The sequence below is a fragment of the Peromyscus eremicus genome, chromosome 3 (genome assembly GCF_949786415.1).
Source record: "Peromyscus eremicus chromosome 3, PerEre_H2_v1, whole genome shotgun sequence".
Taxonomy (NCBI): Eukaryota; Metazoa; Chordata; class Mammalia; order Rodentia; family Cricetidae; genus Peromyscus; species Peromyscus eremicus.
In genome coordinates this window covers 78,974,067-79,118,245 of record NC_081418.1, presented here as the reverse complement: position 1 = coordinate 79,118,245, position 144,179 = coordinate 78,974,067, and the positions used below count along the sequence as shown (strand labels likewise).

At 40.9% G+C, this 144,179-nt stretch overlaps 1 protein-coding gene across 1 annotated transcript; it reads right to left on the bottom strand.

Annotated features, from left to right (window-relative positions):
* Positions 1-81,461: 81,461 nt before the first annotated feature.
* Qrfpr (pyroglutamylated RFamide peptide receptor) lies at positions 81,462-141,232 on the bottom strand. The gene is made up of 6 exons (XM_059256702.1): positions 140,896-141,232; positions 95,084-95,242; positions 88,881-88,942; positions 84,669-84,904; positions 83,353-83,450; positions 81,462-82,629 (listed from the first exon to the last, which is right to left on the bottom strand). The coding sequence occupies exons 1-6, from the start codon at positions 141,230-141,232 to the stop codon at positions 82,274-82,276; spliced, it is 1,248 nt and encodes a 415-aa protein (XP_059112685.1). The 3' UTR covers positions 81,462-82,273.
* Between the last annotated feature and the right edge of the window lie 2,947 nt (positions 141,233-144,179).

Below are 144,179 nucleotides of genomic sequence, written 5' to 3'. Positions count from 1 at the left end.
GGCATGCTGATCAATGGAATAAAATTGAGGACCCAGAAATACGCACACCTTCCACACACCTATGGCCATCCAATTTTTGATTAAGAAGCCAGAAATACACACGAAGAAAGACACCATCTTCAACAAATGGTGCTGGTCAAATTTGATCACCACATGTAGAAGAATCCAAATAGATCCATACTTACCACCTTGCACAAAAGTCAACTCAAAATGGATCAAAGACCTCAACATAACACCGGATACAATGACACCAGATACATTGAATCTGATAGAACAGAAAGTGGAAATAGTCTTGAACTCATGGGCACAGGAAAAGACTTTCTGAACATAACAGACAGCACAGGCACTAAAATCAACAATTACTGAATGGGACCTCATGAAACTGAAAGACTTTTGTATGGAAAAGGACGTCATCATTTGGACAAAGAGGCAATCTATAGAATGGGAAAAGATTTGTTATCAACTACATATTCAATAGAGAGCTAATATCCAAAATACATAAGGAACTTTAAAAAGTAGACATCAAGAAAACAAATACCCTAGTTGAAAATGGGGTACAGATCTAAACAGAATTCTCAAAAAGGGAAACTCAAATCCTTGAGAAATACTTAAAGAAATGCTCAACATCCTTAACCATCAGGGAAATGCAAATCAAAACTACCTTGAGATTTCACCTTATATCAACCAGAATGGCCAAGATCAGTAAAGCAAAAGACAACACATGCTGGTGAGTTGTAAGAAGATGAGGATGTAAGAACACTCACCCATTGCTGGTGGGAGTGCAAACTTGTATAGCCACTATGGAAATCAGTGTGATGGTTCCTCAGGAAGATGGGAATCGATCTACTTCAATATTCAACTATACCATAGTTGGGCATAAACCCAAAGGATCCTTCATCCAACTATAGAGACACTTGCTTAGCCATGTTCATTGCTTATCTGTTCATAGTGGCCAGAAATTGGAAGCAACCTAGATGTATGTCAATGAATGACTGAGTAAAGAAAATGTAGTACATTTATACAATGGGATATTACTCAGCTGTTAAAAAATGAAATTATGAAATTCATGGGTAAATGGATAGAATTAGAAAAAAATCATCCAGAGTGAGGTAATTCAGACCCAGAAAGAAAAATTTTGGTATGTATTTACATGTGTGTGGATGTTAGATCTTAAGTCATTGATAAGAAAGCTCCAATCCTGATAACCACAGAGGTTAAATGGAAAGTAAGGGACTAGGAAGAGTAGATTAATCTCTCGAGGAAGGAAGAATAAAATAGATAGTTATAGATGAATGAGTAGGGGACTAAAATAGGAGAATCAAACAGGGAGGATGAGAAAGAAGGGAAGCAGGGGAGGGAATATGCAGAGGGACAGCTAAAACTAAGGGTCATATGGAAGCCTAATACAAGATAAGCTTCCTATAATATATATACACATGTGAGGGCAATCTAAATAAAATCAATAAAAAACAGGAGAAATAGAGCCCCAACTGGGCATGTGTCATCACCTAATGAGGCCTCAGTACCAAAAATGGGTTATAACTAATCTAGCTCTTGGCCAAAGGAGTCCTGTGGGAACCTCCAAACCACCAGGCTAATGGCAAGGCTATTCATGGCTCTTCACACATTGATGGCAAAGCCCCATTGCTGAAGACAACATGTATACAAGTGATTGAGCATAGAGAAGTCAAACTGGTGCTTACCTAGAATCTTCATCCCCATAGACTGGTATTCCATACTGGAAGGTGCTCTGCATGCTACCAAAGGAGAAAGGCACACTAATCCAGCTACAAACCATTCATTCTGTAAGAGTGACCTGCCTTTAAGATGTGCTGTTGCAATAGTGGCACAAAGGTTGTAGGAGTAACCAACCAATATCTGATTTTAGTTAAGGCCCATTCCGTAAGATAGAACCCATACTCAACGCTGCTCAATAGTCAAGAACCCAAGATTGAATAGGCCAGAGAAGTGGATGTCAGAGCCTTTGGGTCAGAGAAAGAGGCTCAGAAGAGGACTGGGGTGGGAGTGAGGAGTCACAACCTCTACATAGCCAACTACGGTGGTCTGAATTTTCTTCCTTCACTTTAGATAGCTTTGCATCTTCAGCAGAAAAGAACACAAAATTGAACAGCTGGAAAACAGCCCAATGTCATGAATCCTGTGGGAGCAAAAAAAAAAAAAGTCTGGGCAAAAGGACTACATTTCAAGCCATAGAGGGGCAGCCCAGACTGGAGAGAGCAGAGCTCAAGGAGTGCAGGAGTTGAGCAGGGGTGGGCGGATGTTGAGCAATGAGATGGGCCAAGAGGAAACCTGACAGACATTATTTTTACTTGGTGAGGGGACATATAGAAAGCAGTGTTAGTCACCCCTTCCTGTTAATGTAACAAATAGGACAGAAACAACAGAAGGGAGGGGGGATTTAGTTTTCTTCCTAGTTTCAGAAACTTTAGTCTACTATGGTGGAGAGAATCTGCAGCACAGAGTGCTGTTATGGCTGACAGGAAGGAGTCAAGAGTTAGAAAAGGGGAGGACAAGGAGAAGAAGAGGAAGAGTGAGCCCATGCTATCTGCCAGGGACCCATTGGTGGTATCAACCACATTCATGGCAGTTCCTCTCTTCATGTGTCTAAGAAGTGTGTTGTACTAATATCTGAACCTTCTTGATTCAGTGGAGTTCAGAACCAAAACAGACCATCATATCAACCAACTTCAGTAGAAGGTGGTTTCTTTACTCTAGTGTTATATTGTACCATTGCTAGGAAAAAATGATAATGGAATTATTTGATTCAATAGTGAACAATGTTTCTAGCAAAAAACAATGTAGGAAAAATAATATTTCTGTAGAGATGGTTTGATGTGTTACATTTTGCTAAAAAAATATTGGGAAATGCCTATCAAACTCCTTAAATTCATTAATGCTTTCACTCAACAATTCCACTGTTAGGAATTCACCCTGAAAATATAAAAATGAATGTACCCAAAGATTTCAATATGTTTGTTACATTGTTGTTTCTAATGTTAAATGACTGAATTCAGGCTAAATTTCTCAAAACAAGCTGATGGTTACACAAATATCCATAGAACCATATGACTGGATACTCTCCAAGTAAATACTTACTTGGCAAATTTTCATAACTTCTTTTTTAGAAAGGGATTTGGGGCTGGAGAGATGGCTCAATGGTGAAGAACACTTGCTGCTCTTACAGAAGACCTGGGTTCAATTCCCAGCACCCACATGGCTGCTTACAACCATCTGTAACACTTGTTCCAGAGAATCTATGTCTTCTTCAGACCTTAGTAGGCACCAGGTGTGCATGTGGTGCATGCACATAAATGCAGAGTGAACATTCATAGATATAAAATCAAAAATATTTGAATTCAGATGTAATCATTTTATCACGCACCCATTTTTAAAAGTAATTTTTATTGTGTGTATTTACAGTGTGTGTGCTTCTGTGTATGTGTATATGTGTGGTGCTTGTTCATGTGCCACAGTGTGAATGTGGAGCTCAAAGGAGAACTTGGAGGAGATGGTTCTCTCCTTCCACAATGTGGGTACTGGGGAGCAAACCCAAGTTGTCCAGCTTGGTGACAATTGCATTTCCCCATTGAGCCTTCTCTCTGGCCCATACCCATTATTTTCTTTGTAAATCTTTACTCAAATTGTTTATTCTAAATTGTGATGCCTAAGTTATGTTAACATATTTGTAATTTCCTTTTGAGTGTTGAGAGTTAGGAATAATGGAAAAGGAGCTAGCACAATGCATGCTTTCAAGAACAAATATGGCTGAGCGCAAAGTCAGTGTGACATCCTGAGAAGAGGAACTGCAGTGATTTCACTGTGCCGGGGCCGAGCAGGGGGATGGTTCTAGGAGAATGTTTTTGGCAAGCTCGGCCAAAAACAAGACAAGCAGAGCAAATATCATCTCTGATGATCTCATTGTAAACAAACAAACAGGACACCCAAAATATTCTGTTACAAGTTAACTTGGATGAGGGATTGAACATGAGCTGTGTTTTGTTTTTTCTTGTTGTCTATATTTCACAACCATTTAATGCTTCTGCATATATGCAGCACTTCTTAGAATTGGCACACACAGAAATAACTGATGTAAGCCATATTCCGATTTTATTATTAGAAAAATAAAAACTACTTCTAAAAGTAGAAGACAACAAGAATAGGAAGATGGCAATGTCATAATTTGTACATTCAGAGATGTGAGCTGCAGAGAAATTACGAATGCAGGCCACTTATCATTTATCCCTCACTCATTGCAATTAGGTGCTTTCCTGTGAGCAGCTAACCAAGCAACAGGTACCACATGGATGTGATGGGAAATGATGAAGAACCGTAGACCAAAAAGCCCCTTTCTGTTTAACTACTTTAAATTTGTTAATGTCTGTATGGTGCACAACCTTATACAAACATACCGTGTGATTGGGAATAACAGCACTCAACGGTGTCCGATTCCAATTAATAATCGTGATGCTATGGGGTATAAAATGTCTCTGAGTTTTACTGGTGATGTTTATATTTAATTTGAGATTTATGTGTGAGGATTTAACTTACTGCTGTGTTTTAAAATAGTGACACAGTACAGAGAAAAATAAAGCAAAAGGACAAATCAACAATCGGTTTGCATCTCAAAATAAAGTTTGTTTTTCACATGCTAGCATTTTCTGTGACAATTAAAAACATAGATCTGTAACTACAAAGAGATTAATGAAATTTTAATGATAAGAACAATGAAAATAAATGGGTTTAAAAAACAAAAATATCCTTGATTTAGAAAAATTTCCTAGATGTGAATAAGAAAAACGTCTCTAATTAGGTTGGCTTGGAAATGAATGGATGCACAATTTGAATTATTGCACACTTGTGTAATGGGAGAGGACACTGGAATACACGATGTCACCTACAGTCTATGTCAATAGGAACCTAGCAAGTGGAAACATTTCTGAAAGGGAAGAATAAAAATGTATTTCAAAAGACTTCTCAGTATAATTTCCTGGTCTCCATGGTAAAGCCATGTTTGAGCAGAGGCTCTTGTGAGTTTACTGAATGAAGCCCCCAGAGAAGGGAACCTGGTCCCCTCAGGGTGCTAAATTTTCACAAAAGGAGCTTGTCCAAACCAAAAGCACACTGAGTTTCCCGAAGTCTGTTTCTTTGCTCTACCTGCTCTTTCTTCAGTGTGTTCACACAGCTTCCTGTCAGAAAATGGGTGAGTTCCAAATTTCCTCTGTCCAACATACCCTGAAAATTGGAATTTTGCTACTACAGTGTCTTTCATTGTGCTGATTGGTTTTGAACTGCCTTGGATTCAAGCCACAGAGAGGGAGTGTTATCGCCCTAGAGGGTCTGTGTATTTATCAGGTTTGAGGAGACAATTCAGCATAAATTCTGAAACTTTACACAAAATGAGAATGACTCAGAGTTGCTGAAAGAAGAGAGGGGAGAGGAAGGGAGGGAGGGAGGGAGGGAGGGAGGGAGGGAGAGAGAGAGAGAGAGAGAGAGAGACTATAACTCATTCCCTGGCTATGTGTTTGTTGTGTGTGGCTGCCAGGTCTAGTGCAAACCTCCACACCAGTGCCAAGGTTTCATGGTTTCATCAAAACTATTCCACCGAGAAACTGTGTAGTCTCCAGTCTCCAGTTTCCAGACACACAAAATTCTGTACTTAGAAGAGGCAGTGAGGCTCCTTTCTAGGTTCATAGTGAGTTGATTATTGGGAAAGCTCTATATTTTCCAATAACATCCCCCAAATACTTCCTGGATGATGGTAATCGTTTTACAAGTGATTGCCGCACGGGGTCCAAGATTTGAGCAAGTACGAATTATTAAAATCTGTACAAAGATACATCACTGATAGCTGCCTGGGCTTTCCATACAAGTGAGGCCTTAGAAATGGATGAATTCCACAGAAAACATTTCTACAACGAGCTTTACAGAGTCCTCCTAAAAACACATGGCTCCCCAGCACCATGTCTGTGAATCTCTCCACCAACTAAAAATGAATTTCATTTGTCATGTTGCACATAAGCAAATGGTTGACACATGTCTTTCTTAGTTTGGAAAGAAAAAGAACTTATTAAACTGATGTCAGAAATCCAGTGGGATTGATGTTTGTTTACTGTTTTGGAAAAAATATAATTTCTGAAAAACTGACACATTTCCATAGTAAATAAAATTAGTACAATTTGTAAAACAATTACGATCAATCATGTTCTTTGCATCATGAAAGTGTTTACTCAGCTCTTCAAAAGAGATTTTTTTTCCTCTACATAAAACAGAATTCACTTTTCTGCAGTAGAGGAAATACCTATTTAGAAGCCCCTTTACTCTGCCTGTCCATAGTAGTTAAATCTTTAACCAAGAAAGGAGAGAGTTAAAAACTAAGAGGCCAAAATATTTGCTTACAATGTCGTAAAAGAGATCATTTTAGTTTTTGATTACCACCACCATTGTCCTGCTCCAACCCAAACATCTGCCTGTCACCCCATAAACGTACTTACACTTCTCTTCCCTTTATGAGCAAATAAATGGAGCTTTAAGAGCCTTTTTTTAATAGATAGCAGCTGTTTGGCTGCTAAACACTGCATCTGGAAGGGAATATGCTATTCACATGGAGAAAAAAAAAACACCCTATTGTTTAATTTTCTTAAAGTACACCAATGTTTTACAAAGAAGATACTTGAACGCTTTGGGTGTGCAGAAAGAAGAGCTCCATTAAGGGTTTCTGAAAATCAGTTTATTGCTATCAGAAGACAGGGTTTGCTCCATGAATAGCTGGTATTAGATTGTGTATAATATGGGGCCAAAGACTGCTATAGGGCATGAGTTCAATGCCAGGCAATTCACAAGAACTGACATTCACCTCCTTCTTCTGAATGAGCTCTGCTTTAGACTAAGATGGATCATTATAGTTTCCTTGCTAGGCTGTAACTGTAATTTTCGGAATGCACAATCCATTTAAAACATTAAAAAGAAATGGCATAGCAAAAATCAGAGAAATGTCTGCTTTACAAAAATTAAAACGAAGCCCCAACTCCAGGATCCTGGCATGCTGTGTGAGGCCACTTAAAAAATACTGTGGATCATGTGAACTGGGCATGGTGGTGCATGCCTTTAATCCCAACACTTGAGAAGCAGAGACAGGTGGATCTCTGTGAGGTCGAGGCCAGCCTGGTCTACAAAGTGAGCTCCAGGACAGCCAGGGCTGTTACACAGAGAAACCCTGTCTTGAAAACAAAACAAAACACAGAAAACAAGAGAGGGAGAGAGAGAGAGAGACAGAGAGAGAGAGAGAGAGAGAGAGAGAGAGAGAGAGAGAGACAGAGAGAGAGAGAGACAGAGAGAGAGAGACAGAGAGAGAGAGAGAGAGAGAGAGAGAGAGAGAGAGAGAATATCAAGGCTGCTTCTACCTCATCCTTGCTTTTCCTTTAAAGGGTAGCTTGATATATGAACCCGAAAACATCAAGGGCATTGAGTTTTGCTCTTGTAGACTGGAAACATTTCTATGCAAAAGGACTTAGTTCAAAAGCAGTGAGAGATGGATAATCCAGTAACTCCCTGGGCTACTTTCTACCTTATCTGCTCTCATTTCACCTTCTCATTTCCAGCTTCCAGTTCCGCCAGGACAGAGATACAACTGCAGCGTATGTCTCACCCCCTCTCCCCTCTTTCTGAACCTCTAGCCACACACACCACACAGGTTAACCTGCCAGTTATCTGCACATTTTAGAAATAATCTAAAACGGACCCACTCTTCTCTCTTTTTCTCAGGAAGAAAGAGTTTTCAACACTGTATGAAAATGATGCAAACTGTTTGCACCCATGTGGCTTTCAGGCAGGGTAAACAGGTTAAGTATTAATATGCTGGATAGCACCTTAACAGTAGCTTGGGGGATGGCTATAGCAAGTGAACTCAATGCCACATAAAAAGGAGCAGTCTGAAAACTTGGATTCATTTTATTCTTAAGGCCACAGGCTGAGGCTCTGAAGATTACACAAAGAAGGGATAGGGCAGGAATATCTTCCACCTCTTTGTTCAAATGCTGGGTATCTCCATTTTCCCACTTCCATCTCTCTTATCCTTGTTCATTCCTTCATTTTGTTTGTCTTTTTTGAAACAAGGTCTCATCTTGCCTCCGCGGATCTCAAACTTGTTACATTGTCCTTTAACTCCTGGACCTTCTGCCTCTAGCTTCCAAGTGCAGGGACAGGTGTGCCCCTCCCCATGCTTACTCCGCTCATTCTTTCTTCGTTAATGTCAGAGGTTGTAATATGACTAACCCTCAGACTACTGCACATCTTATTATATTTCATTAAAACTTATTGTAGCTTGGTTGTTGTATGGGGACTCTTTCCCTTGAGATAGATAAAGTCTTATCAATGAGGCAAGACACACACATCACTGTTATAGAATGATAAATAGTCCATACCAAAATACTAAATTTTCTGTAATTGAGGTTAATATACTTATAAAAGACACTGAATTCAAATAGTTTAGAGGAATGGGAGAAATCAATATTGTGATATATTTTTAAAATACAAAAAGCTTATTAACAAAAAATTCAGAGCATACAACTGTCTTACACATTTTATTTCTATATAATTCGTATAAATAATTGACATACACTATTTATAAGCACATATACAAGACTCCAGGATCATCAAAAATAGAGGAGAAGCAAATGTCCATGTAGACTATTGAGTACCTCTCTAGAAGAAGGCAGCCACTGACTAAGGTTGTTGGAAATTTCATTTTTATTTCAAGCTTTTGCTTTTAGGATTACCTCATCTGCTTGAATCATATAACAGTAATTGCTGTAATTAAAACATGTATAAAGTAAATATTTAATGGTAAAAAATATCTGCATGTGTTGTCTCTTGAAGACAGGAGATCACAAATGGTCCAGTCTGTGCCCACGTGGGGTAGTGTGAGCACTGCTGCTAATTGACATTACTGCTCTTTACATGAATCAGTTGTCAACACTATTGGCTGACTCTCCTGCCATCAGGTCCCTGTGCAAGCTTTTTAACAAGAGCCCCTGGCCACACCCATGATCTTCCTATCGGAAGCACTTTGTTCACAAACTCAGAATCTGAAAGTATGTCTCCAGTTGAAAACCAACGTTAAGCACCTGGGTTTTAGTAAGTTTTTAAATATCTCTCACTTTTAAGGTATTAAAGGCCTGACCTGCTGCCTCAACAGGTACAGGTGCTGAGTGCTAAGCTGGACAACCTAGTTCAATCCCTAGAAGCGACAGAAGGTGTCAATGAGAGAACAGACTGATAAAACTGTCCTCTGGTCACCACACACCCACAATGATAGATGAAATCAAGTCTAGACTGTTTGTACAAAAGAAAGGTATTATAAAAAGGAGTCTCCGGGAACCAAGAGATATTCGTCTGTAGACTAAGTCCTTAGCTATTCAGCTTCTCCATGGGACCTCATCTGAGCTGCCCTTTACTTCACATAAAGATGAACATGTTCAAATGGCCTGTTTCCTGACCCTGACACCCTTGCTCAGCTCCCCTTACCACTGTGTGTCACATACCTCTACACATACCTCTATCCTTAAGTGCAGAAACCTTGCCAGAACCAGGCTGGTCTACAGGAAAGACTCCCCTGCTTCTGTCTCCTGTGTGCTAGGACTATGGGTGTGCACCACTACGTGCAGTTTTGTGCCATTTTTATGAGGCAAAATATTGAATCATATATTATGATTCATTATGCAGGTAGATTTCCAGTTTTTGCAAGGCTGTGTCTCTGCCTCCTGAGAGCAGCTAGCACTGCATCCTGCACATAAAAGGTGTCAAGTAAGAAGTAAGAGTTAGTCACTGGGACAGTGACTAGAACGAGATGGGAGAAAGTCCTTTAAAGACTGATTGGACGAAGGGTGCAGCTGAGGAAGGGAGGCAGCCGACTTCTCACCCCGAACCTGAGCTAAAGAGTAAGCAAATCAGTCGATGGAGAACAGATACTTCTTCACCTTATTGGTGGAAGAGTTGCTTCCCTAGGCAAAATTTGGACAACTAACGACAAATCATTTCCAGCACAAAAGCTTCTCTGTGGAACTTCATCAAATACTTTAAAAATCAAACAGTTTCCATGACCCACCATGCTTCTTGCCTCTTGGATAGCAATGAAAGAAAATGGGTTCAGGTCATGCACATCAGGAGCCCATGAGACAGCTCAGCAGGTGAAAACACTCGCGCTGCATGGCTAGTTTGACCCTGACCACCAGTAGAAGGAGGAAACTGATTCTTCAAAGTTGTCCTCTGACCTTCCTACACATGCCGTGGCATGCAACATTCTCTCTCTCTCTCTCTCTCTCTCTCTCTCTCTCTCTCTCTCTCTCTCTCTCTGTGTGTGTGTGTGTGTGTGTGTGTGTGTGTGTGTGTGTGTGTGTGTGTGTGTGTGTGTTGTCTGTATCCCTCTCCCTGTTTCATAATGATGACAATGATGAAGAAGAAGATAATAAGATAAAATCTTAAATGGTTCATGCTTGTACCCACCACCTGTCCTTCCTCTTATCCACCCTATTCTCTTCCATCCAGCAGACTCTCTGCAGAGTTCTTAACAGACACATCATTATTGAAAACAGAAATGCTGAAAGCAGAATATTTCCATCAGAGCATGTATGCTCTAAGTCAAACGCTGCTGTTGTTACCTTTCATAATCTTCACATTGGTGGGTGATGGTTACCAGTGTCTCGTTATGTTTCTCATTTGTGAGGTGTCGACGTGGAATCTAAAAGACAAAATATATAAATGCAAAGGATACAAAGTTCAGATGTGTCTCGTGGGAAGAAGAGTCTATGAGTCTCAGAGAGAAAGCCACCTGTTAAGTGTTAAATGCGTTTTCCATCAAAAGCCGTGATTTGATTCTCATGTCTTATTTTCAGTGCTGTTAGTCATGAGAAGATAGACCACAAGCGTGCCTCTGCCTGCTTCAGTGAAAGGGTAAAGCACTGAGTGTAAGCAACACTCAACCTTTCAGCTAAGGAAGATTCTGATGACAGAGAGAAATTGTCCTGTAACAAAGAGCAGAAGGCTGGGCATTCCAACATGCAAGGCATAAATGTTGAAGCTGACAGACTGACATGTTTGCAATTCGATTAGCCACACTGTCGGGACAAGCTGTCCAGGAGTGCCTAACCAGCCGGTACCACCAAGACCTTTTTTCCTAGAATGCCACTTACTCCAGATTTTGCTCAATGGGAGTTAGTAATTATTTCCATGACTTTTAGAATAACAGAAGAATTAGTGATGTTACCACTAAAAGACACAATTTTTCATCCTCATTTTTTTCTGTTAAATATTAATTGCAACTTAGTAAACCAAACTGTGTCAAAAGTTGCACAGGCAGCATGGTGCCTCGGATGGTATATAGCAGACACTTGAATTCGAAGAACTGGAAGACTCATGTATATTTTGAAAGCCAATTCCTGCAGGCAATTAACACATTTAAAAAATGCCTCTGGAAACTAGTACTTTCCATGATCCCTTTAGAAAATGTAGGGAGTTGGGGCTGTGAGAAACACGAGGGCAGCTTGTCTGCATTTTTCGAGTTTCTGTTGAATTATAACAAGCCCCCAAAGTCTGATTGTTCCAGATCTCTGAGAAGGACTCACTTCAGCTATTGGCGAGCTACCTAGACACAGTGTGGGAGGGTGGCTCAAAAGAGCTTATGACAGCTGTTTCAAAGTCATCTGTTACCACCATGGCAGCCAGTTACTAGATGAAAGCAGATCCTCTGGGGACTGCTGTAGGAACTGGACCACCAACTAGTGTGGCTTTTTTTTTCCTCTTAGTTATGCAAAATTTTGCAACTGCCTCTCTTCTTTGTATGATGCCCCAAAGATGTTGCAAAATTCGTCACAGTCACTGAGGAGCAAAGCCAGAGGTAAGAGGGGCAAGAAGACCTACTGTGGCAGTTCTAGAAGATGAGTTTTAAAAAAACTAAAACTCATCTAGAAGATGAGTTTTAAAAAATGAATCAATAAATAAGCTTGTAACAAAGCCTTTAAAGATGCTATTAGTTTGACCAAGACATCAAGAACTCTACCACCCCCAGTTGTCAAAGGAGGCAACAGAAGCCCAGAGAGGCAAACAACCTAGCCAGTCAGTCAACTGCTCTTTGAGCACCAGACACCTAGTTCTTCATTTTTATACTTCTGTAGTTGCACAAATTGTACGAGTGATATTTCATTTTAAGTTTAAAATAAAAGTATGCCTGTTTTAACACTAATTTTTACATTATAAATGAAAAAAACTCAAAAAAAGATGTCATGGGCATTACGTCACATTATTTGGATTCTGGGAAATCTTGAAAATGGCGCACGTGGAAGGAAACCTGCAGACTTCATCTCCACTAAATCCCGCGTTAGGGTAACCTCGAGGCCCAAGACAAACAGTTGTACTGAAACACTCTCCTCAAAAAATCTTCACAGAGCAAAGCACAGAATCCATCTAGCTGGATTGTCTCGTCCTTGCATGGCCGGCAGCCCAGAATGCTGGCAAGAGGTCATGAGGGAAATGAAAGTTAGGCACCTAAAACAGAAAAGCTGGGATCTGGTGCACGGTGCTCTTTGATGGAGAAGCTGCAGTACCCAGAAGCTCAGAGCGTTTATTTTATTAAGTGAACAGGGAGGCAGGGTTATTGCATACAGATAAACAGAGCAACAGGGTTGGTATATACAGGTAAACAAGAAGGCAGATTTAGCTAATCTTGGTAGGAAAAATCTCTGTAGGAGAGTGGTCTTCAGGATGCAGACATCTGGACAGAAAGCTGGGAGAAATCTACCACTGACATCTTCTGTACTTTGCCATCTCTCTGAGCTTTTACCATGGAAAGGCTCTGCTACTCCCATGGGTTTGAGGCATTGGGATCTCTGACATGGTCATGCCCTTGTCAAACAATACACATTCACTCAGGACTTGACTTGATCCCTTCACTGGGTGATCATGAGCTTACTGGATTTCTCTTGGGTGGTATGAAGACTAGCAGACAGGCAGAGAAAACACCAGCCAAGAGTTTCTGAGTCAGAGGCCCATCTGGCACTAGGAACACACTGCAACTATCTTTGATTATAGATCCTTCACTTATTATACAATGTAATTCAAGACATGTTTATCTCATTAAACATTTTAAATACTTGAAACAGATCTTAAATGCAATAACCAAGCTGGACACAGAAAAGATGATTTTTTTTAACTTTTATTGATTCTTTGTGGATTTCACATCATGCATTGTGATCCCACTTATCTCCCTGTCACATCACTTCTGCCCTCTGCCCTTGCAACGTTTTTTCCAAAACAAAACAAAGAAACAGAAACAAAAACAAACAAAAGAGAGAGAGAGAAGAATCTTGTCGAGGAAGCTGTAGTGTGGCCGTTGAGTCCTACAGTTTACCCTTTAGTCCATTCATCTTTACTTGCAAGTGTTCATTGCCACAAGTCATTGGTCTGGCTTGAGGCCTCTGGCTTCTGCTGTGCTACCCACTGATAATGGGCTCTTACCGGGGCTCCTCTTGGATATCCTGTTTTGTTGTCCTGTGTCATAGAGATCCTGCTTTTTTGGATCTATAGATTTGTCCCCTTCACATGCTCCAACAGTTCATAGATGGGGTACATGTTGGGATGAGCTAACTCATATCCCAGGTTATGGGCCTGGGTAGCAGCCGAGTTGGTCATCCCACCACCTCAAAGACGATGATTTTTTTCAAGAGCAACTGTGTTGGAGGTACAGAAGTGTCAAGCAAAAAATTATGCATGAAAATGCTATAAAGAAACCTGTTGTTACCTTGTATGGCAATTAAAAAACAAGTAAAATTTAAAAATTGCTTGTGAATGCTAAATAAACAGAGCAAAAACAAAGGCTGGATTGCGTACCAAATCTCTTAAATCTCTTTGTGCATTCAAGCTGGACTTCCCTAATATTTAATCTTGAAGTACTGAAAAATGCAACTAGTCGAGTTTCTGCTTTGTTAACTAGCAAGTTACAAAACTAACACACTGGTGACCACACTGTGCTTGGACCATACTGCTCACTGTACACTCAATGAGTGTACAATGGTTTTTAGTTTTAAAATCTATTTATTTTGTGTGTGTGTGTGTGTGTGTGTGTGTGTAATGTGTATGCGTGTGTTCATGTGAGGGTCAGAGGTTGTTGGATATGTTCCTCCAGTGCTCCACACCTTATCTTTGGAGACCGGGCCTTTCACTGAATCTGTGCTCACTGATTGGCTAGACCGGCTCGTCAGAGGCCTCGGAGGATTTGCCTCTCTTTGCTTTCCTCAAGCTGACATGACAGATATGCACCACCGCAGCCATCTTTTTAAGTAGGTTCTAGGAACCTGAATTCAGGTCTTCAAGCTCACCTGGCAGGCAATTTCCCGACTGAGCCATCTTCCCAAGCCTAGCTACTGGCTTTTTGGTCTTCATGTTTTCTTGTGTCTGTGACATCCATCCCCTGCCCTGCAGGATCATTAATTTTGCCCCAGAATCACTCGTGTCTTTTATCAATAACATGATGTAACAAAAGGTCTTGCTGTGATACATCTAATTCCTCTCCAGCAGGTTATTGTTAACTTATTAGCCTTTTCTAAAATCACCTCTAGAATTTATGGTGTATTCTTTTGAAAATATTTAGGAAAGTTCTGTTAAAGTTTGATGAATGGGGTGAAGAAAGCCAAGTGAACAATACTAGATGCTTTCAAAAAGATTATAGGATGGAAATCTCAGAGCTGCTTCCACCCACCCACCCCAACCCCAGTTATCTACTTTTTAAGCCACAGAGAAAGAGCAGCAGAGTAATGGTGAGCAGACCGCTGGGAAGAGTCTAATTTCCTCACACACCCCTCCCCCGTTTCCTCTTCTGTAAATGGGGGTGATAAGTGCACCCCCTCACAGGACTGCCACTAGCTGGAGTGCCTGCCTGGCAGGTAACTAGTTCTATATCATTTTAAAAATTGGAACACAGTACAATATTCCCGAGTAGATGTAATGTGCAAGGATGAGGTCCGTGCCGCAATCATGCTATCTTGGTCCCTTCTGAGGAAGTAGGTCAGTTCAGCATCTTGACTCATGATCATATTTTCAGCTTAATGTGTGGAAGTAGATATAACTTGTTGTTTCTAAGGTTCCTTTTGACTAATGATTTTTCAGGTAAGGCTGTAGGAGACTGTCTCAGAGAACTCATCATCTTGTTGAGAAAAATAGGATGATAAGCCTGAGAGGTCCCAAAGCGGGGATTTCTTGTTTTCATATCCCAGTATGGGTCACAGTGAGGACTTTCCACCCTAACAAACAGACAAAAAGATCACATGCTAACTGCATACGGTGAAATGAAAGACAAATGCTATTGTCAGTTAGGAGTAGAGGGTTACACGTCATTGTCACCAACAGTGGTTTACTCAAGTTTTTAGCAGATTATTTACATTGTTTTATTTTTGCATTTTTTACATCAATGAAAGCAAAACAGAAAAATGAAAATTTTATTTAGAGTTGCTTCAAAATTTAGTTCCCATAGTGAAACAGATTATAAGTCAGACATAATTTTTAGAACCAAAAGATTTAGCACTAAAGACCACAGGAGGAAAGATGCCCAAGTGGCTGATGACATCCTCTCAAGCTAAAAGCAGGTATGTTCCTTCCTTCCTATCCCTGGATTAATGTCTTCTCTCTCTTCCTCACCCCACTCACTTCCTTCTCTTCAAAAAGGAATCTCTATATTGCTAAAGAAGCAGATGGTGCTTTGTGTTTAACTTAACCAAACCTTGCCTTGGATTCTTGGATGGAGTTCAGTACACCAGTGAAGATCATAAGTTGTTTGATTGTTTAAGCAGAAGTTTACACAATCCAGTTCCAAAATAATTCAAACGTGGAGGATAAGACCCGCTGTTGGAAATATGCTGTGCCGATCAAGCCTGTGCTATATTGTCGGAATGTGTCAGAATATAAATATCATAAAAGGCATGACACCTTCACTTAAGACAGGAGGTACTTGAAGCTGACAAGTCATTCTATCTCTACAACATGTGTTTCTCTCTGGGGCGTTGCATTCATAGCTCATTATACTTGCTTAGCAAGCCTGTTTCATTTCAAGATCTGCCTTTACTAAATTTAAAATTAAATGTTAACCAGGTTCAGGACATTTTTTAGGATGCATTCTTAGTAAGCACTGAGCCATCATCAAAATTGTTATACTCATTTGTATATAAAACTACTAAAAAGTCTGAAAGATACTGTCTTGAAAATGGAGACACATGCCTTCATTTACTTTTATATATAAGGACAGTTACTGAATTTTTATGGCATTTTAGTATTTAAGAATATGTAACAGGGACTGGCTAAGGAATTAAGAGCACTGGCTGCTCTTAGAGGACCCAGATTAGATTCCCAGCATCCACATGGTAGTTCATAATCATATGTAACTCCAGTTCCATGGGATCTGTTGCTCAGTTATGGCCTCTGGAAGACAACAAGCAATTCATGGCATATATACATACACATGGGCAAAACATTAATACACAGAAAATAAAAAATAAAAAATATGTATCAGACTTTCTAACAGACCCCAAAGGAGCCCTACCAGTAGAAAGTTAATAAAACATTGTTAAAATTAGGAGAGTCACGTGCCAGTATTAATTTAGTGTATTAAATCATTAAATATATGCCTCTGTTTCCTAGCAGGGATCTATGTGCATTGCCAACCAGAACTTCTGATCAGTCCTGTGTTGGGGAACACTACTTTAAGGTGTGTTACTTTTGTTTATGTTGCCTTTGTTTAACTCTGTGAAACTGTGTTACTGTGGCTGTCTAAAACACCAGATGGTCTAATAAAGAACTGAACAGCCAATACCGAGGCAGGAGAGAGAAATAGGCAGGGCTGGCAGGCAGAGAGAATATATAGGAGAAATCTGGGAGAAGAAGTAGCCAGAGAAGGAAGAGGACATCAAGAGCCAGCCACCGAGCTACACAGCCAGCCACAGAGTAAGAGTGAAAGTAAGATTACAGAAGTAAGAAAAGGAAAAAGCCCAGAGGCAAAAGGTACACAGGATAATTTAAGTTAAGAAAAGGTGACAAGAAACAAGCGAAGGTAAGGCCGGGCAATATAAGTTATAAATTGATTAATTTATAAAGTTATAATTATAAATTATAAATTCCTATAACTTAAGAATAAGCCTCTGTGTGTGTGATTCATGTGGGAGCTGGCAGCAGGCCCCTAAAGAGACAAAAGGGCAAAACAACTAACTACAGTCCTGTGGATTCTAATTTTAGCTTCTTCATACGAAAGCAACAATGCTTTCTGAACACATAGTGCTTGCGGATTTTTATGATATTTTCCAATCACATTCTTATGACTACCTGCATTGGAAATTTCCCAGGTATATGACTTAGGTTACACATACACAATAATCTTACTTTTGAGATTATTAAACATAGTACACACAGCATAGTACATACACATTTCACTTAAATTGTGTTAATTACAAAAGTCATAAATTCACAAGTAGCTTGGGAAGATACACAAAACTGTCATTCAAGGATAAAGACCTGACATCTGATCCCTAGCAAGCACATCCAAAGCCAGAAATGGCTATTAAGCCTATCTATAACCCCAGTGCCCCAGGGGGCAGAGATAGGAATATCGGAGCTTGCTGGCTGCCATCTGAGCTCCAGGATCAGTGAGAGACTGTCTTAAAGGAATACTGTGGAGAGTGATAGACAAGGACACCTGACATCATTGCCTCCTCCAGCCTTCACAAAATGCATGGACATGCAGCACACACATAGTACACACACACACACACACACACACACACACACACACACACACAAGTGAACCATCTCAACCACAAGCGTTTGGCCTGCCCTTCATGTCATTCCTATTCAGTAGAGAGGAAACAGTGAGTGTGGTGAGTCAATGTTGAGAGCTGGTTGGGCGGAGACTGGGGAAGTAGGGCAAATTCAGCCCAGAGTGGGCAGACACCTGCAGAGTCAGGAAGCTTAACTTCAACAGGTGCTCATATGGTGTGGTGAATGAGCAAATGAATCTCTCCTCTCGATCCATTAAATTCATTTAGAAAAAAAGCCATCAGAAGAAGCCACAGCATTTTTAATTTTTAGTTACCTCTTATTTTTTCTAGTTACTGCTGTGGGTGGATTTTTGCAAATTTCAAAGCATAAACTATTTTATGCCAATATGTTGATGACAACAAGTAACACAAAACCCTGCTATTATCATCAAAATAAAATAAAATAGAAAGTGACACGAAGGGGAAAAATACATAGTAGATTAGAAATGATATATTTTGTTTTGTTTCTCCATATGCATTTTTGGCCTGACATTAATTAAATGTAATCTCCTAAGCCCCCCGACTCTCTGGGTGTCAGTCTTCAGGAGAATCACAGCCTAATTGTATGATCTCTAAGGTCCCTGGAAGTCTAAAACTCTACAATGGTCATGTCCAAGAACTGACGGTTGGAACCTGGGACTGTGGTGAGGACCCTCACTTCACAGTGCTGATGCTGCCAGTCTCCGTGTGTGCTGCCTTCAAAGCAGAACGGGAGACTTGCCTCATCTGAAAACTGCAATCTCATATGTCGGCCTTTTATCTGCATTTAATACTTTGTCAGGCTGACTGATAAGGAACAATGTTTCTCCAGTGTGTACAAGCCACTGACAGTACCATCCACACTGGCCACTACAGCGACATTCTGAGTGCTCTGCCCATTCCCTGTCATATGATATAGCCATCTTCTCAAAACACATTCGATCTTGTCATCTACCCTTTTCCTACACACATAATAAATAAGTCTTTGTGGTCTTCCATCACAGAGAGAGAAGTTGTTAACACAGCTGGAAGGTTCTGAAGCCCTCAAGTGGGTCACTGGAATCTCTCTGGTGTTCTCCCCAGTCACCATGGTGACACGTCCCTCCAAGGTGCAGTGCTCCCTTCCACTTGCCCACTGGGCTCCTACTCCCTCTGGATTCATTCTTCCCACAAAAAGCAATCACTCCCAGGTCTCTGTAAATCCTTTAATGTGCAATTTTACAGCAATTTTACAACTTTCTTAGTCCTCTTGGCAGCACTTATTGTGATTTTACTATTTTTGGAGCCTATGGCTGTTCAATCTAGATCATTCTTCTGCGACAGAGTGTACATTCTATGAGCTGGTTGTTCTGTAACAAAAGAATGCCCAGTACACAGTCCAGAGCTTAGGATACCTAAGTGTCTCAGAAACAGGGACTGAATAAACTGAATACCAAGTATGGCCACGGATGGTTATATAGAGAACTAGACCACATCTAGTACAGAATTTAGAAAACATTTTTCTAATAATGCCTTAAATATTATGTTTAGCTTAAATCACTTTTTATACCTAAAATAACATGTTTGTGTGTTCAAGAAGCCTTATACCTAAAGTCACCCACAGTAGTGTGTGTACACACACACACACACACACACACACACACACACATATGAAAATGGAGTACACTTGCTTAGAAAAATAAAACATATCAATTAACTATGAAACTTACCGAAATTTATAAGCATAAAAAAAACTAAGGCACCACTATAATATTTCAGAATATCAGATAATTTCAGTGAGAGCAAAGGCAGGAACTCATCTTTGCTTGTTTGTAAACAGTGTCTCCCTGTGTAGCTCAGCGTACCTCACACTACCCCAGAACTCTTGGTCTTCTTGTCTTAGTCTCCAGAGTAGTAGGATTGCAGGTGGACACCACCCTACTCGGCTAGGGGTTTTAAGAATGTAACAATGTCAGTCAACAACAGCATTAAAGAGTGTATCTTCTACACTTTAATTCCTTTACTGTCTCTAGCCAACAGGATTCTCATACTTAAGTAGCACCAAAGTTGCTTGTAGTGTGGAAGAAATTGGAGGGAAGGAAATGTAGACACCGGTCTCATTTACAGTAATGGCTCAAGGGACATTAAGAATGAGAGACCTTTGACTGCACATCATTTGGATAAATCAAAAGAAATAACCAAAGAGCTATGGTTTGAGGTATTTTTTCCATTTCATATTTCTGAGAAAGGTGTTAAATCAGGGGACTTTTATCACCTGTTTCCTTCTAAGAAATCTATTTGCTTTATAGCAGTCAAGTTTTGCTACCACAGACTCTCCACAGTTCAGTCACATCAGGGTACCTGCATTTCTTTTACCTGCAAAACTGACACTTGGGGGAACTGCAATTCCAAATGTTCCCAAGCCCAGGAACCAGGGATCAGGAATCAGGAAACCCAGAGTCTCTCACCCAAGCTACTAGAAACTATCTGTAGACAGTATCGGAAACTCGTTCCAATACTATGAGTCATGAACACTGGTGAAGCTAGGATTATTGAAATCCTGCTGTTGTGCACATGGGCTTGGTGAAAACACACCAATGATTGACTTCTACCCTATGAAGTAGGTCTTGTGTGTGGTATGATCCCTCATCTGCAGCAAGGTAAGTATCTCCTTATTCCTAATCTTCATTTTGCTCTGTCCTGGGAGATACTCTTGAATTGTAGATTTATATTGAACAATTTTAATTAGAGATCCTCAAATTACAAATTCAGATTTTTAAGCATTTTAATTGGAAGGACTTAAAATCAAATATAAGGGATCTCACTTTGTCTCTTACATTCAACAAGCTGGCTGCCCTTTACACTAAGCTGCATCTGTGAAGCAGATATAATGCTTGCCTTTCTCAAAAGGAGGAGCCCACTAGTGAAGCACAATGGTGTGCCTGAAAACAGCCTTCAGCTCTCCTGACTACCAGATGATTTCATTAGTGTTTTCCTGGCAAACTGAAAGCTCTACATGTGGTAAGACTTAAACCATATTTGATGCATCAAAGCTCACTAAAAAGCCAGTAGCAAAAGTGTGTTTTAAGAGTCACAAATTTTGTCGTATATGTAATTATTGACGAGTGCAGATTATTGAGCTGAAGGTTAGAAAAACGTGGAACTAAAGATGGGTCTTCTTTATGGCAGTGTGCCTCAGGTGAAACCTGTTGTGGGTAGTTTTTCATATCCATGCCAGGTAAGCCAGACCCACCTCCATCCACAAGGCCTCTTGATAATAGTACCAATTGCTCCAGATAAATTCCCATCCACTTACAAGGGAAGTTGGTAAAGACCAGGCTGAGCCAGTGTTTGTTTGTTTATGAGCCTGGGGATTGATCCAGGCATCCTTTTATGCTAGGTAGGCAATCCATCACTCTGCTGCAACCTCCCTTTGGTTTGTTCGTTTGGATTCTGTTTCTCTAAGACAAGGTTTTACTGTGTAGCCCAAATATTCTAACTCGCGCTATGGTTTTTTTCCCCTTCCTGATTTTTCGAGACGGGGTTTCTCTGTGTAGATTTGCGCCTTTCCTGGAACTTACTCTGTAGACCAGGCTGGCCTTGAACTCACAGAGATCCACCAGTCTCTGCCTCCCAGGTGCTGGGATTAAAGGCGTGCGCCACCACCACCCGGCACTATATTTTTAACAGTAAAGAGCTCTATGTGTTTTGAACTGTCATCATTAAAAAGTCTGTCAACTGTACTCAGTGTCATTACCGGAGCTACCCGGAAACTGCCTTGCAGATCAATACTCAGGTGCCCATTCCCGGAGTGACAGAAATAAACACAAAAAGCTGAAGCTGAGAGCACGAGGTCTGGGTTCTACATACAGCTCCGAAGAAGCGAAGGCTGTGTCCCTCAGTTCCAAATGACAATTCAATTCCTGCCTCCAAAAAGGATGGCTGAGCTCAGACCGAATGGTGAAAACCGTCTGCTTCTGATGAGGGCCAGCATGGATGCCAGGTTTGAAATCCATTCTTTGGCTTTTATAAACTGAATCCTCTCAGACTAATTATATCTTCATATTTGTCATTATTTAAAAGTATCATTTCATGTCTTTAAACAAGCAGCAGATATTCTAATCAAAAATTTGTTTTCCAATATTAACCCATAGTTAGGCAAAATTTAATTTGTCTACATTAGACATGGTATGTTTCTTTTTATGATCAATCAAAGAATTGGTTTTGATACTATTTATATGCTTCATATTTTATTCTACAAGGAATATTCAAAGAGGATATACATTTCCCATTGAAACTGAACAATCTTTCTCTAATTTTAATATACTACGGTACTTTTTTATTGTCTGAGAATTTTATACATGTATATACTGTGTTTTGGTCCAATCCAGACCCTTTCTTTCCCCTGAAATTTCTCCCTATTTCACCCCTCCCCATTATTCCCCCCAACTTCATGTGCTTTTTTTTAAAAAAAAAAAAACATTGAATACACTTACTGCTATGAGAATGTGTGTGAATGTAGGGCAACCCACTACTTTTGTTTTTCAGACAGGGTCTCGTGTATTTCATAGGCAGTGCCCTATGTGTGTAAGTGCAGGAAAGGGTTTCCTGAATAGGACTCAATTTACCCAAGAATTAAAGACAAAAATTGATAAGTGGGGCTTCATGAAACTAAAAAACTTCTGTATAGCTGAAGAAACCATCAATCAGGTAAGAGAAAGCCCACAGAATGGGAAACAATCTTTTCTAGCTATACATCTGATAGAAGATCAATATTCAGAATATACAAATAACTCAAAAAGCAGAGAGTCTAAAACAAAACAAAACAAATAACCCATTAAAAAGGGAGGGGTGAGGTGGGGCTGGAACCTGAATAGAGAGTTCTCAAAAGAAGAAGTAAACTGTCTAAGAAGTATCTCCAAAAAATTTTCATTGTCCTCAGTAATTACAGAAATGCAAATCGGAACAACTGAGATTTCATCATATTCAAGTCAGAATGGCAAAAATCAAGAAAACAATTGACGACAAATGCTGGAGGGAGCATAGTGGGGGAAGGGAACCCTTATTCTCTGTTAGTGGGGTTGCAAACTGGTACAATCATGATGAAAATCAATGTGGAGAAGTCGCAAAAAGCTGGAAAATAAATCCACCACAGCTATATCACTGTTCGGCATATGCCCAAAGTAATCAATATCTTACTCCACAGATACTGGACATGTTTATTGCTGCTCTGTTCACAATAGCTATGAAATGGAAACAACCCAAATGTCTTTCAACTGATGAATGGATAATGAAAATGTGGTACATATGCACTATGTAATATTATTTGACTACCAATATCAGGATGATAAAACAGGACCATTACTAGGATCGGGGATTGAGAAACAATAATAAAAAGAGAATAGCAGAGTACAAATAATCAGACTATGGAAATTGGAAAAGGGGGGCAGTTTAGGGATAGGGAGGGAGGTAAATGCAGAAGAATGTGGGAGGAGGATAAAGGGGAATAACAAGATACAAGTGATCTGATAGGGAAAATTGGAAAAGGGGGCCTCCTCAGGGAAGAGGGAGGGAGGTAAATACAGCAGAAAAATATGGATGGCTAAGAAAATTCACAAGGAATCATATTAACTATTTACCTACAAAAAAACCCTATGATGCATGTAATCCAGTGTAAAAATATACATATACAGTTTTAAAGAACTTTTACATTTTGGCTTATGGTGATCTCTCCCAGTAGACTAAAGGCCACCTAACAAAAACACAAATACCAGATATGAGAAGCCCTCTTTAGATGTTGGCTGGGGCTAAGAGTTTCTCAAAACATACAGCCTATTGCTGTTGCCCTCAGTTATTCCCCCTGCCCCAGATAACTGTGGAGGGTAAGTTCCTATTGCTGAAGATATCATGCACTTCAGAAACAGGGCCCTGGGGCCCCCGAGCTGGAACTGACCTGAATGTCCCATCCCTGAGAACTAGCTTTCAGCAACCAACAGTTCTACCCAACTATGATGCCTATAAATCACATCAATGACTAGTACAGCACAAAAACCTTACAGACGCAGTAGTGGCACTCATGCATTAGCCGTAACCCACAGCTCTCTAATTGGACTTAAGATCCACTCAGCAGGAAGGAAACCATACCTAGTACTGGAAACCTAGCTAACTACTCAGTACTACTGAAGTCATGCTTATTGGAGCAGAATCTACAACCACTACTTTACAAATCCAGTATAATCTTTAGCAGTAATCTATAAATATTTGTCCTTCCACCACATATAAATCTTCACCCCTCATTAAGGCAACTTTTCCTTGGAGACCACTAATGAAAACCACAACCAATCAAAATGCAGAGTTGTGGAGTCCAGCCCCAATGGATCCATCTAGAAAACACCCTCCACACCTAAGGTTCAGGGAACATTGCTGAAGAGGGGAGTTAAAAGGTTATACGAGCTAAAAGATCAGGGAGTTTGCTGTGGGACTTTTGTCTCCTAGTAATATTGGAAGCTATAGCCATAATATCTCACCAGCATGACCACACAAACATGAGCCGAACAAAGTCAACACCAACAGACAAGCCAAAGTAGATGAGGAAAATCCCAAGAGGTCTCGGCCCTACGCAAAGAACTACAGGCAACTGAGGAAAGCTGGGGATGGGAGAGGTGTTCCTCCCTAGGGAGAAGCACACCAATTGGTTGTCCAGGGCCAAACAGTCAGCCCCCAAAACATACATACAAGTACCAGTATACAGACTGAGCAGGTTATATTTTGGACTATATGTATATACATACACGTATATACATATGCATATATGCATGTGAAAACAGTTAGTGAAAATAGAGGCTGTGAATTCAAAGGAGAGTGGTGAGGGACATATGGGAAGGTTTGGTGGGAGGAAAGGGAAAGGGAAAATGTAATTAAATTACAACCCCAAAACAAAGAAACAACACCAAGAAAGAACTAGTGCACTTGGTGCTCCCTTGTCTGTGTGTGGGTGTGGGGCAAGCTACAGTTTTTGTTTTTTTCTGATAAGGCTTCATGTATCCCAGGATAGTTGAGAATTTGCTGCTCAGTGGAGGATGGGTTTCTCACCCTTCTGCCTGCTGATTGCTGGGATTACATTCATGAGCTGCCATACCCAAGTTACTTGTTTTGTTTGGAAATTAAACAATGCAAGCTTTTTTCTCAGGAAATTTTTGAACAAGTTTCCAAGCATGAATTGTGAAAAATGACAAAACTTTGAAAAAGAAACTATAGCTACCCCCCAAAGATGCTGCTGAGCGCCATGGCAAGGGTACCATCCCTCTGAGAGTCGCCTGGACATAACCTACTGCACTTGTCTGTATTTATTTACATCTCCTATTTTCAAGTTGAGGTAAAATTTAAAGGAGTGGAAGGGGCAGGTGCCTTTCTTTCCATTGCATCTTCTTAGCTACGCTGCTCCAGGCTGCTTAGAGACCAAGTCTTTTTCTGTAGAATTTACACATTTCAGATCAGCAGAGGCAGAGACTGCTTAGCCTAGGGTGCTTTGCAGGATAAGCTACTAGCTATGCACTGACCATGCCTGTGACCGCTCCTCTGTCACCCAAGGGCTCAGATCCACCAAGCCATTCATTTGGACTGTGCTTCCTGTCCAATGCAGCCATGTTGGTTCTCCTGGTGCTTAAAACTATGGAGATATTTTATTGTGGGCCCATTTTAATTCAAATAAAATTGATTTTTCTCATATTCTGTACAATTTCCAGGAAAGATATTTTTATTTTTGCCTGTTTATTTAAAGCTAAAGACATATGTGTGAAAAGTGAGTTTCTTCCATCATAAGAATGCATCCTTCTTGAAATAAATGTTTCAAAAATTCAGAACCCTCACAATTATAGACAATAACTTAACCAATTATAATTAATAAAGAGCTAAATGGCAGAGCACTAACGAACAATATTTTAAAATCATTAAAATGAGACTCAAGCTATCTTTAGCAGGAAGTGTTCAGGTGACAAAGACCCAAATGGCTCTGTCTTTTTCTCCTCACATCTCACTTCCTCCATCACTGGATAGAGACCCAGCAGCTTTCCCGGGGACACAGTCAGTGTGGCAGGACCTTGCTTCCTCTACACTAGTCCAGTCATTTCCTTGCCTACTATAAAGGTCAGATTCCTTTAACAGAAGTAATCAAACCCACCACTCAGCTTCTCAGGATTCAAAGTTATTTCTTCCTAGCGCCTCGCCTCCCTCATGCCATGGGAACTGGGACAATGGCTGCCAGTCTAGTGGGAGGTCACAATGAGAGCCTCCAACGTCTTACTTAAGTGTGTACTTCATGGAGACAGAGCAGGAGCAACCTGTGGTAGAGACAGGAGGATAGGGCCAGACATATAGACACATAGATGGCTAAAAGGAAAGGCGAGCATTGCAGAGGGGGGCAGGGACTAACTATAAAATATGTCTCAGTTTGTAATTTTTAATGTCTCAAAATATCGAGGATGACGTATCCTAAAAACATTCGTGAAAGTTGATCCACTCCGCAAACACTTCCCATCACAATGCCCACAGACACCTAGCCTACTTCTGTCCACTACTAAAATCACTTTCCTCTGAAAACAATCTGACTGCTCATATTTAAACTATTCCTGGAAAATTTGTTTTCTAATCTCCTTTGGAAAAACTAACTAAATAAAAATAGTAGCTTTATTCTTTAAAAAAAATACATTATTTTAGATGCCCTTGTTAATGTAATAACATGGTAGCATGAGGAATATAATGGAGAAGTTTCCCAGCCATGGAGCACGCTGGACAATGATTTCATTGATCACTATTAAAATCAGTATTGCTAAACTCTGTAATAGGCTACAAAAGTGGCTGGAGTAAAACTATTCATATGCTTAAATTAGTTATCATTTATAGAACTGATCTACATTGCACTCAGGCAGTAAGGTGTGCATTTCAGTAACTTACATGATGTGGATGAAATACCTAAATGGCAAAAAAAAAATGGATGAAATACCTAAAATGAATATTTTAAAGGAATATATCACACATTATTATACTTGGGGCAAGTCCCATGCCATTTCCTGCCTGGAACACACAAATCTGTGTTCTGGTTGCTAATGATCCCGAGCTCATAATCACACATGCACACTATTTCGAAAGGAAAGTTTAAGTACTTTAAGAAGAAAAGTCAGAGTACATTCAAGCAAAATGAAAGCAAAGACACACATCGTGTGTTACTCACCATACTCTCTCTCTATGAAAGTTCCTCTCAGATCGAGGTAGGGCACAGCCGGGGGTAACAAGGAGCCCTTGTCTTCAAGGCTCCAATCAAACAGTAACTACGTGGTTTAAATAGAGACATGTATTTTGAAAGGTTAATCCGCCCATGCACAGGGAACTCCCCCCTTGTAGCTCTGATACCAGTAGCTATTAATATTCACCTCTCAGTACAAACACAACCTATAGATAAAAGATCCACGACCTATGCGAAATACCACAGAGGATTCCCTCTTAGTCTCTAATGTTGCAATGGAAACACAAGCAAGCAGCATACCTCTTCAGGCAACTGGGGTCCTACAGGAAATCCACCTGCCCACTGAATGGAACATTCTATCAGCATTAAAGAGCCACCACACATAAACAGAAGTTTAGAATTAGTAAAACTTACTGTAAGGACCACACAGGTCAAATACTCATTTCTAGGAATGTTCCTCTCTTTCATCTTACTGTTTCTTTCCCTGAGAGAACCAGCACCTAGGTTAATATCTAAACAGTCAGTCTTTAAAGTCATTCAGAAATAAGCCAAAACAGTGGCTTGAGTATTTTCTTATGTTGAGGAGAAATTATGTTTGCAATCCCCATGTTGTCTAACTAGTGTTATAGGGCTCAGAATTAGATGGATTGCCGCCCTAGAAAACACTAAGCAATAGCGTGGCTCTCCAGAGTAAGACAGATCTATAGACATTTCCACCAATTCAGGAATGAAATGTTTGCTGATACAATACCTAACGTAATCAGTACTGGCTATCAAGACCATTTGCTTATGTTGAATTCACTCTTTAAGTGGGTGGAGTGAAGCTGAGTAAATCCTGGCAAGTTTACTGTATGAGTTGGATTTCACTGATCCAGATCTCAGCACAGTAGGCAATGGAGACGGCCCATCTGTAACTCCACTCCCAGGAGTTAACACTAAATTTAGTTAACTAGTCTTAATAGAATTGCCTATTAAAATTACAGCATTTTGTCAGTATCAGCTCTAGGGGTGGGCAACATCATGGGAGTTTTTAGAATTTTATGTTTTTCTGTATTTTCAAAAATATTCAAAAGAAAAAAATAATTCATGTAGTTTACACAGGCAGTCAAGTAACTCTCTCCCAAAATAAAACAGAACACAGGAAATAGAGTGCCCTTAATCTGAGTTATTAAACTCAGTTGATGAAACACTACTGTTTCAGGACATAAAGTATTTTGAAAGCCTTTCAACTAATACAAAATGACATGTATTTATCTTATTTGTTTCTCCCCATGTGAAAAAAATAAGTCCTTACTGTTTCATAGGAATATGTCATGTTAGTGTGATGTTGGAACAGCAAGAAGAAATGCAGCCTCTAACAGCAGGAAGGCTGGTGTTAAGCTCTTCTTGCAGAATGGGACTTTTGCAGGTAAGGAAGATCTTCCCTTGCTGGTGGCACCACTAGCCTGGCAGAAGGCTGCACAGAGGCATGGCATGAACTTTCACTATTATTGAAACTCGGAACAGTTCCCAAAGTTTGTGGAAGAATCAGCTTGTCTCAAGCCATGTGCCTCTTTACTGGATAATTAACCCCATAAATTAAATTACATGAGAGAAACATAGGTGCATATTTCAGATCTGTCAATCCAAGGGGTAAGGTTTTTTTTTTCTGTTAAAAACTAGAAAGGGACAAGTAAGCTTCATGGAAATGGTGTTGTGGGGAGAAGAGTGTCTGTCAGATGTTATCACTTTTCTCACCATCCTATCTGGAGAAGGACTCTGGACTCTCCACAGAATGCTGTTGGAGAGCAGTGTTAGGGCAGGTCCCTTAGGCCCTGAATCTCTTCTGTGCATCCAAGCCATTGAACATCAACAACAGCATGGGCTAGCCATCTGCCAGCTAAGTGACCAGGGTTGCTCATAAAAGATCATTCTGTCCAGTGATTTGTCTCCAGGGAAAAACAAGGAAATGAGTTAACATTTTTAATAAAACTTGAAGACTTATGTCTAAAGTGACAGATGAAAAATGAAGCCTCCACGCCTTGAGGGCACAAGTGTCAGGACAAGGGTGAGAAAAGGGAGAGACTGAGACTGATGAAGTAAGACAAGACACATTAGTGTTGGCACTGGAGAAGCAAAAGCTTTAGACTTGACACATCTTCTTCCAAACAAAGAGTAGTTGAGTCTCAAGTGAGCAACTTCCAAGCTTCAGGATTGAGAGAAGTCAGCCTTGCCTATCTCCAAAGATGCGCTGCCTGTGCCGTACATTAATGAACTCCCATAGATGTGTCTGTCTCAAGTGTAGGATGTGCACAGATGTGCCTTGTACAGATGTGCCACTGTACTTCCTTGTGCTTTCTGAAGAGATCCCAAACACTCTCTTCTCTTCCTGTGTGCCATGGACTCAGGCCCTTTCCCCTCTTGACCTCACAGCATCCAGAGTCCAAATCACAGGTAAGAAATTAAAGTGAAGTAGACAGTAGATACAATGGCAGATTGTACTTTGGAAGATTTCACTGCCATCAAGTTTCTCTACAAAGGTGGTAACAACACTTAGCAACACTTGCCTGACTGACGTAAGCCCAGCCTTCCCAATTGTCCTAATATGTTCTATCTGTTAGGTGACAGTTCTCTGAGAACCGGGATACTAGACAACCCTCCAGCATCTTCCATAAGGGAAAACACAACTCTTTCTACAGTTTGATGCTTAAGATTTCCACAAGAGACTCAAATCATAGATTATAATTGTCTCACAACCTCAGGATGTCACCTGTAATACTACTTAAGGACCAAAACAGCTGTGCAAGGAGCCCCGGCTGGACTGAGAACCAAACTGGAAAGGTCGTATTGCAGGCCTGTGTTCAACTGTCTCCTAGGCCAAGATGCTTTGAGCCTAAATTTCATGTTAGCTTGAAGCCTCCAGATGCATAAAAAGGAATGTCATTTTCTATCATATTCAGGCACCTGGAATGCAAAGTGGGCCTAGCTAACTCTAAAGTTTGGTGACGGTCATTTCAAAGAAAAAAAGCAGTTTAATGTATTTTTGCTGCTGCCCCAGCCCTCAGTACCCATTGCCCTGTGAGAGTGCTTTTAAAAGACATTTCAGGGTTGATCACATGAAATTTAAGAACACATGAGTTGAATCTCTAAAACATCACATTTTGCTTTTGGGACCAGCTTTTGTTCTGCCATATTCTGCTCCAAAGGAGGATACATCATACAAAGATGTGAGGCTGGGGACGGGCATGCATTTCCTTCCTGAAAAGGCAGAACAGTTGAGATGAATTAGAGATGGGGTTAAATGAGAATCACAGCTGTCTGGGACCAATGTCCAGTTACCACTGCAAGCCAACCCAAGGACACTGCAGCTCTTAGAAGCAATCCTAGGTGTTGATGGTGCAGAGCAGCCCCTGGAGAGCTCTGACACTCAGCACCTGTGACTTTTACCCTCACGTTGTATCCTTTCCTGTTTCCAGTGCTCATGGACACATTTTCTCATTCAGTTCCAGGACCCCTGCCTGTTTCCAACATCAACTTTGCCTTTGATCATTTTTTTCTTACCACCCAGAGAGTATTAACTTAGAGATCAGGGATTTGGACCAAATCCATTAAATTCAACCATTGAATAATGTCTACGGCCTCCATTCATGGAATGGCTAGTAGGTATTGGAAGCTTTATACACCCCATTTGAAGGAGTATTTTTCTTATAACATGTTTTGTTTTCAGTTAAAAAATAAAAGGAGAAAAGGAATTCCTGATGTTAAGCTGTGAGTTCCACCTACTGTCTGTGACCCTTATTTCCCATAATCTTCAGATCTTAACTCCAAACTATTGCAGAGGTCATGCACCAGGGAACAGACAGGAACCTTAGAAGTATACAGATGGCCTATGGATGGGTTTATGGATACTTTAAAGTAAAGCTATTTACTAAGTAGAAGTTAGGAGAAGGCCTTGATGTTTTATCCCAAAGGACTAAAAAAAATTATATTGTAAATGTAAAAATTTCCCCCCAGAACTTTGAAACTCATAAAATAATATTAATGCCGTTATTGAAAGTTATTTTATACACCAAGGAGAACTTTATTTATAGAACTATTTATAGAAGTTTAATTTGAACCAATGCATTACTCCCCGGTGGCATTTGATCTAACAGCGTTGTTATACAGTATGTCTATTTAAACACTGCTTGTCTCAGTTGCTCTTTCTGGAAATGAGATTGGTATAGACTGTGCCTGCATATCCCTCCAGGTCAAATAATCTACCATTTTACATTGCAAATATTACACAACACATTTTTAGTTAGCTTAGTATTATGGCACGAAATTAGTAGTCTTTTTTAAGTCGGGTGTTCTTTTTTAAAGACATTTATTTTTAATTTTGTGTGTATGAGTGTTTGCTTGTATGTCCATATTTGTGCACCATATGCATGCAGTACCCACAGAGGTCCGAAGAGAGTGTCAGGCATGAAACTGTAGTTACAGATGGTTTTTTTTAGCTCTCATTTGGGTGCTAGGAACTAAGCCAGGGTCCTCTGGAATAGCACTGAGTGCTTTTAACTGCTGAGCTCTCTCTCCAGCCCCCAGTTTGTTTTAAAGTCCATGTATAACAGGGAGAGAGCATCCAAATATGACTCTTACATTGTTCTACTACGTCTTAATTCTAGTCCAACATAATTTTACTTACAGAATTCAAACTTTTTCACATATGAAACTAGAGTATCAAAGACCTCATACTGGATGGCCAGCACAATTAAAATGTGCACACTTAAATAATAAGGCAAATAAGTCTTGGGGAAAACTGTGATTGTATATTTTACTATGGTATAAGAATATCTGATATTTATGAAGTTTTCAATTCAAAAGAAAATTTTCTCTCTTTTATAAATGCTAGGGTTCCAGAGAATCAAGAGTAGCCAGAGGCCTAAAATAATATTCTTTCTCTAACTTTTAAATTATAAATGTCAAGCATAAGAATAATGTAAAATATAAACAGTTCAAGATCATAGAATATAGAAAGAGAAATGGAAAAGTGCCTCCTTTTCTATTTTTAATCTATTCAGAAAATTTGAGGCATCCCTCCTCTCTTCTGTTACACAATAGCTGCTATCAGACAAGTCAAGTTCCAGTACTCAATGAATGAAACAAATCACTGGGTACCATGGACGCCTCACACAGTCCAGAGATAACTTTCTCTCCTCTATTGCCCATGAAGGTTCTGGGAGGACAGTATGGGCACCTACTGGAATTCTTAATGCAAGAAGAGGATAAGGAAACGTCCATCTGATCCCAAAGGAGTCAGAGCACGCACATTCCCTCTGCTAGAAACCTGAAGGCCAATAGTGTCAACCCTCCAGGTTTCCCGGGAGGGCCTGCTCAGAGCCAGGAGTTCCCACAGCCTGTCCAGAACATGGATTGTAGCTAGGTCTGGTGGTTTATGTCTATAGTTTCACGATAGAAGAATCCCTGCAAGTTCAAGTTCAGCCTGGCATTTAGAGTGAGACCTTGTCTCAAAACAACAACAAACTTCTCCCAAACCAAACCAATCTCAAAACAGGCCACGACACGGTGACTGCTCTCCCTTGCCTGGCTCATTCCTCACTGCTCCAGGTGTCTGTCTCAAGAACTGATAGGCATTTCACTGTTAAGCCTCTGGGGTCAGTTCTCTGAGCCTTGTCAGACTCACAGCTGTAACTGCCCATCCAGGAGTTGGAGAATCATCTGTACGCTGCCTTCCAAGCCATGCTTCCATGAATTCTAACTCTTCAGGAAACACTTTGTGAAACTTTTAGCCTGGTCCTAGCTTTGCTACAGAAAGACTACCTGGTTTTTGACCCCATGAAGGGAGTACCGAGTCACCCTGGAGGCCTGATGTTCCCAGACCACAGCTTTGTGAAATCTCACTCTGCCTGTGCCTCAGGGCAAGTCTGCCAGCCTCTGAAGGCCCAAGGCTTCTGTCTTGAGGAAGGTGGAGACATGTGGTACAATCCCTCTGTGTCCTCAGAAACAACTTCAGTGATGTATTGAAAGAAGCGAGGTTCTAGAAATGAAGGGTAATGGGGCTTGTGCCAAAACTATGGATAAATAGGAAGTCTCTCCTCATGTTGTGTTGATGAACTGTTGAGCTTGGTAAATCAGCATGGCCCTCGGTTTAATTACCCTGTAAAAACGAGGAAAAACAAAACCAAACCAACAGAAAAGACTGGTGATACCCTGGCCTTCTGTCATCTCAAAGCTCCTCAGGGAAGCTATGGGTACTTGGGGTCAGATCTGCAGCCAAGCCTGTGCATCAGAGGCCTCCTGATGTGTCCATGAAATAGTAAAAAATATCTGGGAGGGGCAGTGTCTTCATTTTTTTAAATCATTCTACAAGAGTGTATGTGTTTATACATAGAGAGAAATACAAATGCATGCATACTTGTATATATGAATACATATATGAAAAATATGTGTGACATGTTGAAAGTTTGAAATCATTTGTTTTTTAAGGTAATAAAGCAACTTGTGTGGTTTTTTTTTTTTGTGTGTGTGTGTGTGTGTGTGTGTGTGAAGATCTGAAAGTGAGTTTGCTTAACCTTAAGATGAAACTCAGAACAGCAATTTTTATTTGGCGCTTCTGTCTTCTAAGATAATTCTGAGACACAGCCTTTAACTAACGATGAAATATAGAAATATAGGTCTTATTTCCTTGGCAACAGCTGTGAACACTGTGACCCAAAACCTTAGGGAGTGTCCAGCAAAATGCCGAATTTAATATATTTAATCCGTAGCATCTTTATTTGAAATGGGACAACCCAACAATATATTTAAACCTAGATATGCATTCTGAATACTAAAAATGTATGAGAGTGGTTCATAATCTATCTCCTGTACTGGTATAAGTTGACATGAACCCCAAAGTTTTCATTTTAAAAGCTAAGCTGGCTTCAGAAAGTATAGGCCAAATGTAAGTGGTGGAAGAACACACTGAGTAAGAAACTCCCCCAAGTGATAATGCCACGGCTAAGTGAGTAGGGGTCCAGCCTGGAACTATGAAGCACCCCTGCAACCTACAGCTTCCCACGCAGCCCGTAACCACCTCCCCCAGCACTCCCACTGCTTCTCTGTGTAGGAGTTTATCTTTTCTAGCTATCACCACGGGTAGGGTAAAAACTACTTTCATGGTTCCTGAAAGTTGAAGAGAAATACTTGACTGATCGCGACCCATGACTCATAGTTTAAAGACTTAGCTAGTAAGCATTTGTAAGATTTCTCCGGGGCTAACTTTTCCCATTGTACAGATTGCTTTCGGTTTCTTTCATCCACATCACCACGGTACTTTCCAGATGAAGTACTTTCACTTAACCTCCGGACTCAAGCCTTCCAGGAGAAAGAGAATTTTGATGATTACTTCATTAAATCGCCCTGAAAAGATTGTTCCTCAAGCGTCTCCAAATTGGCTGCTGTACAAAACACTTCAAAGCATTTGAAAATGTTTCAAAGTGACAAGACACCCTGTGAACAATTGTCCCTAAACTTCATCTACTTATGATTTCTTTCTTGCCAAAGAAATTTTTATGTGACCTCAGGTATATAGATGCATAAAATACTTAAATCAAGGGTTTATTTATAATAAATCATGATGAAATATATTTTAAGGTAATTTAGGCTTGCATATTATCCTGCTATTTATTAAAGATGAAAACAAAACTGTAGACCAATGGGACAGAAGTGCATATTTGTTTTCCATAAAGGATGCAGTCTTGGCTGAGTGTTTGATACTGTCAGACAGACAGCATCTTTGAAACTTTCAAAGTTGATTTTATAGTCACCAGTGCCAAGCACACTGTTTCACACACATAAATAAATACTGCAAACAGCAGGAGTGTGTTTACAGCCGTTTCAGAAACCAGAATTCCTGTTCTGATCCCAAGCCTAAATTTGCTTAGCAGTTTTTTAATGAAACCCAGGACAGCAACTCAAACAGCAGTTTTTAAAACCAGACCATCTAACACAGTGCAATGCAGAGATCTTCTCATTTAATAGGTATGTGCTGAGGAATGACAGCAGGAAGAAGGGAAAGAAGAAAAGTAGGGGTGAAATATAACTAACCACCATACTTGCATAGGAGCCAAAGACTGTGTGAGCAAGGGAAGCACTAGTTCCTAACACACACTGACGTCCTCTAGCCTGAGCAGAGCTGTTGCAGTCACTGTTAGTGGGCAGTGTGTGGCTTGTTATGTGTCAGAATCAAGGCGTTAGTGAAGCTGTGTGATAGTCCGTGAACACACACAGCAAGAAACACCTCAGACCATGGCAAAGTTGGCTTTTGAGTTAATATTTTGTTATTGCACATTCAGAACCTTTTACTGGTGCCAGATTTTTATGATCTCTTAAGAGGCTAGGACTAAAGAGCTGTTTATTTATTTATGTATTTATTAATTATTTATTATGGAGAATGCCACAAACACATGCATGTAGGTCAGAGAACAGCTCACAGGGGTCAGTTCTTTCCTGCCAGCATGTGGGAACCTGAGATGGAACTCAGGTTCTGAGGCCTGGTGGCAGGGGTCTTTACCCATCAAGCCATCTTGTCAGGCCCACTCTAAGTTTTAGGGTCATCTGTTTTCTTTCCTTAAGGTGTATGTGTGTGTGTGTGTGTGTGTGTGTGTGTGTGTGTGTGTGTGTGTGTGTGTACATGCCTGTGGTACCAGCATATATCAGAAGATGTTGTTGGATTCCCATGAAACTGAGTTATAGGTGGTTGTCAGCCGCTAGACATGGGTACTAGGAGCAGAACTAGGGACATCTCCAAGAGGAGCAAGCGCTCTTAACTGCTGAGCCATCTTTTAGGAGGATACCCTTTAAGAATCTGGGATTTGGACAGTCAGAATTAATACATAGAAACATGATCCACTTTGGCTACATACAAACCAGTGTTTCTGCCCAGGTTAGCCCTAAAACTGTGAAGATCAAACACAGAAGTGATGTTCCCACTCTTGTATACGAGAACAAGAAGCAAAGATGCAAATATTGTGAGATATCTTTCTGGTTAGGATCATTTTAGTTAGGACAATTAAATTGCAAACAGCTTTAGAAAAGTCTGGCAAACAAATGGGACCAGTAGTCTGATATGAAAACATCTGTCTGTACTTGCTTGAAGGTCAAGAATGCTCCTTCTGGGTGTGGTCCCCTTTGTGTGGAAGCAGTGGCACAGAGTTAGCGCCTCCTGAGCTCAGAACGTACCCTACACAGACAGCCTTGAAGCCCTTCATGTGGGTACCCGCACCCCTTTCATAAGTTATATGACTGAAACCTCAATGTACTTCAATTCTATTTCGTGAGACATCAATTTCTACAGTTTTCTTGAAATTGGAGAAATAGTCAAAGGAAAAGTAGGGGTGAAAATATTAGCAAAATTTGTAAGGTAAGGGAAATTCAAATACCACAGAAAACAATTTTATATAACACTCTAAAACAATTTATAATCTAGCATTCATTTTGGTATTATAGTCATATTACTTCAATGACTTGGTACTAGAAACATTTATAATTTTAAAATCCTGTGTTGGCATAATATTTTATTATTTAGTTCCTGGTTTACGATTATAAACAGGTTTACTGGTATTTCTGTTTAGAGAAACACCATATAAACTGCAATTTAAAATGTGGTGCATGAGAATCTGTAAGGATATAACAGTGTGTGCACATTTGTATTTATGTGTATGTGGATGAGATTATATATGCACAAAGTCTATTTTAGGGTTTTGTGAAAATTTTCAAAAGGAGAAGATGAGGGGAGAATAAGCCAGTGTTGGCACAAAAAAGAAAATGGGGACTATAGAACTTGTAGTTTCAAATACTCTCAGGGTATGTTGAGTTGGAGGCCCTGGGCTTGGTGGATAGGAATGCAATGCAGATGTAGCAATAAAGGCTAACTGTTCCCCTTCTATTTATTTGGCATCCTCCCTAGATGTTCCTGTTCAGCATCAGCATCTCTGTATCTCTAAGGAACCAATTCAGCTTCTGAGATACTCAGCATAATAGTTAAACTAGAAAGCCTGTCATACACACACACACACACACACACACACACACACATATATATATATATATTATATAAGATATGCTGTCTTCTAGGATGAAAATTATATTTTACTGGACTTTTCTTATTTAACACTGAACTTTTTCCTCTGATGTGCTGGTATAGATGTGTGTGTGTGTGTGTGTGTGTGTGTGTGTGTGTGTGTGTGAGAGAGAGAGAGAGAGAGAGAGGAGAGAGAGAGAGAGAGAGAGAGAGAGAGAGAGAGAGAGAGAGAGAGAGAAATAAATGCTCTAGCAGAGCGATGACAGGATCAGACACAGCCTTACACATTTTGAAGTTTAATAAGAGACTGTTTCGATTTTCTCAGAACTTTCCAATCATCAGGATGTGGAGGAGATCTCATGGGACATAAAGCCTCTCTTAACTTAAGGTCACCGTTTTTTCTTGAATTTAAATGTTTCACAACAGGTCAATAAGCAGGAAATTTCTTCTCTGGCTTCAACTTTTAAAATTGTTTGTACTTCCTATTCACATTTAAATATATATAAATTATTCATTTTTATACATATTTAAATTATATATGTATATTTTTAAACCTCCAAATTGATCTCTCCCCAAATCTTTTTCAATTATTATATAATTTCAAACTTTGATGCACATTTGATTTTCTGGAAAATTTAGCTTTCAGTAGTATTCATTTTCTCACACATCAGCTTGTGTTTTAATACTTGAAACATGCACATTAAAACAAGTAGTGAAGAGAAAATTATCTGTAAAAGTCACTTGTAGAAAGCAGCATCAGTAACTGACAGTGTCTCTTTGGGAGTACAAGGGTGGTTCTGTAGTCAGATAGAAATATTACTTTTTGCTATTAATTTCTTCAGCCGATACCTACAGAATGCCTCCTATGAGCCAAGCACTGCTCTTGGTGGGACCAGAAGTAGCAAACTTCCATGCCATGGTGGAACGTAAGATGAGCCGGAAGAGACAGAGTGCCAACAGCAAGTGAAACACAGAAGATGTCATGTGACAATAAATAAGATTCAGAAAGCTGAAACTGATGGGTGTGGGGTCCGGTGATCACAAGAGGCTGTGCTGTGAAGGTGAGGCAGGATGACAATGAGCACCTGCGTTTCTGGGAGGTATGGTCTTCCAGGAAGCAGATGCAATACCAGTAAGGATGCTGGAGAAGGACCATGCTGAGAAGAGGCAATTAGAGGATGTTACATAGCAGTTTCCTTCTAGAGTGAAACCTTCCATCTCCCAGGGAAGCTTATTGAGACAGCAGGTAAATAATTCAAAATAGCGTCAGGAACTCCCTGAAACTGATCAGATTCACTAGTTCCCTCCCTCCCAGAGAAAACAAAGATGACCGAGGGTCACTCTTAGACAAGACCTGCAAAGAGGACTCTGGGATCAGACCAGCTACCTGGAAGAAGAGATTAGCTGAGCTGTCTGGAAGAAGTTTAGGCCAACTGTGTCACTTGGAAATGATACCCACCAATCTGTTGAGCTGCCTGCAGGCTGTGCAGTGTGCTTCAGGTTCCCAGCTTTTGTGAGCTGTCACCCATGCTGGGGTGGGCTTTGGTGATGTAGCTTAGCTGTCTTTGAGTCATTTCTGCTCCTCTGAGTAACCCCTCAGCCATGTTCCTGTAAGTAACACAAGTACAACTCATTGGTTCACCAAGTTGGAGTTTGGCAGTTTCTGTACTTGGAACTGTCATGGGCTCTGTATGCGGAGTGAGTTGATGTATGTGTTGCATCTCACCGGGAAAAGTCTTGTCACGCAACAAGGAATAAGAAAGGGTACAGTATACTGGACCCAGGAGCCTTCATGGGTCTTTGTTACCTTTCAGATGGTGGGCCAGGAAGGATTTGAGTGAGAGAATGTAGCAATATCACTGTTTCCCGTAGGACCCTTCTAGAGTCTGTGCTGAGAACAGCCTGTAGAGGAGCAGAGGTACACGCAGGGAGCTAGGCTGCTTCAGACTCCTGAATGGGTTGACCAGATGACGCAGTTGAGTGTTGTCCGAAGTCAGAGAACTGTGAGGGGAGAATTGGAGGACGGCTCACAAGGCTTTGCTTGTGTAAATCATTGTCCCCCCACTGATGAGGAAGTCTGTGCGGGTTAAAGAGGAAGATTTCCAGTTCAGTTTGCAATCCACTACAGCTAAGCGTGTATGTGACATAAAGAGCACCAGGCAGGAGGTAGAATACACATTGACTGGGCGTTGACCTGAGATCAGAGTGCAGATCATCATCCAGGGAACGAAGAAGGCTCCAAAGTGAGCTCTGGGCTGCTCTAGTGTTTTGTTTTGTTTTTTAAATGAAAAGTCAGGAAGCAATCACTACATAAATAAAAGTATAGGAAGAATCACATACTTACCTGGGGGAAAAACAAAGCTGGTGCCCCAGAAAAAAACATACAAAGTGGAGGAGGGAAGGTCTGTGCAAATACCCCACAAGTGTGAAAAGAAAAGTATTGGCTCAGGACCCCCAAGACCAAGTTCTTGGCTCAAAGGACATTCATTTGCCCCAGAGGGACAGAGATCAGGGAATAAGAGACAAACACAGGAGATAGAGGATGAGGGAGAAGGGGAAGGGAATAAGGGGAAGGGGACATGGGTGTTTGTCTGACTGCCTTTGGATAGAGAGGAGACAGATGTTGCACATAGAAAAAAATGGCAGTTTATAAAGGTACAAGAGTGTTGGTGCCCCAGGGTCATGCTGTCTCCAGGGCCATACAAATCAGGGTGGCCTACACTGCCACCTGGAGCCATGCTGACTTCCGGGGCCAAGCTGTGGCTGGAGTTCATGCCTAGGTCTGTGGCCTTACCACATCCAGGGTCTATGTTAAGGTTCGTGGCTCCTGTTACCATCGAAGGGTATGTGGCTGCCTGGAGTCTGGGCCACCACCTGGGGACATGTTGGAGTCTGGGACCATTCTGTTGCTGGGCCCATGCTGACCTGAGAAGCACATGCTGCTACCCAGGGGCCATAGAGACATCCAAGCTCAAGCTACTGCTGTTGGCCACGTCTGGGTTGGTAGCCCTGTCACAGCTGGGGCCTGTGTTGATGTCCATTGCCTGTGCTTACCACAGGGGCCCACACAAACCAAGTGTTGAACCATGTGTTGAAGTACCCCCGCACTTGGGAAAGCTGGCCCCAGGCCTCATCAGGGCGTGTGAGAACTGGCTCCTCCCCTCACCTAAGGGGGGCTGTCCCAGCAGCCCAGTCAGATCAACCCAGCTATCACCACTACATACATCCAGGGCTTTGAGTTAGCACTCCCCAGCATCTACCTCATCTATGACTCGCTAGAGCGCGTGAAGAGACTGGTCCTGAGGAACCATAGCCACAGGAACAGCAGGATACCCAAGAGGAGTTTCATTGAGGGTCCAGCATCGACAGTGTACCAGAAGCCAGAGGCCCTGAACGTGCTCAACAATGCATTGAACAATGAACATTTGTAAGGGAAGCTGCGTGGGCAAGGCAGTATACTGCGTGATACACAGCACCTCCCAGTGCCACCAAGAGAAGTGAAGAGATGATGGAGAGGCAGGAAAAGACGGAGGAGTGAAGTGTTTTTTTCCTTGTTTGTTTGTTTTTGTTAATTAATATTATTTGATTTTTACTTTTTTATCTTATTTTTATTATTTCTTTTTTGTTTTTTTTTTTTTTGAGAGGGCACTGCAGGGGTGAGGGGTAGATATGGAGGGACTGGAAAATGGGTGAGATTGGGGCTCATGATATAAAATTCCCAAAGAACCAATAAAAGTATGTTCATTTAAAAAAAAAAAAAAAAGGTACATCGGGAAACCCCTTGTTAGGATGAGTTATTTAATTTTAGTTGGGCATGTTAATTAGTTGAGCCAAAGGGGCCTTTTGATTGCTGAACCTTGGTGGTCAGCCTCAGGAGGCAGAGTAGACAAATAAGGGACTAGACCTTGGGAGCTAGCTTTGGGAATGTAATCTTTTAGCAAGGCAGAGGGAATGGCAGAGAAGGGCAAGGCCTTCCAGAGCCACGTGCTTGAGTGGGCTAGTGTCCCTTCAGAGTGTAAGTGACCTGAAAATTGCCTTCTGGTCTCCAAATTGTGAACTTCATCTGGGACCTCAATAAAAGCTGTGTTGTTGGAGGTCTCAGATAAAGGCCACACTGGAGGGAGCTAACAGAGAAAAAAACGATTTAGTCATTGATATTGGGCCTGGATTAATCTGTTATTTTGCTGGTGAGGAAACTTCTGACTGAAAGCCTCATGCTGCTGTGGATATTGCTCTGTATAAATAAAATGCTGATTGGCCAGTAGCCAGGCAGGAAGTATAGGCAGGACAAGCAAAGAGGACAATTCTGGGAAATGGAAGGCTGAAGCAGAGAGACACTGCCAGCCGCCACCATGAAAAGTGAGATGTAAGGTACCAGTAAGCCACGAGCCACATGGCAACTTATAGATTAATAGAAATGAGTTGATTTAAGATGTAAGAACAGCTAGCAAGAAGCCTGCCATGGCCATACAGTTTGTAAGCAATGTAAGTCTCTGTGTAAGTCTCTGTGTGTTTACTCGGTTGGGTCTGAGCAGCTGTGGGACAGGCGGGAGAGAGAGATTTGTCCTGACCGTGGGCCAGGCAGGACCAGGAAAACTCTAGCTACACCATGCCCTCACTCACAGCCCCACGATTAGAAGCCATCCCGTCAGCTTTCTGAACTCCTAGTGAGATGACCATCTTGGGTGAGGGATGAAGGTACAACAGAAGGTTTAAGGACAGGACATGGGCAGCAAGAGAACTAATGATCTTAGTAAACGGTTCCCATCCCCTTCCACAGTGTGTCTAATGGCAGTGCTCAGCTGTTACTGTCACAAGACCATTCCTATGTAGCTGTCGGGGTGGCAAATGGTATCGAAGAGCCCCAAAGGTCAAGTCAGTGCTCAGGCAAAACACCACAAAGTGAAGACTGTGAGCTCTGCTGGGGAAAGCGAACGCGTAGACAGTAACGGGAGCTTCTCTGAGAGAAACGCAGGGTCAGCTGGAGCGTCATATAGAGATATGCCTTTTGCATCAGAGGCAGAGTTTTCACTGGAAAAAAAAAAAAAAACACTGAGAGAAAGCAGGGTGTGGTGTCTCACCCCTTTGATCCCAGTACTTGGGAGGCAGAGGCAGGCGGGCCAGCGTGGTCTACATAAAGAGTTCCAGGACAGCCAGCGTTACTTAGAGAGACCCTGTCCCAAACAGACAAACAACATACACACCTGAGAAATTAAAATTAAACCAACTTAAATAAAAGTCACTGATTTATGTAATTTATAATTCTAAGTACTCCAGACTTTATACTTAAATATTACTGTCTTCAAATCCTTGCTCCCCACTCAGCTCAGCATTACTGGCTAAGCATGGCTATTTTTTTTAAATAAAAGCACAGAAAGATTGACTGTTAGGAAATCTAACTTTCTGTCTGTTGATGCAAATTATAATCCATAATGAGGTCTTAGGTAAGGAGGTGGGCGTGTGAACAGTCACATGACTGAAACTCTTCCTCTCATCCCTGACTCGTCTTCTGTAGATGGCCAGCCCTGATGCCCAGTCAGTCTGTCTGCAGTTTCCTCCACCAGGAGCTCTTTTCTAGAAAGCACAGTTGAGCAATGTAAATTTACTAATGAATTTGCCGAAAGCACCAAGTGGGAATGTGTGCTGTAGATAGGTGGCGTTTCACAGTTCATCTTTCTTAGTCTCTCCTGCCCATTCCAAGGCTTTGGGATCTTCAACAACCATGTCCTTGTGAATTGTCAATTCATCCCCCGACCCTGACCCCTATAAGCAGAGAATCGAGCTCTCTCTCATTTCTCTCGGTGTGTTTCAGATGCCAACAATTGACAGCTCAAGCATGTTAAACCTCAACTCCACCACTGTTTCCCCTATGGGAAACATTTGGATGATACTAAGAACAAATGTTTTCTTTGTTATTTACACTTAATGTTGATACTCACAGGTCACTTTTCAAATCGTATATTTTCATTTCCCTAGATAAAACCAGGTATAAACATTTATATCCATGGCTAAGACTTCAGAGGAGAGTAGTAACCCCAGCCAGTTAGGGGACTCCCGTCCTTCAATAGGCAGGAATGTTTGCGAGCTGGAGAGATGGCTCAGTGGTTAAGAGCATTTGGGCCTCTGCTGCCAGGACCCAGCTCACAGCAGTAGCTCTAACTTTAAAGGGTATAAGGCCCTTTTCTGGCCCCTTCAAGTACACAAACAGCATACATACACGTAAATAAAACAAAAATAAAATCTTAAAATATAAAGCAAAACTCTAAGAAAAGGTCACTCTTTATTTATTTATTTATTTATTTATTTATTTTGAAAAGGTCACTCTTAATCAGGGCCATGAGGGAAGTCACACAAATGAGGGTTTTCTACTTTAACTGAAGGAACAAAAGGAACATGAAATGGAGAAAAGAGTTTTACAGTTCTACTTTATGATGATTGTAAAAATAAATAATCAGGTCAAAAGATGAATTTGCAATGAATATATGGTTTGGGTATTAGAATAAAGTGCAGGGCCACTCTTCCCCAAAAGAATGGCAAAGGACAGAGCAAGAGGAAGATTCTCTACTACAAGAAAAAGGGAGAAAACATGTTGCACAGATTGGCATATTTTGTTATCATTTACTTCTAAGTCTAACTTAACTGGCGTATTTTGTGATCATTTACTTCTAAGTCTAACTTGACTGGCATATTTTGTTATCATCATTTACTTCTAAGTCTAACTTGACTGGCGTATTTTGTCATCATTTACTTTTGAGTCTAACTTTATAGACAGGAGTTGGGAGTCCATGAACAGAATGAAGTGGTCCACACAGATTTTAAACCTATGGATTGTGTTCTCATGTGGCTGACAATGGTGAGTTTTTTTTGTTTTGTTTTTTGTTTTTGTTTTTGTTTTTTTGGTTTTTTGAGACAGGGTTTCTCTGTGTAGCTTTGCACCTTTCCTGGGACTCACTTGGTAGCCCAGGCTGGCCTCGAACTCACAGAGATCCGCCTGGCTCTGCCTCCCGAGTGCTGGGATTAAAGGCGTGCGCCACCACTGCCCGGCTGACAATGGTGTTTTTAAGCACATTCAGCTTTATGCTTGCTACAACCAGTGAGTTCTGCTTAGAAAGTTACATACTATATGTCCTCTACAATGCACAAATAAAAACCCAGCAGTAGATGCCAGACCTGAGGAAACACAGCTTCTCTCAGAGAATCTGCGGCTTTTTAAAGCAGTGAGACTTTTTTTTTTTCCATTTTCGCCACTATTTAAATTATACTTTGGCCGGTTCCCTCATAGTAACAAGGTTCTAATCTATAGGAGATGTTTGCATCTCCTATAAATAAAATCAAGCCAAGAGTGTAGAGTATGTTGAGATAATGGAAGTGTGGTGCTGTAGAGCAGGTATCAATCAATTTATTGACTTGATATTAATACCACCTATGTTTGGACGCCAGTGCTGACTGTGTTGGTGAGACTTGCTGATATCCCCCACATCAGAATGGATGCATCACGACACTCAGATCCCAGAGCACTGTAAAGATGCAGCAGTTCAGGTACACGCTATCCATTCCTTGCTGACAAGGTGGATCACATGATAAGGACAGTGGAAAATTAGAGAAAAGTGTTGATTTTCTAAAACTCTACTTTTTTTCTTCTAAGAATTATTTTTTAGAATACATTTAGCATCTGGCCCATCTCCTCTTTTCGTTATGCCAACAGCCTAGTAGAACTGGCAGTTCAGACACTTTTAATAGAAATGCACATTTTGATGTGGTAGGACTGTTGAGAAATCACTCATCTATAAGTTACCTGTTAACTGTGACAGCAACACTTTGCCATAATCACACAGGTCTGGTTTTTAGAGTCCTGGTGAAGATGAGGTGGCTTCATTTCGGGTTAATGAACTGGCCTTCAGATCCTGGAATCTATCCCCTGCCTGAGATTTGTGCACAAGATCAAATCTATCCTGATTCCCAACTGCAGTTTGGCGCCACCTGGTGGCTACTGTTTCCAACAGCTTAACTAGCTACACAGCGTCTCTGGTTATGTGGACCCTCATCTAACTGCCTCTTACTGGGGGAGAGAGTGCTTATGCAGAGTACCTTCCCTTCATTTATCACCTGCTTCATCTGCATCACTTCTCATTTATAAGACAATGTTTTGTTTTGTTTTTTTTTTACTTTTTCAAGACAGGGTTTCTCTGTGTAGTTTTGGTGCCTGTCCTCGATCTCACTCTGTAGACCAGGCTGGCCTTGAACTCACAGAGATCCACCTGGCTCTGCTGGGATTAAAGGCATGTGCCACCACCGCCTAGCAGAAACTGATTCTTAATCACCTTGTGTCAGAATTCAGATTGTCTCCGAGGCATGATTCCAGGCTATTCTTCCATGCATCCCAGCTTTAATGTGGTGGTTAGAGAATGGACTCACAACCAGAACCATGACTCACAAGAAGTATGCTGTGTCCTTGAGCATGGGTGCCTACTGTTCACAATTTCTTTCTGTGTCTCTCTCTTTGTATGAAGTAATTGGTTTAATGCTGCACCTCCCACCTGGAGAGACTGAATTCCAACCTGTCTTGATTTGGGCTTGTTTTTATTGTTGTTTTGACTTGTCTTAAATCCTTATTGGCAGAAGACAGTGTTTTTGACTGATATAATTATTTTTTTAAAGTACTAAGAGATTTTTTTTCAGGCAGAAAATTACAGCAAAAATAAAATTGTTCATAATCTCACTACCTCTCAAATCAAATTATTTTCTAAAGAAGCGCAAGACTGTGTTTCAAAAATTCAAATAGTGCTGAGAATAAGATCACAATTAGAAATATGAACTCGTTTTCTTCCCTGAAATGATTACTAATAAATATCATTAAGTTTCTTTTTCAGTCTGTCAGCTTTATGAAATGCTAAAATGGAACCATATTGCATCTTGCTTTTTGTGTTTAATAATATATTCTGGAACTCATTCCCTATCAGCACTTACATGCATTCATTTGACTCATTAAAAGTATTATAGCGAGAATCACTCAACTCTCCCAGCACAGTTTGAACTCAAGGAAAGATCATGCGATGGAAGAGTTCCGGAACCAGCTCAGCCTGCTGTGGCAAAAGGACAAGAATCCTGTGACTTAACACAACCAAGTTTCTCACAGTCTGGAGGCTGGAAGGTCAAGAGGGAGATGCAGAGACCTCTCTTTGCTTTCTGGGAGGTTACTTTCTTGCTGTATGTGAGGGTGGAGGAGGCCTCTTCTTGCCAAGACACTAACAGGTCGTGAAGGTTTGCCATGACTCATTAAGAATCCACTGCCAAATGCCGTCCCTGTGGTTGGAGAGTCACTGTATGGGTTTTCCAAGGGAGGCAAAACTCTCCCATCCATCACCAAGTAGTTTTTCAGAAGTGAACCCAAGGATTCAGAGAGAAGTACCATGGAAGCCTTGGGGCTAGTCTCCAAAATGGTCCCATAGTCCCCACTTCCTGTCATCCATACTTTTAGCAAACCTCAGCTACCTAGTGTTTGAAATAATAACTGGGTTGCTACAAACACCAAAGAGTAGAGACAACAATTGAATTGAAATTGTGCTTCATTCTGAGAACCAATGGCCCAGGAAGACAGTGGGTTAACACTCACTTCGGGAAATTTCCTTCCATCCCACGCAGACATCATTCATGCTTTGCATAGGATTTTTCTTCCTTTCTACTCTCAAGGAATCAGCCATATTCTGAGATGTGTGATGTCTGTGTCTCTCTTAGTTTCACCTACTGAACTCTTCCTTATTCTCTGCATGTCTGGACTCAAGCACTTTGAACACTGACCATTGAGTATCTACTGATATCAACTGCATATTTCTCCAGAGCCCTTTGTGCTGAAGAGTTGACTCAGAACAAGCCATTAACAGTATATAAATCCTGTGCTAGTAATAATATATGCATGTTGATTCCATTTTACAATATAGAATATAGAAGTCCCCTCATAACATCAAATATGAAAGTGCCTTATCCATTCTCCCACTCCATATCAAAACTAGGTGATAAAAGGCCATAGCAGCTAAGATTGATGGTACCTGCCTATAATCCCTATACTAAAGTGAAGGGAGAAAGGTCAAGAATTAAGGTCATTCTTGACTTAAGTGTAGAGTGTTAAAGGCTATCCTAGGCCAACACATCAACAGATAAACAGCAAGATCATGCAGTGTCAAGATGAATGCTCCTGTTCACAAACTCATAAGCAACTCTTTCTAGGTACTAACACCTTGATATTGTACTTCCCAGTCTCACAACCAACAAATCAGTTTCTTTTCTTTATAAATTGCAGAGCCTGTGGTAGGTAGTCTGTTCCAGCAGCACACACACAAAGGCCAAGATAACTAGTACAGAAAGTCCCAGCAGGGAGGCAGAAATGCCAACACAAATATTAACTGGTCATTGCCAGGGTCAGTGGGTGCTCCTTGTAGGACTTTTGATGAACCTCATACTGAGTATAAGAACAGACCATCATGTAAGATATGAGAAAAGGAAGAATTTTCATTGGCCCCATTTTTCATCAGCCAAGAATGTGTCACAGCTTACACACCTGTGAGTACCAGGTGGTTCCTGCGGGCTTCCCAGGCCAATCTACAAGGTCTAAGATATGCAGTAAGCAAGGCTGTCAGGCTTTACTTGTGGAGACATAAGTATAGCCTACTTCAAACCAGAGCTAAAGGCATGGACAGGAAGTATCAGATATGACTATATATACCAAAGGGTATTTCTTATGACTCTCCTTTTCTTAGATCTACAATTATAATCCTAGTTTTCAAGATACCAATTCCATTTTGGAGTTTTAAAACCATAGTGAAATTGAATACATCGACTCAAATGGACTTGAACTTATTTATTTGATTTTCTGTGTATATGTGTATATAACATGCATGAAAGAACCTGTGGAGGTCAGAAGATGACCTCTGATCCCCTAGAACTGGAGTTACAGGTGGCCATGTGGGAGCTGGAAACCAAACCTGGGTCTTCTGCAAGAGCAATAAGCACTCTTAACTGCTAAGCCAGCTCTTCAGCCTTCAAAATTGACTTCTGACTTCATATGTGCTAAATTGTATCATTAGTGTTTCTATGGCTTAGCTATATATTAATTTATAATTTTAATTAAGAAAATTATCTTTTTAATTTGAAATACAATGAGTCAGTAAAAGATTGTATATTGTAGTTAATAGAACCCAGAGGACAAAAACTAATTTCCACACTGTTAATCAATATTCCTCAGCTTTCTTAGAGTCTGCAATTAGGTAAACCAAGAAAAATCCAGGTTTTGTGGGATAGTTTGTGAACTGAGATGAAAATCTTACTTCTTTCTATAAACTAGAAAGTACAGGTTAATTTAACTGTAAAATAGGTTGAAATATTGAATTTTTAAGTTTGGCTTTTATATTGATTTTGTTGATCACATGACTTTTCAGAATTACATTTGGTATCTTCAATGTCATCCTTAAATATATGTTGACATTGTACCTAGCAAGGAAAACTAAAGTACTTTTTACTGTAGTTTAGGAGCATCTAGACTTCGTGCAACTTTTGTTTTATTTTGGTTTTTTCAAGACAGAGATTCTCGATGCAGCTTTGGAGCCTATCCTGAAACTTGCTCAGGCTGGCCTCGAACTCACAGAGATCCACCTGCCTCTGCCTTCTGAGTGCTGGGATTAAAGGCATGTGTCACCACTGCCAGGCCATTCAACTTTTAAAATATATTTTAAAACACACATATTATTAGTTCTTTGAGAAATTTGTACAATGTATTTTGATCATATTCCCTACACACCCAAATTTTTGTCCTTTTTAATGTTTATTTATTTAAGCCCATCAAGTCCAACTTATGTTGATCAACTATTCTTGGACAGGTGGCCTTACACTGGAGTATGGTCAGCTTACCAGGGGTTACACTCTTGGGGAAGACTAACTCTTGCATTCCTTGCATTCATTAATCATCAGTAGCTCCCCAGGCTGCTCTCAACCACCTGTAACTCCAGTTTCAGATCACAGGTCCCTCTTCTGACATCCATAGGTCTGTATGCAGGTGGTACATCACTAAGTTCATCCCCAACTCCCCTTACCATACTGGGATTTGATCTGGCTTGAGCTTGTGAAAGTCTTCCACATCCTATCACAACCAGTATGAGATCGTACGTGCAACTGCCCTACTGTGTCCAGAAAAGTCTTTCCTTAGCCATCCACTGTCCCTGGCTCTTAGACTCTTTCCAGTCCCTCTTCCACAATGATCTGAGAGCCTTGGGAGGAGGAAGTATGGTATGCATGTTCCTTTTAGGTCTGAACTTTCTGAAGTCTCTTATCCTCTGCACCTTGGCCAGTTGTTGGTCTCTGTGTTAATCAGCATCTACCTCAAATAGAAGCTTCTCTAATGAGGACTGAAAGATGCATTAATCTATGGATATAACAATACATTATTAATAGTCAGTTTAATAGTAGTAGGTTCTCCCCTAGGCCTGTGATCTGTCTAGCCACAGATTCTTGGCCCAATAATGGTGATAGGTATGAGTTTCATCCTATGGTACCAAATTTAATCCAATCAGAAAGTGGTTGCTTACACCCATAATGTTGATGCCACTGTTGCACAAATGGGCATGTCTTGCAAAGCCAGTCATTATTGTAGCTCACAAAATTCCCAGTGAGTAAGATTAATGATCACTTTTGTTCTCTGGTAGCATGCATTGCACTTTCCAGAACTATGAAAACTATTCTCTAGGGATGAAGTTTCCAGGTTAGTATCAGTTTGATTTCTCCATGTTCTATGACTCAAGTATCTGATGTCTTTAGCAATAGGGTCTAAGGAAGACTTGTGAGACTCTTCCCTATTACCTGGATGTCTAGACTGTGACAATTTTTGGGATACTGAGATGGTAAATTCTGGAGGGTAACCTACTACTATAGAAGCTTCTTAAAACACAGAGAGAGAGAGAGGAGAGGGAGAGAGAGGGGGAGAGAGGCAAGCAAACAGATAGACAGACAGACACAGAAACAGACAGACATAGACAGACAGAAACAGAGAAAGAGTTAAGTGGAGTTACTCCATAGCAGGGGAATAATGTCCCTGTTAGGTACTAAAGGCTGACAAATAAAAAGCTCAAGGCCAATGATGTGTTGCTTCTTTTGGAATTGCTAGCCAGTGAGGTCCCATTGGCCCCCAAATATTGTAAGCTAATGCCCATGCTCTTAGTTACCTTTTTCCCTGAAATTGGATGAAGAAATCTGTTGGTAGAGAGGAAGGTGATGAGTCAACTTCTGAAGTGGAAGCAGGTTCTCAGGCTGCAAGGTGCTGGGTGGGCAGAGAGAGAACTCATTTCAGTAGAGCACAGGAAGTCACTTAATGCTGCTTATGAGTCAGAAAAGAGCAGAGCCAGTTGTGGCTGAGCCCTGTAACATCTGCACTGTACGCAGATGCTGTAAGCTGTGTATGAACTTTTATTCATCTGTACTCTGCTTTGCTTTGATAGGGACCTCCCACCCCTGCACTATTTCTGCCTTTTGAGTCCCATAGTAATGAGTCACTGCCACCCAAGGCTCTCAGAGCTTTCTAGGTCAGAGATATATTTTTTTTAATATCACAATACATTTTCATTTTTTTTTTTAGTGCCTGTAATGGGACCCTATATAAGGATCTGTAGTTCACAGATGCTTGGTTGGTAAAAGGAAAAAAAAAAAAACCTATGCTCACAATATGTCTATGTGTCAGGCATTGTATATCCTATTTTATTTAATCTAAAAAAAAGATAGGATGCTTTGGGCTGAAAAGTGAGAACATTAGAATGGGCTTAGTTCTGTTGTTAATCCCTCTTGGAATGGCAGAGCCACCTTGGAGTTATGTGGAGTTAAGCCTTTCATCATAACCACCGACCTTCCTGCCACACTCTGCTTCCTCATGGCAGCAGATCTAAGGCCATCAGCTCTTCTTTGCATGTTTAAATCCTGGGGAGGGGAATCAGTGTTTAAAAAGAACTCCAGAATCTATTCCACTTTCAGAGTTGTGAATCTTTCAGGGGCTGGACAGGTATACTGGCTATTTTCATTTTTGTCTAATTTAATTCTATTTCACTTTATTTTTGTTTGCATTGGAGGACTTTAAGTTCTAGACACTGAAAAAAAAACTAAACAGTACTTATAAGCCATGTGACTAACAGCACTGTCTCATTCACACATACACTACTGTCTCAGTTTTCAAGGACTTGTTCATGTGTCTAGGTGTTTAGAAACATCGACTATGAGCAATGGGAGGCCTTGGTCATCTGCATTCAGTGGGGGAAGGAATGTGGGGTCTTTCCATCTGTCTTAAGAGTCTCCTTCTGTCAGGACAAAATATATGGGGGAATTTTTAGGAGTGTCTGATAAATAAAATTATTCCATAGATAGCAAAGGCCTCAGAGTCTCTATCCTCCTCTTTCTGGCCCTGGGAGGATACAGAATCAGCGGGACACACTCCCAACACCGTTATGCTCCTCATTCTATCTATAAATTGTCCCATTGATCTGGTGAAAGAAGCTTCTCTACACAGAAATTGAGAGATGTTTCTGGCAGTTTTAGAACAAGGGTCTTTTAGTTGCTGTTGTTGTTGGGAGTGGGTTTTAGAAGAACGACAAAGTACAGTAGTTGATAAAGGCAAATAACAATGAAATGAAAACTGACATAAGACAACTGAATATAAAGATTGTTTAAAGGGTGTCTGTGTTACCCAGCATTGTAGCTGGAGAGTTTTCTTTCCGGGTCCTGCCAAACCCCAGCAGTCCCTTAGCCCACTTATAAAATAAACATACAAACGCTTATATTATTTAAACTGCTAGTCCCGCCTATACTTCCTGTCTGGCTACTGGCCAATCAGTGTTTTATTTATTAACATATTTGCCATACAGAACATCTCACAGCACAGCATGGCCTTGAAGTCCTTGGTTTGGATGATCCTCCTCCTGGGCCTCCTGTGAGCTACAACTGCAGACCTACCGTACCTTTATGCTCTGAAAAAAAACTAAGATTCTATTAATGAGCCTGTGGAAAAGAGTACATGTCAGTGTGTGAAATAAATTTTACTGTGTAGTTAACATTTCTCTCTTTTTGTAATCAGGAGCCAAGATTCAGTGTTCAGGTTATATAGACTGTGGGTCTCAAACAGACTAGAATCAAACATTTTGCTGCCTGTGCATCGTGATAATCTCTAATCTCAAGCATTAGGAAGTACAGGTGGGAAGATGAGTTCAAGTCCATTCTCAGCTACATAGTGAGTTCAATACCTGTCTGGGCCGCATGAGACTCTGCCTTCCAGTCTGCTCTGTCTCTGTATCATTCTCTCTTTCCATACATACATATATACATATCTATAATAATTATCTTATTTATAAAATTCATTTTCTTTAAGTAAAGCCAAGATAGTAATTGAGGCAATTAGTCTTTCAATTGGATTAGAATAAGAATGTAATTAAGTAAACTTATAGGAGAAATTGAATTGATGGTATTTATGTAAACTAGTCCTGAAATAACTCTGCAAGACAGAACAAAGGAAAACCATAAAACCACAAAATAAAACCAGAATTAAAACTGCTACAGCCACTAATAACTTTTGTTATTGTTACTACTAATGATTATAGTCTTCAGCTCTCCAACTAAGTGTCAGGCACTGTGAGCAGTGAAAGAGTGTTTTTTGGTAGTCAAGTGTTGATTTTCTCTTTTTAGCATGGGTGCTAGTTGGTGCTTCTGAAGCATATTTTATGAATTATCTGAGAATCCACAGCAGTTGTATATAATGGGTGAGTAACAATTTCTAATTTACATTAAATAATTGAACACTTCATAGTTTATGTATGTGCATATCAGGTCTAGAACTGTGTGTATCTTCTCTTGCTGTGATAAACACCATGACCAAAGCAGCAGAGCAGCTTGAGGAGGGAAGAGTTCACTTGGCTTAGTGATGGCTAATCACTGAGAAAAGCCAGGGCAGGAACTCAAGGCAGGACTCAAGGGAGGATCCTGGAGCAATTCTGCTTGCAGATTTACTTTCTGGTTCTTTCACAGACTCAGGTTAGCTAGTTTTCTTATACAACTCAGGAACTCCTGCCTAGGGATGGTTCCTGGGGATGGTGCCACCCACAGTGGAAGGCTGAGCCCCCTTGCACCAATTATCCGCCCAGACAATCCTTTACAGATATGCCCACTGGACAATCTGATACAGATCATTACCTAATTAAAACTCCTTTTCACACCTCTGCCCAAGGCTCAGGGCTCATCTCCAGAGAGGGGCCAGAAAAATGACAAGAACCAGTTGTGATGACGGCCTGCTGCAAGACAGTGTTTGCCTGGCAATGTAACACCACTGCTGTCTGTGGTGGGACAGGAAGTGGAGAGGAGGAAACGGGGATGGATTTGATCAAAAGGCATCACGTGCATGCATGAAATTCTCAAATAATTTTCAAAGGACTCCTTTTTTAGGTGATTCTAAGTTATGTCAAGTTGAGAGTTAATGTCTCTAGAGCAATGTGTGAAATAAATGCTCGCTTTTAATATTGGCAACTAAATGGATATTGGACTCTAAGGTTGTGGGAATTTCTTAATAAAAGAAAATCTAATTAAAGTTTTATTCTTAGTGAACTTTTTACTTGAATATTTAGCATTCTTTTTCATTTCAATTATCATATTTTGGATATTTAGGAGAAAACTAACCATTTGCAAAAACACTTCTAATGCTTTTATTTTGTGTGTGTGTGTGTGTGTGTGTATGCATGTTTATGTGCATACATGTATGTGTGAGATTGTGCATGTATGTGGAGGCCAGAGGTTGACATCAGTGTCTTTCTCATTTGGCTTTCCATATTATTATTTGTGCATGTGTGATTATGTATGTATATATGTATGTTTGCTTATGTGAATATGTGTGTATATTCACAGAGATGTATGTTTACAAGTATATGCTAGTGTATGGGGGTCACAAATCAATATTGGAGTCTTCCTCAGTCACTTCCAACCTTTCATTAAAAAATTTATGTGTCTGGGTGTTTTGCCTGCATGTATGTTTGTGCACCACATATGTGCTGGGTACCCTCAGATACCAGAAGAGTGCATTAGATCCCCTGGGACTGGGGATGGTTGTAAGCAGCCATGTGGATGCTGAAAATTGAACACCAGTCCTTTGCAGGAGCAGAAAATGCTCTTACCTATTGGGCCCTTTCTCCATCTCTCTTTCTCCACCTTATTTTTTTTAATTCAGAGTTTCTCACTGAACCTGGGGCTCATCAATTGGGCTAAACCACCTGGCTAGTAAGCACCAGAGAACTAATTGTTTCTTTTCATCGCTCATTGAGTTACAAATGTCTGCAGGCATGCCTGGGTTTTTTAATGGTTACTGAGGATCCAAACTCAGGTCCTCATGCTTCTGAGACAAGTCCTTTAATTGCTGGGCTATCTTCTCAGCCTATGTTTTGACATCTTCATTCTGTAATTTATATCTGTGTCAAGAGCTATTAAAAGCAGAAGTGGCAATTTGTCTTACAAATATCACAGTCCTCAGAACTCATGTAAATAAGCCAGTCCTGAGTTTCAAGCTGTAATCTCAGTGCCAAAGAGGTGAGTGAAGACAGAGGTTCCTTGGGGTCACTGGCCAGCCAGCATCACATACATTGTAACTTCCAAAGCCAGTGTGAGAATCTGTCAAAAAAAAAAAGTTTCTTCATTGCCTACATCAACCCACTTGATATCCAGAATTCCTACGTCCTCCTCCAATGTCTATCTTCCCTGGTGAGTACTCTGGACCACCTTATCCTTGATTTCTACAACCTGCCAGGTCTAGCTGAGTCTGACATCCCTTTCCCAAGCCTCATCTGACTACCCCTGTTTGTACCACAGCCATGTTCTAGGCTTCCACCAACATCTATTCTGCCTGTAGCTGAACACAAGTCCCTCAGAGCTGCCTCCACTTCCATGGTCCAGTCTAATGAGTATACCTGACCTCCCCATCCACACTTTTTCCTCAACCCACTAAACTTAGCCTGGGTTCCACAATCAGTGCACCAGACTATTCTAGCCTTTTCTGCCTTTACTGCAAAGGAGCTCTAGGCCTCAACAAGTATCCTCCTTGCCTATCCCCCAAACCACAGAAACTCCCATGTCATAGCCAATCTTTCTTTTTTTCCCTCTTTTTAACTTTCTTTTTATTTATTTGTATCTTTCATATCAGGCATCTCTATTCCATTAATTTCCTCTTCCCTTCATATCCAGTCTTTAACCTGGCAATCTCTCCCCAAAAAATAAAATAAAATAAAACTTAAGAGAAAAAAAGAAAAAGTCAATCTCATCATGAAAACTATAGTGTGGCACAGTGAGTCATGCAGTAAACCCTTTTATCCATATGTCTTTACTTGCAAGTGTTTATTTCAAAGAGTCATTGGTCTGGTTCGAAGCCTCTGGTTTCTGCTACACTGTTGAGGATGAGCCTGGGCCTTCACTGGGCCTCCTCTTGGATATCCTGTTGTTGTCCAGTGTTGTGGAGTTCCTACAGCTTTGGGTCTGCAAGACTGACCCCTTCATGTGCTCCAGCAGATCACAGATGGGGCGAATGTTGGGGTGGGCCAACTCATAACCCTGGTTCTGGGCCTGGGTAGTTGCAGGGTTGGTCAGCCTGCCAGCTCTTCTCCATCTTCACCACCAGGATGAGCTCTCTCCAGCATTGCTCTGGATAGTTTACCCCTTGCAGTGAGCAAAGGGCAGGATGAGTTCTCCTGCTTTCATGCCCTCAGAGTCGGCTCTTCCATACCTACACCATCTGGGCTAGCTCTATTGTGTTGTCCAGATGAGGAGCAGGGCCTGCTTTCCTGAGTGCTGCAGCTGGTAAGGGAGAGTGTCAGCTCCCTTGTCTGTCTCATATGGCAAAGGGCAAGGGGTAAGGTGGGGGGAACAGCTCTCCCCTGCCCACACTGCCTCAAAAAAGACTAGTGGTGGGAATAGCTGATGCTTACAACTTTCAGGCTGGCTCACCCACACCTCCACCAACAGCATCATCTCTACTGTGCTGCCTAGGCAAGTTTCAGGGACTATTCTCCTGAGTGCTGTAGCTGTGAGGGGCAGGGACAATTCTCCTGCCCTTATGACCTCAGGGCTAGTTCTCCCACCTGACTTAGGTGTAGGAAGGAAAAGGAGGGCGTCTCTCCCCTTGGCATGCTGCCATACAGCAGATGAGGGGTGGGGCCAGATCACTCATACTCAAATACATGGGTGGCTCACCCACACCCCCATCAAAAGTGTCAGCTCCACTGTCCTGCCCAGATGAGGTGCAGGGCCTGATTTCCCAAGTGTTGCAGCTAGTAAAGAAGAGATTCAGCTCCCTTGTCACCTGGAGATGGTAGGGGCCCCACCACCAGATGACAAATGAAAGAGGAGTGACCTTCTCTCCCATTCTCATGCCCTCAGAACCAGCTCACCCATGCCCCTGTGAACAGGGTCAGCTCTATTTTGATGCCCAGGTGAGGTATAGGACCCTCTCTCTTGAGTATGTCAGGTGGTAAGGGGCAGGACCAGTTCTCCCTTGTGTTGCAGCCAGTGAGGGGGCAAGACCAACTCTGTGCATCCCTATCCTCTTGGCCTTCAATGGTATCAGGATCCATGGGCATCAACACAGACCATGGCTGCATCAGGGCCAAGAGTCCAGACATGGGCCCAGGTAGCAGCCCAGGCCCAGACACCACTAAGGCCTTGGGTGGCAATCAAGCTACCCACCTCAGCCCATTCCTCACAGTTACTTTGGGTCAAAGAAAGGAATGAGCCTAGCAGAGAGACTGTGGAAAGAAATATGATTATTAAATCACAAAATACTACACAACACAAACAACACACAAATCAGCAATATAATAACAACAATTAGCACATTTCAATAATAACTTTAAATATCAATGAACTCACTTCTCTAATCAAAAGATACAGACTGACTGAATAGATCACAAAATAAAATTCATCTTTGTTGCCTCCAAGAAGCGTATCTGTTTTTTTTTAAGAGAGATAACATCTTAGAGTAAAAGGATGGACAAAAATACAGCAATGAAATGGAACCAGGAAGCAAGCAGGCATCACTATCTTCATATACCACAAAAATACACTTCAATTAAAACTAGTCCGAAGAGCTAAAGAGGGACACTTCTTTCTAATGAAGGGAACAGTTGACCAAAAAACATATATGCACCAAACTCTGGTGGACTCTATTTAATAAGAAGAATGGATTTAAAGATACAGATTAATATGAACCCATTAATACCCCACTTTCTCCAATAAACAGGCAATCTAGATAAAATAAATAAATAAACAGAGGAACATCAACATTAGTTGACATCGCACATCAAATAGATTTAATCTACAAAATATTCTACTGAACACCAAAGAATATATATTCTACTCAACAGCTCATGGAAGCTTTTTCTAAAGTAGACCACATCCTGTGATAGAAAAACAAATCTTTACAAATTCAAGAGGATTTTGAAAACACTCCTTGTAGCCTATCTGACCACATGAAATAAAACTTAATAGAGATTCAACAATTCATTACTAAAGGATGAATCGTCAAACAAAAAAATCAAGAAAAAAACTTTATGGAAATAAATGAAAATTAAAACACAACAAAACAAAAACTTTGAGACAAATTGAAAGCAGTCCCATGAGGGCAATATATAGCTCTAAGTTCCTATATTAAAAATCAGAAAGAACACAAGGAAATGGCTTAATGATGCAATTCAAAAAGTTGGACAAACAAGAACACACAGAATTCAAACCCAGTAACCCAATATATAGCAAGAAATAACAAAAATCAGAACAGATATTAATGAAATAGAAACAAAGAAAACAGTACAATAAATCTAAGAGCTGGTTCTTTAAGAAGACAAACAAAATTGACAGATCCTTGGCCCAAATCAGCAATGGAAAGAAATTAAGAGTCAGTAATGAAATGGGAAACATTACGTGGTGGTTTGAATGAAAGTAGTCCCCATTGGCCCATAGGGAGTGAGTGGCACTATTCAGAGATGTGCCCTTGTTGGAGTGGGTATGGCCTTGTTGGAGGAAGTATGTCACTGGGGATGGGCTTTGTGGTTTCAGATTGTCATCTTAGGCCCAGTGGCTCTTTCTCTTTTTGCTGCCTGCCTGTCCAGAAGTAGAACTCTCAGCTACCTCTCCAGCACCATGTCTGCCTGGATGCCTCCATGCTTCCCACTATGATGATAATAGATTAAACCTCTGAACTATAAGCAAGCCCTAATTAAATATTTTCCTTTATAAGAGTTGCCATGGTAGTAGTATCTCTTCAAAGCAATAGAAATCCTGAGACACATTTAAAAAGGCACCAAAGAAATTCAGAATATTAAAAGGGAATATCTTAAAAACCTGTATTCCATTAAGCTGGAAAACCTTGAAGAACTGAATGAATTTCTAGGTTCAGCCAAACTACCAAAATGAAACCAAGAAGTCAACCACCTAAACAGACCTATAATAGATGAGACTATTGAAATAGTAATATGTGGTGATGTTTTGTATCCCCAATATACTGTGTCTCCCAATAAAATTTACCTGAGGATCAGAGGAAAAATGGAGCCACTATAGTAAACAAAAGTTATGCAATGTTAGCACATGCCTTTAATCCTATCACCTGGCAGACAGGGATCTGTTTCGATCTATGCGAGTTCAAGGCCACACGGGGAACGGAGCCAGGCATGGTGGCACATGCTTTAAATTCTAACACTAGTTAACCATAGAGGTCTGGAGGTCTGGACAGATAGTCAGGAAATGACAGAGCTGGACAAGAAGAGAAAGTGATGTAGCTGGGCTAAGACAGTCAATGAGAACAGAACAGAAAAGGCATATAAACGTGAGTATACAGGAAGAAGCTCTCTTTGGAAGCTGTGGAGTTGGTGAGGTGAGGATAGCTCATGGTTTGTCCTATTCCTTTGATCTTTCTCTCAAGCTTTAACCCAAATTTCTGGCTCCATGTTTTTTATTTATTAATACCATTTAGAAATCCATCTACAGTAATAAAATCCTTCCAGCTAAAATATATTAGGACCAGATGTATTCAGAGCAGAATTCTACCAGATCTTCAAAGAAAATCTACAGTCAATCCTTCTCAAAATATTTAAAAAAAAAATAGAAAAAGAAAGGGAACTCCCAAACTCCTTCTATGAAGCCAATACCACTCTGATACTAAAATCAGGTAAAAACACAACTTGAGAACTACAGCCAGTATCTCTGGTGAACACAGACTCAAAAAATACTAAGAAAATACTTGCAAACAGGATGAAGACATATATCAAAAAAAAGTATACACTCTAATCAAGTTGACTTTATCCCTGAAATGCAAAAATGATTCAGTATATGCAAGTTAATAAGTGTAATAAGTCACTTACAGACAAAAATCACATGGTCATCTCAATAGATGCAGAAGAAGCCATTGACAAAATCCAATGTGCCTTCATAAGCAATAAGACAGAAAGAAACTAAAGGGATACAAGTAGGGAAAGGAAAAGTCAAACAATTTCTATTTGCATATGACATATTATACATTAGCAGTCCCCAAATTCTACTAGAAAACTTCTAGAAATGATAACAATTTCAGCAATTTGGCAAGATACAGAATCAACTTGTACCAATCAATATTTTATTCTATACATCAACAGCAAACATACATAGAAGGAGATCATGGACACACTCCCATTGGCACTAGCCTCAAAAAGAAAAGAAAATATCTAGGACTAAACCTAACCAAGGAAGTTAAGGATCTCTACAATGAAAACACTAAGCCTCTGAAGAGAGAAACAAAGACACTAGAAAACTGGGACATTCTGTGCTCATGGATTGGTAGAAATAGCATTGTGAAAATGACCATTCTACCAAAAGCTAGCTACAGATTCAATGCAACCACAATCAAAATCCCTACCTCATGCTTCGCAGAAACAGAAAAATGATCCTTAAATTCATATGGAAGCACAAAAGACTCTAGATTGTGCAAAGAAACTTGAGCAAAAAGAACAATACTTGGAGGGATTACCATCCTATATCTGAAGATATATTATAAATAAAACCAAAAACGGACAGGTAGAGCAATGGAACAAAATTAAAGATTCAAACATGAGCACACAACTTTAACCATTTAATATTTGACAAAGACACCAAAAAAGCTGTAAAAAGGAAAATGTCTTCAACAAATGGTGCCAGGAAAACTGAATATCCATGTGCAGATAGTCTTATCTATCACCTTGCACAAAAACTAACTCCAAATGGATCAAAGGCCTAATGTAAAACACTGAAACATCTAGGGAAAAAAACCATAGGCAATAACCTACATGCTATAAGTATGACATAGGACTTTCTAAATAGGACTCCATTTCCCCTAGTATTAAAGCCAACAACTGACAAATAGAACTTCATAAACCTAAAAAGCTCCTGTACAGTCAAAAAACAAACAAACAAAACAATCAACAAGTTTGTAATGAATCTTTCTCTATCCCGCCAGCCAGCTCCCAAATAATGGCCTGGAGACTTACTATTAAGTATGAAAGCTTGGCCTTTAGCTTAGGCTTCTCAACTAGCTCTTATAACATAAATTAACCCATTTACATTAATCTACATTCTACCATGTGGTGTTACCTTTCTCTGTACTGCCCATTCTGCTTCCTCTGCTTCTAGCTGGTAACTCCATCTTTCCTCTTCCCAGAGTCCTCTTTGTCCCCAGACATCCCACCTAACCTCTTCCTGCCCAGCTATTGGCCATTCAGCTCATTATTACACCAATCACAGCAATATATCTTCACACAGTGTACAAATATCCCACAACACAAGTTGAAGTGGGAGCCAACAGAATGGGAAAATAATTATTTCCAGCTATACATCTGACAGAGGATTAATATCCAGAATATATAAAGAACTCGAAAAACAAAGTAAAAAACAAAACAAAACAAATGACCCATTAAAAAAAGTGGGCCTGGGACCTGAATAGAGAGTTCCCAAAAGAAGAAAAAAATGGCTAAGAAATATCTCAAAAAATGTTCATTGGTCCCAGTAATTAGGGAAATGCAAATAAGAATAACTTGGAGATTTTATTTTATCTAGTAAGAATGGCAAAGATAAATGGAACAACTGAAAATGGAGCTGCAAGAGATGCAGGGCAAAGGGAATCCTCATTTACTGTTGGGGGGATTGTAAACTGGTGCAGCCATTATGAAAACCAGTGTGGACAATTCTCAAAAGGCTAAAAAACAAATCTACATCATGGCCCAGCTATGCCAGCCCTTGGCATATGCCAAAAGGGATCAATATCCTACTCCACAGATACTTGCCATATTCACTGCTGCTCCATTCACAAGAGCTAGGAAATGGAAACAACCAAATTGTCCTTCAAATGACAAATGGACAACGAAAATGCGGTGCATATACACTATGGAATACTATTCAGCTATAAAGAAAAATGAAATAATGAACTTTGCAGGCAAATAAGTGAAACCAGAAAAGATCATATTAAGTGAGGGAGCCCAGAACTGGAAAGACAAACATTGCATGTTCTGTGTCATTGGAGGCTCCTAGCTCCAAATCTTCAAATGTTAATACATAGCCTGTGGTAACTACAGAAACCAGGAAAGTAAAATAGGACCATTGCCAGGATAGGGAGTTGGGAACCTGTACAGAAGAGAGTAGCAGGGTACACATAATACGATTAGGGAAATGGAAAAAGGGGGAGCTTCTTAGGGAGGGGAATAGAGGTAAATACAGAAGAAAGTAGGGCAAAGGGGAATGATAGAATACACGTGATCTGATAGGGGAAATGGAGATATCCTTAGGGGAGAGAGAGGGAGGTGAACACAGCAGAAGGAGGCATGAAGGTAAAATAAAACAGTATGGGTGGCTGAAAAAGCCACATGGATTTATACTATTAACCTACAGAGATGCTATCATACTTGTAACTCAATAAATAAATACACATAGATAGTTTTAATGAACTTTTATCATCCAGGCTGATGGTGCTCCCTCCAAGAGCCAAAGATCACCACACAAAAACCTCAATACCAGACACAAAAAGCCCTCTTTTTAGTTGTTGGCCAGGGCTGTCTAATAGACTCCCAAAATATACAGCTTATTGCTGTTGCCTGTGGTTACCCCCATGGTAACCATATAGAAGGTAAAGTACCTACTGTTGAAGACATCAGAAACAGAGCCCAGAGACCCCTGAACTGAAACTTACCTGAATGGCCCCTCCCCAAGGACTGCCTTTCATGATAGCAGAAGGCATAATACAAGCTTATAAAAGAAAGAAGCAACCAGTCTTACCCAACTATGATGCCTATGAACCACATCAATGACTAGCATAGCATGCTAACCATACAGTTACAGTAGTGGCACCCATACCTTGGGTGGTAACTGACAGCTCTCTAATTGAACTTAAGATGCACTCAACAAGAAGGAAACCTACATGGTACTGGAAAACTAGCTTGCTACTCAGTGCTGGCAAAGTCATGCTTGGAGGAGAATCTATATCCACTAATACACTAAACCAGCATAATCCCTAACAACAATCTAAATCATTTGTCCTTATACCATTGATAAGTGTAGTTTCACCCCTCATCAAGGCTGCTACTTCTTTGCAACAGACAGAGACCCCTACAGAAAGCCACAACCAACAAAAATGCAGAGAAATGAACCCAAGTCCTAATGAATACATCTAGAAAACACTTCTGCACCTAAGGCTCATGGTATATTGTGAAAGAGTGGACATAAAGAGTGGATTATAAAAGCCAGAGGCTCAGGGACAACACCCATGCACATATAGGAAGTACTAATGGGACTCAATGGTTTACAAAAAAAACCAATAAAAATAAATAAGCAAGAAAAAAAGTAGACCCAGGATCTGTATACCACACAGGATCTTTAGTTCACTGATCAGTCAACAGAAAGTTTTTCCCCCTCCCTTCCTTTCTCTCTTCCCTCCTTTTCTTCCTTCTTCCTTTAGTCCCTTTATATCTGATTCTTTCTGTCCTTTCTGGGAGAAATGGGCAGTGTAACATGAGCAGTTTGGGATTGGTTAGTGTGAATAATGTTGACATGAACCAGGCTATAGGATGGTCCCTAGTCATCAGGTACCTAGTCCTGTAGTAGTTAAGGGCTTGAAAATAGTGAGCTGGTTTATAAGAGTCAAGGAAAGGAAATATTGGAGGGAGTAAATCAAAGAAAGAGATGACTGAGGGGGTAAAGTTTTAGATTTGTTATTGATAAGACAATAAAGTTCTTTCCTATTTCTCTGGAAATTAGCTATGAAGGGGATGGGTAGTCTTTCTAGGATCCCAAGTCCTTAAAATATAAAGCAGAATAAATACAGGAAAGGTGGTTACTACATAAGGTCACTGGTAAAGGACAGGAGCCTGGGAGCAAGCCTGGGCTCTGCATATTACTAGTTATTTGATCTTTTTTAAGTGACCTTCACAACACAAATTCTCAGCCTCATTGTATGGAGACTAGCAATAATGCATGCCCTATTCCCTATAGCAATTTATTGTGCCAGTAAAAGAAATTCATATTTATGAACAGATTTTGTAAAGCTTAAAATTATTTGAAATGAATAATGTGCAACATGGAGCTTTTCATTAAAAATATTCCTCTCTGATACCTTGCTCAGCTGCGATGCAGGGAGGAGGGGCTTGATTCTGCCTTAACTTGATATGCCAGACTTTGTTGACTCCCCATAGTCTGAGATGTGGATGGGAGGTGGGTGGGGGGAAGCATGAGGAGGGGAAGGGGGGACTGTAGATTATACATAAAATGAAAAAAATTTAAAAATCCCTTTCCAATCTGGTTGATTTTTATTCTCATTAGACAACAAAGACCCCCACATGTAGCTCTGATTAGGTCTCTAAATTTAGTGAACATAACCCAGCCTGTACTAAATTGGTAACAAGACATTTTCCCTGAAGGCTGCTTGATTTTAATTTATTATGCCACTGACAGTCTCATGGCTCAGTGTTCTTGGGAAAACACAGCTGAAGTTTAGACATCAGCTGAAATTCTCAGGATACCAGTAACATGGCACCATATGTATCATGAATTAATGATATCTTAAAGCTTTAGAAATGAAACCTATGGTCACAGCTCTCTCTATCTCTATCTCTCTGACTTCACAAGACAACACCGGCAAAACCAATAAGTAGGCCAAAGGATAAAGGAGGTCACTCAGACTGCTGCTGGTACTCAATTTCCCTTTAACCTGAGGTCTCTTTCACCTAAGAGAAAATAAAAGATAGTGTTACAATCTAAACAAAAAGCAACTAAAGAATAGATGGTCCTCCATTTCACTATTTGACTAATAAAAACAAAATGCCATGTCAGTACACAAATCTAGCTTATTATAGTTCTTCCTTATGAAATACTCAAAGGGATAGAGTTTATGGTCCATTGTGAACATAGAGATAGGGTGCCTTGGTGCCAACTCCTGAGGACAAGTGCATCTTGGTTACACCACCAGTCAGTAATCATGGGTGCAGGCTCATGGGCTCATGCTTTGCAGGTCCTGAAATCATCATCAGATACAAGTGGGTATGGTGTCCTTCATAGTAGGGTAAACATAACCACATCAGTGTGGTTTTCTCACAGGCGTGAAGTTATGTTCCTAATTTGACCTTTGCCAAATGATCATTGCAGAATCATGAATAAGTGCACTTAAAGATACCATTATTGTAAACAAGATAACTTAATCTAATGACTTTTCAGAAGCAAGCATCACTGTAAGTGTCACTGGGTCATGACGACTCAACTGGAGAGTTTCCATGTAGTGACATCAGGAAGCTGTTCATATTTAGTTAAACCATACTTTGAACTTTGAGTCTTGATCTTTTAATACTTTTTACTAGATATTTAAAACTGATTATAAAATAGATTTTGTGCCAGATATTTTGTTCAACATTAGCGTAAGGCAAGTTAGCATTCTGAGTCTGTGAAAGCTAGTCTGGCTGAGCTATGACTGTCAGCTATGCTAAATGCATTTCTTGCCTTACAATGTTTTCAACTGACAAAGGAATGCAACCCCACTGTGAGTTTAGGAACTTCTGTGTAAGATGAGAAATTAAGGACCCTGATGAAGGCCTTGAAAGTTCTTTAGACAATAGAGAAATCTAAACTTAGTGAGGGTAGTAAGGATTGGAAATAAGAGATGTCGGGTAGAAATCAGTAAAACTCTTCATTACGTTGCTTAAAGCTTTCCTTCTCATCTTCACAATTTTCTCTTCTTTGAAACTTCAAAACTAGCTCCTTAACCCCACCAGTTTACTAACAATGACATTATAAAAATACTAACATTGCCCACACTTTTCCTTAGGAACATTTTTAAATTAATAATAAAAACTACTTGTTGCTTAACTGTTTATCCATTGCTTCAGTAAGATTATGTAATATAAAACTGTACCACCTTATGACATTCAACTATAACCATATCCCCACTTCTGAGGATGGAATCGAAGCACAAGTGACTTTGGGTCCGGGCTTGCCTGCCAGCTTCAGCTGTGAGAACGAGAGTGACTGGGCTCTGTTATGCATGTCTTTCCAGGCTCCTCTAGGTATATGTTGGCTGCAAAAGCAGAATTTCAAAAGGAGAGCAGAGTAGGGGAAGTGCCACTCAAGCTTACTAGGCTCAGATTCACCTAACACCATAATTAGCTCTTGCTGCATGGCCCCTGTTTACTTACTAGTGCTGAGATAAAGAGCATGACCAAAAGCAACTTGGTGAGTGTGGTAGTGTGAATGTAATTGGCCCTCATAAGCTCACAAGGAGTGACACTATTAGGAGTTGTGGCTTTGGAAGTGTGTCACTGTGGATATGTGCTCTGAGGTCTCATATATGCCCAAGCCATGCTCAGTGTCGCAGACCATTTCCTGTCACCTTCTAATCAAGTTGTAGCCAGCATCATGTCTGTCTGTATGCTGCCATGCTCTCTGACATGATGATAATGGACTGAACCTCCGAACTTTAAGCCACCATCTCAATAAAATATTTCCCTTTCTAAGAATTGTCACCATAGTCATGGTATCTCTTCACAGCAATAGAAACCCTAACCAAGAGGAAAGGGTTTATCTAGCTTACAGAGTATAGTCTGCCACTGAGGGAAGAGAAGGAGGAAGCTTGAAGCAGAGATAACAGAGGAACACTACTTACTGGCTTGCTCCCCATAGCTTGCTCAGCCTGCTTTCTTATACCACCCAGGACCACCTGCACAGGTGTGGTACCACCACAATGGACTGTGCTCTCTAAATCAATCGTTGATCAGGAAAATTGCCTATAGGCTTGTCTAGAGGCAGTCTAATGGAGGCACTTCTCCGTGGAGGTTTCCTCTTCCCTGATGACCCTTCTTGTATCAAATTGACAAAAACCTAACCAGTATACATGGTTAAACCCTAAGTCAAAATGCAGGTCTCTATAGAGATAAATGGCAAAGGCAATAGGTAGGTATGAAATGGGGGCAATTTTGTACACTCCATAAATAATACAATAAAATTTAAATACTTAAAAGGTAATTAAAGATTGTGCCATGAAAAATTACACCATACTTGGAAATGATATAATAAAATTGTGCTGATTTGCTTTATAACATTAAACATCTTTTAAAATAAGCAGAATTTGTAATGATTTCTCATCTAAATGGATAATTGTACACATATTTGCAATTGTACTATTTTTACTCAAGGAAGGAATCAAATATTACTGGGAGTTTCAATACAGTAAAACAAGAGTTCATCTTGGCCTGTGTTATACAACAGTCATGAGGGTTAAGAGAATCTGGCCCCAAAGCATGAAGTTCATGAAACCTGGCTCATTGAAGATGCTGAACAGAACTCACCACACTACTGAGATCTCCTCCTGTCTTATTCTGCTTCTGTATCAGGTTAGAGATGCCTCTCCCAGAGTCACACATTTGAGGACATGATCTATCTCCTAGGGTCAGATGCTCAGAGTTGAAGCAATGTGTCCATGTCATTTAAAAGCTGGTCACAGAGTCCAGAATGCTCAACATTATACACAATGGCAGCCTACAGAATGGGAAAAGATCTTCACCAACGCACATCTGAAAGAGTGCTGATCTCTAAATTATATAAAGAACTCAATAAACTAGACATCAAAAACCCAAGCAATCCAATTAAAAATGGGGTACAGATCTAAATAGAATTCTCAATAGAAGAATCTCAAGTAGCAGAGAAACACTTAAAGAAATGTTCAAAATCCTTAACTATCAGGGAAATGCAAATCAAAATGACTCTGAGATTCCATCTTACACCTGTCAGAATAGCTAAGGGCAAAAACAAATTATAGCTCATGCTGGAGAGGATATGGAGCAAGGGGAACACTCTTCCATTGCTGATGGGAGTGTAAACTTGTATAGCCACTTTGGAAATCAATATGGCAGTTTCTCAAAAAAATTGGGAATCAATCTACCTCAAGACCTAGCAGTACTACTCTTGGACATATACCCAAAGTATGCTCAATCATATCACAAAGGCACTTGCTCAACTATGTTACAGCAGCATTATTTGTAATAGCCAGAACCTAGAAACAACATAGATGCCCCTAAACCAAAGAATGGATAAAGAAAACATAATACATTTACACAATGGAGTATTCTCAGCTGTTTAGAACAATGACATCAGGAAGTTTGAAGGCAAATCAATGGAACTAGAAAAAAATCATCCTGACTGAGGTAACCCAGAAAGACAGGCATAGTATATGCTTACTCATAAGTGGATAATAGCTGTAAAGTGAAGGATAACTGTGCTACAATCCACAGACCCAAAGAGGCTAGGTAACAAGGAGAGCTCAAAGTAGATGCATGAATTTCCTTGGGAAGGGGAGATAGAAGAGATCTCCTGGGTAGACTGGGTAAGGGTGGGGATGAGAACATGAAGGATTGAGTTGAGGAGTGAATGGAGGGGGAGAGTAGTGAAAGAGATGACTGAAAAAGGTGGTCATTTCGGGGTCAGAGAGAAACCTGGTGCAAGGGAAACTGCCGTGAATCTATAAGGATGACCCCGGCTAAGACTCATAGCAGTAGTGGGTACATAGCATGAGCTGGCTATTTCTTGTGATCAGATTGGTGACTACCCCAATTGTTATCAGAGAGCCTTCATCCAGTAAGTGATGGAAACAGAGACCAAGACCCACAGCCAAACATTAGGCCAAGCTCAGAGAATCCTGCTCAAGAGAGGAAGGAAGGATTGTAGAAGCCAGAGTGGTCAAGGACATCATAAGAAAACCCACAGAAACAACTAACCTGGCTCATAGGCACTCCCAGAGTCTGAACTAACAATCAGAGAGCCTGCATGGCACCAACCTAGGCCCTCTACATATATGTGACAGTTGTGTAGCTTGGTCTACTTGAGGAACTCCTAACAATGGGAGCGGAGGCTGTCCCTAATCCCTTGGCTGGTTCTTAGGAACCTATTCCTCATGCTGAATTACCTTGCTCAGCCTTAATACAAAGGAAGGTCCTTAGCCTTACTGCAACTTGATATGCCACACTTTGTTGATATCCATGGGAAGCCTGACCCTTTCTGAACAAAAACAGAGGAAAAGTGGATGGGTAGGAGAGGGAATGGGAGGAGAAGAAGGAGGGAAAACTTCAGTCAGGATGTAAAATAAACAAAATAATAATAATTTAAAAATATATATAATTTTTCCCATCAAAAAAAAAAAAAGCTGGTCACATTTCTTGCTAACTTGAAAAGCTATTCTCTGCTATGTCTTTCCATGCTGCTTGTAGCATTTGAAACTCTTGATCATATCTGACATCATTTGACTGCTCACCTCAGGCCAGGCATTGCACTAGGTAATTTACATGTATAATTTTAATTGATCTTCCAAACTAATGCAAGAGGTAGGCATCTATCATTCTGAGTGACTAATTAGCATAGGCTGTGCCATATGCATAGTAAGTGCTAACAGCTGATTTCTATTGGTTTAGCTATTAAGGCAATTCTACATAGTTAAAAGAGAGGTTTATTTTGTAGAGTAACTTACAAGTGAAGGGATAGGTAACAGGGTCTGGGAAAGGTGAAGCGCAGTCCAGCGGTGTTCTCTGGAGAACTCTGCTCGGTTTCCCTCCAGTGTCCAGGATCCAGGAACCAAGAGAGCTGGCCCATCCGGATCTCGGGTCTTCAGGGGTCCTGTCTCGGATCTGCCTTGTAGGTGTGACAGTTACCGAAGCCTCAATGGGGGTGGCACTTCCAGGTCAAAGCTGGACTGGCTACCCACTACATCTCCCCCTTTTGTCTAAATAAGAAGGTTCTAACCTAATACAAGACTATATACAATAGAAATGATTATCAGTTATGGTCCAGGAGTAATAAGAGATAATGACCTAGATAAGATGGAACTACAACCAACACAAACAATATCAAACAAGAGACACATACTAAAAGCCAGAGAAGTCTGGAGCATAAGTAAATGGCATGTTACAAAGATCATTCCAAAAGGTGTCCTATCCCAAAGAACCTAAATCTAATACTTAATAAGTTCTATCTAAGATATTATACATATACTAAGTTGTAACTATAACTGCTAGTCTTCAATCCCATCAAAGACCTGAGAAGGAATATAATGATACCTGAGAAGTGGAAGATGGATGCAAGCAACTTTTGGGAGTCTTGCAGGAGTAGACAGGGACAGCTGGCAGCCTGGACAGTCACCTAATGTTTCTCAGCATTGTTGGTGCATTCAAATTGGCTACAGGCCTAGAGTATCTGACAGACCATTTTCAGAAGCAGTAATTCTGAAAGACCATCTTACCTCCCTCTAGCATCCAGGATCCAGGAACCAAGAGAGCTGGCCCATCCGGATCTCGGGTCTTCAGGGGTCCTGTCTCGGCTCCACCTTGTAGGTGTGACAGTTACCGAAGCCTCAGTGAGGGTGGCAGTTCCAGGTCAAAGCTGGACTGACTACTCACTACAGATTGCTGACTCAGAGTGTCTAACCTAGCACTGGGCTTGTATTTCCTCCTGCATTGTGTAAAGAAGGCAGTGCTGTAACGTAAGGAGAGTGCCTGGCATCTGAGCATTTCCTGAGAGAAATTCCCTGAGTGAGTACTGTTGAGAGAAGGCCGAATTTGTTGGTGCAAGTCTGATTGACTTTATAGGTAATTAACATGTCACTGGAAGTTCATTATTCTTGAAGAGTTCCCCTTCTGTAACACTGAACATGATCTCATTTGACATGAGGATGAGCAAGTCCCAAGGGCACTAGTGGTTCTTTCCTGTTGGACAACTATTTTGAGTAACTGTGTATGATTATATGCACAGACACAGGGCATTTTACCATAAACCCCATATGTTCATCCTATAGAAATTACTAACTGTCCAAACAACTTGCCCAATGGAACAGTTTCCCATCACTACTGAGAAGTGACCAGTGAACAGGATGGACCTCTCTGGGTACCACCTCAGCCCTACCAGGGTTAGGTGCATCCTGTAACTCCATTACAGATACACTGAAGCCAACAATTATTACTAAGCCCATTTTCAGAAAGGTCTAAATCTGCCACCTCCTAACTTAGCATTTGTGAAACACACACACACACACACACACACACACACACACACAAATTAACCCACTAAAGAAACATAAATGTTGTAAACAGACTTCAGAATTATACATAATATGGGGCTGGAGGGGTGACTCAGCAGATAAGAATGCTCCAGAGGACCAGAGTTCAGTTGCCAGCACCATCCACAGTCAGCTCACAATTGCTTATAACTCCAGTCTCAGGAAATCCAACATCCTCTTCTGGCCTCCAGGGAGCACCCACATGCATGTGCACATACATGCACACAGACAGACATACACATAAGTAACTAATAAAACAATTTTTTAAGTTATATATCATATAATTTCTGATATTCCTACACTTACTTGGCAAAATGTTAGAATCATGGTAAGAAATAAATATAGGTTTGGTATTTTAAGTTAATTGTTAGAAATAGTAGACACTAATTTTCAATATTGCACATATCATCCCCTTCGTAGTAGTTAGTTGTCAAAGTGTTTGTTTTGCTTCATGTATTGTGTTACTTCAAACTACATGGGAGAGACAGCTGCATTTGTGAAGGGCCCTGGGTAGGGGGGCTGTTGAGAAGGAACCAGGTGTTGTGATCTGTGTTTGTCTCCTACGCAGTTACTATGAAGGAAACTGGACAATTATTTTTCGTTCTTCATCCAAGACAGCAGAATTGAACCAAAGACAAGGTGAGAAAGTGAGACACTGAGTCGGTTGGTTAGGTTCTGGCATGTGGGTGTCCTGGTTGTTTTTTGTTTGTTTGGTTGGTTGGTTGGTTTTGGTTTTCAACCTGGCACAAGCTAGAACAATTGAGAAAATGACTTCATAAGATTGGTCTGTAGTAAGGCAACCCTCCTCCAGCCTACTCCATGTAGCTAGAAGTTTCTCCAGTCTTGCCTGGGCCCTGCAGTCCCATGGTCTGCTTATAAAATAATCACACAGATGCTTAATATTATTTGTAACTGCTTGGCCATTAGCTCAGGCCTACTACTGACTAGCTCTTACATTTAAACTCAGCCCATTTCTGTTAATCTATATATTGTCAAATGTTCTGTGGCTTTACTGTGTGCCATTACATGCTGCTCCCTGGATGGTGGGCTGGCATCTACTCACTCAGCCTTCTACTTCCCAGAATTCTCCTTGTCTGCTTATCCCACCTGGCTACTGGCCAATCAGCATTTTGTTTATCAGCCAATCAGAGCAACACATTCACAGCATACAGAACATCCCACAGTACCTCCCCTTTTCTATCTAATGAAAACAGAAGGGTTTAACTTTAACATAGTAAAATTACATATAACAAAACAGTAATCAAGCAAGAAAGAAATCTCTTTTTTTTTTCCTGTACTAGCAAAAGCTAAATCTGTCGCGGAGCTGTGCACTGTGCGGCTTGGAGACGCCACTGTGTACCACGGTGGAAATCCGCTATGTTGCACCCAAGCCCACATGCCACGGCGAACCCGCTATACTGTAGCTTACAGCTGGGCTGAGAGACACAACTAAAAAGCTGTTTTTAGCACCGCTTTAGAATCTTTTTTTTTTTTAAAGCTTTCTCAGGTTTTAGGTCCCACGCTTTGACGCCACTCCTGTCTCGATCTGTACCCAGCCTATCCTGACATTCCGTTCCTCTCTCCTAATCTTCCTTCCAGTGTGGACTCAGGTCACACATTCTCGAGAAAGTCTTCCTGAAAACAAGCACTTCTCACGTGGTTTAGAAACCTTTTCTCATTACAGACTTCACCATCCATATAGAATTGTGTGTGTCTCTGCCTGGGCCTTGTTCAAGGTAGTCACTCAAATGCTTACCACAGTGCCCAACGCAGAAAAGGAACAAAAAACTTGTTACTTAAAGCGAAGACCATCAGATTAAAGAGGAGATAATTAAAGGTTTGATATCATTGCACTGGGCCAGTGAATGCAGCCAGAAGAATCACTGCTATTTTCCCTTCTTTGTGCTTAGTCACTGTTCTTTAAATGTGGCAGTCTAGGGACAAAATGTCTCTGATATTTAAAGGTGAAGGATCTGTCCAAAGACACAGTGAGTCATAGCAAGATACTAATGATTGTCGGAAATGACATCTCTCTGTCCTGTCAAGCCTACCACTAATTATAACCAGCTGTGTCATCTCCAGATGACATCTCCAAGACTTTTGCTCTTAGTCATCAGCCTATAGCTGAGACTGAGGCTACTAGGTATTGAAACAAATCACACACAGGTAATGCTTTTTTGGCTGATCTCAAATACAGAACTCAGAAGCTGTGTGTGTGTGCATGTGAATGAGTATAAAAAACAAAGCTGTATAGTTTTTCATGCAGAGGTAAATGAACAAAATCTCTATGTCATCCCTGGTAATATCAGCCAAAAAAAAAAAATTCTCCCATGTTGGACCTAGGGTTGGGTGATATGCTGTCATTTTCTACTGCTGTATAACAAGCGACATCCTCTCTGAAAACAAAAATAGGTGTTTTATTTATTTTTGATCAAGGAGACATCTATTTGATTCACTGAAAGTATAACTTCAAGTCTGGGGCTGAGTCATCTGAAGTCCACTGTGCAGTCCCCCAAATGGATGGTTATATGACCAGCAAAGCTTTTGCATATCTTCTACATGTGGAAACTTGACTTCCACATGGAATAATGGCTATATTGAGGGCGGGGTTCAAAAAAGCAAAAGTGGTGCCATTTTCGAAATTTGTTCTTGAATGAACCAACCATGTCTGATGAGATTTGAAGCCTCCTCCACAGGAGGGAATACATGCCTGGTACTATAAACTGGTCAAAAATTTATGGCTAGGAGGGCTTGGGCCCTAGGGTGGAATTTACCACTGCTGTTCTGCTAAATGGACATGTAGTCAAAATGACATCTAAATACTTATGTTTATAGAAATACACTAGTACTGCACTAAGCCTGGTCAGAGGAGCTTCTTTTTGCCGAATGTGATGATTACAGAACTGAGAATAAGAGTCTGACACTGGGGAAGAGTGATGTGAAGCACTCTCCTCTGGATCTGACATGGCCTTTGTCGTCATGAACATGTATCATCTGTGATTGCCTGCTCAAGATTGTGTTCCCCAACATTCCATCATGGGTGGGGGAAGAGGGCCTCCTTGAGAAGCTATTGGCAGTTGCTGATGTAGGGGGAGTCATTTTCTTCAGTGGTATAGGCCCTGGTAAGTTGCCCAACTGCAGTAAATAATTCTCCACCCATGTTCATGCATGCAACACTAATTAAATTCAGTGGGTCACAAATAAAACAAAGCAAAAGAAAGTAAAGCAGAGGGAGACGTCTTAATAAGGAGGACAACAGGAGTAATACAGGGTGAGAGATGGTGACTGGGGGATAAAAAAGTACCAAAATACATTACAGATCTGTATATAATTGTCAATGAATAAAAAATGAAAATAGTAATTTTTAAAACAAAAACAATTTTATAAGACAGATACTGTTTACACTGTCAGAAGTATCTTCAATAGACTCAGTAGAGGACAGCTGGATTTTCATTTCTAAGCTGATGCTTGGTCAGTTGCTTTATGGTCCCTTACTTGACTCACAGGAGGAAAATCCAGCTCTCATGAATATGATTTGGAAATGACAGATGTTTTAACAGCCCTTCCTGAAAATGTATTACATAGCATGAATCTTAAAAGGTCTTATTAATAAAATCAAACCTGAGGCCAGTTATTGGGGTGAATGCTGGAAGATCAGAGAAGTAGAACAAGCTGCAGCTACCTCACCTTGCTAGTTCTTCAGCTGATCCTGTTTCCTCAGACTGGAAACCTCTGAGTTCTTATCCAGAATGGATCTCAGCTGACTGCTGCTCAAAAGCCTGAAACCTTAACCAGCCAAATGCTTCTGGTTTCTCGTCTTCATGCCTTATATATCTTTCTGTTTTTGCCATCATTCCCTGGGATTAAAGGCTCACTTCTTGGGATTAAAGGCATGTGTCACCATGCCTGGCTGTTTCCAATGTGGCCTTGAACTCACAGAGATCCAGAGGGATTTCTACCTCTGGAATGCTAGGATTAAAGGTGTGAGTGCCATCATTTTCTAGCCTTTGTATCTAGTGGCTATTCTGTCTCTGACCCCAGATAAGTTTATTAGGGTGCATAATATTTTGCGGAACACAATACCACCACAGCATTATTTTTTTGATGCTGCATTGAAAACATGTGGTCAAGTGGTAGTTTCTTGTGGGTTACTTTCAAAACAAATTCTGAAACCATATCAATAAAGTCTTGACATCCTTATATCAAAATCTACCAGGGTTCACCATTCTGAACAGATTTTACCCATGGAGAATTTAAAACAGCCATGACTTTGTTGTGTGTAGAACATTGATTTAAAGGTGATGTAGATCTCCTAAATGTTATCAGTTTTTCAGATAATGCTAAACTTTCATTTGTTAATAGTACCACAACTCTTACCAAAAACATGGAAGCAGGACTGGAAAGTGGTCAGCCTTTAGTGTGTGTGTGTGTGTGTGTGTGTGTGTGTGTGTGTGTGTGTGTATGTGTGCATATATATTTATATATTTCCAATCTATTTTTTCTTTTTTTTTTTCTTTTTTTTTTTTTTTTTTGGTTTTTCGAGACAGGGTTTCTCTGTGTAGTTTTGCGCCTTTCCTGGAACTCACTTGGTAGTCCAGGCTGGCCTCGAACTCACAGAGATCCACCTGGCTCTGCCTCCCGAGTGCTGGGATTAAAGGCGTGAGCCACCACCGCCCGACCAATCTATTTTTTCTAAACACTGGAAACAGATAAATTGTTTCACTTGATGAGATAATTTCCATTAGTTTCAAAGAAACAAATCTGCCAAGTACCTAAGTCTGAATAAACATAACTCATCTGTAATTTCTTTCAAATACAATTGTTCCATGATACTTGGAGACACCTATTAATATTCTGTGTGATGCAACTGAAAGTATATTTAAAGCATTTCTGCAGAATTCCAACTATAACACTGTCTTCAGAATGTGTACTGTGACTGCTGTCTTTCAAATCCATGGCCTCTTTCATGTTGCTGTATGCATCTGTGTATATGTACATACATACATATTCCTAATGCACCCTGCTCATCTCTATAGTTAATGGTGTGTGTTTCAGAGCTGGCCTTTAGAATCAGATAACCAATTGCTGTGGTCAGTGTTGCTGTCTTGATTTGTGCTACCCCCTGTGACAGCATCACCATCAATGCTTGTGTCAGAATCAACACAGAGTATCTTAGGAACCATCAGGGATCTATGGGCAAAACTCCATCATTCCTAAAGTGAGTTTTAGATATCACTTCTGCCCATTGTCATTGAATATTTCTTGGATATAAGCCAATGATAGATTATAAACATCAATAATTTTCTTTACTATTGAAGTAATTTACTTTTTGCTTCTGTATCAAATGTTGTCAATATCCATATTTTGTATACTTATTTTTAAAGTTAAAATTATTAACATACATTTATTATGTTAAGTATGTTCACACATTGTCTAGACAGTCATCCATTGGAGAACACCTCAGCTGGGTCCAGGTCTGACCTATTGCGAGTGAAGTATCATTCAATATTTGTGTGCCATGCTTTGTTTGGGCACAAGTTCTCAATTTTTCTAGTATAAATATCCAAGAATGGGGTTGCTCGGTCATAAAATAATTCTATGTTTAGATTTTTCATTATATTTTTGTTTATTTGCTTTATGTGCGTGGGAGCACATGTGGGTGGAGGGAGGCATATGTGTGCCACATCACATGGGTGGAGACCAGAGGACAGTTTGGGGGGAATTGATTCTCTGCTTCTACCTTGTGGTCACGGAGAACAGACAGGTTGTCAGGCTTGGCAGCAAGCACATTTATCCACGGAACCATCTCACAGATGCTGCCTGTTTAGTTGTCACTTTGCTTTGATGTATACAGTTAAATATAATAATAAATTCACCACTTTGGCCATTTTAGGTATTTGGTAAAATTGCACCAAGTGTACTCACATTATTGAGTGCTCATCATCACTCTCCATCTCCGGAATTTCAATCATGAAAGGTGTAGCCCTTGACCCCTGCAACTCCTCTTTTGTTTTCAATCCCTGTCAACCTGGTGTATTCTACAGACTGCATGTCAGAGGAGTCATACAAGCCCTGGGATGTAGCTAAGTGGTACAGAATTTTCCTAACAGGTGTGAAGCTATGCATTTGATTCCCAGCATGAAAGATAGATGAGAATGGAGAATGGGTGGGAGGGAGGGAAGGAGAGAGGGGAAGAAAGAGACATTTCATAGAATTTGTTTCTTTGCATTTGTATCTTTTCATTCAGCATATCTTAAGGTTAATTTTCAGCATAAACATGATTCCACCCTTTCCTAATCTTGAACACCACCTCTCTGCAAGCATGCATCACATTTGTTCACTTATCCTTTGTTGGGCAGCTGGCTTACACACCCCTTCCGGCGGTGGTGGATGAGAGACTATGAATACAGTGCACAGTGATCTGTTGGAGCCCCTGCTTTTATTCTCTAAGTCATGTACTCAGGGGTGGGATTTGTTTATCGCGTGGGAATCATACGGTAGTTCGATACTGTGTTTTTGGAAGAACCCCCAGCAATACAAAGCTTTCCAGTTTCTCCGTTCCTCTCCAACATTTGCTATTTTCTGAAGGATTTGAAAAACAATAACCATGCCAGTGAGTGCAATTCAAACCCAGCTTTGTTAGACACAGTCAACCTGCTTCCCAGAGAGACTGTAGCTCTGTGCATCCAGAGCAGTGGGCACGGGACGCCGTTCTCAGCGTCTTCTTCTTGCTCAGCGTTGCCACTGTTTTCTAGTTAACCATTGGGATGCGTGTGTAGGCAAGCTCATTCTGGTTTTAAATTGCACTGTCCTGACGACTCAGGGCATTAAACATTTTTCCATGGGTGGGGTACTTTCCATCTGTAAGCCCCCATCCTCTTTAATGAAACGTCTCCCCTTCTTGTCAATTTCCCAATCTTCCCTTTTAAGAGGTGATTCTGGAGGCAGTCTACTAACTCTTGAGTTGTATGTATGTATTTCCTTAAATGTTGCATAATTATACATCTAAATTTAATCCCATTAATTCCCTTTATGTTAAATTCTGCACACATTGTGGGATTCAGCTTGAGGCTCAGTGTTTTTGCAAGTGACTTGCTAGCTGTTTCTCTGCCACTGCCTGAAAAGCTCCTTCTGGCCTTAAATGACTGTCTCACCTTTGTCAAAATTGGCTGAGCAGTCGTGTGTCTATTTCTAGACTCTTTATCCCACAATACAAGCGGGCCTCCCGTGATTAATTGATGACCTGACCCTCTCCAAGCACGAGGTGATTCTCTAATAGATTGGATTTGGATTTAATCTACTAACCAGTTTCTCCCAGCCTCCCTGAAGATGGTCTTCGGATGGGAGCCACAAATCTTCCCTATGTCTTCAGCCTGAGAGGAACTCCATCCCATGCTGGTCTCTTCATCTCGTGAACTTCCTTAAAACAAATCTCTTTCTGTGGGTACACATTTCAGCTTCTCTCATTAGCATAAAAATAAAGTTGACTTGAGTGTTAACCTTCTATCTCATAACTGTATTCACTTACATTGTGTGTGTGTGTGTTTGAGAATTTTTTGTAAACTATAAAGCCATTTGTAGACAGAAACATTTGTTTTTCTCTTTCTACATTGCATGCTTTCTACCACAGCCTTGCTGTATGGCTAACACAATTCTGTGTGGAATGTGAGGGGTGCTGCTTGTAACCTTAGAAAACTTCCCCTTTTGAGATTTGGTAGTGATGATTTATCTCTTCATCTACCTTTCCCACTTTATTTCACTCTCTTGCTTTTATTTGTTTTATTTTGGGGGTGCTGAGGGCCTAACACATGCCTTTGCACATAAGACTCTTGCCTTAAGACAATGAGAACCGAATAAAGCTCAACTCTTGATGAAGTTCCTCCAGAGGTGATGGCTCAGAGGGAAAGTCAAGCAACCTTCTAGGTCTCCCTGCCAGACCTACCTCAGCCCTGTCTCTGCCCTGATGAGTACATGCTTTAATCAAGGAATGCGGCCTTGAACCATTACTAAAAAGAGAAGTTGAAGCACAGGCTTGGTGGGTTAACATGGCCCACGAGAGAAGCACAAATCACTGCACATCACCAACCACATAACTATCTGAAGGCTTTCAAGGCTAAAGATTTCTCCAGCAAAAGGATGGCCACCATGGTGTGGTTAGTAGTAGCATTAAATCATATAAATAAAGCTGTCATTTTTATTATAGTTGTATGAGGTGAGGCTATAGCATCATGTTTTTCTTTTGAATAGTTGTTTCCAAATTTTATTAAAAGATATTCATAAAATTACTCTTCTCTTGCAGACAGACACAATGTAATGCTGCTTTAAAAACCAGAAGACAATATTAGGGCTCTCAGTTTCATGTCAGTGTTTCCCGTTGTGATGGTAACAGCACAGTCCATCATAGTTTCTTCCAGTGGCTTGGGAACCCAGCTCATTCCACCTATTCCTATCTCCACTTGCAAATTTTTATTAAAACATTGTTGCTATCAATTCCAGATTATTATTTCAAATAATGTTTCTATAAAAACATCCCTTTCTATTAGTTGGAAAAATTACTTTCTCTGTTCTAATAATAGCTTAGAATCTTTGCCCACAAAATATATTTGTGACCTGAAGGAACATTTATCTTGTTAGAAGAAAGATGCAGTCAAATTCATTTGTTTCACAGCTGCCGCTCAGTGATGAGATGGCTCAACATTTAAAACACTTGCTGTGGATCCTGAAGTCCTGAGTGTGATCACTGGATCCCACGTGGTGGCAAGAGAGAACCAAGTCCCCCAATTGTCCACATGTGCACTGTGACATGCATACCCTTTCTGTATCACAGAGCTAAGATTGGACCCAGAGGGGCCCCCTGAGACACAGACACAACAAGCACAGAGTGGACCAATAGCAGCTCGCTCAGACACAGGCACCTCTTGTATCTATTAGAGGAAGAGATGGGCAGATGTCAAGGCAGAAGTACATACAACAGTGTAAAGAGCAATATGGCATCACCAGAACCTAGCCCTCCTCCAACAGCAAAACCTGAACACCACAACGTAGAAAAAGCAGAAGAAAGTGACCTTAAAAATAGCTTCATGAAGATGCTAGAGGCCTTTAAAGAAAAAATGAAAATTTCGCTTAAAGAAATTGAGGAAAAGACAAACAAAAAAATTAGAAGAAATCAATAAACCCCTTAAAGAAAGCCAAGAAAACCATGAAAAAGCAATTAAACATGTGAAGGAAATATTTCAAGATCTTAAAATTGAAATAGAAACAATGAAGAAGACACAAACAGAGGGAATGCTGGAAATAGAAAATCTGAGTAAATGAACAGGAAATGCAGATGCAAGCATAACCAACAGAATACAAGTGGACAGCCATAATTTTAAATATTCATTATTTTCTAGTATCTAAATATATTAGGCTCAGCTTTGCACTACTTGGGAATTTTTTTGATGTTCAATAATGGAGAAGCTAATAATTGCTGACTTAACATGTTTTCCATGGTCATATTTAGAATAGAAGTCATGCAGATATGGCATCAAGTGATAGGAACCAAAAAGTCAATGATTCAGATTTATTTTAATGTTTGGTGTTTAATGAGCAGCTGCTTTGCAACAGGAGAACTAGACACACAGGCAGACAGTTCACAACAGGACCCAAACAATCCAATCCGAAACACATAAACCAGCCTCCCTCTCTTTTATTTGCTAATTTCCCTGTCATATTGGCATTTCCCCTCCCCCCATACCACACATTATTTCGTCTTCATCTTTTCTATGCATGCTTCACTGATACACAAACAGTCTGTACCAAGGAGCTGGTGGCCAGAGTTTTTTGGTTCCCAGGTCTTAAAGCTTAAACCGCAAAGCAGCCTCAGTGTTCTTGGCATTTCCGTTAGCAGCTGAGAGGAATCAAGACTGGAAACTGGAGGCAAAAGAAATCTTTAGGCTACAAGGCTATGGGTAGGCTTTGAAAATCTTAGAGGTTGGAAGGGCAATGGCCCTATGTTCTGATGGTGGCCTCTGAGTCTGTGATATGTGGGAGTTAGAAGACCAAAGAGAGAGGTTTTGAGGGAAGAAATCTGGGTCGATAAGTCTATTGAGTATAATGACCCATCTCTTAGGGGCAGCCCCGAGACAGCAGAATTTCACAGGTAATGTTTAGTTATACCCTCATCATCCTATTACACTTTATTAAAGAAAGGTTATTCATTTCACTAGTGAAAATAAATGGTTTAATAATACAAATCTTTGTATTTTAAACCATCTATATATGCATCTATATAGTTGTGTATATTTGTATATATGTATAGTGTGTATGTTCGTTGTGTATATTTGTATATATGTATAGTGTGTATGTTCCGTCAATACATGAGGTTCCTCAAGCTATTCTTTTGAGTAGAGAAACCAAGTGGATGTATTAGTGACAAGTTGGACAGGGTCAAGACAAGACTCAGAGCAGGAAGAGGGGAAGTAGGGACATGAGCAGGACATTCCTTCAGAAGACAAGAATGCTTTATTCTTCAAAATACTTTTCTAATTGTGTCTAGTTTCCATAGTGACTTCATGAAGCAGAGCAGGTATCAACTTCAGTTTACACAAGAACAAACAAGAGACAAAAACAAAACAAAACAAAACAAAACAAAACAGTAAGAGACTTGCCAGTCACCACAGAAATGGTCACCCAGGCTGTGAGAAACTCCAATCCATGTTCTAGATCGCTAAGTTGCACCTTTGGGTGCTTCTCCATCTTCTTGGGCTTACTGGCTTTGGTGCAGGCTTCATTTGCAAAAGAGTTATCGTAACTTCAACAGTCACGTGTGATGCTCAACTACTAAATTAGTATTCTAGGAAGAAGATGCATTATTGATGTTTTCACTCAATTTAGCAATACATAGAAAGTCATATCACATTGACTACACAGACAAAAGTTACTAGCCAAGAACATTGACTTTTATACAAGATTTTTGAAACTACACTTTAGGGCAGGAGAGATGGTTGCCCTTCCAGGAGACCTGGGTTTGATGCCCAGGATCCACGTAGCAGTTCACAACCATCTGTAACTCCATTTTCAGAAAATTGGATACCCTCTTCTGGCCTCTGTAGGCACCCAGACATGCATGTGGTACACAGACATACATGCAAATAAGCCACTAATACACATAAAATAAAAACAAAAAATGTTTAAAAAGTAAAACAAAAAAAACTACACCTAGTAATCACAATAATGGCCCAATAATTTTTAAAAAATTCTTATGTATTTTCAATGGAAAAATGTTTTGTCACCATCATTAGTAAGTTTGGTTGTTATTATTTTGGCTTCCTGAGACAGGGTCTCTTGTACCCCAGGTTATCCTAAAACTCATTATGCAGCTAAGGATTACTTTGAACTCCTGATTCCCCTGCCTCAACCTTTCAAGTGCTCGTCAACATTTTTAATATGAAAGCTCTACTTTTTCTCAAAATAATTTTCTTTCCATTACAGTATGACAGGTACTGATTCTGAAGATACTGTTAACAATTAACGTCCCTGTCTACAGCAGAGTTCTCAGAAATTCAGAACTAAAGAGGACAAGATGCCACTTGCGATTTTTTCTTCTTCTCTGGCTGTTCACACCACTTGACATTGATGTTGCTGTCCCCAAATGTTTCTCCTTTGGTCTCTACAGGATTCTCTCTGCCAGCTAACTTTGCTCTCCTCTGCATAGCCATAGCTCCTGAACTTCCATGCCTCCTTGCTGGAGAGAATGTTTCTTTTACTACGCAACAGCAAACTGCAGACTCAAAATTTTTTTTGAAGTTTTCATTCATAAGTGCATAGACAATGGGATTACAGATGGAGTTGAAAAATCCAATTATTTGCACTATGGCAAAAATCATCTTGATTGTGACTTCATCATATTCCTTTTCGAAATTACCTGAAATAAAGCAATACTTTAGAACACTTGTTGACTTTACCAAGAAATAACTGTAAATCTCTATCGTAGGTATTTACAAAGATTTGCACTTGTGCTAGTGGCTAAGGCTGTGAAATATTCTCATGACCACTTTGAAAAAGGCATCTGGTATCTGGATAAACACACCTTTGTAATATGTGCTCATCCATGCAGTGGCTGGTGCCTGGCGTGTACTGCAGGATTCAGACTTTCAGCTCAATGACAACAACCTTCACATAGGCACAGTTACCCTTCATATGTTCTCTTCCATTCCAGAAACACAATCGTGTTGAGTCCCAGAGAACACATGAATGATAATTGTTTCTAGACATCTGACTGGACTCCTAGGTACATTCAATTCACAGAGCGCCAGCCAAGGTTCTAAACAGAGAAGACTCTCAAGGTGTCTCCCCATGCTAAATAGCTTAGGGAGAGGAGGAGCAAGATAGGAGGAACTCGAAAAGCTTTTCTTTATCTTTTCTAATTATTAATGACTTAGTCCTAGTTGTGCACAGTCACCTATCACATGATGACCTGGTGTTCTTTAACACACAAAAGCAATGTTTAGTGTTTGACATTTGATTACTCAAGTGAACAGCAACCAGTGAGAAATCTATGATTTCATGTGTGTTCTAGTAGGAAATGAACTAAAAATTCTCCAAAAAAAAAAAAAAAAAAAAAGGAGTGACAGAGACAGGCACTCACTGTATTCAATCATCATGTGAACGATGTGGAAAGGTGCCCAGCACACAGCAAAGAGAGCCACCACTGTCACCATCATGATCACAGCTCGCTTCTTCTTCCTAGACTCACAAGGAAACATGACGTCGGTTGGTACACACGCCTGTGGTAAGTGCTCAGCCTGAGTCTAGAACGCTCCAGAGACTACAGACACACAGTAAGCATGTCTTTCATTTTCCCAATAAACCAGGGGACAGAGGTAGAAACTGGGGAAGAGAGAAGTTTTATTCACAATAGGGTGGCTAATAAATGATCTCTTCGGGGTTTAAAGTTAGTAGTGTCTCTTCAGTGACGTGGATTCCGTTCACTCAGTGTGTGTTTAAAGCAGTCCATACCTCTGATAGCTAAATATTAGTACTTATAAAATACAGTAAGCCTCAAGGACAGAATTAAAACTTTATAACATAACCAACCAGGGATTCAAGCTGATTTTCTTCATTCCCCAAATATAGATTTACAATTACACAGATCTACACATTTGCTTGGTGCTTTTGGTTTTAAAAGTCCAGATTCAAAGCCTGGCATTTCAGTCTAGAAACCCTTTCTTCTGGGGAAGTGGTAACCGCTAGGTCTGGGGGTCATCAGCTGTCCTCTGGGGAAGTGGTACCGCTAGGTCTGGGGGTGCTCAGCTGTCCTCTGGGGAGTGGTACCACTAGATCTGGAGGTGATCAGCTATCTTTGGACTCCATTGGACATGAAAAGAAGTTTTCTTAACTGGGCACTAGAGGTCACTGCAGACTTGAAGAATTAATGAAATCCCCTCAACTCACTAATCTAGGCAAGGAACTGCTTGTTTTAACAGTCATTCCATATAGATTATGTCATGGGAACTACAAATACAGCAGTAAAGTTTGTCTTGAAATTGATAATAATAAATAAAATGAGATAGCATTGCCTTTGAGTTAAAAAACAAGTATCAATCACAATCATTTAAAATAAGTTGCATTCTGGGGGTTCAAGGGATTTGCATGCCCTGCCAGTATTTTAACATTATTCTCAAGTGGGAAGGACCAAGGGCAGATGTAAATACATGCCCTTGTACATGTGGGGAACTCGGGGTCCTCTGGAGCAAGGTTTTATGCAGATTTCTAATGTTCCTGGCAGTGAGGGTGGAGGACAGTGGGTCTTGACACCACCCCACAGCATCTTGGTTTCAAGTGAGTCCATGCTCTCAAATTGAATTACAAATGATGCTCAGGCTGAATTATCCAGGCAACTGTCCTTTCAGCACAGCTAATATGACAGATTTTAAACTGTGGGGAATAGTTTAATAAACAGACCTGGCAATTTTGAACATTTCCTTTCCGTGAATAGTTTGGAGCACTGAGCCATCCCCGACTCTTTTCTTGATCCAAAGCTCGTAACCGATTTTACCATAGAGGACGAGCAGCAGCAGGAGAGGCAGAAGGAAGAGGATGACAAGGATGAAGGTAGTGTAGATTCTCTGGTGCATGGGGCTGCTCCACTCCTCCAAGCAGCAGATGTGCTCTTTCTCATACAGGAAGTCATATTTAACCTTTACAGTAAGAATGATTCGGTTACGAAACGCAAAAATCAGCATCCAAAGAGCAGAGCGCAGCCACTATGGCATCTCAAAGACCTCTCACACAGCCACTGATGAATTTTTGGAATTTGAATCAGCTTTTATAATTAGTTTGTTGTAACTGTAGGTTTTCTCTGGATGACTAAGGCTTTGATTTTGTACTTTGTGATAATTAGATGGAATGTAGGACTGTGTGAGTAATGTTTACTTTTTACCTTTCTCAACTTCTATTTTGCTGGCCACAAGTTTTAAGTGGATTGAGAGAGTACACATGGAAAAATACTGTGTATCATATGCCTGCCAGTTTAATATTAATTCAACTGATGTAGTTGCTTTCTCAGTTTCTGATGAAACAGATTCGGCAAGCATCAGTCTTCAATGTAGGAGGAACCTAGCCATATTTCTACCATTATTTCATGTCAGAAACACCAGATTGCAAAGGCAGCTGGTAGCTCTCAAATGCTGAAATGAACAAGATGCTGGATTTAAACTATTACCAATCTGCAGATATTTTATTGTATTTGTTTAATAATTTGCTGTTCTGAGTCCAGTGGACTCACCTTCCAAGTTCTAAATTCACTGTTCACAACCATGATAGATACTATCGAATTCTAAAAGGCTCCTTTCAGAGACAAAGTAAACATTTAATATATATCCCAAGTTTTATCACTGGGATAGGGACGCAAAGGGGCAAATTTATCAAGTCTCAGTCACTGTGGAGTTCCAGATGACACATTTCTGCTTATAGTCCCAGCAAATCTCAACATCAATTCCAAAATGAAGACAATCTGAGTTGTGGTTCAGATTTTATTGATGAGCACAACTAGGAATAATAACACTGAGTGAAAACAGATATGAAAATGAAATTATTTCTGACTCCCCATGGGCAGAGCCTCCAAGGGTCAGTGACCACAGTGGCCATGTACTGACACATCCTAAATGCTCCGTGCTGAACTGTGATGGCTTCATACTATGCCAGAGACAAACAAAGGCTCCCCAAGTGCATCTTAAGATGGGTTCACGACAGCCAGTTTCAGATTCTCGTTGTCCTTTTTTATGACGCTCGGGAACAAACTCTGAGCCTTGCACACATGCAGGACAAGCGCACTGCCACTGACTGAGTTGCACTCCTCCCCTGATTTTGTGATTTCCACGCAAACGTTTCCCTAGTCTTCCACGGTTGACAGTTGTGGCTGGGGTTGCGTTCCATCTACAGTTGCCCTCTCGTCACTCCCTACCCCAGCTCAAGACAACCACATCCCTCATCCAAGCCAAACCTTGCTGTGCAGAACAACTCAAATGACTCATGGCACCAAAGCCACTCTCATCCAGGCATCATAAATCCACTGGGCAAGCCTTCCGCATTCCGCTGTCCTGGGTAAACTTCTAATCAAGACAATCCAGAATTAGGGAACATGGCATTTTGATGAGGTCTGGGGTGCTGTAAATTCACATTTTTATTCACTGAAGGGGGGAAAATAAGGACACTTTATACTGAATCCTCCCATTTCCATTCCTAAAGATTGTGAGTCAACTCACTCCTGAGAGAGTCCAGAGAAAACAGCAAGAGAGCAAGATCGTGAAAGGCTGGCTTCAATGCTGCCTATCATCTGGCAATGCGCTTGGACTCTCACACTCAATTGCATTCTCTCTAATGGAGTTTTAAAATGATTTTGGTCCTGGGATGCACATTAATATGTTTACTTCAAAACTGAAATCTGACTTTTTCCTGACAAGAAGCAAATAGGGTTTGACTGAGTTTAGCAATAAGCATGGCCATTGCCTATTAGATCAGACAGATAACATTTTCTACAAAGTAAATGATTTATAAATTTAGAATGTATGATAAGACCTTTTATTAAGAAGATAAATCGGTTTGATTTCTGTGGGCAGGGAAGGAGCTCCAGGATTGAGAACCAGATTTTGTCATTTATAAAACATGCTGCTGGAGGTATGGGTGGCATCATCGGAAGGAGGCAGTGGCCATGGCAGATGTTGGAACGAGTAATGGGTTGGAGAATGGAGGCACAGGCAAAACCTCAAAGGTGTTATCAGAAACCCCAGACAGAAAGCATCAGCCCTGGGCAGCACCCACACCAGGACCAAGACATTTACTCAGTCCTCTGTTGTGGGATGTTCTGCATGGCAAATGTGTTGCTCTGATTGGTTAGTAAATAAAACACTGATTGGCCAGTAGTCAGGCAGGAGGAAGTATAGGCGGGACAAGGAGGAGAATAATTCTGGGAAATGGAAGGCTGTGTCAGAGACACTGCCAGCCACCGCCATGACTAGCAGCATGTGAAGATGCCGGTAAGCCACGAGCCACGTGGTAAGGTATAGATTTATAGAAATGGATTAATTTAAGATATAAGAACAGTTAGCAAGAATCCTGCCACGTCCATACAGTTTGTAAGCAATATAAGTCTCTGTGTTTACTTGGTTGGGTCTGAGCGGCTGTGGGACTGGCAGGTGTCAGAGATTTGTCCTGACTGTGGGCCAGGCAGGAAAACTCTAGCTACAGTCCTCTCTCCTCTCTTTATCACTTCCTGAGAGAGATTCCAAGTGTGTGGAGAGAAGCCTAAAAGCATTTAAGCTAAGGGAAAGACAAGATTTTAAATAACTCCAATTTTAGGGTGTGTGCTGCCAGAGTGAAGAGCACATTTTAAAGTGATCATTATTATGATTTTATGTGACCGTGGCACTAACCCCGGCATCTTATAGCAGAGAAGACACTGTTCTTATGACTGACAGAAGCCACAAGAATTTAATTATCTGTATGACTGGAAGAGTTGCAGAGCCTGCTCAAAGTTTCATCCATATTTCATTATGAAGTTCTCAGGTGACATTTTTCATAGGTGGCAGCAGAATGAAGCCACTTTCTGCTTTCACAGAGGCCAGCTCACTCAGTATATCAGTTACACAAGAAATATTGGGACACTTTTTAAATTTGTCCTTGTGTTTTTAGTATTAGGGTGTGCACGTGTTGGTAAGCACTCTACCACTGGGACAGCCTCCTCACCCTTTCCTCAGTGCGCTTTCATCTCAGGCCTCGTTTGCAATCCTAGGTGAGGGATATGGCATGCTCAGAAGGATTCAGATCCGCCTAGCTCTATTTAAGGGTACAAAGGAGTATATTGCTTTATAAAGTATATTCCAGGCTGCATGATGGATGTTCTATCGTCTTTGAAAACTAATGTCTGTGTTACACTACAAACCATGCTAACGTCCATTCCAGCAGACAGACTAAGCTGTCCACAACCAATATCCTAACCTGTTCTTTTACTGTAAATCCCTTCACATGGTGGAAGGACTTCACAAAAGATGTGGGCAAAGAAGAGGGAGAAAATCAAGCCCTGGACATGTTTCTAATTCACATTTCAATTGGTTAATGGCTAGGACAACAGGAAAATCAACTAGCAAGGAGACCATCTGGTACAGCTTTGAGTGACTTAAAATAAAAGAAAGTCAGCTAGGCAGTGGTGGCACACATCTTTAATCCCAGCATTCGGGAGACAGAGACAGGCGGATCTCTGAGTTCAAGGCCTACAGAGTGAATTCCAGGGTGTCCAGGACTACACAGAAAAATGCTGTCTCAGAAAATAATAATAATAATAGTAATAATGATGATGATGATGATGACGATCATGATAATAAATAAAGTCAAAACACTCACCAAACTCTCATGTAACAAGGCTGGGATATTCTAGGAAAAACACATTAAGCTAAGAAAATGGAGAGAAGGTCATTTTGGAACTTACTTTTTGGTAATTTTAACTTTAAATATTAATGATGCAGTATCCAGTAGATTTAAATAACAGAAGAGAATTTTAAAACATCATTTGATTTCAGTGAAATGCGTGAGGTTATATACATTCACCATAATATTCTCAAAGGAAGGAGAATGAACACAGGAAAGAGGGTTGAGAAAATATCTCGGCTCTGAGTCTACCTCAAGTCGCTGCACATGCCACATGGGTGATCCTATGATGATGGCCACCAGCCACACCACACCTGCAAAAATATGACAGTTATCAAAATGCAACATAGCTCCGATAACTACACGCGTGCTTAACTCTCTAATCATAAAGATACCTGGCCCCTTTGCTCCCATCTTCTCTGCTATGGGGTAGAGCAAATATCCCCTCAAAGGATCTCTGCTCTTCCTCTGCTTTTGAAAGCAGTGTTTTTATGGTCATCCTAATTGTGTGTGTGTGTGTGTGTGTGTGTGTGTGTGTGTGTGTGTTTGTGTGTCCACACACATATGTGTGTGCTCTCCCATATGTGTGAGGATCCTAGAGAAGAACATCAGGAAGTCATGATCTAGCACTTTCCACTGTATTGCATTGAGATAGAGTCTCTCACTGAGGCTGGAGCTCACAATTGTCAGCTAGACTGGCTGGCCAACACACCCCAGTAATCCTCCTGTCTCCCAACCCCCCAGTGCTGGGGTTACAGACATTTCTGGCCATGCCTGTCTTTTTATGTGGGTATTGGGTCCTTGTGTTTGCACAGCAAACACTCTTACCCACTGAGCTGTCTTCCCAGTCCCTACATTTTTAAGTGTTAAAAACTCGTTTATGTGACTGAATTGCCTAGAAGGTAAAAATCCAAATTCTATAGCAACAGCCTGATAATATGCTCATTTCCCCCCTTTCACCAGTGAATGTCTTCTCACCTAGACCTTACTGGGGAAGAATGTTCATTTCCATTCTTACATCCCAGAATGCCCTGTCCTGCTCTACATCATATTTGTACCTTGTGTGGGCCTTTCTGTCCTCACTGTCCGTCTGTGGACTTGTTTCCAGGATACCGCAGAAGGCACCTTCCCTAGGTGACTTGAAGATTGCTGTCATTTCTAAATGAACTCTGCTTTAGTGATTCTGTACCTACCCTTAGTCATGTCTTCTCAACTTCCCCTGAAATGCTCGAGGACAAGGACAATCCTTTTTTCATTTCTCCAAATGAGAATCTAAGGAAAATTCTCAGCCCTTAGTAGGAACTGATCTATGTTTGTTGGACCAATGAATAACTTCTTAAACATTTAAATTTATTTATGTGTATGGATATTTTGTCTGCATGTACGCCTGTATGCCATGTACATGTCTGATGCCCAAGGAGTCCAGGAGAAGATGTCAGTTCCCCTTAGACTAGCATTAAAGTCAGTTATGAGCCACCATGTGGGTGTTGTTAATCAAACCCCACTCCTCTGGAAGAACAGCCAGTGCTTTTAACCACTGAGACATCACTGCATCCCTGAAAAGAAAAACTTTTAAACATATTACAGACCATCTTCTATCATTTCTTCTTCAAGTTTAAAACACATATATCATTTTAAAAGGTTTACTTTTATTATTTTTATTTATGTATATGTGTATACATCTGTGTGAGTGAATTCCACATGTGTGCAGGTATCTATGGAGGCCAGAAGAGGGTGTCAGATTCCTTGTACTAGAGTTACAGGCCATCCAACTTAGATGGAATGGATATCAGGTCCTCTCAAAGAGCAGTATTTTTCCTTATCTGATGAGCAATCTCTTTAACCCCCAAAACATTTATCTTTATATTAATTTTAAAGTTAACATTCAAGAAAGTGGGTTTCATTATGGCCCTTCCATTATTTGGGCCTAGTTGTCATTATACATTAGTTCCACTGCCCAACTGCTCCCCCTAGTATTCTAACCATCCCAGCTGATTCCCTCCCACCCCCAATAGTCATCCATTCTGCTTCTGTGTTGACTTGGAGCCCTTCAGGTATATGAATACAGCTGAGTGGTTTAGCTGGGGCACATGGTAACTATTTTCTTGAGAAATCTCCAGACTAATTTTCCTCCTGGTGGCAGTTTCACACCCCACAGCAGTGATGTGTTCCTCATGTTTTATCTCATATGTAGACACTAGAAACTAGAAAATTGTGTGTGTGAGACAGAGAAACAGAAACAGAGAGAGGGAGAGAGAGAGAGAGAGAGAGAGAGAGAGAGAGAGAGAGAGAGAACCTAAAAAGGTGGCCATGAAAGGAAATAGGAAATTAACATAATTGATTAAATCATACATTCATTTTCATTCAAATGTCAGACTTAATTTTCTTATGAATGAAAAAAAATTCAACTTGTAAATGCACCATGTATCTTTTTTTTTTTTTACCATGTATCTTTATCCTTTCATATGTTGATGGGTTTCTGGGTTATTCCCATCCTCTATTTATTGTGAATGAAAACAATAATTATGGATGCATGCTCGTGGGTATTGACTTGGAACCCTTAAAGTATATAGAATATAGCCAAGTATCACAGCTGGTGCACATGGTAACTCTACATCATGGTAGCTCTATTTGCATGGTAGCTCTGTCTACATAGTAGCTCTATTTTCTCGAGAAAGCTCCAGACTGATTTCCCTAGCAGCTACAGTTTCACACCCCACAGCAGTGATGTGTTTCTTCACCCATGTCCTCATCAGCACTTGTTGCATTTTTTTCTCATTATGATGGCCATTCCGAGTGGAATGGAATCTCAAGCAACTCAAATTTGTATTTTCTTCATGGCTAAGGATGGTGAATGCCTTTTCAAGTATCTATCTGCCACTTGTGTTGATTTTTGGGGGGAACTGTTTATTGGGTTCTTTAGCCCATTAATTGATTGGATAACTTTTCTAATGTTTAAATTTTGCAGTTCTTTATATGTTCTAGATATTAATCTCACCTGATGTGTACTTGGCAAAGGCTTTATCCCCATCCTGCAGGCTGCCCTGCAGACTTGGCTGATTGTTATCTTATGTAACCACATTGGTCAGTTCTTGGGAATATTTTATCATATGTCAAAGTGGTTTACTGTGTTTTCCTCCAGAACTTTCTAAGTTCCAGCATTTACACTTACTTCTTTAATCCATTTTAATTGATTTTTGAACAATGTGAGAGACACATAACTAGTCTCTCTCTTGCACATTGAGAAACCACTTTTCCCAACACCATTTGTTAAAGAAGCTGTCTTTCCTCTAATGCATGTTTTTGACAGGTGGCTGGAGTGAGTTCAGCGAGGAAAGGTGCTTGCTGTTGAACCTGATGACCTGAGTATGAGCCCTAGAGCCCACACAGTGGAAGGAGAGAACTGGTTCCTGCAAATGGTCCTCAGATCTTCACACATTGGTTGTAGCGTGTGCACACACACGAGCGTGCATATGTTTATATACACATACATACACAAACTGATAAAGTGTAATGAAATAAATTAAATGTAACAAAAATTTAATTAAGTGGCTGTAGCTGTGTGGATTTTATCTGAGTCTTCTGTGCCTTGTCAACTATATGCCTGGCTTTCTGCATACACTAGGCTGCTTTCCTATGTGTCTCTGTAATATAATTTGAGGTCAGGTATTGAGTTACCTGTATTGCTCTTTTTTACTCAGGGTTGTTTTCACTATTAAGGTCATTTGTGAATGTAAATTTTAACATTGCTTTTTCTAGTTCTCTGAAAAATGTCAAGGGGATTTTGATGGAAATTGTATCAAATTTGTGGATTGCTTTTGATAACATAAGCCACTTTCACAATATTAACTCTATCAATTAATGAGCACAGGGAGGGGGACTTTCCCACTTCTAGTGTCTCCTTCAGTGTCTCCCTTCAGCATCCTAAAGTTTTCATTCTAAGGGTCTTTCACGTCCTTGGTCAGGTTTATTCCAAGATATTTTACATTTCTTGAACCTACTGTGAATGGAGTATTTTCACTATGATTTCTTTCTTGCAAAGTTTGTTATTTGTGTGTAGAGAAGCTACTGGGTTTTGTCGTCATCTTACTCAGAAATCTCAAAATAAAGTTATCTTGAGCACTAGTATATGGCACCATTTACTTATTTAGAAAATGGGTATTAATAAAGCAAACACAGATAAACGAAAAACATAGCATTCTTTCCAAGCTTCCTGTCCTTTGTGAGTTTTTTTTGAGAGAAATCAATTCTGTACCACTGGCAAAGGAAAAAATCGATTAACTACTAAAGGCCATTTCAGTCTATGAATCTTAGCAGGATAAGAAGGGCATAAACTTCTTTTTGTTCTTTCTTTACTAGTTTGCTATCACTTAGAAAACAAGGTATTACTTGCAGCTTCAAGGAACTGAGACTCAAGCCATGATTGGGGCACACTAGAAAGACATACACAACTTAACATTACCCACTGAATATCACCATGATTCAATGATCCAAGACTACTCTAAGGGCTTACAAGTCTTTCCGTGTGTCTCTGCCTCCACATCAATAAATGCATTTGTTCTCTCTGGTTGTATAGTGTTATTTTATGTCCAATCATGTTTCCAACCTTGCAAATTCTAGAGGGGTTGGGTCTCATTGGATTAAGCTCATAACCAACTCTACTGGGTCCTGGACCTTCCAAATAGAAAGGTTAGGGTTAGAAGAGCATTACAGATACACTTTGTTACATTATCAGGATGAGAAAGCCTGGAAGTTTCCCCCAGCGTAAACCTGGAGTCTAGGCAGTTTCAGGCAAAAGGCACAGAGTCAGTGACTGACTGGGATGATCCATGTGTTAACGTGACGGGGAGATGTCAGGGAAGAGTGCACACCAGCCCACATGGTTTCGAACATTGCTGCCTTCCCTGAATTATTTTAATTGGAACAGCTTTAACTGCTTGTTACAATCATATGACATTGAGATTCACCCCTATTTCACCTCTTTTTTAATAGCCTTCCTTCTCCATGTACTCCTTACTTTTAAACTCTTTCCACACCTATACATTGTTTTTATGTTGGAAATTTGTTAATTAACAGAAGCTCAGAGATATTTGAGTGCTTTTTAGAGAAGATATGACATAAATGTCATAGTAACTGATGAATTCTTTTCCCTATCGATTTGTCTGCTCACTTCTAACTGCTTTAAAATAAATTTGATATTGCAAAGACTTTAGGAGTACTTCCTAGAATTGTCCATTCCTATATTGGGTACATTCCTATAACAAAAATATCTGCTCATTCCTTTCTCATGAATATTAGCAAAGTTTCTCTCTTTCAATGTCATGTGAGCTGTGCACTGTACCTCTGTGTATTTAACTATTACAGATTCAAACAATGATGTACATCGCGTTTTTGCCCTCTGTGAATAGAAAATTCTTCCATTCTGCTGTGCTAGCCTTCAGGACACTTCCTGAAGTCTTCTGTTTGTCCCGACATATTCACTGGGGACAGTTACAGTAAGCTGAACATGCAGCATCTTCAGAAATTAAATATGAAGAGGGAAGAATTTGCCTTTGTCAGGCATCTCCAGGGCTCTCCTTAGCTCCCAAGGACCCTGTGACCTTTGTAACAGATACAGAATACCTGGCATTTTTCAGGAAAGTAGTTTGGTTTCTGTCTTCTTAAAAAATACCTTCTTGGATCTCTGACAAAATCCATGTGCTCTTGTAAGCTTAGAGAATACCTCAGAATAGCAGCCTCCTAGTCTATTGAATGCTAATGTGGCAAGTCCCTCATGTGTTATTATTGTTTAGGCCCGTGTGATGCTTCCAAGTTTAGGGTTTAAGCTGAAAAATACTCAAAATGATAACATTTTCAAGATTGAGACAGAAAGGAGAGAACCAGCGGGGTATATGCAAAAGACTGAACCCCTCAAATCACATGCTAATGCTTACACATTGTGAGAAGCTACTCTTAAAAGTGCACAGGTATGGTTTGTTCTGTAATGAGAAATGGCGTTAGCATAGAGTTGGCAAACCTGGTGGTCGTACCTAGTATTAAACTTTGCATCTGAAATGCCCATTAAAGATGCCTAATTAAGGGCTTGGTTGTCAGCTGATGAGTGTGCGAAGCGAGGGCTCTAACTTCAAAGGCAAATTAATCCATTGATAAACTTGAGTTGAATGGTCTATTAGGAGGTGGGTCTGGATGGAAGGCTTAAGTCATTGAGTATTTGATTCTAAAAGGCATTCTTGTCTCTAGACCATTGCTTTCTCTCCCCCTGCCTCCTGTCTAGCATGAGGTAAGCCACACAAGTCTCGTACAAGCTCCCCATCACCTGCTCTGCCTCACTACACAAGGGTCCAGAAACAACATATCCAAGAGACCATGGACTGAACCAGTGAGCAAAGATGAATATTTGTTTGAGTTCCTCAACTCAGATGCTTTGTCACAGTGACATAAAGTGACAAACATACCCAGCATTGTGAAAGCCCTTTGATTGGTGTACTGCCGCTTCATTTTAAAAGGATGGACAAGTCCCTGATGCCTTTCCACGGCAATGCAGGTCATAGTGAGGATTTCTGTCACAATGGCAGTGCACTGGACAAACGGGACCATCTTGCAAATGAAGGCACCTATGGCAAAAAAGAAAAAAATATATATGTGAAAAACAATATGGTATTCAGTCTGTCTCTCTTTAACTGTCATGGTTAATTAATTCTGAGCCTCTACTCAAAGCTTCATAATTATAACTATGTAACAGACACAAAATAACTGAAGAAGTGTGTTGTGAGCTTATGTTTTCTTTCTCTGATTGATTTTAATGCTCTAAATGCCAAGCAAGTACACATACTAAAACAACAAGAGAACAAATCTGTACCTAGCTGCTGACAACAGGCAGGAAGAGGTCCATGTGAGTAGGTAGAGATGGTGGAACATATCTGCTATCCTAGCATTCAGCAGATAAACGCAAAAGGATCCAGAAAGTTTGAGTCCAGTCTGGGTTACATAGTAAAATCTAAATCAACCTGGGTTGTATAGTGAAACTCTGACTCAAAAATAAAACAAAGGACCATAGCAAAAATGACTCTTGTTCAGGCAAGGGTAAAGTATGACGTGGTCTTTGGGTCTGAGCTGCTGGGTCATAGATTTTATCACCTTTAGCTTCTCTGTGAAATCATAACAAGGAAATAACTGCTGTCAGAGTCCCAAAATGCAGCTTTTATTTTTTATTTTCCTTTGGATCTCTGCCAAAAGCTTTATATAAGTACTCTATCATCATCCTTTCAACTGACTGTACTTTCTCTAGTATGGCCGGCTAAAATGCTACACTGTGAACACACTGCATTTGGTTTGTTTGATAATTTTAAATATTTGACTATGTTGCTGTACATGCTAGAATCTAACATGTTTAGATGTTTATCTGCTCTTTCTGGCTCTTCACCATTTGAATCATAAGACCTGTTCTGACATGCCTGTTATTCATGGTGTCTATCGTGGCTATTCTTGGTTGTCAGCTTAACTGCATATGGAATTAAGAAATGAGAGACCTTTGCTTAATTTGAAGGAGGAAGATCCACTTCTAATCCAGAGTTTTTGAGCTGGGAAAAGACACATTTTTAAACCAGATCTAATCTGGACCACATCTTCTTCTGAAAGCCAATATAAGGACATAGAAGAAGGAAGCTTTTGCTCTTTGCTTGCTTGCTCTTGCCTTGCTAGCTAGTCTATTTCTTCAGTGGCAATAGAGTCTAATTCTTCCTGAGTATACTGAAAACCACCTGAGACATCAAGCCTTGTGGACTGAGCAACTATTAGATTCTTGGACTTTCTGTGCACAGCAAGTCATTGTTGAATTAGCTGAACCACAGCCAGTAAGTCATTCCAATAAATCCTCTTTTTACATATATAGAGAGATTCATTCTATAAGTTCTATTACTCTAGAGAACCCTGAGTAATACAGCACCTGGCCTTCCCATCCCTTTTATAATAGTTATTCCTTGCTATCAGAGAACCACCAGCTCAGGGTGTTAACCTGAGAGGTTCTGTAATTCAAATTCATACCCTACCAATTCTGTTTCTCTGAATAACACTGAATTCATGTAGTCACCTTCACAATGAGCCCAACCCACTGTAACAACAGTACTTTTAAAATATTTTCCCAATTCTTTGAAAATTTCTTACAAATTCTTCTCATCCCCTTGCAAAAACACTCTGCCAAGCTGTGCAAAACACCTCCATGGGAGTCTCCTTCCTTGCACACACCCACCTGAGGCCTTTGCATGGCATTTCTTTCCCCTTGAAATGTTCCTTCTAAAATAACTTCCGCACATAGTTCACAGAAATCTCTGTTCAAGTGTCATTATGAAGATTAATTCTGTATGTCAGGTTGACTGGGATAATGACTGTCTTAAACAGCTGCTGAAGCACTATTTCTGACTGTATCCGTGGATGTGTTTCTGAAAGAAATTAACCTTTTGATAAGTGAACCAAATAAAGATCTTCTCTCTCCAGTGTGGATAGCAGCATCTAACCTGCTGAGTGCTCAAATGAAAAGCAAGGCAGAAGAAGGCAAACCTGCCCCCTGAGACATGTCTCCCCCAACCCTGGACATCAGGTCCCAAGGCCCTTGGGTTTGTACTGTAACTATACCACCAGGTTTCTTGAGCCTCTAGCTTACAGAAAGCAGGCAATGGGAGAAGCCAGCCTGAATAAGAATGAGCATGTCCCTCAAAAATAAAACTCTCTGTATATTTCTTTATATGCCCTGTTGATTCTGTTTCTCTGGATAACATTGGATTCATGCAGCCATCTTCATAATGAGGCCAACCCATCTTAACAACAGTTTTTTTCTTTTAATTTTATAACTTGCTGAGAATGTCTTAGACTGTACTTTAATCATAGTCACCCTACCCCTCTTTACAGACACTCTGCACTTTCCTGCATCCCCCAACTCCATGTCCTCTTTAAAAAAGAACCCACTGGGACCAGTTTTGCTGCCATATACTCCTGGGTATGTGGTCTTTAGTTGGAGTATGGTTGACCTACCAAGGGCTGCACCTCTAAAGAAACCTGGCTCTCTTTTCCTCAGAAGCCAACAATGGTCCACAGCTCACCAGTTAGGGGTGGGGTGGAGCATCAGCAACTCCTCTCTCAGTGAATTCTTCTATTCCCTGTTACAGGTTCCCAAGTCCCAACTCTGTTCAAAGTTAAGTTCCTCCTTTGTTCCAGATTACAGGTTAGACGTCAATTTTGCTATCAATGTTTTAAAATGTTTGTGTATTTGGACACCTATTCACCTGTTAGTGAATTAACTTACCTCCAATCTTGTTTAGAGTGTAATATATGAATAAAGCAGTAAACTTGTAAACTCATTTTTGGGTTTGTTTTGTCTTTTCATGTGAATTCAAGAATGAAGAGGTTCTGCTGTGTGCAAAAGTCACTGTATCAACCCAATCTTCACTGATCTCTGGCTCTTACCATCTTTCTTCCCCCTATTCTTCAATGGTCCCTAAGCCTTCAGGGTGAAGAGTATGGTATAGATATCCCATTTGTGGCTAAGCATGCCTCTGATGTTTATTCTCTGTATTTTGACCTGTTGCAAGTTTCTGTGTTAACCACCATTCAGTATACAAAGAAAATGCTCTGATGAAATCTCAGAACTGGACTAATCTATGGGTCAACATGAACTTAGAGGGCAGTTTGATACGGTATCCACTTAACAGAATAACAGTGGTAGGATGACCCTGTGAGCTCCCCAACCATGGGTTCTTATTTACAGTACCAGAAATGAAATCCAACCAGAGAGCAGTGGGTTATCTCCAGAATAATTGTGCTACGGTTGAAGCCATGAACATACGTTGTCATGCTGGCCATTAACAATGGAATTTTTAATGAAACTCTGTCCCATTCCAGTGACATCTCCTCTCATTCTTTTAAAAATCTTTTGCCGCCGGGCAGTGGTGGCGCACGCCTTTAATCCCAGCACTCGGGAGGCAGAGCCAGGCGGATCTCTGTGAGTTCGAGGCCAGCCTGGGCTACCAAGTGAGTTCCAGGAGAGGCGCAAAGCTACACAGAGAAACCCTGTCTCGAAAAACCAAAAAAAAAAAAAATCTTTTGCCATCTTTTAATGTTCTATAGATGCATGTGAATAAGTGGATGATACATATATTTGTATTTGTTTGTTTTATTATTTATTGAAAAAAATCTCTACTCCTGGTAGAAGGATATGTATTGATTATATCCACTGATGTAGTCCTAATATTTAGAACAGCTCAATAAGCATTCCAGTCGAGGCCAATGACTTACAAGGAGCTCTCAATGTGCAAAGGCATCCCATTCAGTGTGGGAAGTTCTGATTGAAGAATGTGTTTTTTAGTTCTTCCTAGTTTTGCTTTCAAAGTCCCAGAAAAAAAAAAAACCAGAAATCTTTTCTGAAATCATGTATTTGGCTCCTCACATACTTCTGTCATTTCTAAATGGCTCAAATGTTCCTCATTTGATACACTTTTCAGACCTTTCAACTCACTAAACCATTAAACTCAAGCTAGAGACAGCCAGGGCAGAAACTGGCAGAGTTTCTTGTGTCTCAGCCCTGGCCACCCTCATCTGTTATTAGATTATGTCAACCTTTTGTGCTGGACTTTCCACATTATTGACTTCTGACGAAGCTGAAATCAAATTGAAATAAATTGGGTCCACTGAGTGGAAGCTTTTGCTAATTTACTCCTCTCTGAAGATTAAGGAAACAAAGACCTATAAAGGTAACTCTAGATATCACTTCTTTCCTCATTCTTGTTGGAACTCTAAATGACAACCTAAGAGCTAACCCTACTCACTTCTATTGCCTGTTACAGGTTCCCAAATCCCAACTCAGTTCAAAGCTAAGATCCTCCCTTGTTCCTGACTATAGATTAGAAGTCAATTTTACTATCAATGTTTTAAATGTTTGTGTATTTCCACCTATTCACCTGTTAGTGAATTAACTTACCTCCAATCCTGTTTAGAGTGTGATATATGAATAAAGCAGTAAACTTGTAAATGCATTTTTTGGTTCGTTTTGTCTTTTCAAGACAGGGTTTCTCTGTGTATCCTTGGCTATCCTGGAACTCACACTGTAGACCAGGCTGGCCTTGAACTTAGAGATCCACTTGCCTCTGCCTCCCCAGTGCTGGGATTAAAGGCATGCACCACCACCACTGCTGCTGCCACCACTGCCTAGCTGTAAACCCATTTTTTAAGGATAATTTGATCAAACCTTTTTTTACTCCTTTGATAAAATCGTTTATAAAAATTTTGAGACAGTTCAAGGGTAAGAGAACAACCAGGTGACATTTCTTATAAACACATTAATTACTGATGTGTTTTAGGAATAACTACCCAAATAAATCAGAATCTCAGTTGCAGTGTACCTCATTATAAATACATTCATTTTATCCATCATACTAAGACAAAGACTAAGACGGGTAATGGACAATTTCCTGAAACTAGGATGTACTCCGATCCTGACTTACATGAATAGCTACCCTGAAAAGTTCATCCTTTATAAAAAGGCATTAGCAATATTTATCTGCCGTTGAACCCACATATTTCATAAAATGCTACAAAACACCCAGTACAGGATGTGTTCTTTCATGAACCACAGCTCTGCACCATGGGCAGGCTGGGTTTTGAGCCTTAACTAGGGAAGAGCAGGCAAGTGTAGTGAGATTCAGCTGTGTTTGGAAAGAATGTGACAGAGATAGAAGGGGCTTTGAGGTGGTGTGGTTGTATGCATACTAACAGATCTCTACTTTGTATTACCACTCACCTCTGATCACTCTTGGATCTTGTCTGTTTAGGGTCCATTACTCCATCTTTATGCTGATCTCATAGACCTCCAAAATATCTTCCGATATATCCCCTTAAGCTCTTTTGTTATCAACTATTGTTTGAAATAAACTAAACCCACTTGATACGATATTTTTGCTACATTTTGGTCTGCAAGACAGATTTTCTCAAACGTAACAAACTAGGGTTGTTATTCCTTATCTGTATTCTATTCACTGTAAGATAGGACAGTCCAGAACTACCATTCCAGTTTGACCTCATTCTACTACATCTGACTCTCAGATAAAAATAACAACATCACCTATTGATTTAGTAATAAATATCCTGATTTACTGTCTACTACTTTCTGACTCCACATGAAACTCATACATACTCATTTCCCCAAACGTGAACCTCTTGTTCCCACTGAGAATGGTATCTAGTATGCTATTGAGCAGTCCACCTCCTCACTCTTCACACAGTGACATAAACCAAAAGAAAAGGTCATAATCTTTAAGCCAGTTCTTGAAAGTTGAAAACAATTAGGATAGTATCTACTATTCACGGTAGTGTAAGTGTGATTTTAGAGAGGATCCAGGTAGAAAAGTCAGGATTGGAAGAAGAGTAGCCATCTGTAGACAAGAGTCAAACCATTGAGAAGATAGTATAATGTTCCATAATTGCATCATGACTCTCTGTGATGTAGTGAAAAAAACACACAACTAGGCATTTGTGAGCTTTTCAATGTTTTAGTGTGTGTGTGTGTGTGCGTGCGTGTGTGTGTGTGTGTGTGTGTGCTTGCGTGAGCATGCGCGTGTGTGTATGCTGTTAGAATTTTCCAGTCTTCACTATGGAGATATGGATTCACAAACCTCCACAGGTAAAGACACACACACACACACACACACACACACACACACACACACACACACACGCACACGAGAGGGGATCAGAAGAAAGGTGTTAGTTCTTCTGGAGTTGGAGTTACAGGCAGTTGTGAACTGCCAGATGCGGGTATGGGAGTCGAACTCATATCTTCTGAAGGAGCAGCAAGTGCTCTCAATTGGTGAGCCATCCCTCCAGTTCCCCACATTTGCAGTTTTGAACAAGGAAAGACTACTCTGTACCAGCACTGTATGCAATAATAGCCCAGCAGAATATAGCACAGTCTAGCAGGTGAATACTTTACTTTCCTATTCCAAATGGGCAAACATATTCACAAGTCACACACCTTTGTCTAAATACATCCTTAAGTTTCTAATTTTGTTCAGATTTGCCCAATTTTGAACCTTATTCATTCTGCTGAATTATATGCTATAGAAGGAAAGTAGGGAACAAGTCAAATATAGTCTAAATCAACATTGCAATCTTCGCAAGCTGTAGTGGAGAGCCAAAGGAGGCCTAACTATGCATCAACTGGAAAGCCCCTCTTGAGACCACTCCTTCTGGTAGTTTTCAATTACTCTCCCAAGGTGTGTGGTGTTCTGCGGGGGGGGGGGGGGGTTGTCACTGCAGCCAGGAAGGAAGAGGGGTTAAGACCACGGCAGACGAGGAGAGGAGCCCCAAGCTCTAGCACTGCCTCAGCTGGGACAGTTCTAATTGGACCTGGTTTCATTATGTGAGTGAGCTGCCTGTTTAAAGAGAATGTTATAAATCCCCAAAGTGAGCCTGTACAACAGACATTGGGAGAGCATGACCCAATTTAAACCAATGGTTCCCTTCCTAATTCTGTGACCCTATAAGACAGTTCCCCATGTCATGGTAACGCCTACCATAAAATTATTCATTGCTATTTCATAACTGTAATTTTGCTACTGTTATGAATCATAATGTAAATATCATATATGTAAACTCTGAGGGGTTGTGACCCAAGGGTTGAGAACTGCTGGCTTAAACTATTCACAGTGAAGACAACCAAACTAGTAAATATTTTTTTAAAAAACATGAGCTGCCTGCCTCTTCTTGGCCTCAACCATCTTGATATAATTATCTTGTGACTTATGAACTATTGCTAATGCTCTGTTGATGTAGGAGGGGATGAAGAAATGCTTTATCACAGGAAGGAAACCTTCCTGGAGGACAAAACAGAAGGCATGAGAGGAGGCTAGAGGGCCTGGACTTCTGCAGAGAAAATCCTCTAGTTTCCCAGAACCACAAAGAGAAATAACAGGCTATCACAGAAAAACTTGCAGGTGAAAATGAGCTACAGAAGTAAGGATGTTTCCTGAATTTGTGGAAGGGAACAGAAGCTGACCTGCTGGCTTTGAGAGGATACATATGCTGAGTGAAAAGAGAGCAAGATGAAGTAAGACGTCGGAGAAAAGAGAAGTGAGACTCAAACTGGGCAAGGAGAGGTGGCGTGTAGAGCAGAGTTCCAGATGTGACAACCTGCTCATGGCTCAACCCCTGTCTCACCTTCCTAGGCGCTACCTTGCATGGAGAGATGCTCAGCTCACATGCACACAGCCATTGAAGATGGCTGCATTTGTATCTTGATGCCTATAGTAAAATAATTGTTTGCAGTGTGACCATTACTGTAACAGATATTCTTAGGTTTATTTTTCACTTTCTCTTTATTACTTGAAATGAGACCAGTATTCATATGCAGTTGTAAAAATACATATGGAGAACTCATAAAAATATCACGTAAGTGGAGTCATTAGTAATGACGACATTCAGGAAATCCCTTAGACTCACAGAAGTCATTGCAATTTTGAATAGATTGTTTCTTTGCGTTACTGAGTAGTATCCCACAGTGCATCTGTGTGTAGTTTGTGTAACACTAGTCACTGAAGGAGATCAGGAAATATTCCAGTTTTTATTACAAATAAATCCATTTTGAAACTAACATACAGATTCTGGTGTGAATATAAGTTTTCACTTATTTAAGATCAATATCCCAAACCTATTTCTAACCTTTTTAGTGACTGTGTTACTTCGTTTTAAGAAAAGCTGCTGCAGCTTTTACACAGTGAATACATCACCATGTATTCTTTTGTTTATTTCTTGGTTTATTTTTGAAACTGTATTTCTCCTTTCTGTTTTCTCAAACAAACCTACAAACCCTCCCATACACTCCTCCCTGATCTCCTCCAAATCCATGGCCTCTCTTTTCATTAGTTGTTATTGCAAGCATATGTGTATTTGTATAAACATATATATTCCCAGGTACCACCTGTTGCGTTTATACAATGTTACTTGTATGTATGTTTTCAGGGCTGACCATTTGGCACTGAACAACCAATTGGTGTACTCTTTCCTAGGGAGGGCCACCTCTCCTGCTCACTGCTTTTCTTAGTTGACTATAGTACTTTCTGTAGGGTTGAGGCCTTGTGGGCTTCTCCCTATACACATGGCATGTTCATTGATATCCTATTCATTTTCCATTTGAGTGGCCATGTTGGTGAGATTTTTTTGTTGTTGTAGCTTCTGTTATTTCTAGGGTACACAGTATCATAGCAAATTCCTTGAACCTCTGGCTCTTACAATCTTTTCACCACCTCTTCCACATTTTTTCCTGAGCCTAAAGGGTGGGAGTTTTTTTCTAGATGTATCCACTGGGACTGGCTCCACAACTCTGCCTATTGATTGGTTGTGGTTTTCTGTAGTAGTCTCACTGTGTTACAATCAGACATTCTGTGATGAAGGGTGAAGACTACATTTGCCTGTGGGTATAAGGACAAATGTTCATAGATTGTTGTTATGGATTGTGCTGGTTTAATAAGTTAGTGGTTGTAGATTCCCTTCCGATAATCATGATTTCACTAGCACTGATTTGTAGGTAGGTTTTCAGTACCAGGCATGATATCCCTCTTGTTGAGTTTGTCTTAAGTGAAATCATAGAACTGTTGGTTGCTGCCAAGGTATGTGTGCCACTAATGTACCTGTAGGGTTACTGAACCATGCTGGTCATTGATATGGCTCATAGGTGTTATACCTGTGTAGGACTATTGGCGCTTTCTTCCTTTGGAAGCTTGCATGATACCTTCTGGTACCATTAAAGATAGTCCTCAAGAGGAGGCTTTGAACTCAATTTCAGCTCAGAGGCCTCTGGGCCCTGTTTTGGAAGTGCATGAAATTCTTACCAACAGGGACTTATCTTCCACCTCTGTGGAGCATCCAAGGGCAATAGCAATACCCTGTAATGTTTTGAGAGTCTCTTGGACAACCCTGACCAACAACTCAACAGCGGGCTTCTCATGCCTGGGTTGTGGCTTTTGATAAATGATCTTTAGTTATCAGAGGGAGCACTGTCAGCCCAAATGGGAAATTTTCATTTAAAATACATATGTATATTTATACACCAATTTGTGTGTATTGTAGATATTTTATGTAGATGGTTAATAGCATGGTTCCCTGTGAGTTTTTCAGATAACTTTACTGTTATCTTGCCCTCCTCCATCCTTCTTCTGTATTTATTTCCCTCCCTCTCCATAATCAGAGCCCCCTCTTTTTTCCACAAATCAGATCACTTGCGCCATGCTATTTCCCTCTCGATTGCATCCCACCTCTAGAACCCACAATGGTCGCTTTTGACTTTCCTAGGTTCTGTAGTTACTCCGACTACATACTCACATCTGAAGATTTGTAGCTAGGAACTTTAGATTGGAGGTAACATGAGACATTTGTCTTTCTGGGTCTGAGTTACCTCACTCAATATAATCATTTCTAGTTTCATTCATTGTATACAGATTTTGTTATTTAATTTTTCTTTATAGATGAATAGAATTCCATTTTATATATGTGCAATATTTTTATTGAAAATAACTTTTTCATATACTACATATTCTGATCATGGTTTGTCATTTCCTCCCAGATCCTCCCGACCTCAACACCCATCAACTCTATGCCTTCTTTCTCTCTCTCTTTAGAAAACAAAGGGGCCAATTAAAAAAAAGACAAACCAGAATTAAAACAAAGCAAAGAGAAACAAAACAAAAGCCAAAGAAAAATCATAAGAAATATAGACACACACACACACACCATAAAAAACATAAAATTGGAAACTATAATAGATAAGCAAAAGACAAGCAAAGTTAAAGAAAAAACTCAAACAAAGCATTGTGAGACAAAACATTTCAAAACATGCCATAAAGTTTGTTTTGTGTCTCATTTGTTGCTGGTCATGAGGCATGCCCTTAAGTATGGTTTATGTTCCCAGTGAGACTTCACTGGAGAAAACTAGTTTTCCTTTGTGAGTGGTTATCAATTGGAGGTAGCTTCTGGGCTAGGGATGGGAGCATGTGTCTACTTCCCCTCCCAGCACTGGGAACATGTACTTAATAGTTTTATGTCAACTTGACACAAGCTAAATTCATCTGAGAGGAGGGAACCTCATTTAAGAAAATGCCGCCATAAGATCTGTTTGTAGGCAGGCCTGTAAGGCAGTTTCTTAATTAGTGATTGATCGGGGAGGGCTTAACCCATTTGTGGGGGGGGTGCCATCTCTAGGCTTATGATCCTCAGTTCTATAAGAAAAGCAGGATGGGCACATCATGAGGAGCAATGCAACACCGCTCCATGACTCCTGCATCAGTTTCTGCCTCCTGGTTCCTGCCCTGTTTGAGTTCCTGTCCTGACTTCCTTTGATGATAAACAGTGCTATGGAAATGTTTCATCCTCAAGTTATTTTTGGTCATAGTGTTTCATTGCAACAATATGAGCCCTAATTAAGACATACCCCTGTGCAGGCCCGTGCATGCTTCCACAGTCTCTGTGAATTCATATGTGTGTCAGTTCTGTTGTGTCTGGAAGGCACTACTTCCTGGTGGTCTTCCATCCCTACTGGCTCTTTCAATCTCTGGGCTTCCTCTTTGACAGAGTTCCCTGAGTTCCAAGAGGAGAGAGTTGATGAAGACATCCCACTTAGGAGTGAATGTTTCAAGGTCTCCCACTCTCTGCACATTGTCCCATTGTGGGTCTCTGTATTAGTTCCCATATCCTGCAGAAGATAGCTTCTCTGATGACAGCTGAGCAAAGCTCTAATCTATGGGTATAGCACAATGTTGTTAGGAGTTATTTTATTGCTAGGTTACTTTAATTGAACAGTAGGATTTGGTTTTTCCCTAGGTCCATGGCCTATGTAGTCAGAGCCACATGAGCAGAGTCAGGCATGGGTTCCATATTATGCAGTAGGCCTTAAATCCAATCAGATCCTCCCATCTGTTGAAGGGCATTAGGTTATTCTGATTTCCTGGCTATCGTGAATAGAGCAGCAATGATGTGGCTGAGCATGTATCCAGAGTAGGATGCCAAGTCCTTTGGACATATGCCAAGGAGTGGTACAACTGGTGATGTAAACTAAGGTAGAAAAGACCAGTTATTAGATGTTGATTTGTTAGTGATTGACTGAGAGCACTGTTTGTGCCATTTATTGGCTAGTCATGACACTTGCTACCTGAAACAGGGTAACCTGGAGAAATAGCTAAAAGATTGTGTCATTGCTCTTAACAACCTGCTGCCTGCCATGTGCGCTTCTGTCTTATGGTGGATTTATTTCTAGCTTTTGGAGGAGTCTCCACAGTGATTCCAGAGTGGCTGCACCAATTTTCAACTCTACCAGCAGTGAATGTGTTTCTTGTATTATACTCTTGTTTTTGACAAGTCTTTTCCAAGTAACTTTTGAAAGATGAACAAAATAAGCTATTTGAAAATAGCTATTGTAATGGCATACTCAACATTGCCCCTTTTTTAGATGAGAATGTGGAGGACCTGCTTTCCTGCCGTTTGGCATGCACTGCCAGTGCTAATGTGTTACTGGTTGTCACCCTGATTTTTGCTTCTTCATAAATATCCTGGTTATTACTAAGAGGCATGTATCGATTTCCTTATTATTAGAATTCTGAAATAAGGGCATACTGGAGCGTATTTTTCTGTTTAATTTGGTTTGCTTTTTGTGTTGTTTGTTTGTTTTCTCCTTCTTCTTGGCTCTGGTGCTCCTTTTAAAGCTGGAAACTTTTTCTTGTACATTTTTCATAGCATTCCTGTTGATCAGATCCTTCTATGTTCAAAGAGTAACTTCCTTTCTGTAGAATCTTTACCTTTGTCTTACGATCCTTCCACTTCACGGATGTTTTCATCACCTGAACTTTCACTGTTAAGCACCTTCTCTTGCCCTTAAAAGTTTTCCCAGAGGAGATTGCTTCTGACTTGCGAAGTCACTATCTTGTTAAAGCAGGTAACAGCACTTCACCTTAATAACTGATCTCTGAAAGCACAATAGCCCATGTGAGAATTGCTCTGATCCCTTAAAATGTCACATTCCTTGCAGATTCCATTGAGTATAACCAAACAGAGAAAGACTAACATTTCATATGTGAGAATCTTAAAATAGTTCCCTACATAAGCTGATGGCAGGACCACTCCATGGTGTGGCTAAAAGAAAGGGTGTTTTTAGTGTAGATAAGAGAGAGAACAGCCTGAAGCATCCAGAAAAGTCCAGAGAAGAGGGAGAAAGAAAGCCGGTTGAACACGGCCCGCAGACTGGACCTAGCCAGGGTTATCTGTGGAAAAACAGCAGGGGATGGAGAGTGGAGGAAACAGTGAGAGAAGCCGGAGCAGAGCAAAGGGAGCAAGGGAGAGGGAAAGAGAACCATACTGAGAATAGCCGACTTAAAGGGGACTGATTACATGGGGGGCTGGTGGGAGGGGAGAAGCCCTGATCTGGAGGGAGTTTAGGGTGGGGCGGAGGTGAGAAGGGCTAGGATGCTAGCATAGACTTTAAAATGTGTAACATGTACTTGTGGTACTGAGGGATCCTGGAGGCCAGCGTGGGCTTTGGTGAGGTGCTAGGCCCCACAGATAGCCATATGTCTCTTCTGCCAGAGGTAGGGAAAATGGCTTCTTCCGTTAGATGAGAACCAGTTTCACAAGTTCACAGTTTCACAAGACTTATCTGACTGCCAGAAATCTTCCTGCAGTCCAAGTTGTGCTCATTTCTAGATATTTGCACTGCCTTTTGGAGTTTGGGGAATTGGGAGTTTCCTTTGGACCTGACATTTTCTCTGATTATTACAAGTTTTTTTTTTTTAATAAAATAGTTGGTGTTCAGCTGCTTTATATTAGTAACATGTTTCCAGCAAGGCAGAGCAGCTAGCACACAGCAATGAATAAACGTGTAAGGAAATGCAGGTAAAATCTGCAACTGAGGTAGGGCAGCAGGTGACCTGTAATTCTTGGAAAAGAGAGCAAACTGAAAGCCCTAAGAAAGGGGAAGCAGGAATGAGCTAAGATATCCTCATTCGTAATAGGTGTGGAAAGTGGCAATGGGTGACTGGATAGGAGGGAGCAAATTCAGTCAAACAGTGAACCTCAAAAACTGACACAATCCTTATCTTCTTTACATCATGATTGGGACCTCTAGAGAGGTTTTCAGAAGTAGTTGTCACTTACGACTGAAAAACTAAAGAGCCACTCTTCACTTAGTCTCAAGTCCATGCTTATAGAGTTCACTGCACAGTGGTATAAGAAAAATTGGGCAATTGTTGGCCACCAAGTTCAGGGACAAGTTTGTCACTCTAGCTGTGTAGCCCACAAGTGAGGTCTATTGGTTTGATGCATTCCAGGTTATCACTATGCCTATTTTTTGCAGACTGATGTTCTTGAGAATCTTTTCTGGCTCCTTTAAAGCCAGTCTTTTTTACTAAGTAACAATTGCAGAGAATATCTCACACTGAGTCAAATGAGGTAGTGCATTCCCCCTCTTGTATCATTAACCCTAAGCACAGACCTCCCTTTGAGAACACCAGGCATGTTTTCCAAAGCAATTACTTGGTATCTTGATGTTCTTCTAACTTCATTTGGAAGAAAGCTTGAGAATGTTCTCATATGTGATTTTGTTTAGAATGTTTTGCTAAGTTTGAGGGTACTTTTTCTTTTTTATTATGTTTTTATTTATTTATGGTATGTGTGGGTGTATGTGAGGAAATCATAGAACAACTGAGGAAACCCATTCTCTCCTTTCACTATATAGGCTTCCAGGAACCCAACCTGGGTCATCAAGCATGGCAGTGAGAGCCTTTATCTGCTGAGCCATCTTGCTGGTTCCATTTTTTTCCCGATATATTCATCAACACTGGGTGACACATTCCTCTCAGATGATAACAAGAATCCTACTGGGAAAACATCAAGTGAAGAGACATCTATTAAAATATCTCACTAAAGTAAAATTACAAATTAATGTTTGCTTCTAAATTTCTTTCTATAAAAATGAAACAACAGCCGGGCGGTGGTGGCGCACGCCTTTAATCCCAGCACTTGGGAGGCAGAGCCAGGCGGATCTCTGTGAGTTCGAGGCCAGCTTGGGCTACCAAGTGAGTTCCAGGAAAGGCACAAAGCTACACAGAGAAACCCTGTCTCAAAAAACCAAAAAAAAAAAAAAAATGAAACAACAAAACCTCTTCTTCCCAGGCTCCGTTTGTCTGTCTCGCTCTCTTTTACTCTGAAATGTCTCTATGTCCAATGGTCCCTGGCTGACTTCCTGAGACAACAAAGCAGGAAATGTGAAGGGAAGCAGCAGTGAAGAGTCTGCAAGCCCTTCCTTACCTAGACTTCAATGAACGTGCTCAGAAAAACTCACATTATATGGATTTGGGAGAAGCGAGTCCTACATTAATGACCCGTAACAGATCACTACAAAGATTGACTCACCACTCTAAGGCCCCCACTTTACCCACTTATGTAGATGGAAGTTTCTGTCCCACCAGCAACTCTCAAGTAACCGACACGGAGGCTTAATATTTATTATAAATGCTCAGCTGATAGCTCAGGCTTATCACTATCTCTTACAACTTAAATAACCCATTTATATTAATCTATATTTTGCCATGTGGTACATGGCTTCACCTATCCTCCAGCATGTCTTGCTTTCTGTGTCTCAGGAGACTCCACTGACTCTGCCCTTCTTCCTCCCAGATGTCCCACCTATACTTCCTGCCTGGCTAGTAGCCAGTCAGTTCTTTACTAATCAATGAGAGTAATACATATTCATAATGTACAGAAGGGTTATTACACAGAAATCTTGGATCCTGCCAGCCAGACTCAGACACTCCTGCAATACTTAAACATCTAAGAGCGGAAAAAAAAAAAAGTGTTTCTCTGTGGGGACCGTCTTGAGAATCCAGGTCTAAGCAGATGGACCCACACTGAGGATGTCATGGATTCCAGACCTGGAGGTTTTCCGCTTGTGAGTCTGCAGCTCACAGGAATTCTGTATTTCTCCTCAGGGTGCTTCTTTAATTACAAATAAATGTCTCTGGTGTATCTGTGTCAAAAGACTAATTTGCCAGAATAAAACTATCTATAACAGTAGCCTCTAATTTTTCTTATTCCAATAGCTAAAATTGCTATTTTAGAAAAAAAATGATTTGGCTTTCTAGTTCCCACTAATGACCAAAAATTAGACCATTAAAATAATAGATTAAACTGAGCCCAGGTTAAACATTAGGACAATAATACAAAAATCAGAAATAATGTTTTCATTATGTTCAGAATGTTAAAGTAACCTACTGTGAAGTAACATAGAGGGAATGAACTTTTTGTAAACTAGGAAATGAACAGAAATGCTCAGAGTAAGCATAGAAAGAATTTGTTGAGTCAACAAAATATATTATATTGTGACCATCAGAAATGTCTTTAAATACAGGATTCATAGGGATTTTTATGTAGCTCATTATTTACATTTACCAAATATACAGCTCTCTGTCTTGCAGAGACTGACTGACTGGTTAGAGCCAAGGTACCATGGTTACAGTTCCAGAGACTAATGACCATATCTTGGGCTAGTTCTAGCCCTCCAGAATATCCATTCCCTCCCTGTCTCAGTGTCAGAACTAACATCTTGTGACTAATAGATAAAAACAAAACAAACAAACAAAAAAAAACTGTTAAGAATCTATTAACTTAGCAGACCACTAGCTTCCACCAATCTGAAAGCTATAAATGGGATCTTGGACCTATGGAAAGCTTCCCCCGCCTTGCTTCTTTCTACCAGTCAGCATGGACACCAGTGTATTTTAAATCTGCCATTATTTATGATTTTCTTTGTCCTACAAAAGTATAATACTTCATGAAACTGCTTTCACATTGGAACATGGAATTTAGGGTGACCTAAATCTGTGTTCCTGGACCATGGTCACTCAAAATGGGTCCAGAATAAACTATTTTATATTCTCTTTATGATGGGAGCTGTGGTTTTTGTGTCAACAGAATTAATGTCAAAAGTAGAAAAATGGCTAAGTAAATTAAAGTGTTAATGAGTCATATTTGTTCCTGTGTACAAACTATTTATTTTCACCAGTCTGAATGCAGTGAGCTTTTCCTCTAGAGACGCAATTTTGAGTGGACTGAGCATTTACTACAACCAACAGAAACTTGTCTGTGACAGAAACAGTATGTGCTAGGTCCCAAACTCCAAGAGTCAGTACCATTGATTATGCCTCAAGATGACAGTCTTGGCTCAGCTCAGGTTGACACAGGATTGCTGGTAGAGAGATAAAAGCCTACACTCAACATTCATCAGGAACTGGTGAAATTCATTTCTGTCTGCTGGAGAGCTACCTCCCTCCTCTCTTCCTGCTTCATGCAAATGAGGCATCTGGTTACACAGAAAAGCTCCACACTAACCTCCAGGCTCCTAAGGTATCATTAATGAAGACCTGTAACACATATCAAAGCCCCCACACTAGTCTCCAAGCTCTTCTCACCTCCTCCACTATGCTAGCTCCAGGCTATTTCAGCCTATAGCTTCCTCCTCCAACCTTGCAGCTACCTGTTCTCTTTAAAACTGGCAAAGCTAATTGGACTCCCAGAGATCCACCTGGGCATCCAGGCAGTGGCACCGGGTCCTGTGCTCATTGCATGAGTTGGCTGTTTGAAACCTGGGGCCTATGCAGGGTCCCTTGGCTTGGCCTGGGAGGAGAGGACTAGACCTACCTGGACTGAGTCCACCAGGTTGATCTCAGTCTGTGGGGAAGGCTTTGCCCTGGAGGAGATTGGAATGGGGGGCGGGCTGGGGGGAAGGTGAGGGGGGCGGGAGGGGGGAGAACAAGGGAATCTGTGCCTGTATGTAGAACTTAATTGTATTGCAAAATAAAAATTTAAAAAAAAAAACTGGCAAAGCTTTTCCCTATTTTGCTCCTCTATCTGTCTCCCAAGAGGTGACCATGACAGCTTTTGACTCCCCAAATACCTCTGGCTATTCTCTCTCTACAACCCAACAGATAGCCATGCTGCCGTTCCATATTTACAATAATCCTTTTCTTTCTGGGTGTGCATGGAGTGGTCCAGTTCTGTGGTTTTACTGTGCCCTCACTTACAGTAAGGAAGGTCTTTATTCATCAAAACCAGCAAAATCCACACCACATAAATGGCTGCTTTGGATCTATACAGAAAGAATAGCCACTTTTTAATCAGAGGAAACCTAACTCACAAAAGCCTTAAGCAATAACATGGGGAATGGAAACCTAATGTGTTTGAATTAAAGAAATCAATGTGCTATTTGGGGTAATGGTCCTTAAAGCACCTTATTTTATACTAACACTATGAACTGAGCTACACACAGTAAGTACACTATGCCAATGTCAATTTTGTCCAACAATACATAGATTAAATGTGATAATAAAAATCCTGGAGAGATTTTTAAGAAATTAGAAATACTGTGCTTGTTGGAAGGAGAATGCCCTGCACAGGCTCTTATGTTTGAATACTTGGTCCCCCAGCTAGTAGAACTCTTTGAGAAGAATCAGGAGGTGCGGCCTTCTTGGAGGAGTTGTGTCACCAGGGGTGGGATTTGAAGTTTTAAAAGACATGCCATTCCAGCTGTCTCTCCCTCTTTCCTACTTACAGTCCAATATGTGAACTCTCAGCTACTGCTCCAGCCCATTGCCTACCTACTGCCATTTTTTTTGCCATAACGGTCATGGATTCTAACCCTCTGGAACATAAGCCCCAAAGTCTTTCTTTTGTAAGTTGCCTTGGTCAAGGTGACTTATCATAGCAACAGAAAAGTAATTAATCCAATACTTATTTTGAAGTGAAGGTAGAAAATAAAGGCCATTTGTAGTTACATCAACTATAAATTAGGTCAAAGGAGTAGGAGACATCTGTGTGATATTAAAGGAAAATGTTTCAAAATGGAGACACAGAAGTCTTGGAAAAAATTATACAATTATAGCACCACCACATGGGATGCTACATGTGCTGGATTCAAAACACATCCAGAATGGCTGCTTCTTTACTCTTTCTTGATCTTGAAATCTTAAATGCTCTCCCTGATTTTCCTGCTTGGCTTTCTATCTGATTAACCTCCTCAGGCACAGGGATCTCCCACAACTGCTTCCTTAGTCTGCCCTACCAATTTGTCTTGATAGCCTCAAGCTTTCTCTTTGCAAGACTCTGGTTCCATTGTTTTATTTCTGGATTTTGTTGTTATTGTTGTTGTTATTTCAGGACATGGTTTCTCTATGTAGCCCTGGCTGTCCTGGAACTTACGTTGTAGATCAGGTTGGCCTTGAATTCATTGATCCACCTGCTTCTGCCTCCTGAGTTCTGAGATTAAAACCATGAGCTACCACATCCAGCTTATTTCTAAATTCTTAGTAAATGAGATTTCAGGAAGAGGCTCCCGTAAAATTCAAATTAGATGAATTTGGATTCCATGGGGTCCCCTTTACCTAACTGTTATATACATCTGCATCATTGGGTTCCTATAAAGAGACACCATAAGGCATATGCAACAAAGGTCTCCAGGCATTCCTGGATAGAAAGTAGCCACCTGCGCTTTGGACATCTAACGTGCAACAAATGTCTACACTGAACAGGCCAAGCAGAACTAGTGTCTCAGGTTTAAATATGTGACAGGCAACAGTAATGTCTGACTACACTGCGCATCCCAGGTTTGAACTGTACCTCTGTCTCATTCTCCTCCTCTCCCTGCTCTTTACTTTGAGGTACACAGGCATGCATAGGAAATATAGTCTACCCTCGTTACCAACTAGAAAGTAAAAACCTTTGGCCTGAAATGACAAAAAGGAAGCAATTTCCCCAGTAAAGATGCCCTACTCTCCTGATTACAGATTAAAGATAAAAAACCACATTGCCTATCTCTGCATACATGCCTAATTCTGCACACATGCCTACCTCCACACACATGCCTGGGTCTGCATACATGCTTTGCCTTTTGATCCTTCTGTTTTTACCTGGCCTTCACACATCTCAAAGAAGTGAGGATGGAAGCTTCCCACTCGATTTTCCCAGTGTTCATTTTTCTCAGTTAATATGATTATATCATGTTTTTCTATGTAATTGTTTTCATGGCTAGTCTGTGTTTTAGACCAGAAGGAGAAAAACTAGTCCCTAGAAACACTGAGTAACAAAATCTGTGTCCATTTCACTTGGACACTTTTTAAACGTTGTTGTAAGACTACTGTTTTCCACATGCCTAATTTAATGTGTGTTCATGTGTAAGTGTATTTGGGGGTGATTTGGAGGCTTTTGCTTCTTTTTTTTTAATCCCTCTCTCCTTTTGTAAAAGCAATCAGTTACAATGCAGGAATTCAAGTTAATTATAAAATTAGGGACAACAAAAACTGTTATGAAGGGTTAATTATATAACCGAGACTGGACTGAGTTCTAACTGGACTGAGCAGCTCTGGACAGGAAAGTTGACTGATAACACCTATGGAAGCTTCTAATAAGGAGATCCACATACCAAACCCACTGGTCCCTACCACTTTTGACGGCAGGGGAACTGACCTGCCAATGGGCTCTTCTGTCTCCTTATTCAGTGCTATAAAATTCCATGCCTCTTGCACATGGTTTCACTTTCAATTGTTCTGATTTATAAGAACAATTCTACTCCTGCAGAACTATAGAAATAAAAACAGCATAGTATTCACATAAAAACAGACACATTGATCAATGAAATTAAGTTGAAGATCCAGACATAAATCCACACATCTAAGGACACCTAATTTTTGATAAAGAAGTCAGAAATATACATTGGAATAAAGATAACATCTTCAACAAATGGTATGGTCAAATGGTTGGTTATATGTAGAAGAGTGCAAATAGATCTGTACTTACAACTCTGCACAAAACTCTACTCTCAGTGGGTCAAAGACCTCAATATAAGGCCAGATATACCGAATCTGATAGAAGAGAAAGTGAGGAACAGTCTTCAACTCATTGGCACAAGAAAGGACTTTCTGAACAGAACGCCATTATGGCATTAAGGTTAACAATTTACAAATGGGACCTCATGAAACTGAAAAGCTTCTGTACAGCAAAAGACACCATCATTTGGACAAAGCAGCAGGCTACTGAATGGGGAAAGATATTTACCAATTACAAACTCAATAGAGGGTTAATACCTAAAATATTTAAAGAACTCAAAAAACCTAACATAAAGAAAACAAATAACCCATTTTAAAAATAGGTTACAAATTTAAACACAGTATTCTCAAAAGAAGATACTCAAGTGGCTGAGAGCACTTAGAGAACTGTTTCACACCCTTACTCATCAGGTAAATATAAATCAAAACTACTTTGAAATTTCATCTTACACAGTCACAATGGCCAAGATCAATAAAACAAATGACAGCTCATGCTGGCAAGGATGTGGAGTAAAGGGGACACTCATCCATTGCTGATGAAAATGCAAACTTGTACAACAACTTTGGAAATCACTATAGTGGGTCCTTAATAAGCTGGGAATCTATATACTTTAAGATCCAGCTATACCACTCTTGGGCATATACCCAAAGGACTCAACTTCCTACTATAGAAACACTTGCCCAACCATATTTATTACTGATCTACTGATAATAACCTACAATTTGAAACAGACTAGATGTCCATCAGCAGATGAACAGATAAAGAAAATGTGATACATTCACACAATGGAATATTCAGCTGTTAAAAAATGAAATTATGAAATTTGCATATAAATGGATGGACCCAGAAAAAAGTCATCCTGAGTGAGGTACCCCAAACCCAAAACCCAAACATGGTATGTATTAGTTTTTATATATAGCTATTAGCCATTAAGCCATTGATAAGTAGGCTACAATCCATACAACCACAGAGGTTAGGTATAGAGTAAGGGAATGTGGAGTGGATTGGTTCACTCTAGGAAAGAGAAATAGCTATACATAGATGGGGAGAGGGGACTGGAATGGGAGGATCAAATGGGAAGGAGTAGGTAAAAGGGGGCTATGGAGGGAATTCAGAGAGGGACAGCTAAAACTAAGGGCCATTTGTGGCCTTCTATGAAAACCTAATACAGTAGAAGCTTCCTAAAATACATATATATATATATATATATGAAGATGATCTAAATCGAATCACCAAATAGTGGAGGAGACAAAGCCCCAAGTAGATGTCTCTTGCCAACAAATCAAGCCTCTAGTTCTGGTAATGGATTACATCTAATCAATTGGTTGTCCAAAAGGGCCACATGGGCACCCCGAAACAACCCAGACTATTGCCAAGACTATAGGTTTCTTTCCACTAACTGTTGATAAGGCCCTATTGCTGAAGACAACACCTACACAACTCATTGATGCTGGGGATGCTGTGAAAGTGTTGCTCTGATTGACTGATAAATAAAACACTGATTGGCCAGTAGCCAGGCAGGAAGTATAGTATAGGCGGGATAAGCAGAGAGGAGAATTCTGGGAACAGGAAGGCTGAGTCAGGAGTCACCAGCCAGAGACAGAGGAAGCATGATGTGAAAGTACCGGTAAGCGACAAGCCATGTGGCAACTTATAGATTGATAGAAATGGACTAATTTAAGATATAAGAACTAGATAGCAAAAAGCCTGAGCCATTAGGCCAAACAGTTTAAATAATATAAGCATCTGTGTGTTTATTTGGGTCTGAGTGGTTGTGGGCCCAGGTGGGTCTGGAGATAACTCCAGCTACACACTGATGGAGAAGTTGAACCAATGTCTACTGTCTTAGCTAGGGTTTGTATTACTGTGAAGAGACACTATGACCATGGCAACTCTTATAAAGGAAAACATTTTACTGAGACTGGCTTACAGAGTCAAAGGTTTAGTCCAGTATCATCATGATGAGAAATATGGTGGCATGTAGGAGGACAAGGTGCTGAAGAAGGAGCTGAGAGTTCTACATCCAGATTGGCAGGCAGCAGGAAGTGAACTGGCTTGAGCTTCTGAGACCTCAAAGCCCACCCCCAAGTGACTCATCTCCTCCAACAAAGCCACACCTACTCCAAGGCCACACCTCCTAATAGTGCCACTCCCTGTGGGCCTATGAGAGTCATTTTCTTTCAAACTAAGACACCTACTAGGGCCTTCATTCCTACTGACTTGTTTTCATGGTATTGGAAGATACTCTGCATGCAACCAAAGGAGAAAGGTAAACACCAACCCAGATACAAACCTTGGTCTATAATGGTGACCTGTCTTCAAAATGCGGTAGTGCACTAGTGTGGCACAAAGCTTGTCAGACTAACAAACCAATACCTGATTTGATTAAGGCTAACTCCATGGGATAGAATCCATATCCAACACTGCTTAGGTGACCAAGAGCTTGAAACTAGATAAGCGAGGGACCTGGGAGAAAACTAAATACTACTGTTCTGCTAAACAGAATGTAGCAGCAAACAACCCCTAATAACAATCTGCTGTATTCATAGATCAGTGTATTGCTCAGCCATCATCAGGGATGCTTCCTCCTTTAGTAGTCAGAAACAGAGACACAGAGCTGGACAAGGTGCAGAGACTAAGAGACCTTGGGACATAAATGGGATATCTCAATCATTTCCCTCCACTAGCAGTTCAGAGACCCCTGCGGGAGATGATGTGGAAAAACTGTAAGCATCACAGGGATGGAGAATACCAAGTGAACAGGTCCTTCTAAATATATCAGGACCAATACATACATAAACTCACAGAGTCTGTGGCAGCATGCACAGAGCCTGCATGGCTCTGCACCAGATGAGGTCCCAGCACTGAGAGCAATAATGGACTTAAGCCCACATCCCTAACTCAGAAGTTATCTCCAATTGATAACCACTCACAAATTAAAAATTAGTTTCTCCAAGAGAGTCTCACTGGATTTTGTAGAGTCTAACTACACAAACCAGGCCCCATGCCTAGTATGGCCAACACAAAACAAACTCAATGGTATTTTTAGAGGTACCTTGTCTCATGATGCTTTGTTTAGGCATTTTCTTTTCTTTTATCTTCCTTTTCTTTATTATCATACTGATGTTTGCTTATACATTATGTTCCCTATTTTGTGTTGTTAAAGGACTTCTGTGCATGCCAATATGTGTGTCTCTGCATCTGTGTGTGTGTGTGTGTGTGTGTGTGTGTGTGTGTGTGTGTTGGGTTTTTTTTTGGCTTTGTTTCCTGTTCATAAGTTTGTTTTGTCCTATTCAAAGTTGTTTGTTTTATCTCATTTTCATTATTATTGTTGTTTATTTAGATGCCTGTTTGTTTTCTAATGAGAGCAAGAAAGGAGTTTGCAATCGTTAACCATCTGGCTGTGCAGGGTGTAAACTGTGACCCCTCAAGTGTTGGTCTTGGTAGCACATGGTGCCCTTTAGTGTTACAGTTGAGATCCAAGCATGGGATCTTAGGACCCTGAGCTCAAGAGGCTACAGCTCTTAGTTGGAGCTAGAAACTGAGATTGCAGCTGTTAGTAACCCTTGGTGCTGCGGCTTGCCTGCATGTCTAGTTGTTGAGACTCCTGGGCTCCTGATAGCAGTCCATGTCACAGCTCTCAGCCCAGCTGCCTGAGCCGCTTGACCTGGAGACTTGACAACACTCTACCCCTTCATCTGGCTTTTACATTCATTCTATTTCCTCTTCATGATGTCCCCTGAACCTTGCAGAGAGTGACAGAGATGCCTCACTCATGCCCAAGTATTCAGCAATCACTTATTCTCAGCACTTTGAAAAGTTATGAGTCTCTTTAGCTGTCACTGTCCACTGCAATAAGAAGCTACTCTGACCAAAATTGGCAGCAGCTCTCATCTATGAGCACAAAGCTAATTATTTAGAAGGCAACTTGACAGACATATCATGCCAATTTTGCAGCTATGGCTTCCAAAGTAAGACCTATGACCTCTTAGCTATGGGATTTTGACCAGGTTTTTTTTAGCATCAGCCATGAAATATCTCCTTTGGATTAACCTTGCTTCCAATTAGAAAATGGTTTAAGCCGGGCGGTGGTGGCGCACGCCTTTAACCCCAGCACTCGGGAGGCAGAGCCAGGCGGATCTCTGTGAGTTCGAGGCCAGCCTGGGCTACCAAGTGAGTTCCAGGAGAGACACAAAGCTACACAGAGAAACCTTGTCTCGAAAAACCAAAAAAAAAAAAATGATTTATTACCCTATAAGGTTTGTCACTATTGCCCAGTGTAGCATGCAGGGACCACAACTGAGTCATACTAGTGGTGATAGTCATCTTATACAGCACTTTCTGGCAATATGGGGGCTAATCAGTTTGGGAGCCCATTTTCAGGTTCCTAGTGGCTTTACCTAGCAGGTCTGTGTAGAGGATGATTAGGACCATGGACCTGAGTGCAGTTGTCTAAGATGGTCCACACTTGGCTGTGCTCGGGAGGGGGGGGGAGGTCTTCTGCTCCACCCCTTGGCATTTCTATAAGTACCCTAGGGCAGAGACAGTCAAGGCTCATTGGAATAGGTTCCAGGCCCTCTCGAGGCTATCCTGTATTTTCCATCTGTTTATATCCACAATCTAAATCATTCTATCTAATATTTCCTGCTGCTCTCACTCAAGAAAACTCTGGGGAACTGTGGGGTTGGTGGGTAAACGCCCCCAAAAATCAGAAAGGATAAAAATTCCAGCTCAGTTCCAGTTTGACCTCTCCATGTGCTGGAACCTGAGTATGTGATATCTTCAACAATGGAGTCTTACTGCCTAGCTCTGGTGGGCAAGCAACAGCAGAGTCAATTACCTGTAATATTTGTAGAGCCTCAGGAGCCTCATTCAATAAGTTTATCACTAGTATCCTTGATTTTTGTTTTTGTTTGCTTCATTATTTTCCTTTTAAGCACTACTAGAATAGTATATATCTAATAATTAAAATCTCATACTGTGTTTCTTTTTGTCCATTCCACCCTTGAGTTCTTTCTTAGAATATTCTTTTATGCTTGACACATTACCCATACACAATAATCAATATGTTTATTTATAGCTCAAGGAATCTCATACCTAAATTCAAATGCTAAGTTAAGGACAGTTGTACTAGAAGACCAAAGTGCCTTGGTAATACTGACAGCAGAATAAGAGTAAAACTATGACAATATTAAGAGCTGGATATATATACCCGACAGCTCCAGAACCATCTATGTCCTCTGCTCTCCAAGAGCTGCATACTCAAATCGATGTTAGTGTCTTGCCTTATGATGTAGTGGCTTTTACGAGCACTATGTCTTTCAGTGATCTCATGGGAGACTATATCTTGATACTTTGGACAATAATCTTAACATTGGGTAAAAAAATCTCTTACATAATATGTGGCTAATGTGGTTTGATGTCCTGAGTAAGGAAATCTTGTCTTCCAAATTTGATTGAATGATGATCCATCCACCGATTCCCAGATCCTCAGACATTCTTGTGCCCCACTTAGACCAAGCAGGTTGAGACTTTCAATCCCTGGATACGCAGAGTCAATCCTCAGAAACGTGGAGAACATATAGAAAATAGATTGTCATCTGCAGCTTGTCTCTCTGGGTACTGTCTTACACCAGGAACCTTGAAACCTTGTGTTGCCATGGTAAATGGCTCTAACCCTTATCGTTTACTCAAGGAATGTGCTATGACCTTCAGAAGTAGCTTTGTAACTCTTCTTGTTAAAAAAAGAAAGAGAGAAAGAAAAAAAGAAAGAAGGAAGGAAGGAAAGAAAGAAAGAAGGAAGGAAAGAAAGAAAGAAAGAAAGAAAGAAAGAAAGAAAGAAAGAAAGAAAGAAAGGCCTCCTGCAAATATGTATATATGTATATAGCTGTGTAGAACAGAGGAGAACAAGAAAGAATTAGAACTTAGAAATAATTAAAACTAGGAAGAATTAGAGCTGTAAAGAAGAATTAGAGCTGAAGAAGAATTAAGGAGAATGACCCTCAGATTGTGTATGAGTCCTTTTCCCTCAAGATAGATAGAAATGATCTATTTCTAAAGACCCTCAGATAAAGTCAGAAGTTTCACTATGCTGTGGACCTTTTTCTTGAACTCTGTTTGTAGCCTTTGAAGCTGGTCTCCACAGACTACATTACCAAAGTCCATAAATAATCACTGTTAATACACTTAAGTATAATTGCCCATTGAGAAGCCCACAACCATACTCTTGAGGGTGTTCTAGTCTTTTCCGGAGAGCCTCTGTATTAATCACCCCATGCTTAAATCTATGTTAAAATTTATTCTTAATAAACTCCAAATCTGCTTTATGTTAACTTATCCTGAAATTCCTTTTTGTGGTCAAGCAAAGAAGCAGCTTTAACTGACTGGAGGTCCATAAAGGCTAAGGGAAGTCCTGCAGGGTGCTGGCAGCAGTTCTGGGCTGCATCTCCTGCTGGACCACCACCAACACAGCTAATTTGCTACAGTCAACTGCATTTGCTAATTCCTTCTAGGGGTTTAATTAGGAGCATGGTATACGTACAAATGGAGTGTTTGCCAGCTTTACATCACTCAAACTGTTAGAGTCTAACAGATATATAAAATAATTAACTGATAAAGATAAAGGGTTATTTGGGCTCATTTTGAAGCTTGCAGCCCATGAAGAGTTGCCCCTCCCCCTTGACTTTGGGGAAAGGCAGCTCATTATGGTGGAGATATATTATAGAACAAATCTAATTACCTCGTGCCAAGAAATTAACTACAGAGTAAGAAGGGGTTGAGCTCTCACTATCCCTTCTAAGTCACGCTCTCAGTGGCCTAAGACCTTCCCCTAGCTCCCATTTCAGAAAGGTTCTAATATCTCCCAACAATTACAACACAAGGACCAAACCTTTAACACATGACCAGAGTTTTGGAGATTATTTGAAGTTCAAATCATAGCAAATATGTAGCAATGTGTATTTATAGTTAAAAGTTTACATGACTATGCTCTTTGATGCTTTCTGTTTTTAGATACTTCAGTTTTTTAAATGACTAATGCTCACCAAAAGACTTCCTACCTCATTAACAGATTTTAACTCCTAGCTCTAAATTCCTTGATCCAGATTACTGTTGCCTCTATCAGAATAGCTTCAGAAGAATACGCTCTGACAATATCTCTTGAACACCAATCTGAGCACCTGCATAAAGGCAATGGAATGGAGAAAAACCACTCTGTTTCTTTAATTATAATTATGAGAAATGGTAAGTCTCTAAAAACAAAGCTGTAATTTGTCCCCTCTAAACCTCATGTTCAAGTTCACACTGATCAAGAAGTAGTCAGGAGGTGGAGCAAATCTGACTATAGCTTGTAGAAGTGGGGCCTTCTGGGATGGTTACAATTTCATAAAGCCATTAGGGTGAAACCTCCATGACTGACTAAAGACAACTTGAGAGGGAGAGATCACAGAATACACAGACAGACACAGACACAGACAGACAGACAGACAGACAGACACACACACACACACACACACACACACACACACACACACACACACACACTGACCCTTGTAATGTCATACCCTACCTCATCTGGAGAATGTATGAGAAAGAACACCATTTCCAAATGTGGGTCCTTGGGCCTCCAGGATAGTAAGTTAAATAAGATGCTTTTTGTTATGAAACAACACTCAGTCTCAAGCATTTAATTATAGCAATGAACAGTGGACAAATGCACCAGAGTAAAGTGTTCCATACATTTATGCTGAAGACATGTTTACCCATTTTTAGGCATTCAGTGTGAAAAAATTCTTCAGAGACTCATGTGTCTGGTCAGTGGTCGTCTGTGCTGCTGGCACTGTTCTAGGAGGTTGTGGAATCTTTGGGATTTAGGGCCTAACTGGTAGACAAAGCCTACTAGAGTATGCCCAGAAGGATGTAGCCCAGCCCCTGGACTCTCTACTTCATGATGTGCATAGATGTGAACAAGCTACTCTGCACATTCCAACCGCATCACCAATCACCGCCCTCCCTTGACAGGATAGAATGAAACTGTGAACCCAAGCCAGACTTTCCCTGCTTAATTTGCTTATTTGTCACAGTACTCTGAAAGTTAACTAATAGACCTACTTAATTTTGATCATCTAAAAGTCAGTCAGTCATCAACAACTCAAATAGATAGACATGCTATGTATTAAATTTTGCACCACTCCCTGACATAATGATGTGGAACAGTAGATATTAATAGCAAAATCCTAATTCCTACACTAACCACCATGTGGTACAGTGTAGAAGCAGAAGAAATGCACAGCCACATTGATTTGCCAAGAGAAAGCACCTAGTGCTCACTTATACACTGGAAAAAATAATCTAGCCTATAGTCTTCAGAAGCAAAGTGAAACGTGTGTTCTGAACTTCACCATGCATACTCAGGGAATTGAGATGAAATGCAGATGGTGTCTGAGGCTGTGTTTTTTAACAATGTTCTAGGTGAAAATGTCTCCAAAGCTCCTGACCCATGAAACCAACTTCATGTAATAAGAAAAAATGTTCGGTATACTTAAGACTTATTTGCTTCTAAGAAACATCTTCTATGCCCAAGTGTTTTTGTAACCAAAGTAACTGAATCACAAATTAGTGTTATGGCCCCTTGACCACCTGTGTGTTCTGATGGAGGCAGGATGATTCCATCAAGAAGGTACCTTCCTTTCCTTGATGTCTTTTCTCCTTTGAGACCCATTCCAAACACTTGTTCCTTTTTCAGATTATCTAATGAGGATAAATCCAATTCTTCTCTGAGAGAAAGAGTGGAAGGAGGTATATAGCACTGTGTTGTACAAACTCCCACCTGCGCTCCAGCAATCCTCTGGCCTTAACCTTCAGAGCAGCTAGGCACTTCTGCTAGGCACTACTGGGAGTGGTAAGTACAATTTAGATAAGTATTAATACTTTACATGAGGTACTGGTATATTGGGGCTACGACCACAGCTGTCATTTTAAGGAAATAAGAGAGAGCTTATTCTGGAGCCATTTTGAGTAACTATGTTACTTCCAACACGGAAGCAGTTTCATGAAGTTTTATAGTTTTAAGGACAAAGAAAGTTAAAAAAAAAAGAACAAAGAAAGTCATATATCAAGGCAATTTAAAACACATTGTTATATACATCAGAGAGGAGGCAGTTTCAGCAAGATGGGGGAAGTTTTTTAATAGGTACAAACATGCTAGCTGAGCTTTTGGGAAGTCCATGTTCTGCTAAGTTAATAGACTCTAAGTGGTTTTAATCTACTAGTCACAAAATGTTGGTTCAGACACAGAGGTAGACAGGGAACGGCTGGGCATAGCTGTGAGGAATTTTTACATATTTGGATCATTAGAGGTATGAAGACCCACCTTAAATCTGGGCCGCACCTTCTGATGATAGCCTACATAAAGTACATTGGAGAAGGAAGCTTCTGCTTATTGCCTGTTTGCCCTCATCCTCACTGGCAAGTTCATATATCCTGTTGCTGAGACATTCCTTCATTGGTAATAGAACTGCATTCTTCAGGATTCCAACATGTATAAGGACCCCATTGTGGACTGAACAACTATTGGGTTTTTAGACTTTCCACTGGAAGACAGCCATTATTGGACTATCTGGGCCACAACCTATAAGCCACTCTAATAAATCCCACTCATGTGTGTATGTGGTCTTTTCATTCTATCAGTCTGTTCCTCTAGGGAACCCTAATACAGCTATCAAATGCAACCACACTGATTTGCTTATAAAATAGGACAGAGCATTCCAGCGAGGGCCATTTCAGTGATTCCAAGGCAGAGAACCAGGTTTCCAACCCAGGAAATGGGACACCACACTTGTCCTGATCTGACACTGAAAGCTTGGAGGCTTGGCGGAGAGTCTCCGGGGCTGCATATGGGTTAAAGGGCCAAAGAAGCTGGGGTCTCATGTCAGGAGGGAGCAGTGGGAACAAGCCGCAGTCACTCAGAGCATAGAAGCTTGCCGACTCACACTGCCTTCTCATTTATCCCTTGGGCATCCAGGCAGCTTGTCCATTTTAGAGTCTCTCTCTCCTATTCAGGATGGATCTAGTCTCTACCCTCCATGTCAATCCTTGGGAAATTTCTTCCCTTACCAGAGACACAGACTTGAGGTGAAGCTTTATTAGTCCAATCAAGTTGAAAACTCAATTCAACCATCACTGATCGTCTTTCTTGACAACAAAGAAGAAAGATAATGAGGCTTTGATAGGAGATGAATTCATAAAGATGTAGAGAACAACCATAGGTACAATGGTACCAAGAGGACTTGAGAAAATGGCAAGAGAAAGACAAATAAAATATATTAACGTATGTGATACCTAAACTTTATGCTAACTGCCTGTATTAAAAAGTGCCTAGAAGATTATCAGAACACACTCTGGTTATCTTTGAGAGCCTTTCAAGAGATTATTTCAAAGGCTTCATGGGACCTGATGTGGGAAGTACCATTCCATAAGCTGGGGGCCAGGATGTGGAAACAGAACAGCCACAGTACAAGCACTCCCTCTCTCTTCATTCCGGCCACCATGAAGTCAGCTGGGCTGCTCTGAGCTGCTCTGAGCTGCCATGTTCTCTCTCCAAGGTAAGCCAAAAGCTCTGAAACCATGAAGCAAAGTAAAGTCTTCCCTGTGAAATGTCTCCTTTGGATATTTGCTCGCAGCAGTGACAGAATCTAACATGGTGGTCAGTTGTCCTAGGTTCCTTCCTTCTTCCTCCCTCCATCCTTAACTCAAGGACATGCTTAATGACAATTTCATGAACCAGGTGGGTGGAGTAAGTGGTGCCCGATGTCAGGAAAGCAGGAAGGGATGTTTCAGTGGATGAAGCTGGGGATGGAGAGATTGAAAGTAAAGAGAAGGATAAAGGGAGAAAATGAAAGAAGCCCATACTACAGTGGAGGGGAGAAATCACTCCATGAAGTCCAAATGATGGCCCGATGAACTCATTCGTTCAAGGGGATTCAAATGGAATGGGAAGCAGAGCTAGCATCGAGGGTGGGGGGACCTTGAGGTCCTCACTACAAACAAACCAGGGCCTTAGTCTATGCTAACAATATTGGAAGCCTGCAAAGACACATGAGCCTTGCAAAGTGAAGCTGTGGGGTGACGCTGAGTGTGGCAGAGAAGGCTTGGATATATTCATTTGGAGAAGAGGTTTTCAAGGTTTTGGTGAGCCACTGATCTGAGGGGCCTGTGCTGCTACCTGAGGCCATAGTGACATCGAAGCCTGAGCTGCTGCTGACAGCCATGTCTGGGTCTGTGTTCCTGCTGCAGTTGAGGTCTATGATAATGTCCATGGCCCGTGTTACCACAGGCAGTCATAGGAACCATACACGTTGAAATCCAAGGGCTGTGCTGAGCCAGCCCCACCCTTCACTGGTCCTGAGAGAGCTGGCCTTGCCTCTTGCTGGACACTGCAGCAGGAGAGCTGGCCATGGCCCTCATGGGAGAACTGGCCCCCTTCATTCAGGAGAGATGGTCCCACCTTTTACTACAGGCATGGGAGAGTTGATAGCATGAGCCTAGGAGAGCTGGCTCTGCACCTCACCTGAGGAGGGCAGTCCCAGTAGCCTGAATGGACCGGCTCAGCTACTACCCAGACCCACATTCTAGGCCTTGGATTGGCTCACTCTAACATCTACCCCATCTATGACCTGCTGGAGTACATGAAGGGACTGGTCCTGTGGAACCATAGCTGCAGGATCTCCATGACTCAGGGCAACAGCAGGATATCTGAGAGGAGTTTTGGTGAGGGTCTAGAGATGCTGTTGTGCCAGAAGTTAAAGGCCTTGAACCAGACCAATGATTCATGACAATAACATTTTCAGGTGGGGCTGACACACTGCAGCTCCCAATGCCACTAGGAAAAACAAAGAGGTGTTGGAGAGATGGGAAAGACAGAGGAGCGAAGTGATGTGGGGTTTTGTTTGTTTTGTTTCATTTTTAATTAATTTTGGGAGGTATTTCACTGCAGGGGTGAGGGGCAGATATGGAGGGCCTGGGAGGTGAGCAGGATTGGGGTACATGATGGGAAATTTCCAGAGAATCAATAAAAATTATGTTATAAAAAAAGATTTTGATGAGCAACTAATTGAAAGCCCTGTAAATTTCCTCTCAATAAATGATTAAACAGTAAAATTCATTTACATAGTGTTGTTCATTGAACCACATTTAATTGGATTTTACATTGTGCTTCAGCAAATTCTTGAAGGCAAGGATTTACTCACCCTCCCGTGAATAAAAGGGAAAGCAGAAGCTAGGAAAATTAACAAGCCAGAATAAATCAAAATAGAAATTGGTGATAAAAGGCAATCACCATTAATAAGTAGTCCTTAGTTTACTCTAGAGAAGGGCAAAAGTTGTGATGATAGCTGAGCCTTGGAGATGGTGAATTCCTTCTGCTGAGCTTCACGGAGCTGTTGCTCTGAGTTCTACCTCAGTTTCCATGGCAGCTACCTGCTTCTTGCCTTATATTCAAAAGATATTAGCCTCCTTCATGACTGCCACAAAATAAGCCATCCCATAAGAGCAGTTACTTGAAGTAAATTGAATCTTTGTTCCTCACAACCAAATAAAGCCCGTACAGAATACAGAAAAAAGTAGGTACAATTTCATACGCCATCACAGAAATGAATACTGACCCCATGAAAGCTTCGAATGTGACTATAATGGAAAATGATATCCATTAATTCATTAGGACGAGGTTCTAGAATTTATGCTAAGAACTGTTCAATGGGCTTGTTAGATTAAACAGACCTGCTTCTGACCTTATAGTTCTTATACACTGGGGGTGGGGGTGGAATTCAAACTAGAGAAACAAATAATCACAAGGATATAAAATTACCCAGATGTGCTATTTTTAATACTGAAAATCTAAATTTAATGTGAATTTTTAATGTGTTCATCAAATCAACCAGTACTTGCCAGTATCTTGCCAATTTATTAAACTCTGTGATTATACTGTAATATAAATTTAACTGAAGGTACATCTTTCTTGGAGTTTTATTTTATTTCATTAAATACTGATTTTTTTTTAACAGTGGCCATTGCTGTTTCCAAGGCTTTGTTACTTTACCATTAAGAAAGTCTCAGCATCTAACTCATGTTTCTTCCTCTGACTCTACGGAGAAGTCACTGCTTGAATCAGGCACATATTGATACTCAAATTAGCTTTTAATCCAATAAAATACCCGCCATTAAAAATGAATCCTCTATTGTTTCTAGATATTGCAGCAAAGAAACTCTGAAAAACGAAGCATGCAGTATCGTGTACTGATTAGCCCCATAGGTACTTCTGTGCCTGTGTTAACACAGAGTTATACAGACATGTAAATGCTGGAATCAGGGAAGCTAGTTAACAGACTTGTCATGAAGGTTTCTAAGAGTATGGAAATCTTTCATTTCAGAAATGTGTTCTCTAGGTCCACAGCTGGCAGTTGACTGCAAGGGGCGGAACTTGTTCCAGACAGCTTTGCAGCCACTGATGGAGCACAGTTCACCGAGGTGAGAGAATTTGCTAGTACAGCCACTGTGGTTAAAACTCACAATGAAGCAGGTTCTTCAGATTCAAATTCTGGCATCTGCACTTCCCTCCTGAGTGGGCATAGACCATGTACTATATGACAAAGGACTAGCAAGCTACAGATTCCACCCTTCCCTCTGTATAGTTGGCTACCTTTCTCATGAGGAGGTGGGTTTCTCAGATCTCTCAATCTGCAGCAGGAATATGACTTTCTTTGTCATAGAATGGTACTGTGAAACTCCTAATCCTGGGAGGCAAGACACTGGGAAAGCCTGTGTGCTAGCCTCCTTGAAGTAGCTCCATGAAAAGAACTTTGGGCTCTCCTGATAGAGGAAACCACCTGCAGCAGAGATGGTTTGTCCTTTGCTTATGACATCTATATAATGAGTGCCTAACAGGTCATATATAGACTTGTGGGTGATTGATACCAGAGAGACTAGTGTAAGAACCCCTCATTTGAGCCAAGATGAAAGGGCTGCCATGCAAAATGTGAGCAATGGTTTCTTTTATCACCCTACTTCTGAGTGGCTTATCACAGAGAACATATAATTGATAAAATGGTACATTTAAGCATCTTTTTTCTCACCTGTGAAATGAAAATAATGTATCTAGCACACGGTAAGCTGTCCGTGCAGAGCTGGCTATTCTTGTCATTCTTACCATTTCCCTCTGCTCTGAAGTGCGCAGCACAGCCCGTGACTGTCCAGATCGAGGAAATGCATGCACTGTGGGAAAAAGCAGTCAACCACCATGGGACCAGCATCATTGTGTCACAGTGCCCCTGGACCTAGTGGTCAAAGTGAGAAGACCATACTCTCCTTTTCAGGCCATGAATCAGACAGCAAGGACATTCACAGAAAAATGATGGCAGGTGCTCATAATGAAAGGAGATTTAGTATGTTACAGGCACAGTGTTGTCGCAAGTGACTTGTTGAATTAAAAGGCAAGGTAACGCATCAATCAGATTTATGCTGATCTTGTGTGTCAACATTATCCCTACAGTCTGGGGTAACTTGGAAAGTCACGTGAGCCTGGCAGGTGTTCATTACCAAAGCAGTTTCAGCCTCAGCAAAGCCTTCACCACCCATTCCACTACCCTTCCCTAGGGATCTACCACTGCCTCTGCAGTACACAAAAGCAGCACACAATGTGTGTGGTGACATATTGGGTATCAAATAAAGCTTGCCTGAGGATCAGAGGACAGAGCCAGCCACTAGATTAAACACAGAAGCCAGACGCTGGTGGCACACACCTTTAATCCCAGTACTTGGGAGTCACACGCCTTTAATCCCAGCACTAGGAAGGAAGTGAAATAGCTGGGCAGAGAAAGGTATATAAGGTATGAGGAGACAGGAACTAAAGCTTTTTTGGCTGGAACCCTTTCGGCTAGATGCCTTTTAGCTAGAGAGCTTTTTCAGCTGAGGACTCAGAGGCTTTCAAATAGAGGATTCGTGGAGTTGGTGAGGTGAGATGTGGCAGTGGCTTGTTCCTTTGTCTCTCTGATCTTTCAGCATTTACCCCAATATCAGGCTCCGGGTTTTTTATTATAACACCATTTAAGAAATTTGTGCAACAACTATGCTCTATTTTTTCAGTTCAAAGGACAAGTCTGGATCCTAATATTCTCAGAATAGAAGTAATGATTGTTATGTAACTATTCAATAAATTAGCACAAATTATTTATTAATTGATATGATTATAGCAATTGTTTTATACAAATACCTAATGAATATATTTAAGACATTCCCCACAGCATGACAGTTTCTTAACTTCTTGTTGTTTTCTTTATTTTTCTATGTGTATGGGTGTTTTGCCTACATGTTTGTCTGTGTACTACAATTGTGCGGTACCTAGGAAAATCGATAGAGGGTGTTGACTCCCCTAGAACTGGAGCTACCGGAGTTAGCCACCATCTGGGTGCTGGCAATTGATCCCCGCTCTTCTGGAAGTCAGTGCTCTTTCTTCAGCCCCTTTGTTTGTGTTTTGAGACAGGGTCTCAAGTATCCCAGGTTGGCCTTGAACTCACTATGTTGCTGAGAACCACCTTAAACTTCTAGTCCTCCTGCCCTGCCCTGCCCTGCCCCCACCCCCAGTGCTTGGATTATGGGTGCATACCACTATACCTGGTTTATGTATAGGTCATATGTGCTATGACTCAAAATCAGGGTCTGATCCATGCTGCACAAACATTCTACCAACTGAGCTACCCAATTTTTTTTAATCATTCTTATTGGATAAAAAATCTATTCTAGGCCGGGCGGTGGTGGCGCACGCCTTTAATCCCAGCACTTGGGAGGCAGAGCCAGGAGGATCTCTGTGAGTTCGAGGCCAGCCTGGGCTACCAAGTGAGTTCCAGGAAAGGCGCAAAGCTACACAGAGAAACCCTGTCTCGAAAAACCAAAAAAAAAAAAAAAATCTATTCTACAAATATATCAAACACTTAAAAAAATAGCACTGAATTTCTAACAATTAGTTACAGTTGTCACAGTAAGTGCCCTGTCCTTTTAATGCATGTCATCCTTTACTGTCACATCAATCCTTCCAAGTGTGTATGTTTTCCCAAAGGTACAGATGAAGAAACTCTATTTTAAATTTTTAAATAATTGTCCCCAATGTCAAACACTGTTTTGCCAACTTATATCATTAGCAGATTCTAAATGCATTTTAGCTCCACAAGGATTTTTTTAAATATTGACCTCTTTTCATTCACGTACTAAAGATGTTCATTAATTCATTTGTTTAGACAATATCTTACCCAATAACTCAGGATGTCCTCAGATTTGCAACAATCTTGCTGTCTCAGCCTCCCAAGTACTTGGATTGTAAGCATGGGCAAGATACCCAGCTTTGAAAGAGATTTGTAGGTGAAAATGCAAATAACCCTTTAAGATTTATCTTTCATTTTCAGTCGTGTGTGTTTGTGTGTGTTTGTGTGTGTGTGTGTGTGTGTGTGTGTGTGTGTGTGTGTGTGTGTGTGTAGGTACTCAGAGGCCAGAAGAGGGTGTTGGATCCCCGAAGCTGGAGGCACAGGTGATTTTGAGCTGCCTGACATGGTTGCTTGGCACCCACGTCCCGCCCTCTGTGAGAACAAGTGGAGCCTAACTGAGTGATATCTCCAGCTTCGAGGTGTAACTATTACAGGCATGCTAGAATCAAGCTGGAAATCCTAAAAACTGGATAGGTATTAACATTTTTGCTAAAATTCATCAAGTTATACAACTTACATCTTTGTCATTTAATTTTTCCTCTGCTTCATCTAACACTGCAGAGTCAACATCAGGTATTATAAGGCTCTTATCTGCTTTGCCTCTAATAGGGGATGATTTAAGGCCAGGCATTTATTGTAGAACCTAGTTGATACAGTAACTAATAAATGGGAGATCAGAATTGTCAGCCAAGGCTGTGTGATTCCACAGTACATATTTGTTTTCCTACACCACACTATCTTTGTTTTCTCTCAGGAGAGGTACAGACACTATCTTTTCAGATTTCTGTTATATATAAATGACCTACAACTTTGATGATATGAACAAAAATATCTTAGAAACTCAGTCAAAGGGAGAATGGACATATTGGGTTTTAATTTCAGTTTTGAGAAATCACATAAAACAGGAAGCTTGTACCTGTGCACTTCAGTACTAGTCACTGGGGACCTGCAGTTACAGAGTCAACAAATGTGAGCACAGCGTCTGCTGAATCTTTCTTGGTACCACAGGCTAAAGAGAACTGGCCAGAGAAGGTACCTCCACCCACTGACCTACCATGATGCCTCAGCAGAGTAGGCAATCAAGAAAACCATCCACCACAGAGGACATAAACATAAAAGGAGTGGCAGAGAGTGATGTCCATCCCAGACCAGGAGAGGTTGACAGGGGTTCATCTTGATCTCAAAAAGCCTACTTTGGCTTTATCCAACCTTGGTCTCAACAATTCTCGCTCATATAAACCCTCCTTATTCTGATTGGCTTGATCTGTTTGGGAGGCATCCAGGCAGTGGGACTGGGTCCTGTGCTCACTGCATGAGTTGGCTGTTTGAAACCTGGGGCCTATGCAGGATCACTTGGCTCGGCCTGGGAGGAGGGGACTGGACCTACCTGGACTGAGTCTACCAGGTTGATCTCAGTCTGCGGGGGAGGCTTTGCCCTGGAGGAGGTGGGAATGGGGGGTGGGCTGGGGGACAGGTGAGGGGAGCGGGAGGGGGGAGAACAAGGAAATCCGTGGCTGATATGTAGAACTGAATTGTATTGCAAAATAAAAATAAAAAATTTTTTAAAAAAATGCCTACTTTGGGACTTAGGCTATGAAGAACATCAAAAAAATCAAAGACAAGGGATGCATGTTTGAGAATCTTAGAGCCCTATCAATTGAATTCAGCCCCACAGATGCATGTGACCAATTGTATGAAACACATTGGACTGGCCTGCACATTGTCCTCCTCCAGAAAAACTTCTTGTTCAGCAGTCAAGCATTCCCCCAGCAGGTTGGTGGCTAATGGGGTCACACATGTCTCTACTGCAGCTGTTAGCCTGGCTTGCCACACTTCCCGTACCTATAGTCATTTAACGTGATGAATCCACATTCATGAAACCATATGAATCCATCAAGACTCAGAGAGTTTATCACTTACACAGAAAGAACAAATTAGATCTACATGGTATCAGTTCTTTCCCAGAGAAAGACAGCAAACCTGAAGGTCAAGATGACCAGTAACATAGTCAATGATTCACTCTGAAGTCAAGTATTCCATACCATTGTACAGCCTGTACTGAGGTGGGAAGTTCTTAGGTCAAATTAATCCAAAGTAGGGAGATGGCTGGAAACAGTTACCCACAAGAAAGGGATAGGAAACTATTTTCAGTAGTGTCTTACTCCAGGAGGTATCTCTAGGAATTCTGTTAAGACTCAGGTTGGATGTGTAGTCTGTGTAGTCTGGGTGAATACATGTAAGTTGTCCATAACGCCATGGCAAAGATACCCTTCCTACTCCACCTATTCTACCTAAGTTACTCAGGTAGGAGTGAGTCCAGCATTCCCCACCATCCCTCCTCCAGCTCGTCACCATCACAGAACACAGGAGTAATATCTGAAAAGAGGGTTCCACAGTTTGGGCTATAAGTTAAGGATACAAGGAAAACTTTCAAGCTTGTTACTGTTTTTCCTATGATGTAACTATAAATACTACTGACCCAATTCTAGACATTGATAAGCTGAGATGGAAATGTTTGGGAGGAGCCTACAATGTCCTGTGCCCATTTCATGCTACTATCGGTGCAGTGCAGACCAGGGCCTGGGTAGTCTTTTGAACACACAGAGTTCAATGGATCCTCCCACAATCTTATGTAGAGAGTGACAGTAATTTTTCTAATGGTGACTGGAAAATCAACTAAAAGCAATTTTTAAAAAAGGAGGTTCAAAAATACCCTAAGTTTTGGTGGCAAGCTCAAGAGAGTGCCCATCACAGATGGTGTCCATTTGAAAAGTGCTCATAGGGAAAGGAGAGGTAGGAAATTGAATTTCCCTGTGGCTGATCTGAGAATTCCCCACAAGGAATGATTCTTAATCTTGACAACACATGGAACCCCTTGAGTTTTACAAGGTAAAGATACCTAGTTCCCACCCCTAAAGATACTGAATTAATTGGTTTGATTGTGAATACTGCTACCACCCTTTCAAAAGTTCCAGAGATCAGGAACCATTATGATTTACAGCTAAGGTTGAGACTCATGGAGGCCCTGTAAATACCAACAGTACCAACATGGTTACAATAAAGAAATGGTGGATGGAGTGGCTTTTAATAGCACAGTCCTGTCCACGTGGACCAATGTGGTTTTGGTTTTAATTTATTTAAGGAATAGAACTTAAAACTGCTTGTAAAATTCAGAAAGTAGTATATAAAAGGAGTTTAGCAAAGATTCACAGCAACTGCATTGCGTGCAGCCTGTTATATCTTTATTGAAGCCCTTAATCTTTTTGGAGTCTTTCAGGATGACTTTGGGATACTCAACTCAATTTTTGGCCTCCACACATAAATGCACTGGTGAGCATTTTCTTGTATACACATGCACACACATACCACACACACCATATATATATCATATCCCACTGTGCCTTAAGCTTTTACCTCCCTGGTTACCTGTCTCTCTTAGACTCACCCTTGTCTCCAATCTCAACCCATCAGGCTCTGAACATTCTCTGCTGAGTCCTGATCCTTACTTTCCAGCACTGTGTGCTAGGGAACCTTGACCACCACAAACCCCTCCATCCCCTATCTCTTCCTTGAACACTTCCTTCCCCTTCATAATAATCCACAAGAACATTGTTTTCTTATACCAAACAGCACACCTGCAAAATACTGAATACTTGTATGATCTGTACTGCAGTGATTATAGCTGAGACTGGGGAGAAGTACAAGATATGATGAGAGAATTCTCACAGGATATCTTGGTGTAAAAGCCTCTGCTGCAGATCAGGTGCAAGATTCCTTCAAGGAATGATTAGCACTGAGCCCAGACTCTGCCAGAAATGAGACCTGACAGTAGCCTCTACACAGATATGAATCATGAAGAAGAGACTGCACACTGCTCTCATGCTCATGTGTTAATACAGAAGGGTTAAAATTAATAAGGGTATAGAAATGCAAAGGGAATGAATGGAATATAGAAGTTAATAAAAACTAGGTAAAGGTGGCTAGAAACAAAATATGATGGGTCGGGGAAGCTAAAGGGATCTCTAACACAATGTAAAGAAAGATAAAAAATGAAAGAAGAGGTGATATAAAGTCTAGAGATAAGAACAGGTAAATGTGATAGTCCTAAAACAGTTCCAGGCCAATTCAGCCCTGGCCTCTGCCCAACAGACCAAAGAAAAGCACACAGAACATCCCAGGCCCCATTTCAGCCCACTCCAATCCTAACATCAATGTAAAGGAAATAAGCATATTGTCTTAGTTAGGGTTTACTATTGCTGTAAAGAGATACCATGACCACAGCAACTCTTATAAAGAAAACATTTAATCGAGGGTGGCTCATTTACAGTTTCAGAGGTTCAGTCCATTATGATCATGAAGGGGAGCATGGCAGCATGCAGGCAGACATGCTGTTGGGGCTGAGAATGCTGTATCTTGCAGGCAACAGGAAGCTAACTGAATCACTGGGTGTTATTTGGGCATAGGAAACCTCAAAGCCCACCTCCACAGTGACACACTTCCTCCAACAAGGCCATACACACTCCAACAAAGGCACACCTCCTAATAATGCCACTCCCTATGAGATTGTGAGAGCCAATGACATTCAAACTATCACATTCCACTCCCTAGCCCCCATAAGTTTGTAACAATATCATAATGCAAAATTCATTTTATCCAACTTCAGAAGTCCCCATAGTCTATCACAGTCTCAACAATGTTTTAAAGTCCAAAGTTCAAAGTCTTTTCTGAGATTCAAGCAGTCTCTGAACTGTAATCACCTGCAAAAATCAAAATCTAAAAGCAGATCACATACTTCCACCATATAATGTCACAGGATATACATTACCATTGCAAAACACAGGGAAGGGAGCATAGCAAATATATATATATATATATATATATATATATATATATATATATATATATATAATATATATATTATATATATATAATACACACACACACACACACACACACACACACACACACACACACACACTGGACCAAAGCAAGACCGAAAACCAGCTGGGTAAACTCTGCATCTCCATGTCTGATGTCAAAACTCTCTCCACATCTCCAACTTCATTCAGCTTTGTTAACTGTCACACATATACTGTTGAAGGTACCCAGAGCAGTTAGCTCCAAGAATTCCTAGGGAAGGGATGAGTGAGCCAAAGATAACAGCAATGGAAGTAGGTTGATAAAGAGAATTGCACACCAGCTCACCTTCTGCCAAACAGTAAATGGAACTGCTGCAAATCAGGTACATCACCTAAGGAATGAAATTCAAGCAAATAAACTCATACTTACAGATTCAGCTGTCACTGTTGGTACCAAAAGACACACAATGTCTTTGCTTAGTGATGTGGTAGAAGAGATAGCCTGGGGTTTTCATTTCCTTAGCTCTCTGTTTTGCAGGCCTAATTTGTAGCTGTTGATTTCTATGGTATAAATACTCTCACTAGGGATAATTTTAAGCCCACGAGAAGACATCTTGACACAATCTCTGGGTAGAGGTGTTGGGTACCACAGGCTCCAAAGGTCAGAGCAAGGTGAATGTGAGCCGAGAGCTACTGTCTGGACTTGGGCTGACACAGGCAATTCTAGGAGTACTTCAGGAGAGTCTGTATGTAGGCAGGTCTGAGAACAGCTGCTTACAGGGATGCTTACTACACTTCCAGTGGCATGTGCATCACCCTAGGATCGTGGTAAGGCACTTAGTAAGAGCTGCGGTCTCCAGGAAGTGAGATGTGCTGTTATTTGTCAACTTGACACAAGCTGAAGCTGTCCGGGAGGAAGAAACCCCACTTGAGAACATGCTTCCATCAGATTGCCCGCAGGCCAGTCTGTGAGACATTTTCTTGATTAGACTGATGTGAGGGATAGACCTTGGGGCAGTGCCACCCCGAGGAAGTTGTTCTTGGGCCATATAAGCAAGTAGAGAGCAAAACTACAAGCAGACAAACAGTAGTCCTTTATGCCTTCTGCTTTTAGTTCCTTCCTCCAAGCTCTTGCCTTGAGTTCTTGTCCTGACTTCCCTTGGTGGTGGATTGCGACTGAGATGTCTAAGACAAATAAAGCCTTTCCACCCCAGGTTATTTTGGTCATGGTGTTTTATCCCAGCAATGGAAAGCAAGCTAGGAGAGGAAAGGAGTAAGCCTTCGGAAGGACAGACAGTCATGTGCAGACTACTGCTGTCAAAAATGCTTAGAAAAGAGTCTTAGAAAATTCATAACTTGTGTTGTGAATTATAACTTATGACCATGGCTATACAGATGCTTTATTTTACCCAAATGCATTTTGCTCCTTAAATCTGAGTTAGATGCCAGTACCATGAAAATCTATGTTCACGGCTTCTCTTGGAAGAGAAATAGAAAGAGTGATTTCTGAAGAAAATGTGACAACCCTGCCCACACCTCTGGAGGGGGCTATATTGCCCTTCCAGGAGGCAGCCTCCCTTCTGCCACTGTCTGTCCCACTTCATCGCTGGAGGCATTTGAGAGGCATTTATGTTTGAGGCTTTTATATAACATATTTCCCTCTCCAGCCACAGTAGCCTTCTTTTCCCATTTCCTACAATTTTCCACATATTGGCTGTGTATTCATGAAATGCCTTACACAGTGTTCTTAAAACATCAGACCTTTTTCTCTCCAAACTGTGGACTGACCATGTTCCTACAGCATAGCCCGTTCTCCTGTGTGGAAAACAATTGGAATCATTCTTCAAGACCCAGCTCAAACAACACAGCCAAGGAAAGCCTTCCCAACTCTACTGCACACTGGATCTTCTTCTAAACAGTAAATACTATCTTAGCTCGCTTGGATTATATTCTATTCTCTGAGGCCCCACAAGGGTCTCGATAAGCTTTGTTTTTATGTTCTCAAGGAAAAATAATTTGCCATATAACATATCCTCAATCATATTATCAAATAAATAAATTAAGAATTAATTTTTGACTCTTATTAGCTTTGATTGTCTTTTGTTAATTCATCAGAGGAATTTTGCAATACCATGCTAATCTATAATATGCAAGTTACATTTCTTTCATATCCTTGACCAGTCCTTCTGTAGGCCACAAGTTACATTTCTTTCATATCCTTGACCAGTCCCTCTGTAGGTCATTTCTTCTCTTCTCAAGTTCTGTTGTTGGTTACTCAATATATGGAATATTATTTATTCTGTAAGTCTTTTCCTAGATAAATAAGGAGAGGCCACTTATAATTAAACAGTTCTTAATAACTTGTATTTCCATGGCATGGCCACTTCATTGTTTTGCTTCTGCTTTTTGAGACATAGTTTCACCATGCCACCTAGGCTGGCCAGAAACACAAAATCATACTGCCTCTCTCTACCTCCCTTGCTGCTGGGATTAGAGGTGCATGCCACCATACCTGGGATAATCACCCTTTCCAAACCACTTTTGCTAACACACTTTATTCTTACAGGAATCCCTATAAAATATAAGAGCAACATATGATCTTCGGTTAGTATTTAGAAGCTAAAGTGACACATCCTCCCAAGAGTAGGAAGAAAGGGAAGCAGAAAGCTTGAGAGAAGCCTCAGCTGTGCCTGCCTGTGACCTCTTAGGGAAGATCTGTGACCTTCCTGAGCATCATCCCTCAACAGGACTTGGAGTAGAAGATCTGCCTCACTCTACTTGCAGACTTCTCCAAATTTTAACATGTTATTTAAAAACTGGAGCCCAGATATGTTCAGTAAGCCTGTGTTAGAGCCAAAGTAGTAACTCTGGTCCTTCAATAGTCGACAAAGACCCTGCTGCTTGTGCTCACTGTCACAATGATAGTATAACTACCTAGTAGAACAAGTATGTTCCTGAATATGTGTGTGAACAGGAAAAGCAGTAACTCTATAACTTCTCCTCAAGAAGCACTTTCTATTTGATAATCCAGAATTGTCCCTTTAATTTGATGGAATCAGCTGTAGTGGGTAACTCTAGGATGCCCACATGCAATTGTTTTTATCAGAGAACACAGTTTCTAATTTATAATCAGTTTATAAAGATCTATACCCTGGAATACTTTCAAATCAATGCTATGTATTCATTATTTGATGCTTTTCAGAAAATACATCATAGGTGAAATAACAGTCAGCAATTTAGTATCCTTATCCCAAACAAGAAATGCAACTCAAACTACTGAAAAACAGCAATGCTAAAGGTATTCTCTGGTGATCCCCTGGTGGTTGGTAAGGTGAGGTAAGAACAGCCTCCCTGTGTTTAAAGAAATTAGCCTAGGGGCAGAAACGGCAGAATGAGAAGGCATAATGATCCATTCTCGTGCATTTACAACCAACCACTTTCTAAGAATTTCAACCGCTCATGAAAGCAGGTAGAATTAGGGCTTCCTGTCCAATGCCCTGGAAGCAGTGGGGGAGACCATTGCTAAAGGTCTTGGGGGGCCCAGGAACTCAGTGTCCTACGGTCTTTCTGTCCCAACCACTGCTCCTCCTTCTTGACTCCTGTCTTTATGGTTTCTGTGCCATTTCTACCCCTTGTTCCAATGGAGGGCAATTTCTCCCGCCCTTTAGAAGTCAAGAGGGGATGTGTTTACTGTTCCTTCTCCCTTTACAAATCCGTGAATACAAATACTAGAAAGAACTAAACCAAGACATTTTTCTGCAGTGTATATTGGTTGTGAACGGTTTTAAGTCTGTGTATTAACGAATACATGCAAGAAGCTGTCTGGAAGTCACATAAGCAACTGGGAAGGAAGCCTGGAAGTTGGGGCGAAGGAGAGAGAAAAAAAAGTACCTTTGGGATTTTTCATTAATTGAAAGATTATTCTAAAATTGTAATGGTTTATTTTAAACAGTGTGTGTGTGTGTGTGTGTGTGTGTGTGTGTGTGTGTGTGTATGTGTGTGTGTTGTAACTTTGTAATTATGGGGAGGAGCTGAAATGAGTGAAGAATCACCCCTGCTCTGGACTGTACTTAAATCTTACCACAAACAATGTATCTACGGGACAAGAAGGGATGCCGGCCCCAACATAAGATGCAAAGAAAATAAAACAAAGAAACAAATGCCTCCTCAGCAAGTAAGGCCCTCAGGGAAGTTCTTGGAATTCAGGGAATCTCTTGATGAAGAAACAAAAAGCAACCAGAAAGGACAGCTGGGACTCCTTACCCCCCAGCCAGGTGTCCGAGACGTTCTGGAGCATGGTGACCGGGATGCAGAAGAAGACGATGAGCAGGTCGCTGAGCGCCAGGGAGCAGATGAAGATGTTGGTGACGGTGCGCATGGCTTTGCTGCGGGTCACCACGTAGACCACCAGGGCGTTGCCAAAGAGCGCCAGGGCGAAGATGAGCAGGCCGGTGAGCAGGAGGGCCAGCCTGGCGCGTGCCGGCAGCTGCGGGGTGAGCACCAGTGGCCGCAGCCCATAGCGCGCGATGAACTGTGCGCGAGTCAGGTTGTGCAGCCGCAGCAGCGCCGAGAGCTGCTCCGCGGTCAAGTTCCACGGCATGCTGGGCTCCACAACCGCGGCGTCCGCGCGTGGGGTGGCCAGGGCCGGGGAGGCGCGGGAAAGAAGCGCTGCCGCCGCCGCAGTGCGAGCAGCGAGAGGGAAGCTGGCGGTGACCAAGGCAAAGTCAGTGCCGCCAGCCAAACTGTTAGCAGTTCTAAGAAAGTTCCCAGCCAGGCGCCGAGGTCCACGGAAACTGCAGAAACCTCACAGAGCCACAGGAGGCGTGGCGCCTCTTGCTCCCCAGTTTTCTGGACCCTAGCGGAGCTGAACCCCGCCCTCCGCAGACTCCACAGCCCCTAGCAGGCTGTCTCCTGAGCAAATGCACCCAGTATCCCCCATCCTTCGTTGTCAAGAGCCATTCAGCGCCCTGCTGCTGAGGTTATGAGAAGCCCCTTGGTTCTCCTCTTGTGCAATTATGTATGGGTCACAACTGCCCGTGGCAAAATAGGGTTAAGTATATTCTTCATTGAAATAATAATTACAGAAAAGAAGTTGCAGTCATAAAAAAGAGGGTCTCATTCATACACTCAGTTTTCCTTGTCATGTCTCAATTATGTATAACACAGTACAAACCCAGACATTTTGGGTTTACAGTAAAAACCCAGAAATTTATTGTAAAACAGTTGGGCTGTCTCCAGCATTGGCCTGTTACTGATAAAACTATGAAAAAACACAAACTGGTTTTTCTATGGATGTAGCTTGTATTTCTATTATGGAAAGCACCAAGAAGTTTGTCAAGTCTGTCATGTTGTCTGGGCTAGTTTTTGTTGTTGTTTTGTTTTGTTTCGTTTTATCAGCTTGACACAAGGTAGAGTTATCAGAGAAGAGGAAACCACTGCTGAGAAAATGTGTCCATCCGTGTGCCTACATGCAAGTCTCGGGAGTATTGCCTTGATTAATGACGGATGTGGGAGGGCCCAGCTCTCTGTGGGCCATGCCGCCAGAGGCGGGTAATTCTGGATAGTATAAGAAAGAAGGCTGAGCAAGCCATGACAGAGCAAGCCAGTAAGCAGTACTCCTCCATGACCGTGTATCAGTTCCTGCCTTCAGGTTCCTGTCCTGGCTTCCCTCAGTGATGGAGTGTGAACTGAGAGTTGTAAGCTGTAAACCCCTCTTCCTGAGTTGCTTCTGGTCGTGATGTTTTTTATATATTTTGGGGGTGATTCTGTACCAGTGAAATCGGGGTCACCACTTGGAGTTCTTAGCCTCACAAAAAGAATTAAAGAAGAGACTCAAAAGGAATCTTGGATACTCCTGTAGTTTAAAAGAAAAAGTTTAATGCTACTGTAAAACACATACCCTCCCAATCACACCCTAGTATCACTTAAGAAATGGCCCAAAGTTGAGGAGGATGCAACCTATTTTTGCCATGAAAACCTAGAGATCTAGTTCCAAAGCTTTTCAGTAGAAGGGGTTGGTGTCTGGACTGGAGTTCTAGTCCCGACCCTCACACAAAGCCTGCAGACACGATGCTCAGAGGGAAGATAAGGAACCGGAGCTCCCGGGCAGCATTGCTGACTAGGGAACCAAGGGCGTTTCTAACAGTGCTGTTTTGGGGTCCGTGCACTAATCTGCCGATCTGGTTTCCATGTCCTGCTCTTGCCCCTCTCCCCTGGGACCCTTACGGCCATTTAAGAAATTGGAGTGTTGATTTATCTGGTTTCTTAAAGCTGAGTGGGGTAGTTAGGTGTTGAAGTGAGGGTACCCCTCCAGTGGGGCCATATAGAGGACCCCAAAGTGATCAGTAGTTGTATCTATTGCATTATTCATACATAACTTACCACAGTATGCTGGTGTCAGTGGACCAACCCGAGCCAAGCGTAAAATCTTAGCTTTAGCTTTCTCCAAACATAACTGTCTTAAGTCTATCTTCTACAGCCATTTAGAATGGGCTGTTGTAATTTTATCTTCACCCATTAAAAAAAATTCAAGACCTTTAAGAGGAAATGGAAAATCTATTTATCCCCACTCTTATTATTTCTACTGTTCCATCTTGTTATGCCAGGAATAATTCCTACTGAATGATTCCTTTCCTTTTAAAATTCACACACACACACACACACTTAGACACACACAATGTACACATGCACACTCACCCACAGGGAGGTCAGAGGATAGCCTTCAAGAGCCCGTTCTCTCTGTCCCCCTTGTGGGGTCCATCTGGGGCTCAGACTCAGGCCATTAGGCCTTTGCTTCTATGCAGTGAGGCATGCCGTTAGCACTAGATAGTTCCCTTTCTTATTATTTTATTTGTGTTTAGCAGCCATTCTTTCGCTGTCTATTTTAAGAATGCTAGAAACAAAATCACTCCATTTCTCTTTACTAAGGAATGCCTCAATTTCCCCTTTGTTCTTGAAGGACATTTTTAGTGGCTATTTCTAGGTTGAAAGGTTTTTGTTGTTGGTTTCCCCCCCCCCCAGAATTTGAAAGAGACTTTATTACTTCCTTCTGGTTTCTGTAGTCTCTAAGGTGAGACTCTCTGTTACTTGAACTGTTTCTTCCTGCAGGTGTGATATCATCTCTTACTATTATTTTAAGACTTTATTATCCTTGGCTTTCTGATGTTTTGCTGGTGTTATCAGATTTGGGGTCATAGCCTGTGTCCCAACAAGCCAGGTTCATCCACCTGTCATAAATAAAAACAATTAATGAGCCAAATAATCGTGAAGAGGAGAAAAAGGAAATTTATTCAATGGGATCCAATCTGGAAAAAGGAAAATGAGGTCACAGTTCTGTGCTCAGGGTCCTGTCTCAAGAAAATCAAAATAAATACATAAAGCAAGCTAGTTCTTCTGAGGATGCAAAGCCTTTATTAGTGTGCATGTGTGGCCACTGAGGAAGTCCCCTTAGCACTTGAGCTACAAGCTGTGAAGAGGATTTGACTGCAGTTCCCAAGCTAACCAAAAGGGGGCAGCCTGACCATCGGGAAACAGTGGCCAAGATGTCT

What these genes read in the sequence shown, in the direction of transcription:
- Qrfpr (XM_059256702.1), bottom strand. Translation starts at nt 141,232, where the DNA reads ATGCCGTGGAACTTGACCGCGGAGCAGCTCTCGGCGCTGCTGCGGCTG. An exon ending in CTCGGACACCTGGCTGGGGG is followed by an intron (nt 95,243 to 140,895) that starts GTAAGGAGTCCC and finishes TTTTTGCCATAG; the next exon opens with GTGCCTTCATTTGCAAGATG. An exon ending in TCACATGATGATTGAATACA is followed by an intron (nt 82,630 to 83,352) that starts GTGAGTGCCTGT and finishes GCTTTATTTCAG; the next exon opens with GTAATTTCGAAAAGGAATAT.